The sequence below is a fragment of the Aotus nancymaae genome, unplaced genomic scaffold, assembly GCF_030222135.1.
Source record: "Aotus nancymaae isolate 86718 unplaced genomic scaffold, 86718_ANA_hifiasm-v0.15.2.pri h1tg000015l_1, whole genome shotgun sequence".
In the NCBI taxonomy this organism is placed as follows: domain Eukaryota; kingdom Metazoa; phylum Chordata; class Mammalia; order Primates; family Aotidae; genus Aotus; species Aotus nancymaae.
The window spans coordinates 5332050-5476228 of NW_026988427.1; the positions used below are offsets into that span (position 1 = coordinate 5332050).

The 144179-nt window shown below is 44.1% G+C and overlaps 1 protein-coding gene, 1 long non-coding RNA gene and 1 pseudogene across 2 annotated transcripts; 1 reads left to right on the top strand and 2 right to left on the bottom strand.

The window, feature by feature from the left end:
* Nucleotides 1-9509: 9509 nt before the first annotated feature.
* Nucleotides 9510-26071, bottom strand: LOC105723149 (mitochondrial transcription rescue factor 1-like; annotated as a pseudogene).
* A 579-nt stretch (nucleotides 26072-26650) lies between these two features.
* NSG2 (neuronal vesicle trafficking associated 2) lies at nucleotides 26651-90826 on the top strand. The gene is made up of 5 exons (XM_012461164.3): nucleotides 26651-26845; nucleotides 27734-27884; nucleotides 44217-44300; nucleotides 86063-86173; nucleotides 88956-90826. The coding sequence occupies exons 2-5, from the start codon at nucleotides 27756-27758 to the stop codon at nucleotides 89145-89147; spliced, it is 516 nt and encodes a 171-aa protein (XP_012316587.1). The 5' UTR covers nucleotides 26651-26845; nucleotides 27734-27755; the 3' UTR covers nucleotides 89148-90826.
* LOC135275159 (uncharacterized) lies at nucleotides 63653-68198 on the bottom strand. The gene is made up of 3 exons (XR_010342862.1): nucleotides 68116-68198; nucleotides 65481-65671; nucleotides 63653-64001 (listed from the first exon to the last, which is right to left on the bottom strand). It is a non-coding gene; the product is annotated as an uncharacterized LOC135275159 (long non-coding RNA).
* Nucleotides 90827-144179: the final 53353 nt, after the last annotated feature.

Consider the following 144179-nt stretch of genomic DNA (forward strand, 5'->3'; position numbering starts at 1 on the left):
AAGACAAGTCATAAAGCGCTTTGTGGGCTGAATTTAGATTTGAGACTGTGATCTTACAGACTGTGTGGGCTTTAGCATTGGTGGGAAGGAAAGCATGGTTGTTAGATAGGGAGACAGAGACGGAGCAGAGTAGGGTGGAGTTGTGGAGACAGGGGTGGACTGATTTTAGTGATATCTGGGAGGGAGAATTGCCAGGACTTGGTGATTGGATGTAGGAGAAAGATTTCTTCTCAGCTTTCTGGCTGGAGCAGTGGATGGGTGGATGATGGGACAGATTCCTGAAGGAGGCATGGCAGGAGGAGCAGAGGGTTGGAGGGTAGAGGCTTAGTCTGTTCTGGCCACTTTCACCCAGTACCATATATTGGATGGCTGATAAACAGCATAAATATATTTTTCACAGCTCTGGAGGTTAGAAGTCAGAGACCAGGGTGCCAGTGTGGCCAGGTCCTGGTGCACTCCCTCTTCTAGGTTCCAGATGGCTGATTTCTCCTTGTCACATGGGAAGAAAAGAGGTAGACAGCTCTCTGAGGTCTCTTTTATAAGGACACTAGTTCCATTCATGAGAGCCTCACCTTCTAATATCATCACTTTGGAGGTTAGATTTCAACATATGAATTTCAGGAGTACACACACATTTAGTTCATAACAGAGACCATGAATTCAGTTATAGACATGCTGAGATTCGGGCGTCTGGAACCATCAAGTGAAAATATCCTAAAAAAATCTCTGTACTGAAGTTTACATTTAGGAGCTATCTGTATAGTGATGGTATTTGCATCACTATACTGAGTGAGAGAGTGTGGTATGAGGACAGCCAGGACAGAGCCTGCAGTGGGTGCTGAGCAGCCCAGACAGATCTCTCTTTGGGACTGAGAGACTTTTGTCCCTCGACTGCTAGCTGACAACCCTTAGCTATTAACCCTCTCTGGGAATTGGCCTTAGCTGAAGACAGCCATGTTGCCCAGGGTCATGCCTTCTTGGGAAAGAGGGCCCATCTGCATCTCAACTTGGGGAAGCTATCAGAAGGGCCATCCCAGCTTCATAGCTACTTGTGGGGTCAGTTGAGGACTTCATTTAGGCCCACCATGTTCCTCTGACCAATCCTGCTTCCTTTTCTTCCCTTCTTCATCCTGGGACCACCCCCAATACATATCATGTATCCAGAGCTTCCCAGAGCTGGCTTTTTGGGGAACCTGTCCTGTAACTGAGAACTTTTCATTCAACTGTGGTTTATTTTACAACACAGACTAGGAAGGGTTTTGTTGGAAGAGACATGAATGGATCCTTTAACAGGAAAATAGTCTCTAGGAATTCTCTTTAAAGACATTAATTTCTAGGCAAAATTCAAAAACTTTCAAAAAGTGCTTATTTCTTTCTAAATGGATTCCTAGACCTCAGTTGGAATGGCTCTTTGTAAGTCATCCTGCTGGCATTAAGTTGATGTCAAAGTGTCACCCCTAGGGCTTGTCTCCTTTCGTGTTCATCTATTTCTAGCCAGCTGGAGGAGAAATTTTGACTGGCCTTTCTGCCACTTCCTTTTTGCCTCTCTATTGTCCTTTTTCTGTTGAAATCAAAAGTAGGCAATGTCTCCTTCCTTTTATAAGAAGAAAGAGAATCTCATGCTTTTCAGAGCTTTCTGACTGTGATTATTTGAAATTTAAATATAGAGCTCCTAGTAATAGTCTGAGCATAGCTTTCTTTTGTGCTTGTGTCTGCAAGATTCTTAGAACAGATTTCTAAAAACCTTAATTCTTATCAGACCATTAAATTTTGAATAACATTCTTAAACTGAAAACAGTATTTAAAATGAGACATTTAAAGTGCTCTTAACACTTCTTTCATTGGTGGTATGCTTATACAGGGAAACAGAACACTACATGTGGGATGGAATGAAAACCCATCACATAACATCACAAATCCTTGGAAATCTATGTATGTAAAATAATTATTTTCAGATAAAGCATCATTTGAGGCCTTCTGGAAAGAGAAACTCACATTGTATCAATTTTTCTCCTATTTCCAATTATGATGAAAGTGTCTCAGGAAATGGAAATAAAATAAGGAAAAGTATGTATCAGTGAAAATAAAGACTTGGGTTAATCTAGGGTTTGACTGACAAAGGTGGAAGAAAGGAGAAGCAGGAAAAGGAGAGAGAGAAGGATCTTGTGTGCTGATGATCTCACTTTACATGCAGCAAGATCAAAAGTGTGTTCTATTTCCAAGGCTAAGAGATAAGTGTTGTTTCAAATGTTTTTGATTTATTAAGAAATAACTAAAGATGTAATTTTAACAAATTAGGTCCACCTTCCAAATTACTGAGAGAAAAAAGTTTGTGTAGAAAACAATGAAGGAAATGAAGAAAATAGCAAAGAATCAGAAAAAATTAACGCAAGTACATGACAATACATGTCGTCGTAAGAACTACTTTTTTGAAATGTATTTTTAAGAGACCTGGTCTTGCTATTTTGCCCAGGCTGGATTTGCGCTCTTGGGGACCCAAACTGTCCTCCTGCCTCAGCCTCGTGAGTAGCTGGGGCTATAGACAGTGCCACCATGCCTGGCTAATAGTTAATTTTAAGGGATTAAATTCTCATATTGAAAAGATTACCTGTAATGTACAATGACCTAGTGAAGAAACAAGACCAAGTATAACAGGCTGGGAAGAGCAAATAGAAACCATAGAAAGAAGGGCTTGCAATTGTATTTTAGGTAAAGAAGAATTCAAAGCATGAAATGCTAAATAGGATTAATAGATCATTTTACACTTATAAAAATAAAATTCAAAGAAGATGTGACATCATGAAACAATGTGCCAAATATCATAGCTTTAATGCAAGGAGAAATTTCATAACAATAATGTACAATAGAAACACCCCTCTCATTTCTTGACAAATTTAGCAAGTAAAAAAATAAATGTGCCAGTAAAATAAATAAAGTGGCTCATGCCTGTAATCCCAGCACTTTAGGAGGCTGAGGTGGGTGGATTACAAGGTCAAGAGATCTAGACCATCCTGGCCAACATGGTGAAACCCTGTCTCTACTAAAATACAACAAGGTGAAAACCTGTCTCTAAAAAAATTAGCTGGACGTAGTGGCAGGCACTTGTAGTCCCAGCTACTTGGGAGGCTGAGGCAGGAGAATCATTTGAACCTGGGAGGCAGAGGTTGCAGTGAGCAGAGATCGTGCCACTGCACTCCAGCCTGGATACAGAGTAAGACTTCGTCTCAAAAATAAATAAATAAATAAATAGGGGCAGAGAAGATATAAATGGCATAACCAATAGACAAGATGTAGTAGCCATGTATACAAATCTGTGTTTATGAAGAGTGTGGCTTCTTATGTCCAGAGAATTTTAACAGAAACAGTTCATATGTTAGGCTATTGAGAAAATGTAATACATTCCCCAAAGCAGAAAACACCACTATTTTGGACTACACCTAATAAAACCAAGAAACTAGTTACAAAAGATATATATTATAGCGACAATGAAAACCAAGCATTTGGAAATTAAAACAAACCAAAACTGTCTTACCGAACAAGTTGTGAGTCAAGGGAAGTAAGTCTTCAGGTATACGTTAAAAATTATAATGAACAAACAACAATCATCAGAGATAAAGTAAAAAGTAATAGCATTAACTTGTTTCATGATTAAATAGGAAGAAGGCAATTCAATAAACTAGGTATTTGTCCCAGGAAGTTCAAAAGACAAAAATAAACTTAAGGAAATCAGACAGTATAAAATAATTTTTAAAAAGAAAATTAATAGAAAATGAAAACACCACCAATAGAAATTGAAATTTCATAATAGAGAATGAAAACACCACCAATCAACGTAAGACTGTTTCTTTAAAAAATTACATAATGATAGAATAATGAGTAAATATTTGTTTCGAACGTACACGTATTGTTTGAAGCACTTTATAGATATGAACTCATCTAATCCTTATAATGACCCAATATGGTAAGCATTAGTAGTATCTTTACTTTTCAGTGGGGAAATTGAGGCACAGAGAAGTTAAATAACTGCCGCAAGGTCATAAACCTAGCAAGTTGCAGAGCTGGAATTTGATGCCAACAGTCTGGCTTCAGAGACTGTGTCCTTAATTTCCATACTATACTCACAATTATTAAGGAAGATGCTTACAGACTCACGGAAGCAATATCAATTAAAAAATTGTAAGTGAAAACAATGCATATACTATAGTAAAAACATGGATGATTTAAAAATATTCTCTATAAGTTATTTATTGTGAAAGCCATCTGGCAATATGAGATAATGCTCAAATGAACAATTATTTCTGTGTTTCCTCCAGGTCAGTGCCAGTGCATTGCCTTATAGACGTGTTATTAAGCTAAGGGTGAAGCTGATCAAGTTTGCACTCTTCAGCATGGCGCTGTGACAGATACCTGTTGTTTGTAGTTGTCAGCACTCCTTTCTGCTTTTTGGAAATGCTTTCTTCCTTCCAATAAATGCCTTGCCCAATTCAATCATGTGGTTAGCATTGGAGTTGTTATCTTATAAGTCTCATTTCCCTTGTCAAATGTGGGCACTGGACTCTACTTGGGCCAATCAGAGCCTTTCCTCAGAAGTTTTGAACTTAGGACTGGAGAGAGCAAATCTCGCCTTCTTCTTTGTTGTGGTGGAGAAGCTTGTCTTAGCAATACTTTTGCTGAAAACAACTAAAATTTTGGTCAAAATAAAAAACAGGTGTTTGAAACAATAAGCTACCACTAAATACATATTAGAATGGGAATGGCTAAAACCTAAAACACTGATACTGATGTGGGGCAACAGAAAGTCTCGTTCATTGCTGGTGGGAACACAAAATGATATGAACACTAAAACTATTTTCTTACCATACAGTCCAGTAATTGTCCTCCCTGGGACTTACCCAAATGAGTTGAAAAATTATTTTCACATAAAAACCTGCACACAAATATTTAAAGCAGCTTTATTCATAATTCCCCAAATTTGGAGGCAACCATGATGTCTTCAAGAGATGAATGGATAAACAAAACGTGGTGCATCCAGACAATGGAATAGTATTCAGTGGTAAAAATAAAGGAGTTACCAAGTCATCAAAAGACCTGGAGAAACCTCAAATGCATACTACTAAACCAAATAACTGATCTGAAAAGGTGACATACTGTATGATTCCAATTATATGACATTCTTGAAAAAGGCAAATTTATAATCAGTAGTAGCCAAAGGTTCAGAAGGAGAGAGGGAGGAAAAGGTGGAGCACATGAGATTTTTAGGGCAGTGAAGCTATTCTGTATGATAGTGTAACTGTGAATACGTCACATATACATTTGCCAAAATTCATAGAATGCACAATCCAAAGTGAGTCCCAATGTAAACTATGGACTTTGGTTAATGAAAGTGTATAAAAATTGTGTCATCAATTATAAAACATGTACCACACTAATACCAGATGTTAATAATAGGGGAAACTGTGTGTTTGTAGGGGAAGTGGGGTGGTAATGGCAGAAGAGAGGGTATACGGAAACTGCAGTTTCCATTCAATTTTTCTGTAAACTTAAAACTTCTCCAAAAAATAAAATATGTTAATTACAAACAGAAAGAAGAAACAAAGCAGCTGTTTGAAGGAAAGGGAATGATGCAGCATTGACTTCAGCAGCTAAGATTCTGGAGAGATTGGTGGTAAGCCTTAAATTCTCCACTGTTTTCTCCCCTCACACTGCTGATTCTCAGCAGGCCTAGAAAGTGGTGACCCAGAGCTTTCAACAGTTTTCTGGGACCAGGGAGATGTACACTGGGGTTCAGTGCTACCAGGTTATCCAGGATGGGAAGGGAGAAGATCCCAGAGAAAAGGGGACTGCTGAGAATGAGCCCAACCTTCCCTAACATGTTCTCCCTCAAGATGTTTTCGGATTTCTAATCTGTACACGAGACTGATGACCCACATAGAAGGTGTATGTGAAGAGGCTAAGAAACTTAAGCAGAACTTCTGAAGTCTCATGGCACCACAGAGAGGCAACTGGAGGCCAGGGTCTGCCATGGGGGACATGTCCTGGGAAATGCCCTAGGCTTTCATTTGAGACCCTGGAGGGGCTGTTCAAACTAAATCTTAAACCGGGGGCCTCTAGTTATCTCATTCCCTCATTGGAGCTAGGTGACTATGCCCCTGTCTACCAGAATAAAAGTAGATTTTCTTTGTAGGAAGCTAACAGTATCTAGAGCCTTTATAATTTTTTTCGTACACGATGTAAAATGTTAAAAAAAATTAACAGGTATGTCAGAGTCAAATTACTAAAATATAAGGGAAAGGAAAAAAGATAGACTCAGATCCATGTGTGATCCAGATACAAGAAATATCAAACCTGAACTTTGAAATATTTGTGAATAATATCATCAAGAAAATAGATGACAAGACTGCTAAATTTCATCAAAGTCCTGAAATCTATAAAGAGAACTATAAAGAATATATAGATATTTGAAAAATAACAAAAATCAAGAACTTAATAGGTGATTTAACACTAAATTGGACCAAGTACATAGAAAAAACTTATTGTAAACATTAGACAGATAAGCAGATTAGTACAGTGGAAAATCGGTCAAACAGAAAAGATCTAGATTAAAGCATGGAGAGGGAAAAAATGGACAATACAGAAAATGCCATAAGACACACTGGGACAAGGCCTAATGTGTATGTAATTAGCATCCCAGAAAAGGAGGAGAAAGAAAATGAGGCCAATAAATTATCTGAAGAATCAGAATGATGTGAAGAATGATCTTCTTATCTGAAGAAAGAAAGATAAGTTTTCAAACCTGGCAAAAGACATCAAACCAGTGATTCAAGAAGTACGATGAACCCTAATCTAGATGAATTCAGATAAAACCACACTTTGGTACATAATAAAACTACTGAAAATGAAAGCCGAGAAAAAATAATAAAGTGACCCAGAGTAAAAACAAACACTATCTTCAAAGGAGTAACAATAAGATGGATAGTTGATTTTTTAAGAGAAAAAAAAAAACAAACTGAAATGGCACCTTTAAGGTCCTGAAGAAGAAACTAAACTATCAACGTAAGATTTTATATCCACCAAAAGTATCATTTAATAATGGAGGACAATGCCAGACAAAAAGGGAGAGTTTGTTGTGAGTGAGCACAATAAAATAAATACTAAGAGCTATTTTTTTTTTGAGACAGTCTTGTTTTGTCACCCAGGTTGGAGCACAGTGGTGTAATCTTGGCTCACTGCAACCTCCATCTCTCAAGTTCAAGTGATTCTCCTGCCTCAGCCTTCCTAGTAACTGGGATTACAGGTGCGCATCACCACACCCGGCTAATTTCTGTATTTTTTGTAGAGATGGGGTTTTGCCATGTTGGCCAGGCTGGTCTCGAACTCCTGATCTCAAGTGATCTGCCTAACTGGGCCTCCCAAAGTACTGAGATTACAGGAGTGAGCCACCGTGCCCCGCCAAGAGCTATTCTTTAGGCAGAATAACAATCCTAGATAAAAGCCCGGTAATGTAGAGAGAAATACAGAGTAATGCAAAGGATAAACATTTAGATAAATATATATTAATATTATTAACACTTTATTATAATAATAGGGTATGGTGGGTTTTATTATAGATATGTAAAATTAAAATTTATAGCAATAAGAGCACAAAGGTAGGAGAGTGTGAATGTAGCTAAATTGTTCTAAGGCCTTGTCTTATTTGAGAAGTAAATATTAATTTACATTAGAATATAGTAAATCAAATATGTGCGTTATAATCTCTAGAGTATGGCTGAAGTAATAAAAAAGAAATGAGTAAAAGCAAACATGGTAACAATGTAACAAAGATGTTTAATCCAAAAGAAGGTAAAAAGAAAGGAAAAAATACAGATGAAACAAGTAGAAAATAAAATGGTAGATTAAACCCAAATATATTAATAATGATATAATGTAAATGGACCACATAATTCAGTCAAAAGATAAAAGATTTTCAGACTGGATAAAGTCCAATTTTATTTTGTTTGCAAGGAGAAGATCTCACACATAGGGATGCAGAGAGATAAAAGATGAAGTTAAAGGATGAAAAACTATTTACCACACAAATATTAACCAAAAGAAAGCTCACACAGCTATATTAATATCAGATAAGATAGACTTTAAGACAATAACAGTTGTAGAGATAGAGGGACATTTCTTCATGTCAGAAAGGGTTCATCCACCAGAAATAATTCTAAATTTGTACCTGCTTAATTATGTAGTCTCAAGTATACAAAGCAAAAGCTAACAAATAAAAGGATAAAGTAGTTCACAGTTATAGTGGGAGATTTTAACACATTTACTGTAGTTACTAACAGAACAAACAGACAAAAAATCTGTTAGTGAGCAGAGTATTTGAGTGGTATGATAAACAAATTTGACCACATTGACCTTTATTCACCTTTGCATCCCCAAATAAAAGCATGTACATTCTTTTAAAGTCTACATGAAACATTTGGCAAAATTAGTCATATGCTGAACCATAAAGTCATTATGGTCTGTCTTTATGGTCAGAACCATAAAGTCAGTCTTAAAAAATTTCAAAGGAATTATACCTTAGGTATAAATACAATTCTCTGATCAGTTCAATAAGTTATTTATTAACAACAAGAGGCATATCTAGAAGAATCCCCAAATGTTTGGAAATTAAACATTATATTTCAGAGAAAAGAATCTCTGTGGCCACTATGAAAGGCAATCCTGAAGGTGACATTAGTGTTAATTTCTGTCTTGTGGATGAAGATGATCTGAGAAAATAAAGCCAACAGAAAAAACTAGGGGAGAGAGAAAGAGAGAGAGAGAGAGAGAGAGAGAGAGAGAGAGAGAGATCAATCTAACTTTTTAACTTTGTGGTTTCAATAGTTGGGCTACTTGAACCAGTACATTTCTGATTCTCCCTAGTGTAGTTCCACAAACTTGTTTCTTGAAGCCACAAGAATTCTGATGAATACAACACACAGGAAAACTTTTTCTGACCTGACCTCTGGTCTCGTGTCTTGATTTTTTCTCTTATTCTCCAATCAGACCAAAACTACTCAGCATTCCTGGGAACTCTCCAGGTCTTTGCACATGCCTTTATCTTCTTTGCCTTTCTGACTCCTAATGTTCTCAGGTCTCAGCTAAGACTTCCTTGAAGGAAACGTTTTTTTGTTCTTAGGCTAGGATTACGTAAAGCACTCTTCCTCTGCACTCTTACTGCAGCCCGTGGCTCCCTTTATCATAGTGGTTATGACAGTGTCAAGATTCAGAAAAATTTGATTTCCAGTGTTGTGGCTTCCTAATTATTTAACATTGGGAGGTCACTTCTCCGATGCTTGATTTTCTTGTCTGTGAGACAAGGATACTAACAGTACCTATCTTACAAGGTAATCATGATAATTAAATGGTATTAGACATGACACATGGTTAGACTAGTGCTTGGCACATAGCAAGTACTCAGTAAATGTTGAGTGTTATGATCGTCACTTCAGAGGTTTGTTATGAAGATTAAGGCACAATACTTACACAATCTTTTTATTTTTCACTAAAAAGCAATCCATCCGTTTAGACATACTCTTCTTAGGCAACTTGAAGTTTGTTTGCCATCTTGTAACACTGTTCTGTATTTTTCACTTTCAGTCCTGTCTTCAAACATCTTTTTTTTTTTTCCAGTAGAATCTGTATCACTGTCTCCGTTCCTGCTTTTTTATCCTCTCAAATGAGAAGATCCAATGTGTCTTCCGCTTTGGTCATTTTACTTTTCTTCCGCAATTTTCCCCCATTCAGCCTGAGTTCATCTTTGTAGAATCCATCTTCCACACTGTTGCTCCCAGCGTCTAGGTTTGTGCTCAGGAAAACATTGAACCGAAAAGACTGCACTACTTTTTCCAGGTCTTAATAATCTTGATCATAATAGGCTCATCCTCAAGCTCCTCTTCCTTCTCACTCATCTCCTTACAATCACCTTCTTCATCAGAGTCCTCTTCATCTTCTACTTTTTGCAGAGACCTTTTGGTGGATTTTTTTTTAGAGTTTATATTACTTTTGAGTCTTAAAGAAAATGGAAAAATATGTTCTGAAGATATTACAAGCCCTGGGAGTCTCCTTGAGAAAATATTATGGAAAAGTGTTTTACAATTTGATGCATTTAACTTAGTACTAGAAAAATATAAGTATTGATTCCAGAAGTACAGAGTTTGTGTGAAGGTGTCCCTTGGAGCACACCCCAGAGTCCAGGCCAGGCATCTGGCTTTCTTAAGAGACTGGCAAACAATCTGACACTAGACATAGCTATGGCACAACATGTGTATTAGGGCCTCTTGTCCCCTGTGGCTGTGCTGACTGCAGGCAACCCTCTACCTGTTTACAAACTATCACAATGCCTGGTGCATAGGAAGGCCTATGTGATTATCAGTCTGTTAGTGTGTCTATCTCTTCTAGTGGACCGTGAGTTCTTCAAGACCTGGAACCGTAAAGAAGGTGGATTTAAAACCCCATGTCAATGCCATCATCCATGCTTTTCCTACTCTACATTATTGTCTCCTTTAACAAAGTTGGGAAGCAGATGAGGTTTACTTTCAAAGTATTCCTTCCTTCCTTTTCCTTTTCTTTTTTTTAGTTTAAAATCTTTAAAAATTATTATTTTAATAGGTTTTTCAGGAACAGGTTGTGTTTGGTTACATGGATAAGTTCTTTAGTGGTAGTTTCTGAGATTTAGTGCACTCATCACCCAAGCAAGGAGTTAATTAGGGCAAAGTTAAATTATCTTTTTTTTTTTTAATTTTACTTTAAGTTTCAGGATATATGTGCAGAACATGCAGGTTTGTTACATAGGTAAACATGTGCCATGGTGGTTTGCTGCACCTATCAACCCGTCACCTAGGTTTTAAGCCCCACATGCATTAGCTTTTTTTTTCTAATGCTCTCTCCCACCCAACAGGTCCCAGTGTGTGATATTCCCCTTCCTGTGTCCACGTGTTCTTATTGTTCAGCTCCCACTTATGATGAGAACATGCATTGTTTGGTTTTCTGTTTCTATGTTAGTTTGCTGAGGATGATAGCCTCTTGCTTCATCCATGTCCCTGCAAAGGACATGATCTCATTCCTTTTTATAGCTGCATAGTATTCCACGCTGTATTTGTACCACATTTTCTTTATCCAGTCTATCATTGATGGGCATTTGGGTTGATTCCATGTCTTTGCTATTGTGAATAGTGCTGCAGTAAGCATACGTGTGCATGTGTCTTTATAACAGAATCATTTATATTGCTTTGGGTATATATCCAGTAATGGGATTGCTGGGTCAAATGGCATTTCTGGTTCTAGATTCTTGAGGAATCACCACACTGTCTTCCACCATGGTTGAACTTATTTACATTCTCACCAACAGTGTAAAAGCACTCCTATTTCTCCACAGCCTTGCCAGCATCTGTTGTTTCTTAACTTTTTAATAATTGCCATTCTGACTGGCGTGAGATGGTATCTCATTGTGGTTTTCATTTCCATTTCTCTAATGATCAATGACGGTGAGCTTTTTTTCATATTGTTTGTTGGTGGCGTAAGTGTCTTCTTTTGAGAAATGTCTGTTTGTGTTCTTTGCCTACTTTTCAATGGAATTTTTATTTATTTATTTTTGTAAATTTGTTTAAGTTCCTTGTAAATTCTGTTTATTAGACCTTTGTCAGATGGGTGGACTGCAAAAATTTTCTCTTATTCTGTAAGTTGCCTGTTTGCTCTGATGACAGTTTCTTTTGCTGTGCAGAAGCTCTTTAGTTTAAGTAGGTCCCATTTGTCAATATTTGCTTTTGTTGCAATTGATTTTGGTGATTTGATCACAAAACCTTTGCCCATGCCTATCTCCTGAATGGTACTGCTTAGGTTTTCTACTAGGATTTTTATGGTTTTGAGTTTTACATTTAAGTCTTAAGTCTTTAATCTATCTTGAGTTAATTTTTGTAAAAAGTGTAAAGAAGGAGTCAAATTTCAGTTTTCTGTAAATGGCTAGCCAGTTTTCCCAGCACCATTTATTAAAATAGGGAATCCTTTCTTCATTGCTTGTTTTTGTCAGCTTTGTCAAAGATCAGATGGTTATAGATGTGTGGTCTTATTTCTGAGATCTCCATTCTGTTCCATTGGTCTATATGTCTGTATTGGTACCAGTACCATGCTGTTTTGGTTACTGGGCCTTGTAGTATAGCTAGAAGTCAGGTAGCATTATGCTTCCAGCTTTGTTCTTTTTGCTTAGCATTGTCTTGGCTATGCAGGCTCTCTTTTGGTTCCATATTAATTTTAAAGTAGTTTTTTCTAATTCTGTAAAGAATGTCAATGGTAGTTTGATGGGAATAGCATTGAATCTATAAATTACTTTGGGCAGTATGGCCATTTTTACAATAATGATTCTTCTGAGTCATGTGGATGGAATGTTTTTTCATTTGTTTGCGTCCTCTCTTATTTCCTTGTAGTTCTCCTTGAAGAGGTCCTTCACATCCCTTATTAGCTGTATTCCTAGGTGTTTTATTCTCTTTGTAGCAACTGTGAATGGAAGTTCATTCATGATTTGGCTCTCTGCTTGTCTACTGTTGGTGTATAGGAATGCTTGTGATTTTCGCACATTGATTTTATACCCTGAGATTGCTGAAGTTGTTTATCAGCTTAAGGAGCTTTTGTGCTGAGATGATGGGTTCTCTAGATATAGGGTCGTGTGTTCTGCAAACAGAGAGAATTTGATTTCCTATTTGAAGATGCTTTATTTCTTTCACTTGCCTGATTGACCTGGCCAGAACTTCCAATACTATGTTGAATAGGAATGGTGAGAGAGGACATCCTTATCTTGTGCCAGATTTCAAAGGAAACGCTTTCAGCTTTTGCCCACTCAGTATGATATTGGATATGGGTTTGTCATACATGCCTCTTATTATTTTAAGATATGTTCCACCAATACCTAGCTTATTGAGAGTTTTTAACATGAAGGAATGTTGAATTTTATCTGAGGCCTTTTCAGCATCAATTGAGATAATCATTTTTTTTGTCATTAGTTCTGTTTATGTGATAAATTACACTTATTGATTTGTGTATGTTGAACCAGCCTTGCATCCCAGGGATGAAGCCAACTTGATTGTGGTGGATAAGCTGGATTCAGTTTGCCAGTATTATGTTGAGAATTTTTACATTGATATTCATCAGGGATAGTGGCCTGAAGTTTCCTTTTTTTGTTGTTGTTGTGTCTCTGACAGGTTTTGGTATCAGGATGATTCTGGCCTCATATAATGAGTTAGGGAGAAGTTCCTCCTTTTCAATTGTTTGGAATAGTTTCAGAAGGAATGGTACCAGCTCCTCTTTGTACCTCTGGTAGAATTCAGCTGTGAATCTGTCTGGTCCTGGACTTTTGTTTGGATGGTAGGCTGTTTATTACTGCCTAAATTTCAGAATTTGTTATTGGTCTATTCAAGGATTTAACTTCTTCCTGGTTTAGTATTGGGAGGATGTGTGTGTCCAGGAATTTATCCATTCCTTCTAGATGTTCTAGTTTATTTGCATAGAGGCGTGCATAGTATTCTCTGATGGTTGTTTGTGTATCTGTGGGGTCATTGGTGATATTCCCTTTATCATATTTTATTGCGTCCATTTCATTCTTCTCTCTTTTCTTCTTCTTTTTTTTTTTTTTTTGAGACGGAGTTTCACTCTTGTTACCCAGGCTGGAGTGCAATGGCGTGATCTCAGCTCACCGCAACCTCCGCCTCCTGGGTTCAGGCAATTCTCCTGCCTCAGCCTCCTGAGTAGCTGGGATTACAGGCACGCACCACCATGCCCAGCTAATTTTTTGTATTTTTAGTAGAGATGGGGTTTCACCATGTTGACCGGGATGGTCTCGATCTGTTGACCTCGTGATCCACCTACCTCGGCCTCCCAAAGTGCTGGGATTACAGGCGTGAGTCACCGTGCCCAGCCTTCTTCTCTGTTTTCTTATTAGTCTAGCTACCAGTCTATCTATTTTAATATATTTTTTTAAAAAAAACCAGCTCCTGGATTCATTGATTTTTTGAAGGAATTTTTTGTGTCTCCATCTCCTTCAGTTCCACTCAGATCATAGTTATTTATTGTCTTCTGCTAGCTTTTGAATTTGTTTGCTTTTGCTTTTCTAGTTCTTTTAGTTGTGCTGTTAGGGTGTCAATTTGAGATCTTCCTAACTTCCTGATGTGGGCATTTAGTGCTATAAATTTCCCTCTTAACACTGCTTTAACTGCATCCCAGAGAGTTTGGTACATTGTCTCTTTGTTCTCATTGGTTTCAAAGAACTTCTCGATTTCATTATTTACCCAGGAGTCATTCAGGAGCAAGTTGTTCAATATCTATGCAGTTGTGTGGTTTTGAGTAAGTTTCTCAATTTTGAGTTCTAATTTGATTGCACTGTGTGGTCTGAGAGACTGTTATTATTTCAGTTCTTTTACATTTGCTGAGGAGTGTTTTACTTCCAATTATGTGATCAATTTTAGAGTAAGTGCCATGTGGCACTGAGAAGAATGTATATTCTGTTGTTTTGGGGTGGAGAGTTCTGCAGATATCTATTAGGTCCACTTGATCAAGAACTGAGTTCAAGTCCTGAATATCCTTGTTAATTTTCTGTCTCAATGATTTGTCTAATAGTGACAGTGGGGTGTTAAAGTCTCCCACTATTATTGTGTGGTAGTCTAAGTCTCTTTATACATTTCTAAAAACTTGTTTTATACATCTGGGTGCTCCTGAATTGGGTGCATATATTTAGGATAGTTAGCTTTTCTTGTTGGATTGATCCCTTTACCATTATGTAATCTCCCTCATTGGTTTTTTTTTTTTTATCTTTGTTGGTTTAAAGTCTGTTTGTTCAGAAACTAGATTGCAACCTCTGCTTTCTTCTGCTTTCCATTTGCTTGGTACATTTTTCTCCATTCCTTTATTTTAAGCCTATGTGTGTCTTTGCACATGAGATGAGTCTCTTGATTACAGCACACTGATGGGTCTTGACTTTTTATCCAGTTTTTTTTTTTTTGCCAGTCTGTGTCTTTTAATTGGGGTATTTAAATTTAAGGTTAATATTGTTATGTGTGAATTTGATTCTGTCATCATGATGCTAGCTAGTTATTTTGCACACTAGTTGATGCAGTTTCTTCACTGTGTCATTGGTCTTTGTATTTCAGTGTGTTTTTGCAGTGGCAGGTATTGTTTTTTTTCCCCTAGCATATTTAGTGCTTCCTTCAGGAGCTCTTGCAAGACAGGCCTAGTGTTGATGAATACCCTCAGCATTTGCTTGTCTAAAAAGGATTTTATTTCTCCTTCGCTTATGAAGCTTAGTTTGGCTGGATATAAAATTATGAGTTGAAATTTTTTTTCTTTAAGAATGTTGAATATTGGCCCCGACTCTCTTCTGGCTTGTAGGGTTTCTTCTGAGAGGTCTGCTGTTGTTAGTCTGATGGGCTTCTCTTTGTAGGTGACCTGGCCTTTCTCTCTGGCTGCCCTTAACATTTTTTTCCTTCATTTCAACCTCAGAGAATCTGATGATTATGTATCTTGGGGTTGATCTTCTCATGGAGTATCTTACTGGGGTTCTCTGCATTTCCTGAATTTGAATATTGGCCTGTCTTGCTAGGTTGGGGACATTTTCCTGGGTGATATCATGAAGTGTGTCTTCCAACTTGGTTTCACTCTCCCCGTCTCTTTCAGGTACTCCAGTCAGTCACAGGTTCAGTCTTTATAAATAGTCCCATAGTTCTCAGAGGTTTTGTTCATTTCTTTCTATTCTTTTTTCTCTAATCTTGTCTGCCTGCCTTAATTCAGCAAGATGGTCTTCAATATCTGACATTCTTTCTTCCACTTGATGGATTTGGCTGTTGATATTTGTGTATGCTTCACAAAGTTCTTGTGCTATGTTTTTCAGCTCCATCAGGTCATTTATGTTCCTCTCTGAACTGGCTATTCTAGTTAGCACTCCCTGTAACATTTTATCATGGGTTTTAGCTTCTTTGCATTGGGTTAAAACATGCTCCTTTACCTCAGTGATGTTTGTTATTACCCACCTTTTGAAGCCTACTTCTGTCAATTCATCCATCTCATCCTCCATCCAGTTCTGTGCCCTTGCTGGAGAGGTGTTGCAATCATATGGAGGAGAAGAGGCACTCTGGCCTTTTGAGTTTTCAGTGTTTTTTTGTTGATTCTTTCTCATCTTCATGAGTTTGTCTAGTTTCAATCTTTGAGGCTGCTTATTTTTGGATGAGGTTTTTGTGGGGATGCTTTTCATTGATGCTGTTGTTGTTGCTTTCTGCTTTTTTGCTTTTCTTTCAATGATCAGGTCCTTCTTCTGTAGGGCTGCTGCAGTTTGCCAGGGGTTCACTTCAGACCCTATTCATCTGGGTAACTCCCACACATGGAGCTGTCACCCAAGGAGGCTAGGGAACAGCAAAGATGGGTACTTGCCCTTTCTCTGGAATCTCTGACCTCAAAGGGCACCAACCTGATACCAGTAGGAATGCTTCCATATAGGGTTTCTGGCAACCTCTGTTGTGGGGGTCTCACCCAATTGAGGGGCATGGGAACCAGGATGCACTTAACAAACTACTTTTGCTGTCCCTTGGTGGAGGGGTTGTACTGCATTAGAGGGGAAACCCACTCAGAGCTAACAGGAGGAAAGACTAAGTCTGCTAGTCCACGGAGACCATGGCTACCCCTCCTTCTAGAGACTCAGGCCCAGGGAGATCAGAGCTCTGTCCCTAAGACCCTGGCTAGAGTTGCTGGAGTTCCTGCAGGGAGGCCCCACCCAGTGAGGAGGGATGTGTCAGGGTCCAGCTTAAAGAGGCAGCCTGGCCATAATTCTGCAACAACCAGTGTGCTGTGCTGTGGGGAATATCTCTTGGGATCAAGCCGTTCAGTCTCCCTGACTCCAGCAGGGAAAAATCACTGGAGCTATATTGATGGCTGCCGCCCTTACTCCCAACCCTGGGAGTTCAGTGTCTTAGGCAGCTAGAAACTGTAGTGATGGCTGCCAACCCTCCCCCAGGGAACTTGGTAGTCTTAGGCAGATTCCAGCCAAGTGGTTGTTGAGAATCTGTGTGGCTCTGTGGTTGGAACCCAAGGCGCTGGTGGCATGGGCTCTCAAGTGGTATCTTCTGATTTGAGGGTTGCACAGATCTGTGGAATAAGCACATTTCCCAGGCTGAGAAGCATGCTCAGTCACCGCCTCCCTTGCCTGGGGATGAGGACTCCCCTTGCCCCATGTGGCTCTCAGGTGGGCCAATGCACCACCTTGCTTTTCATTGCTCTCGTGGGTCATGCCAACCACCTAGTCAGTCCCGATAATGGAACACGAATACCTCAGTTGCCAGTGTAGGATTCTCATGTTGTTTTGCTTCTTCTCAGTGGGAGCCTCCGATCACCACTAGTCAGCCATCTTGGCTCTGCCCACCCTTCCTATTTTTTTAAAATTTTTTTCTTCCTTTTAATCATGCTCCATTTCCTTCCCTGTGAAAATGGGCTCTTGGGAAAGAATCTAATAGATTCATTCACATAAAGGCTGATTAAATTAATTATGTGATCTCCAGGACCGTAATGGCTAATGATTTTCAACATCCTTTAATGTTCTTATTTGCTATCTATTCATACTCTTTGATGAGGTATCCATCCAAGATTTTTGCCCACTTTTTAATTGTCGAATTATGAGAGTTCTTTATGCATGCTGATACAAGTCTGTTCTCAGGTACATTTGCAAATATTTTCTCCAAGTTTATAGCTTGTCTTTTTATTTTTTCTTAACAGTGTCTTTAGGAAAGCAAAAATCTTAAAGTTTAATGAACACCAATGTGTTAATCTTGTCTTTTAAAGATTGTGCTTTTGGTGTCAAGTGTATGAACTATTTGCCTAATCCTAAGACATGAAATATTTTTTCCCATGATTTATTCTAAGCATTTTACAGTTTCATATTTCACTTTTAGATGTATAGTCTATATTTATATAAGACATGGGGTTTAGGTCAAAGCTCATTATTCAACATCATTTTAAAAAAACCATCTTTTCTTTATTGAATTGCATTTGCACTATTATAAAATATTCATTGGCTATACTTTTGTGGGTCTGTTTTTTTGCTCTCTCATCTCTTCCATTAATCTATATGTCTATCCCATTGCCATTACAGTGCTGTATAAAATACTGTAGCTTTATAGTAAGTCTTAAAATTGGGTAGTATGATTCTTTCAATTTTATTTATTTTTATTTTTTTTTTCACGGGATGTTGATGAAAAATTCTTTCAATTCTATTTATTTTTTGAAAACAATCGTGACCAGGCATGGTGGCTCATGCGTGTAATCCCAGCTCTTTGGGAGGCCGAGGCAGGTGGATCATGAGGTCAGGAGTTCAAGATGATGAACTCCGTTCAACATGATGAAACTCCATCTCTACTAAAAATAGAAAAAAATTAGCCAGGCGTGCTGGTGGGCGCCTGTAATCCCAGTTACTCAAGAGGCTGAGACAGGAGAATTGCTTGAACCTGGGAGACAGAGGTTGCAGTGAGCCGAGATTGAGCCTCGACACTCCAGCCTGGGTGACAGAGTGAGATTCCGTCTCAAACAAACAAACAAACAAAAATCAATTGTTTTGGTTGTTCTAGTTATTCTGCCTTTCTATAAATATTTTGGAATAATCTTGTTTATTACAAAAATTCCTGCCAGAGGTTAGAATTGAAAATTGACCCAGAGATCAATTTTTTATGGATTTGACAGCATTATTATGTTCAATGTCCAATTAGTGAACTTGGTATTCTTTAATTACTTAGGCCTTTAACATATTTCATAAACATCTTGCAATTTTCACAATACAGATTCTGTATTTTGCTAGATTTATACCAAGATTTTTTTATTTTGGGGAACTATTATAAATGGTATTGTAAAAAACATTTTGATTTCTAATTATTCATTGCTGGTAAATAGAAATATGATTGATTAATTGTGCACATCAATTTATTCATGATACTAAACCCACATTTTAAATTGGTTCAAGGTGTTTAAAAATAGATTTCTTGTTTTTTTTTTTTTTTTAATGCCAGCAATTATGTTCTCTACAAATAAGGATAGTTTTATTTCTTCCTTTCCGATCTGTATGCCTCTTACTAATTTTTCTTGCTTTATTGCACTGGTTAGTACACTTCTAAGTAAGAGTGGTGTGATTGTTGCTTTGTTTCAGATATTAGGAGGAAGGCATTTTGTTTTTTACCATTAAGTATAACATAATGCTAATTTTTAATTTTTTTGTAGAGATGTGGTCTCACTGTGTTGCTCAGACTGGTTTCAAACTCTTGGCCTCAAGTGATCCTCCCACCTCTACCTCCCAAAGTGCTGGAATTACAGATATAAGCCGTTATGCTTGGCCAAGTTTTATTTTATTTTTAAGATGACCTTTATCAAGCTAAGTTTCCTGTTGTTCCAACTTTGCTAAGAGATTTTATTTTGCATGGACATAAATTTTGTTAAATGGTTTTTCTTCATCAATTTTACTCCGAGGACAAAGCCCATGGTGTACTATTCTTTTTGTCTATTAGTGGATTTGATTTTCTAATATTTTGTTGAAAAGTTTTGTACCTATATTCATAAGGTATATTGGCCTGTATTTTTCTTGTCTTGTACTGTGTTTGGTTTTGGTGTGAGAGTCATGCTGGTCTCAGAGAATAAACTGGGAGCTGTTTATCTCTTCTTTCATTTTCTAGAAGAGGTTGTGTGTAATTTTTTAAAAATATTTGTTCCAACAGTGAAACTGTCTGGTTTGAAGATTGATTTTTGGGGGAAGATTTTTACTACAAATTCAATTCCCTTAATAGTTAGGATTATCGTTCAGATTATCATTTCATCTTCAGTAAGTTTTACTAGTTTTATGGTTTTTGAAAAATTGGCCCGTGTAATCTACTTTATCAAATTTATGTACATAGAATTGTTTGTAGTAGTCTCTTATTATTCTTTTAATATCTTCATGCTTTGTAGTGTTAGCTCCTCTTTCATTCATGATATTAATAATTTGTGTGTTCTGTCTTTTCTCTTTGTCAGTCATTCCAGAGGTGTATCATAGTTACTAATTTTTAACTTTTTTTTTTTTTTTGAGATGGAGTTTCACTCTTGTTGCCTACGCTGGAGTACAGTGGCACGATCTCAGCTCACTGCAACCTCTGCCTCTTGGACTCAAGTGATTCTGCTGCTTCAACCTCCTGAGTAGCTGGGATTACAGGCATGCGCCACCAGGCCCAGCTAATTTTTGTAGTTTTTTTTTTTTTTTTAGTAGAGAAAGGGTTTCACCATGTTGACCAGGCTGGTCTCGAACTCCTGACCTCAGATGATCCACCCGCCTTGGCCTCCCAAAGTGCTGGGATTATAGGCATGAGCCACCGCTCCAGACCCAATTTTTAAATTTAAATGTAAGTGGGCTAAACATACTAGCCCACTTTCTCTGTCACCCAGGCTGAAGTGCAGTGGCTCTGTCATAGCTCAGTGCAGCCTCAACTGGCTCGAGTGAGTCTCTCATTTCAGCCTCTTGAGTAGCTGGGACTACAGGCATGTGCCACCATACCTGAGTAATTTTTAAAGTTTTTTGTAGAGATGGGGTATCACTATGGTTCCCAGGCCGGTCTAGAACTCCTAGGCTCAAGTGATCCTCCTTGGCCTCCCAAGGTGCTGGTATTACAGGCTTGAGCCACTCTGCCCAGCCAAATTTACTAATCTTTTTAAAGAACCAGCTTTTGCCTTCATTGATTTGCTTCATTGTTTTTCTGTTTTCAATTATATTGATTTCTGCTGTTTGTTATCTCTTTCCTTCTGTTTGCTTTGGGTTTATTTTGCTCTTCTTATTTCTGGGTAAAATGTTATTTATTTGAAAACTTTCTTCTTTTATAATATACACATTTAATGCTGCAAAATTTTCTCTTATTACTACTGAAGCTGCACTCTCGAAATTTGATATCTTCTATTTTCATTTTTGTTCCGTTCAAAATATTTTCTCATTTTTCTTAAGACTTTCTTTTTGACATATGAATTATTTCAAAGAATGTTATTACTTCTGTTTAAGACTTTCCTGTTGCTATTCTGTCATTGGTTTTTGGTCTAATTCCATTATAGTCAGAGAACAGTTTTTTTGTATTATCTCAATTTTTTAATTTTTTTCAGGTTTGTTTTATAACTTAGGATGTCTATCTTGGTATGTGTTCAATGTGCACTAAAAATGAATGTTTATTCTCCTGTTATTGGGTGAATTATTCTATAAATGTCAGTTAGATTTAGTTAATTGATGATATTCTGTTCTTCTATAGCAGTGGTTCTGAACGGAGGGGATGCTGCTGGCATCTGGTAGAAGCCAGGGATGCTGCTAAGTATCCTGCAATACACAAAACAGCCTTACCACACAACCTTCGCCATAATCATTCAGTCCAAAATGTTAATACGCCTGAATTTTCTATCTGCTCTATCAGTCAATTAAAGAGAGAGAAGCATTGAAGTTTCCAACTATTATTGTGGTTTTGTCTGTTTCTCCTTTTAGTTCTGTCAGGTTTTGGTTCATGTGTTTTGAAGCTTTTTTATTAGGTTCATATGCATTTAGAATTGTTTTGTCTTCTTGGTGAATTGACCCTTTTATCATGTGTGTAATCTCCCTCTTTATCTCTCTCTTCTTTGCTCTGGATAGTTTGTTTGATATTCATATAGCTACTCCAGCTTTCTTTTGGTCAGTGTTAACTTGGTGTATCTTGTTTCATCCTTTTGCTATGTTTTTGGTTGTCAAATGAACCTTCATTTAAATATTTTCCTTTGTAGTTCTTAAGTAGCTGGACATTCCACTATGCCATTGTTGATTCATCTATGATGTCACGAGGGTGGTGGCCATCAGTAGTGCAGTCCACCAAGTGGACAGTCTCCAGGAGCTCTTTAAGGGTTCCGGAAAGTTCTCTGGCTAAATATCAGTGCTGCATTGAGAAATGCTGACAATTGCAACAAAAATGATATTTTCACCCTGTTTACTATTTTTGTTTTGCTGCTTTGTGTCTCGGAGTGATTCTTGGAGAGCTTTGATGATATTGCAGAGGCAGAATGTACTGCCTCAATCTGGGCCTGCGTGTCCTGAATGATTCATTTCACTGTAATCCGTAGGGTCTTCCAGTCACTAGCTTTCTTGGCAATGTCATCACCAACGTTTATTTGGAGACAGATCCAGGGAATTGATTTTAGGGGTCAAGGCAGGGATGACACTGACTTTCCCACCAGTGTACCTCAGGTATACATCTTTGATCTTGGTGTGCTTAAACCTGGATGGCATGGAAGGGGCAGCTGGTGTCAGGTGAAATCAGATGTGACATGACAGAAGAAGGCTGCCTCTTGTTTTCCTCTGAGCTGAAAGCCCAGAGTTCATGCTTTTACTTTTAATCTACTTATATTTTTATATTTGAAGTGAATTTCTTGTTGACAGCATATATTTGGTTCATGTTTTTTTCTCCATTTTGACAAATGTTCTAATTAGTTTGTTTAGTCCATTTACATTTAATGTAATCATTGATATGTTTGAAGTCTACTATTTCATCATTTGTTTTCTTTTGCTCCCTAAATTTTTTTTGTTCCTCTCATTTTCCTTTTCTGCCTTCTTTTGGAACTTTTTTGTACCTCATTTGATCTATTGCATTTCCACTATATCTTTTTGTATGTTTTTGGTTGCCCTAGAGATTACAGTATACAAATTTAACTTTTCATAGTTTAGTTGGAATAAATACTTTTGCCACTTCAAGTAGAATATAGAAGCATTCCCACCATATTGGTCCCTTTAGCCTCAATTCTTTGTGTTGCAGTTGTCTTATATATTACTCTACATACATTGAATACCTCAGAAGATGTTATAATTTTTGTTTTCAACTACAAGCATATTTTAAAGAACTCCAGCCCAGGAATAGGTGGCTCATACCTACAATCCCAGTGCTTTGGGAAGCCAAGGCAGGAGGATCACTTGAGGCCAGGAGTTCAAAGCTGCAGTGATCATGGCACTCCAGTGGGATGACAGAACAAGACCCTCTCTCTTAAAAAAAAAAAAAGATCAGGCTGGGCGTGGTGGCTCACGCCTGTAATACCAGCACTTTGGGAGACCCAAGCAGTCAGATCTCCTGAGGGCAGGAGTTCAAGACCAGCCTGGCCAACATAGGGAAACCCCGTCTCTACTAAAAATACAAAAAATTAGCCAGGCATGGTGATGGGTGCCTGTATTCCCAGCTACTCGGGAGGCTGAGGCAGGAGAATTGCTTGAGCCCAGGAGGCAGAGCTTGCAGTGAGCCAAGATCGTGCCATTGCACTCCAGTCTGGGTAACAAGAGTGAAACTCCATCTCAAAAAATATATATATATATCAGTACGTAGCAGAAAAAGTCTATTATAATACTATAATAGTCTATTATATTAAGAACCTCTCACAGTAGTGTAACTATAATTTATAACAATCTATCATATATTTCAAAATAGCTGGAAGAAGAAAAAATAGGACCTCGCCAACCAGGAGAAAATTTCCCATATCACTCCAGCCCCCTGGTTCTTCCTGCGGCTTCTCTCCTGGCTTCACATATCAGGAAACCTGGATTTCCCATTATCTTGAGACAGACTCTTCTCTTGGACCTTACTAAACTCAATACCTAAGGCTTGAAATTTTTTTTTAGATTTTTCTTTTAGTTAACGCATAATAATTGTACATATGTATGGAGGACAGTGTGATGTTTTGATATGCATACATTCTTTTTTTTTTTTTGAGATGGAGTCTTGCTCAGTCACCCAGACTGGAGTGCAGTGGCACGATCTCTGCTTACTGCAATCTCTGCTTCCCAGGTGCAAGTGATTCTCCTGCCTCAGCCTCCAGAGTATCTGGGATTACAGGCACTTGTCACCAAGCCTAATTTTTGTATTTTTAGTAGAGAGGGGGTTTCACCATGTTGACCAGGATGGTTTTGAATTTCTGACCTCAAGTGATCTGCCCGCCTTGGCCTCCCAAAGTGTTAGGATTACAGGCATGAGCCACTGCCTGGTTGATATATGTATACCTTCTATAGTGACCAAATCAGGGTATTTCGAATGTCCATCTCATTTATTTATCATTTCTTTGTATGAGAACATTCAAAATTCTTTTAGCTCTTTTAAAATATACAATACTAGATTGTTAACCATAGTTACCCTACTGCACAGTGTAGCACCAGAACTTACCCCTCCTGTCTAACTGTAACTTTGTACCCCTGGACCAATCTCTCCCCCTTATTTGCTGCTCCCTACTATCTCCAGCCACTGGTAAGCACCATTCTACTCTATACTTCCATGAGAATAACTTTTTTTTTTTTTTTTTTTTTTTTTTAAAGCTTTCACATTGGTGAGATCATGAAGTATTTGTCCTTCTGTGCCTGGCTTATTTCATTTTAAGAATGTCCAGCTTCATCCATGCAGCCACAAATGACAATTTTTTTTGTGGCTGAATAGTATTCCTTTGTGTGTGTGTGTGTGTGTGTGTGTGTATGTGTGTGTGTGTGTATATATATATATATATAACATTTTCTTTATCCATTTATTTGTTGGATGCACACTTGTGTTGAGTCCATATCTTGGTAATTGTGAATAGTGCTGTTATAATCATGGCAGTACAAATATCTCTTTGACATACTGATTTCCTTTCCTTTAGATAAACATCCAGTAGTGGAATTGCTGTTATCATATGGTGGTTCTATTTTTAATTTTTTGAGGAACTCCCACAATGTTCTTCATAATGACTGTACTAATTTACATTCACACTAACAGTGTATAATAGTTCCCCTTTCTCCATGTCCTTGACAGCATTTGTTATTTTGTCTTTTTGTGATAGCCATTGTAATGGGGCGAGGTGATAGCTCATTGTAGTTTTGATTTGCATTTCTCTGACAATTAGGGACATTGAGCACTTTTTCATATACGTATATGTCTTCTTTAGAGAAATGTCTATTCAGGTCTTTTGCCAGTTTTTAAATCATTTCTTTTGGGCTTTTGAATTGTTTGGGTTTCTTATGTATTCTGGATATTAGCCCCTGGTCAGATGCGTAGTTTGCAGATATTTTCTTCCATTTTGTAAGTTTTCTCTTTAGTTTGTTAATTATTTCCTTTGCTATGCAGAATCTTGTCTTGGAATTATTAAAAGTGTGATTTATATGTGTGAATCAATCACGAGACATGTCAAAAGAAATTTCTTTTTCCTCTGGAGCAATAATAGGATTAAACACAAGTGTTCACAATTGACTCCATGTGGTTGTCCACATTGTGTTGTCCTGTTGTCCTTAGACAATGATTGCACCTGAAAATCATCTAGGTCTTAGGAAAGAAGGTAGTTGAGGACTAACATTTATTGGGACACTCCCATATCATATATCTGCATAGTTCTATTAAAATAGCCCTGTGCAGCTCAGATGTGTTAGCTTTTGTTGTCTTAGAAAATCTCTGTCTACACACACACACACACACACTTCATTACTGAACAATATATATAATACATTAGTTTTCTCCTGGCCTTTTATCTAGTAGAATGTATGCTCAGCACGTGGGCACTAACTAGGGTGACCTAACTATTTATCACATAAACTAGAATACTTTTGAAAGCAAAAGGGTACCCTATTACAAATGCCAAGACAGCTGGACCTCATGAAGTGCATCATAAACAGCACTGCAGCTGGGGAATAAACAATCATCAGTGACTTGAACCACAGCTTAGTGAAAACAGTGGCAACAGCCTTGACCTCAGAGGATTTGAAGAGAGTCTATGAGCAGTCCCCAGGGATAAAATAATTCAGCCATTCAGAACCTTGTCCCTAAGTAATAAGGGGTTTCCTTGAGCACAATCTCTTCTCATATTCACAATTAGTCTGCAAGAGAGATATTATTATTCTTATACCAGAGATAAGGAAATGGAGGTTTAAAGAATGAATGCAAAATGTCCAAAATCCTTACAGCCAGAATTTGGTAGAGCAGACACTAGGACTTTGCCCTCTCTGATTCCAGACACCAACTTGGAAGCCATATAATGTTCTGGGCTGGATACAGATTTTGGCGGCCATGGATCAGGGTTGAAGTCCCAGCTCTGGTTACTTTGGCTGACCTGTAAGATCACAGTGCAATAATGAGCATAGTAGCTTATGTGAATGTGGTGCTTACCATAGTCCCTGCTCTGTACTAAATGCATTCCCTATGCTATCCCATTTCATACTTTGTACTAACTCCATCATGTAGGTACTATTAGAAACCCCATTTTGCAAATGAGGGAAATAGTCTGAAAGAGGATGGAAAAGTGCCCACTGCATGAAAGATACACAATAAATATGTTTCCCTTCTGTCCTGACCACAGGGTCAGAGCACAGTAGAGATCTTGAACCATTCTGTTTTATATTGTTCTGGAAGGTCTTAGAAGGCAATCCCTTCTCCAAATGAATGTACCTGCTTTTCTAGTTTTTCCAAAGGCTCAAGGATTCCTTGTTACATGGTGCAAATAAATTTTTTTTTGATATGGCCAGAATCCCTCCCACTTCCTTAAAATCATTTTGTCCCATGCAGTGGTTGTGGCCATGCATAGGAAACAGCAGGTGGTGCCAGATGACAGATGGTGTGGGAGCGCGTTCCCCAGTAGGAGGGGGCGTGAGCGAGCAAGCAGGCAGGCAGCTGCCAGGAGCTCTTCCTCGCTCGCTCACGCCTGCTCTCAGAAGCTCCGATCCAGACACACGCGAGGCGCTGTCCTTTCAGCACCACAAGCTCGGGCTGAGGAGGGAGGACTCCTGGCCGTCCTCCTCCTCTTCAAATTGGCTTGAATCTGCTCTGACCCCCAAGAGTGCAGCACAGTAAGTAGGCATTTGTTTTTGTTATAACCACTCCCCAATATCTTCCAACCCCTTTCACTCCCACAACAACGCTGTTTTGTCTAATAACGTTCCATCAGCAGGATTGAGAGAAGAAATTCAGTAGTGTTAAGCTTCTGGGTGTGGGAGGGGAGCACCATTTGACTTCCAAGGGATCTGGAGATGAATAAATGTGATTTGTTTATTTAGTTGGCAATCTTGCAATATGGGGGCTGCTAACTTTCCATGGAACCAAAAAAAAAAAAATGGCCCTTCGCTATTGAGGAAATGGAGGCATTCCATGGCTGAATAACAGGATCAGGTTCAAGCTAGCCTTTTTGTTTTGTCTTGTTTTAGGAAATTGCACCTCATGTACAATCCACATATGATGTAACAGGGTACACATAGAGACATTGAATGTATTTATTGTGTTTTAGGGTAGTGCTGATGGAAAACCAGCATAATAAAACAGCAACCAGAGTGGTGAGGTGAAATTTATCATACTGCAGGAGGGGGTGGGGGGATGGGATAATAGGACTTCATTTTGTACTAAAAATAATCTTTTTACTGGCATTATGTGAACACTTCAGCTTTAGTGTCTTGGGTATTTGTTTTACACATTTTTTTTGTGTGTAGGTTTAAGATTTTCCTTGAATTCCTTAAATTTCAGTGCTGTTGAATCCTGTGGGCAGGTGGCATATTTTGATGATTAAAGAAGTTTTATTGGACAATGGGAATCATGTAAGGAAATCTAGTGGAAGATCAATGACTGATCACTAGATTGCGAGCCACTTGAATGGAGCTGTTGAGGACAGTGCTATTTTCTCTGTCGTCAGCCCTCTCTTTCTGCCTCACCTCCTGCTGTAACCAGAATCCCACTGCTTGCCTTAGGTCTGGGAAGAAAGGCGTAAGGATGGTGAAGCTGAACAGTAATCCCAGCGAGAAAGGAACCAAGCCGCCTTCAGTTGAGGATGGCTTCCAGACCGTCCCTCTCATCACTCCCTTGGAGGTTAATCACTTACAGCTGCCTGCTCCAGAAAAGGTAAAGCAGGTGCTCTTGCTCTCATCAGCCCCCGGGCTCCCCCCATCTCAGGAAATAAAGCAGCAAAAAATTCCACCTCACAAACCCTTTCATTCCATTATCTGCCAAATGTGCTCCATTTCTTGTAAAATGTAGTTATTCCTTCCAGAGCCAAGACATCTCTTATGTTGTTTCAGATTGATGGTAAGTGTTTATTCATTTTTTGTTCATATTTGCATAAATGGGCAAGCAAATGAATCTTTCCTTGTTAAAGTTTTCTTACAGCTGATGAATACTAATAAGCTTCTAGAGGGTGACAGAAAATTCATCTTGATTATTTTGGGAAGGTGTTTCAAAAAATGACAGGTATAGATTTGAGGACAGAGAATTGGATTCACTCCAACAAGCATTCAGTTTGTACCTGCTAAGGCCCTGTCCCTATACTAGGAGTTGGTTATAAAAAGACAAAATTACAAAATCCTTTTCCAGTATGACAAATTAGTCTAATTCATCCTGTGACATGCTATACATGAGGATTACAAAGATTGTGAGGGTGCGCAGGTAGAAACAACTAAATCCTGTTGGGATGGAGGGGGTTTGGGAATGAGACTGAGAGGACAGGTTAGGCAAACTGCAGAGGAAAGCATTTGAATTGGGCTTTTAAAGGTGAGCAGAAAACCTTCCTGGCAGACCATGGAGCGGGGAAGGGAAGGCATTTCTAAGGCAAAGGGCACACATGTGCAAAGCATGGAGAGCTTTCGGGGAGCAGCATGACTGCAGGAGAGTGTCTTTGGGGGAGGCGTGGCTGGAAATGAGTGACTGGCTGATGGCACATCTCCTGACATGGGAGTAGTCCATGAAGAATGGAGGTGGGCATTCATACAAAGGTGGGGTGGGGGTTATGGACACATGGACACAGAAGGGAGAAATAGTATCATTTAAGGTCCACCTGGGACAACTTGGGGTTTTATTTTGTGAGATTTTGTACACAGCAAGGGAGAGACTTGGAGGCCAATGATAGAGTTCCCTGGCTGAAGAGCGAACGATGGATCATTCCATCTGTTTGATTTCCCATTGGCATCTGTAGGAGGGCATTGTGTGTCTTAACCAATTGGCTTCAACCAATCAACAGAAGAGGAGCCAAAGCTAGATAAAGGGGCTGCTGATTGGCCAGGGGTTGAATCATTTGTTTTGAAAGTGCAGAGATTGTCAATATGAGAACGTGTAGGGGTGGGGTGGCAGACAGAGAAAATTCTTAAGAGCCATCCTGAGGAACTGATAAATCCTTTAAAGATAAATTCTGAACAGTCAACTAACACTAAAGAGATGAGAAGGGGAAGTATAAATAGAGTAACTGATACATGTATATCAGAGCTTCTTGGTTTTGAAATGCATGTTAGAATCACTGGGGGAGCTTTTGAAACTCCTGCTTTCTAGGCCACACCCCAGAACAATTGTATCAGAGCCTCTGAGAGTGAGACCCAGGCATTTATATGAATGAAATCTCCCAGGTGACTCCTGTGTGCAGCCAAAGTGGAGGACCACTGTTTTAGGTGTGCATTACCCCCGGGAGTCAGGGATTATTCATTCACCCAAGCTCACAGAATGAGTAAGTAGAAATACTGGAGTTCAAACCCAGCTATAAGTAGAAGTTGGGTAGGAGAAGGGAGGGATATTTTCTTGGGGCTTTGTGAGGCCAACAGCTACAGCCTTGCAGATCTGCACGTCCCTAAGAGGTGTGCAAAGAAAAGGATTGTGTTGAGGTTATCTCTCCCCTAGCCTTCTACATGCCTGCAGGTCATCTAGAGATTATCATGGTCTCTGTCCTCCCTTACTCTCCCACCCACCTCCCAGGGCTTTATTCTTTCCTTGAGAGAAAATGCAGGTCTGATAACCACTGAGTATCCAGCCAGGTGTGCCAGAAGGTGTCCCAAAGCCTGAAGGATGATACATTTTCTCTAACGGTGGGCCTGCATGTGTGCAAGGGGAAGCCAATTATCCTGAAAGATCCTGGGGGCCCAGTGTGACACATCCTCACAGGGGCACACTGAAGACTCCCTCTGATTGTCACTACACAGTCTTTCACCTGGGTGGCCTCAGTTTCCTGTTTTGTGATATGGGGAGGATCATACCTACTTCAAAATGGTCGTATGTAAAGTGCCTGGTAAAAAAAAAACTATAAGAGAACAACATCACCATTTTTCATATGTGCTTCCTAAATTCTTGATGCTAAGCTGTATGTGCACACACACACTCTCACACGTGCATGCACACAATTTTATTTCTTCTTCTCAGGAGTTAATAGGCCCCAGTGAGGGAGTCACTACTTTGGTTCGAATTTTACAGAAACTCAGACACAGGGTGGTAAAGTAGCTCCCCACAGCAAATAGCAGGGAAAGCATCCTGGATAAAGAGCTCAGGCAGTGCTGTTCCAGAACCTTCCTCCTCAGCAGGAATGAGGAGTGAGCCAACCTGGGAGTCCCCAGGTGTGGTCTGTGGCTTGAACTCAGCCACTGACCTGCAGTGCACTCCATTCTCCTCTCTTAGGTCTCTGTCTTCTCTAACTGGGGAATTGTATTATCAGTTTTCTGTGCTAATATTTAGATTTTTTGAATCTTTACAAAAGTAAATTTTTTCCCCATGAGAACAGATGTGTTAAAAGTAATTTTTATTTAAGAAACTGAAGGTCTTCTAAATGCTTAGAATAGCATCCTGGTGACCGGCAATGACTCTGAAGCCACCTCTTTTGGTGGGTTCAAATCCCACTCCAACTCTTACCAGCCTGCTTTCACTAAGAACTTGGAGGGTAGTTTCTTAAGCTGCCTCAGCCTCAGTTTTCTAGTGTGTAGAATGGAGATGCTAATTTGGGGACTCACCTCCCAGGACTTTTGTAGAGGAGGCAGAGTGAGCACTGACACAGTTGTAAGCCCTTGGGTTAGGCTCTGGTCAGATGGTATTTGAAGCTAAGATGGTTATCAGAAAGAAGGATATTTGACCCCAATGTCAGATCATGGCTTTCCTTTTTGAAAATGTAAAATACAGAGTGTGCTTATAATACTGAAAATCAGTATGCTGAGTCTCCTTTAGTAGTATGAAATCTGAGTATCAAGAGAACACCTTCTGGAGGCTAGCTGGAGTCCTCTCATGGAACTTGTCTGAAGACTTGCTCTGGGCTAGGGGTGGGGACTATGCAGGACATTCATGTTATTTCAGTTAATCTTCCTAGCAGCCATTTGAGGTGGGTTTCAGTGCACCTATTTCACTGATGAGGAAACAGAGGCTCAGATCAGTATAATGACCTGCCCAAACTTTACAGAAGAGTGGAAGGGCTGGGGTTGGAACCTCAGTGTACTTGATGTTCCAACTTCTTTTTCTGCATTGCACTGCCTTCAATAAGAAGCCTCCTATTTTTGGAAAGTAATTCCTCAAACTCTAGGCTCCCTTATCCGTGGCTGCACCTGCCCCGTGAGCCCTCCCCCTGCAGGCTCCTGGACCTGGAAGGGATCTGGACTGGTCCCCCAAACAGCACACTAGAACCCCCAGTGCGCTCTCCCTGCCTGGTGCTGGAGAGACTGGTGTCTGCCTCTGGGAGGAGCAGCAGTCTCCTAAGTGGCCTCCTGCCTCTCCCTTTCATGCGCCTCAGTCCTCCACACTGCCCCCAAGCCTTCCCAGGGCTGTGCCCGGGTCCTTCTCCCATGGAAATCCTCTGCATCTCCTCACCCCACAATATCCCCTCCCTGAATCCTAACCTTACCACTCCAGCTCCTTCACCATCTGGCCTGCTGGCCTCCATTCCTTTCATTCCCACATTGTGCCTGGAATGTCAGCGTGCCAGACCTTCCTGGAGCAGCGGTACTTCAGGCAGTTTTCTCTCCCTCGGGGACAGTTAGCAATATCTGAAGATATTTTTCATTGTTACAACCAGAGGGAGGATTCTACTGGCATTTTATGGGAGGAGGCCAGGAATGCTGCTAAATATCCTACAGTGTACAGGACACCTCACTCCTGCTCCTGGGAAGAATTATCCTGCCCCAAATGTCAACAGCACCAAGGTTGGAAAACCTGCCCTAGAGTCTCACACACTCCCCAGGGTGTTCCATGCCTCCTCCTCTACGAACATGCCATTCCTTCTTCCCAGAATGCCCTTCTGGTTCCTTCGCTTGTATGATGTCAATATTCATCTTTCTAAACCCAGTTCAGAAAGCAGCTCTCCTGAACGCCTTCCTCGACCACCCATAAGTATAGCTGTAGTGGTATTTATCACACTGGAAGGTATTCCTTCATTCATTCATTATTCATCTCTCCACCCATCCACCCATCTATCCATCTGTTCGTCACCCATCCATCCATCCAGCAAATTTTGTAGGGTACCATCTGTGAGCCAGTCACTGCACTAGGCCATAGATACACAGCCATGAAAAGACAGCATTGGCCACTGCTTTCATGGAGCTTCCAGTCCAATGGGGAATAGAGACTTTGAACAATCCATTGTACAAATAAAAGCATATAGATGCAAATTGTGAGAAGGGCTATTAAGGAAAGAACAAGGTGTTGTAATGAGAGGAGAAATGAGACATATAGGGGACCTGATTATAATAACAGGGTTTCAGGCAGCAGGCCTGGCTGAGCCCCAAGGAGGGTAGAGGAGGGGGCCACATTGGCTGGAGATGTCAAATGATAGGGAGAGACTTAAGAGATGAGGCAGAGTGGGCACCTGTTCATGTGGGGCCTGGTGCTTTTTTTTTTTTTTTTTAAGTGATTTAAAGCATGAGAGTCATGCTTCAATTTTTGGAAGATTGGCCTCATTGCTGTGAGCCACCCTAGGGACAATGGCCAGGCTCAGTCTCATGCCTGGTCTTCTGACCTCCATTACCTCTTTCTTCCCAATAAGTCCTCCATGCAGCACAAGGTTAGTGTCCCCCAAAACAGAGGTGGCTGGGTTGCTGGAAGCACCCCAATATGGGAGTAGAAGAAAATAATGGGAGGCCTGACACCAGCTAGAAGGCCACTGCCACGTTCAGGGAGAAGAGGGTAGTGGGGCAGTGGCAGTGAGGTGGGGAGGCTGGTGGTATTTAGAGATGGTGCCAGGTTGCTTAGGAGGAGCATTTGCTTTCTTTGCTCCATTTGCCCCCTGACCTGAGGCCCTAATTAGACCTGAGGCTGTGTCATCTCAGGAGCCTTAGGCCTGGCATGCAGTGGGCAGTGGAAATTACTGGCTGATCCCTTCTCTTTTGCCTAGCTTAAAACTGGGCTCAGTTTCCCTACTTGGTAGCTGACGAAACAGACTCAAATCTAGGTGGCTTTCCCCTGGTCATGGGAGTGAGCTCCTGAGAAGCTGGAACATTAGTCTGCAGACATCAAATTTCAGGACAGGACTTTGAGGCCTTGCCGCCTTAAGTAGCCACAATACCCCAGGTGTCCCCACAACCCCTGTGAGGTGCTGCCATGATCCGCATTTTACAGGTGCAGAAACGGGCTCAGACAAGTGGAAGGCAGTCCTAGGATACACCAAAGGAAAACAGTGCAGTCAAGATCTGCATGCAGGTGTGCAGGGAATACCAGCTAATGAGTGGCAGGTCTGCAGAAAGCAAACCACAGGCAGGCACGACACACCTTGGGAGAGCCCCGGGTGTACTGCAATCACCAAGTCTGCTGCTGTGCTCTGGGCAAATGCTCCTTTTCTTTCTATTGATTATTAAGTCTTTATGCATCTTGGAGGAGGTCACTTACCTGCTTGTGGGAGGAGAGGAACACAGATATTTAGAAACCAATGACTAGTGTATGGCATGCTTCAAATTTTGCATGGTAGGCCACATGCACTTTATAGTCCTAGAGACCTGGGTTCAAATCTCAGCTAAGCTATTTACTTACTGTGTAGCTTTAGGCACATTGCTTAGCGTCTCTGGGCTTTGAGTTTGTTCATCCGTAAAACAAGCAATAATATCTACCTAAGAGGGTGCTGGTGAGGGAAACAGTGTGACAATTGTCTAATGGACCCAGCTCAGTGCAAGGCATACTGAGGGAGCACACAGATACAGTTTCCTTTCTTTCACTGGGCATCCAGAATATGTCTCTTGCAGATGACAGGTTTAGAAGGAGACTGCAGAAGTGGAGCATGCTGAGAAGGATAGGGTTTCACAGGTGGGTGTGGGGAGGTGTGGGGCCTGATGATGCTCTTCCAGGGAGGCCTGAAAGGGGGACCTAGGGCTGTCACCGAGGACTGAGTGCCTTCTGGGCTTCTCTCTGGGCTTTCTGCAGGGTTTCTTTTTCTCACTGAGACACAGGAGAGGAGAAGCATAGCCTTTCCCCAGGGAGCAGCAGAAATGCATATCCCTGCAGGCTCCAGGCTCTAGAGCCTCCTGGTTCTTCAGAGAATCGCAAGAGATGAATTATGAATCATCCCTAATTGGGACAACGTCTCTGAGTAGGCAGATCCAGCAAATAGGTAATGATCAATAAACGTAACGAAAATACCTTATAATTTGAAAACATAATTTAAACAAACTATACTTTTTAACCTATCAGATTGGCACAAAAAAATGGATATTTCCTTGTGTTGACAACACGGGTGGCAAACTTGTCCTCAATTCGCTCTTGTTGGTTATGTAATGTGATGCAGTGTTTTTCAGAGGGTATTTTGACATTGTCTGTAAAACGTAAACCGTGGATGCCATTTGACTGGTATGCTTTTCACTGGTAGGAAATTACCCTCTGGGTATATTTTTCAAGTATGCAAAGGCCACTGTATATTGAAAAGAACTGAGAGCAACTTGGACTTTTCCCTGAGAAGGGCCTGGTTAACTGAGCTGTGGCGCACGCAGGCGGAATCCTAAGCAGAGGTTCTGAGAATGAGGTTGATCTGCACACACCAGCATGGAAAGCTGCAGCAGACACACTGCTCCATCCGAACAGCTTTAAAGAGAGTGGTGTGGAGTGATCCCATGTGGGGAAACACACATAGTGTGAGCATGTTTTATTCTTGTAATTCATGACAGTTTTGGAAAGATAACACAAGGAACTGTTAAATGTTTGGGAAATGGGGATTGCGGTGGGTGGGTTCCATTTGAAGAATTTTATTCTATACTTTCCATGTTTTTTTTTGTTTTTACCATAAGAGTGCATCAAATTTTATTCATTTATTTTTAGGGACAGGGTCTTTCTCTGTCACCCTGAAGCTGGAGTGTAGTGGTGTGATCCTATAACGCTCCCTGCAGCCTCAAATTCCTGGGCTCAAGCAATCCTCCTGCCTCAGTCTCCTAAGTAGCTGAGACTACAGGCACATGCTGCCACACCCAGCTGATTTCTAAAACTTTTTATAGAGACAGGGCCTTCTTGCCCAGGCTAGTCTCAAACTCCTGCCCCCAAGCAAACCTCCTGCCTTGGCCTCCCAAAGTGCTGGGATTACAGATGTGAGCCACTGCACCTGGCCTCAGAATTTTTATAAAAAAATCACTTCCATTTCATGGCTGGTGAATGGTCTCAGGGAATGGATGTAACTTGTTCACTTTCACACACAGGGAGATCACTGTGAAGCCACTGTCTCTGTCTGTACAGGGAGGTGTCACAACAGCACAGTTTGAATTCAAATCCTAACTCCATCTACTTGCAGTGTGATCCTGGGCAAGTTTATTAACCACTCTGACCCTCTGTTTCCTCATGACACTAATATCTTCCTCTAAGGATTGTTGTAAAGACAAAATGAGGAAAATACATAGTACATATTTATCATAGTGCCCAGCACATAGTAGATGCTTAATGCAACGGTGTAATTATTATTGCTGTAGTTCTTAACATTATCCGTTTAGTCCTAGAATCAGGTTCCCTGTTTCTGGAGGTCACAGGGACCACCTCAGGCAGCAAGGAGAGGTGAGCAGTGACATGGCCTGGGCCTCTGGACCGTGGAAGACTCAGGTGGCAGGCAGAGCTGTGAGCACGCTGTAATGATTCCAGCCCAGGCAGCTTGCCTCTGTTCAGAGCAGAAGGAGCTGCAAGTCCCTCATAGAGAAACCCATGGACAGTACCTTGTCTTGCCCCATGTTGTGCGTTGCTATAGAACTGGGGAGTTATAGATTTGTTGGGCCAGGTGGTTCACTTGAGGCCAACGTTTATACTGAGAAAGCAAAGCAAGGAAAACAAAGTTTATTCCATGACAAGAGCTCTGAACTGGGAGTTGGCATTCATACTAGAGACCTGCTTCTGACTCAGTCTTACTGTGTGACCTGTGGCAAATCCCTTTCCCTCTCTGTGCCTCAGATTCCCCATTTGTGAGTTGATGGGGTTGGACAATACTGCCACTGAAGTCTTTGGAGCACTGACATTTTGCCCTGTGTTCTGGGCCCAATACCGAACTTCAAGGGCCCCAGGAAAAAACTCGGACCCAAAGAGGGAGCGTGGAGTGAGCAGCGGGAGGTGCAAATGGGGGAAGTTCCCCACTAAAGATGCAGGTCCCTTTGGGCAAGTTTGCCTTCTCTCTTTAGAAATAGGATTTATTTGTTCACTCATGCATTCCACAGTTTTTATGGCCTCCCTAATTATGTCCTGGTTCCCCAGGATCAGGGTTCAAGTGTTAGGTGGCACTTGGATCTGAGCTTAGGTTCAAGTCTGGGCTCTGCCTCCTAGTGGCCATGTGAGGTTGTGAAGTCGTTTCTGCTCTCTGGGACTCAGGCTTCTTATCTGTAAAATGGGAATAATTACCTTTACCTCATAGAGTGATTGAGAAGATTGGCTGAGATATAGGATGTAAAGTGTTTGGCACAGTGCCAGGCATGGGGTGGGTACCTTTACAAAAAAACAAAAACAATGATCAATAGGAAAAAGTATGATATTCTTGAGTTTGAATCCAGCTCAACCTGAGGCTGATCATTTGATCACAGGCAAGCGAGTGGTCTCTCGGAGGCTAAATTTCCTCATCTGAAAAATGGGAATAATAATAATGATTTCAAAGGAGAGAATTGAGGGTTGGAGAGAATGTTGTCAGGAGAATTATGAGAATTGAATGAGTCCACATCAGCAGGGCACCCAGCACCATGGCTGGCTCATAGTAGGGACTCAGTGCCAGCCATTCATTGTCCTGGCTCTAAACCTGTCTCTTTGCTCCAGGGATGAGCTGATGGATACAGCTTAGATCTATTTTTGGACTGTGCAAGTCCAGCTCATAAAAATACAATCTTGCTCCTTGTCAGCACTTCTGCACTTTTATTTATTGTTCCTGCCAATCCTGGGACCTTTTCATGTGGGAACCTCTTCATTATTGATAATCCTGGGAAGTAGTATTTTAAATTTTTATGATCTGTACTTTGCAGCGTCTAAGCCACCATGTATCATCTGGCCTTGTCAGCGAAATGGGTATTATATCCAGACAAGGGGTCTTTTAGGGATGAATAATTTATCCCATTTTCACAATGCCAAGTATGTTAAATTATGTTCTTCATATTAGCAACTGACAGGACCATGGGGATCCAATGTGTAAATATGAAAAGAAAACAAAGTTACTGCTTGGCCCAAATCCACAATCGTATTTGAAAACCTGGAGTTTTATTTTCCCAAATATCTATAAAAGCCCACTTTTAAGAATAAAGAGTGAAAGCAACTTTGCCTCTCCCCGCTCCACTTTTCTGCTCTCGTTTCTCTTGATAGACAAGGTGCTCAGGTCTCTGTTTTGCTCCATTTTCTTTTAACTGTGGGAAAAAGAAGAATGTCTAGAAGAGAGGCTTTCTTTGCAAATTTATTTTTCTCCTCTCTTGCTCTCTCTCTATGCCTATGCAAGCTGATTCCTCTAAGGTACAATTAATAACGATTGGCTAACATTTCTTATGCTTTCCCCTTCAGAATACTAAAAAAAGTAACTGTGACTATATTGTTTATAGAAGGGAAATGTTTCTGGCTTTACTCCATAGGAACAAAACACCAAGCTTTATGAAAGTCCTCTAGCTGGCTGGTTGCAGTAACTCTGTAGGGCTGTATTTTCCCTGCTCTCTTCCAGTCCCCATGCAGTGTACCTTCACTGTGGCCAGAGGCCTGTCCTGTGTCTGACTTGCATACCTGCAAGGGCATGTTCTCATTTATGATCATTCCTCAGCTCTTCACTGCCCTCACATTAATCTTCAAACTAGCATGGCTTTCAGAGCCTCCGTGTGCCTCTCCAGCTTCCTCCCTGTTACCCACTCACCTCACCTGACCTGTTCCCTGGCCACTTAAAACTGCCTCTCTGTAGTAGCCTCAGGTGTTGGCCTCCCAGGTTTCTTCTGAAGGTTTTGTGGTATTGTCTCTCGATCTAGAGGGATCTTTCTCCTGGGTTTGGAAACAAGGAAGCTGGCCAGGGTAAAAGTCCAAAGAGAGATGATCATGTCCTGGACTGGGATAGAGGCTGTGCAACTGGATGGGTGGGTTGATTCAAGGGAAATTTTTGAGGAAGCTGGAGCTGGAATGGGTGGAATAATGGAATGAATTTTGAGACTAAAGGGAAAAGAAGAATCATGAGAGATTCCTGTATTTGATTTGACAGAAACAGTGTTTTGGATAATGCTGCTATTGTCTTCTAAGTTGGGGATTACGTGGCATGATGATGTTGAGGGTGAGGTGGCTGGGGCAGGAGGGTCAAAGCTCAAGAGCTTTGGTGCAATCATGGTAACTGTCTTGTGTCGATCCAAGGGAGAATGTCCAGTAGGATCATCTGAGTGGTAAGTGACATCTGAGCGGAAGTATAAATTTGGGAGTCATGAGGATAAACAACTTGATTAGCCAGGTGTGGTGGCAGGTGCCTGTAGTCCCAGCTACTCAGGAGGCTGAGACAGGAGAATTGCTTGAACCTGGGAGGCAGAAGTTGCAATGAGCTGAGATCATGCCACTGCACTCCAGCTCAGGCAACAGAGCGAGACTCTGCCTCAAAACAAACAAACAAACAAAAATGCCAACCAACCAACCAACCAACCAACCAAACAAACAAATAAAAACCAATAAACTTGGAAGTGATGGGAGTCAGAACATGCAGAGGGGGCTTGTAGATGGAAAGAACAGTGGTCATGAGCTGGCTTTGAGAAATCCCAACACTGAGAGGTCAGGAGAAAGAGGAGGAACCTGGAGAGGAGAATGAAGAGGGCTGACAGGTGAGCCAGCAAGAGAACCAAGAGAGAACTGCCATGGTCCCAAGGAAGGAGGACTTTTCAAGGAGGAGGGAGAGAACAAGCCTGTCAAAAATGACTGAGAGGTCGAAGAAGATGAAGGCAGAGCACTGTCCATTTGTTCCAGGCAAATAGACCAAGACCTTTTGAAATGGAGATGGAATTCCAAAGAGCTAACACTTCCTCGGGGTGAAGATAAAATACTGGTAGCAGCTTGAGTTGCTTTTGGAGAAAATGTGGCTTAGCTAAAGAAAAAAGCAGATGACTGAGGACTCACGTGGTGTCAGGTACCTGCCTGTCTCTTGGCCTGTGTTTGAGCTTTGTGGTTTGAGGAGTGAGGCCCTGAAGCTAAAGGAACTGTTTTCATTAGAAAGTCACTCAGAGCCCAAGTAGCATTTCATAGGGGTTCAGAGCAAAGCAGGACATGGATTTGAAGAAAGGGTTCTGGCCCCAACTCTGCCTAACTTCAGCACCCTCTAAGCCCATGACTGCAAATGGTGAGTGGTTTATTTTTTATGATAAATACATTATGCATATAAATTATTATACTTGAAGCTGATGTAAATAACATCACACAACATATAAAAACCTCTTGGTGTCTGATTATTTTGTTCAATGTAATGTCTATGAAATTCATCAATGCATATGCAGTATAGCTGTGAGGCATTCCATTTTACAAGTAAACCACAATTTATCCATTCTCCTATTAGTGCACATTTGAGATCTTCCCAGTTTGAGGCTATCAGGAACAAAGCTGCTATGAATGTTCTGGTATCTTTCGGTGGACCCATTATGTTTTTGCATGGACTTTTTGCTGACACCTAGGAAATCTGTTGATTTTGGTTTGCTTATTTAGTATTTGGCTACCTTACTAAATTCTAATTGCTTTCCAGTTCATTTTCTTGGGTTTTCTTGGAAGACACATGTATCAGACAGAAAGCTTTTAGTTTCAAGTAACAGAAAACCCAGCCAAAATGGGATTCAGGCCCAAACAGTATGTATTTGCTCCCATAACCGTGGAGTCCAGAGTAGGTCTAACTTCAGGCAAGTTGCAGTCCCGGGGTAGTATGTCATCTGGACCCAGCTCCATTTCTTGGGGTTCCTCTTGACTCTGTCCTTCTTTGTGTGCTGCCTTTGTTCCTCTCCTGGTTCCCATCAAGGTGGCAACAATTCCAGGACTCAAGTCTTCACCACACCATCCAGAGGAAGAGTCACTCTCATGAAGACCTACAAGGCTTCTTTCATCAAGACACTAGTCAATACTACCCCATAGCTCATTGGTCCAAATTGGGTAACATGCCCATGTCTGAGCCAATCAAATTGTGTGATCAATGGGATGGTATGCCCTGATTGGCTCAACTTCAGTAGGGCCCATCACTGTCACTAAGGAAGGGGTCAATCCCACCAAACCACATGGCTGCCACAAAGTGAGGCAGGGGTGGGTTCCTGAAAGGTATATCATAGAGCTTTTGGTTGAAGAAGGAGATGGATGTTAGAGAAGCAACCTCAAAATATTTATTACTATGAGAATAAGAATGATATTGCCTGTAATGACTACTCATGGTCTTGTTCTGACAGTAGTATCTTTTAGTTCTGTCTCCTGCCTTAACATGTTGGCTAGAGTATGGGATCTTTTAAGTTTACACAGAATAGAAATGGTTTTGAGCTTTTTCAAAGGCTCTGGCAAGGATGTTTATAAAAATAGGAAGAGGGAAAGACTAAGAAGCAAGTACTTCTGAATATATTTTTAAAAATTTTACTAGTCTCTGAGTTTGCTTCTGACATTTGATGTGAAGATGGTCAAGACCAGTCTGAGGAATGTGGATCTAGAAAGGAAGGGATCAAGCCAAGAGGTGATTGAGATAGACTTGGCAATGTGGGAAGATGGACTAGTTTTCTATCACTGTGTGACAAATTACCAAAAATTAAGTGGCTTAAAAACCACAAAGTTAGTATCTCACAGTTTTTGTAGGTCAGAAGTCCAGCCATAGGCTAGCTGGGTTCTCTGCTCAGGGTCGCATAAGCCTGAAATCAAGGTGTTGGCCAGGTTGCATTTCCACTGACACTTGGGATCCTCTTTCAAGCTCATTTAGGCTATCAGCAGATTTCAGTTCCTTGTGGTTGGAGGACTGAGGTCCTGGTTTTCTTGTTGGCTGTTGGTTAAGGGTTGCCCTCAGGTACTAACTGCATGGCTCTCTTTCACCATGTTAGTTTAATTCTTCAAGGTCAGTGGAGAATCTCTTTCCACTGTGTTACCCTGGAGTTTTACATAGCACAATGTAATCATAGGAGGGAATAGCCCATCATACACACAGGTCCAGCCCACATTCTAAAGGTAGGAAATTATACAGCACATGAACACCATGGGGGAGGAATCTTTGGAGCCAAATTAGAATGCTGCCTATCACAAAAAGCAATTATTACCCCAAGGCTTGTGGCTCAGGCTGACCAGGAAATATGTGTATTATATATATTAATAGATACGTTATATGTGTATATTATACACATATGTATACACACATGTATGGGAAGGTAAAATTAAAATTGTAAATCCAAGTTTGTGAATATTTCTAAAACTGTGGATTCAGAGAAATAATCAGACATCTAAATTTTCTGCACCACTTCATAATCTGACAGTTGATCTAGTGATATCTGAAATATTTCTAATAACTGGAATTTGTAGAATATACTTTCAGTTCGCAAACTACCTGTATATATGTTCTTTCATTAGTTCTATCCTGGAATGCTATAAATTACTTAGGAGCTTTAGCATTTGCTTTTTTGTTTACATTAGCTTCTGACTCTCATGTTCCCATTGCAGTTCACATGCTAGTAAAGCAGGTCCATGTAGATCACATGCTATTTCACACTTTTGTTTCTTTGGCTCTGTGGTTCATTTTGCAGAGACTGTCTTCCCTTGTCTTGTCCATCCAGGAAACTTCTATTCATCTTCCAAAACTCTTTTTTTTTTTAGGCAGATCAGTTGGGGGCATTCTCAAATGGCCTTGTTCTTGAGCCGTCCTCGTGTTGCTCTTGATAGGCTGGGTAGGGTGACCCTGCAGGCTGACAGGTGCAGTGCTCCATACTACAGCTGCCTCAGACATCTATGGAAGATAATGTGATAGTACCCAGATGTTATTGGATTAATGTTCTGAATGTCTAGCTTGAATCAACTCATTTATGCCTCTTAACAATCCAATGAGGTGGTCATGGTGATTTCCCCATTTTATAAATAAGAAAACCAAGACATGGAAGGCTTCATCAACTCACCCAAGGTCACCAGCTAGTAAGTGGTGGAGCCAGGATTTGAACCCAGCCCACATTTGTACTCTCCCCTACAATATTGACAATATTGGTATCTGCTTCATGGTGTAGAATTAAGTGAGATAAAGCATGTCAAATGCTCAATACCTGCTATATAGTAAATGCACAAAGTATGAGAATTATTTTTCTTATCTGTGGTACAAGAACTTCTGTTTTACTATTCTTTGGCCTAAAGGGTAGGAAGAAAATAAAAATAACAGAGCATCCTTCTGTCCCGCTCCCCCATAAGCTCTCATTCATGTTTGGCTGCATCGCTTCCCTGTTTACGGAAGCCAAGGGCTCTATTTTTGTTGTTTGGAGGGACAGACTGCAAAGAGAGTGGGATACTGCAGCAGGATTTCCATCTGGATATGGGCTCTAGAGGTCAGAGAGGGTGGGGTGCTGATGGCCAGGGGCCAGGGCCTCCTTAACTGGCATAAGTCCAGCCATAGGTGAGCTGGGTTTAGGTGCTGCCTGGTAGGTGTTCAATGTATGGTAGCGCCATCCCCATCCCTTCTTTTTGAGCTGCATTGAGTCCATGGCATGCCTCACATATGTTAAAGGACATTCTTCATAGAAGAAAGAATTCTTGCTCTAGTTAATACACTTGGCTGTTGTCTCCAGGGAAAGTTGGTGGGTGTTTTCAGTGAAAATTTTCTTAATTTAAGCTGTATGGGAAGTAGGAGCGATCATGGAGAGAAGATTGCTTCATTTTGGCTGTGTGACCCTGGACAAGTGACTTAGCATCTCTGAGCTTGAGTTTCCTCGTTAGGAGAATGGAAATCATAGTGACAGGTAGTTAAGGCATATGAAGTGCCTGATCTAGTTCCAGCACATAATAAATGGTTCAAAAATATTGCTCATTATCAGCTCACCTAATTCTCAAAGCAATCTTATAAAATAGGGATATGATTAGGGTTATTGTCCCTATTTTACAGGTGAGACCCTGAGGCGTAGACAGCTTCTATGTTCCTCACGGCACTGCAGCACTTGGCAATAGTTATTGATTATCTGTCAGGTTTCTTTTCTTTCACTTTGCCTGCACAGTGGGATGGAGTTACATAAATGTCTTGTCAGGTTGACAGCATATCTTGATAGAATGTTAACCACCTCTGCAAAAATATTCAGATTTTAGAAAATAAGATGATACAACAGATTCAATAGAACTTTATATTTTTCTTCTCACCAGTCCCCAAGTCAAATTGGATCTAAGTGTGTGTGCAAAGGTTTAGAAACAGAATCTTCATCATAACTTTCTATTTTATTTTAACTTATTTAGATATTTATTTAATTGTTGTGGGTACATGGAAGGTATATATTTTTGAGGTACGTGAGATATTCTGATACAGGCATGCAATGTGAAATAAGCACATCATGGAGAATGGGGTATCCATCTCCTCCATTTATCCTTGGAGTTACAAACAATCCCATAACTTGTTTATATAACCAAACTGTGGAAGCAACTTAAATGTATAACAGTTACAGATTTATTGGATCAGTTGTAGTAAATACATGCGGCGAAATGCTATACTATACCGAAAGGCAAAATAAAATCATATATTTGTTTACATTGGAAGGTTGGAGACAAATATAGTGTTGTGTGATAAAAGCAAGTTTTAAACTATAAAGTATGAGTTTGTCTCATAAAATATGTATTTTCATAAATAGTAAATATATAACAATATATACATATATAAGTCTACAAAAATATCTAAAAAGATGTAATCAGAATTGTTACCTAGGATTGCCCCTGTTGGAATGGGCACACACTCTCCAATGAGTAATTGGAATTTTCTGTTATGTGTGTTTGAAGGGGGTTCTTTATTTTTTTTATCTTTATGTTACGTGTAATGAATTCTGGTTACTAAAAAAAGGGAAGGCAAATGTTTTAAGTCTCCATACATGCTAACACACTGGTTGAATCTTTCAGGTAATTGTGAAGACAAGAACGGAGTATCAGCCGGAACAGAAGAACAAAGGGAAGTTCCGGGTGCCGAAAATCGCTGAATTTACGGTCAGTTTCTTGATGGTGCAATAGAAAGAGTAAAGGTGGGGCTGGCTCCAACCAGCTCAACACACCTCACGCTTAGAGCAAGTACTGCTGTGGTTGGGGAAATGACGCAGGCTATTTCTGGAGGATTTCTTGAAGCCGTACGGTCTGGGTCACTGAGTTTAATCTAATAATAAGAACTCTGCCTCTGAGGTCTATCATGCTCTCGTGTACTCTGGAATGTTCTGATAAATCTCATAATTGATAAATGCCTCTTTTATTCCTTCTCCTTTCTCCTGTTCCCTTCCTCCTGCTTTTCCATCACAAGATCTAGGAAACGTGATGGAAATGCAGTAAGTAACTCAAATTTTAGTCTGTTGTTGTAACAAATATGAAAAAAGGGGGAAGGGGGAAGAAAACCTGACTTTTTGGTGGTGAAACCCTAATGGTTGACTTCCTATTTCTTGGTGGAGGGGGCTTGAGGAGCACTGAGGAATATGCAGCTGTGATGAATCGCATGCAGGAGCGACTATGCGTGCTCTGTGAGGGTGAGAGAGGAACCCCAGGGAATGCCCTGAGGAAGTCACTTAGGAGCTGAGGTGGGTGGGGAAGTGGGTATGAAGCAGGTACAAAGGTGCTGGGAGGTGAGCAGAGCGCAGCTTGTGCAAAGGCCCTGAGGCTGGAGGGAGGCTAGCCCCAATGCTGAATAGAAATAAGGATGGTGAGGCCAGGCTCTAGGAGGGCGTGGGGAGCAGACACAGATGAGGCAAAAGATGTGGATGGAGGGCAGACAGTTCCAGGCATTGAAGTCTGTATGAAGACATTTAGGGTTTAATACTAAAAGCAACAGGAAGCCTCTGAAGGACTTCAGGAAGAGAAGGGACATGATTGAATTTGGGTTTTGGAAAAAGCTTGCTGGCTGTTACATGGCTAATGGAGTGGAGTGGATGAGAGGGAATGTGGGGGCATTATTAGGCTACTGCAGTCAAGTGAGAAAACACAAAAAACGGTAGCGGATCAGACAAGAGTGACGAGTGTGTGGAGAGATGCAGGCAGACCTGAAATATTTAGAAGGCAAAAATCAGCCATGGAGGCAGTAGAACAAGTGGTCCTGTGGATGGACAATGCAGCAGCCTGGCTGGGCTTGAGCCTTGGTTTCACCTTATTCTAGCTGTGCGGCCACCAGCAAGTCACCAAATCTCACTTATCAAATCGAGACAATAGTAGGGTTGCTGTGAAGATGAAGTACAAAGTACATGCAAAGCACTTGGATCTGTATAGGGTAAGTGCACCGTTAATAGTAGCCTTTTTGTGTCAACTGTGACTGGGAGCTATGAAAGTGAATGTGACTCTTGGTTGGTTATCTGGGAATTGAAGTGTATGCAGGGAGAAACATACAGGTTTGTTTCTATCTTTGACTAGTTTTCCTCCTGCTAAATCAATATTGAAGCAGCTGAGTATGTGGCCCAGGGGAAGAGTGTGGTCCCTCTGTGTGCATCTCCTGGAATGTGGGACTTCCCTAGATGCCACCCTCCTCTTGGAGAGCAGGGGCTGGTCTTACTGTTTATTGTAATTTCAATGTCTGCCACACAGCACAGGTCCAGTGAAAGTGGACCAAGACCTAGCTGCATGTTAGTACTTGCAGGAATAAGCAGGTACCTGCATGAATGAACACAGGGCTTGCAGCAGAGGCCTGGGGTATCAAGTTGACTTGTCTTCCTGGCAAGTGATCACAAGAAATATTCCAAGATTCACAAAGAAGAATGTTTACTGCAGTACTATCTATAAAATCACAGTATTAGAAACTAGACTTTCAACAAGTTTCTTGTGATTTTATAAATGAGAACACATCCATAGGATGAACTACTTTACAGTTTCTTAAGAATCACCTTTTTTCCTCAGAGAGTAGTTGTCTCTGAATTATACATTTATGAGATAATTTCATCTAATTCTTACTTTTCTATGCTTTCTAAATGTTATGCAACATGCACTTAGTTATTTCAATAATCAGACAAAAATGAGAATTATTTTTCAGTGTGCTTAAAACAAACAAACAGAGTGTTAAGAGTTTTTGATGAAATTATCCTTTATCCAGCAGTCATTTGAAATGATGGCTATGAAGTGCAATAATTTGGGCAAATACTTAAAGAGAGAATGTTGAGTGAGTAAAGCAGAGATTAAAGTTGTGTGCTTTCTAGGATTGGAGCTATGAAAAGCTACAAACACAGAGGAACAACAACATGGAAATAAGTGTATTAATATTAAAATGCTGTCTACGGCTGTGTTCTTAGCAGTGAGGTAGGGCCATGGCTATTTTTTGTCTTCTTTGACAACTTTTGGTGATGTGGCTATTTTATCATATTGAAATGAGAGATAGACATAATCCCCTATGGCTTGGAGAGGTGACATAACGTGCTTACCCACCAGCAAGTGCCAAAGCCAGTGTGCAGAGCCAGGGTCTGGTGGCCTCTCTGCTCAGCCATGATGCCTACAGTAGGTAACTGCTAGGTAGAACAGAAATGAGTCAGCTAAGTCAGAAATGAGTCAGCTGGGTCAGGGACCAGGGTCTGTAGAGGTTCTCCACCCCCATGTAGTTTGACTCAATTAGTCCTGGGGGTCAGGAAAGAAGGGCTTTGTGGTTCAGGGGCAGCCCTGACTGTCAGGCGTAGGCAGAGGGGGACCTGCACTTGGAACAAAATGGGAGGAATGGAACAGATTCTCTTATGCTTATGTAAAGCTGCAAGCATTCATTAGCCTGGTTTTTCACTTCGTTAAAGAGAGCTCTCTCTGAGCCCCGTGAAGGATGCACCTGCAGGTGCAGGGGTGGACACAGGGAGGCTAGGGAGGAGGCGTGGAAGTTTAAGAAGAGTCCGAGGGTCTGAGCTGAGTCAGCTCGCTGGGACTCAGGATCTAGGGGGGCTGTTATGGAGGTGGAATTTACAGGACTTGCTCCCGGTTGGAGGAAGGGCATTGGGGGACTCCTTGGTGTTTGGCTTGTCTACCTGCTGCTGAGGTAGGGAGCTGGGGAGATGCTCTGATATGAGGTGCCTGGAGGCCATGGGTGAGGAGGGGGAAGATAGGTGGTCTGGCTACCCTTGGAACTAACAGGCTTGGGGATCAGGATGGAGATTTCCACTGGAGAACCAGGGCTGGCGTCAGGGAATTTACAGTTAGAGAGCTTGGTGCTGTTGCACAGTCAATGGGTTACACTGCAATTATACTGCCTGGGGCTGAGGGAACCTTAGGAACTGCAAAGGTGCACCCCTTCTCATTCCAACCCCTTCATGGGACTGGGACAGCTTGTGATTTGAATTTCAAAATTAACCTGGAGAAAGCAGTTTATAGTAATTATACTGTAAGAGAGAAAAGAAGGGAGTAGGGCGGGGAGAGATGAATAGAGAAAGATTAGCTGAAAAAATTGTCTGGAATTTTTGTCATTTCTGAAACTAAGGAGGCCCTGCAGCCATTGTAAAGGGCCACAGACTTGAAAGATTTTCATCAGAGTTATGTGAGAAAATGGGAACATGCAGAGAAAAAAAAACCCTCCTTCTTTCTTAATCTGAGAGGGAAGAGTTCTCTAAAATTGATTTTGCTATGGAAGGTGCTGGTGCTGTGGAAGGTGTTGGTGTCATGGGATTCTGGTGCTGTGGAAGGTGCTGGTGCCATGTTGGAGGTGCTGGTGTTATGGTGATCCTGGTGCTGTGGATGGTGCTGGTGCTATGGAGGATGCTGGTGCCATGGTGATCCTGGTGCTATGGGAGGTGCTGGTGCTGTGGAAGGTGCTGGTGTCATGGGGATCCTTGTGCTGTGGAAAGTGCTGGTGCTATGGAGGGTGCTGGTGTCTTGGTGATCCTGTTGCTATGAAGAGTGTTGGTGTCTTGGTGATCCTGGTGCTGTGGAGGGTGCTGGTGCTGTGGAAGGTGTTGGTGCTATGGAGAGTGCTGGTATCATGGTGATCTTGGTGCCGTGGAGGGTACTGGTGTCACAGTGATCCTGGTGCTACGGAGGATGCTGGTGTCGTGGTGACCCTGGTACTATGGAGAGTGCTGGTGTTATGGTGATCCTGGTGCTGTGGAGGGTGATTGTGTCATGGTGATCCTGGTGCCATGGAGGGAGCTGGTGCCAAGGAGAATGCTGGTGCTCTAAAGGCTACTGGTGCTCTGAAGGTTGCTGGTGCTATGGAAGGTGCTGGTGCTGTGGAGGGTACTGGGGCTATGGAAGGTGCTTATGCCATGCTGCCAGGCCTGGTTGTTTCTAGGTTAGTCTATGAGTTGGAGCTGAGGCTGGATTTAGAAGTCACTGGTGCTAAGCCGTGGAGACGCACAACTGTCCTCCAGGGAGACGCCTGGGCTTGAGGCTAGGCTCACCCGGGCATCTTAGATTTTGGCTTTGCCATATCTTAGCTACATGACCTTGGGAAAAATCTCTTCACTCCCATGCTCCCAATTTTTTCATTAATAAAACCAGACAATCATAGTGACTAGTCTAAGTCTTTGGTGCACTCTAGGGGCTTAATAAATGATCATTTTATTTCCTTCCTGTTCATATCTTTTCACTTCCTCTTGTGTTCTTAGCTTCCTGTCTAATTAGCTGGATTTTGTCTGTTGGTTAGGATCTGGGCCTCTCTTTGCAGGCTTTTCTCCCTGGGAATGTGACTGGGAGAACCTGGAGGAACATTTCAAGGGGTAACCGGCTCAATGTCAGGACTCATGAGTCGTCTCTGACTTTTCACAATGATTCCTGGAGACATGTGTTTGCTTGTTGGTAAGGGCAGGTCATTTTCTTTTTTTAGACAGGATCTCACTCTGTCACCAAGGCTGGAGTGCAGTGGTATGATCATAGCTCACTGCAGCCTTGACTTCCCAGGCTCAAGTGATACTCCCACCTTAGCCTCCTGAACAGCTGGGACTACAGGCACATGCCACCATGCTCAGCTAATTTAAAAAGTTTTTCTTTTTTGCTAGAGATAGGGTCTCACTGTGTTGCCCAGACTGGTCTTGAATTCCTGGCCTCAAACAATCCTCCTGCCTTGGCCTCCCAAAGTGCTGGGATTACAGGTGCGAGCAACTGTGCCCAGCCTGTCCATTTTTTTTTGTAGGCTATTTTTTAGTACTTCAGTTATAAGATGAATAATAATAATGTCTTAAATATGCTTTTACATCTACTTTTCAGCCTAACAACAATCTTGGGAAGTAGGTACTTTTATTATCCCCATTTTACAGATGAAGAAACTGATGCTCAGAGAAGTGAGGTGACTTTCCCAAGGTCGCTTAGCCAGGAAGTGTTAGAACAAAATGCGAACCCAGCTCGATGGCTCTATATCCCATTCTCTCTGCCACAACTTGATGTCACCCTGCCATTCTCTTGGCCAAGCTGTGGCCTTCCTGCCTTCTTTGTCTCCCTCCCTTTTCTTCTTTGTCGTTATTAATATTGATTCCGGGCTGGGCTCAATACTTGTTGCTGGGAGATACAAAGTTGTATAAAACAAAACCCCTGCCCTGAATGAGCTTGCAAGTGTGTGGATTAGACAAGAAACATTCTGTGCAGCTTTTCAGTTGCACTTTTTCTGGAGTCAGCAACTCTAGGATCCCTTCCTGACCCTCTTAACTGGATTTGGGCCCTCCTCTGGGCTCTGCAGGGTCATGTGGAGGCCTCCTTCCCCATTGTCCTCTGCCTGGCTGATATCGCACCTGCAGCCCCCTCTCGCTTCTGATCCCTGGAGGGCAGGGAGGTGACTGGTGCATCTCTGTGTTCCCAGTTCCCAGCACAGGCCTGGCATGGAGTAGGTGTTGGGTGCGTTGCATTGTGGGGCCCATCTCTTGGGATGATCTCAGGAGCATCCCTGACCCCACATCCTGATCCAGCATTCAGAGAATCTGCCTCATTAGGCTGTGACCAGGGCCAGCTCAGAGTGGAGGGCGTGCAGGTACTTGGGGGAGGATCCTGGGAATGCCTGCGGACCAGACATAGAGCACATCCAGTGGAGAGAAGCTGCAGAGGGAGGGGCGCCTTAGCTCAAAGGGACCAGAGCTTACCATTCTCTCATTAAAATGAGGTGGGGCCAGGAACTGAAAATGAGAGGGCCAGTCATTTTTAAAGAATCAGTGTCAGTGGGCTATTATTAAAACAAAGAGCAACAAGCAAAACAAAAACAAACCCCCAGTTGAAATTTCAGGCTAACATTAGAACACGTGGATTTTTTGCCATTTCATCCATTCACCAATTCATTCCACTCTTTGGGCTCCTGCCTGTGACTGGTGCTTTATGTGTGCTACCCTGCTGAATGGTCCCAGCACGCCAGGCTGGTGGGATTATTACTCCACTTGCACGTGATGAACCCAGGCTCAGAGAGGTGGAGTGAGCCATCTGAGGTCCACACCCTGGAGGCTGTGCAGCTGGGCTGCCTGCCCGGGTAGACAGGGTCAGGTAAGGCTACTCAAAGGAGGCTGCCGCTGAGTGGAAGGGCATCCCCGGCTACATAGGAATGGCATCCCCGGACACACAGGAATGGCTCCCTAGAGATGCTGTTGAGCTCACTTACCTGCCAGCGGCTCCTTCTCCTTTCCTTTCATAATATAGGGCCAAGAAATGGGGGCCTTGGCAGCCTGTCTCAAGCCTCAACACTGCTCACATTCCCTCCAACACTGACACGGGAAGAGGTAGGGAGAAACACAGAAATCAGCCTCCTCAGTGCTAGCCACCACATCTAGCAGCCACAGAGCCAGGCCACTGTCCCCATGGAAGTCTCTAGTGACTGTCCTTTCTTCTCTGTTCTTACTCCAACACTCTGGTTCAGCCCACATCACTGCCTGTCCCAGCCCTCTCCGTGGTCCCTGGCCCCTTTCCTCAGCCCCCTCCAGTCCTTTCTCCTCCCCTTTAAAAACACATGCCTCACAATGGCATTCCTGTGCCTTCATTGCTCGCCTGCCTCTCCCATAGATGCCTCCACCTCCTGGAAATACTGGCCCTTCCCTCATGATCCCGTCCGTTTGATGCCTCTCTGACTTTGTCCGTGTCTTCCCTTCTAGCTGGATTGCCTTTCCTGCCTGCCACGGGGCCATCTCCCTATTCATCCCTCACCACCCAATAGACATGGCCTGGGCCCGTGCAGTTCTGCCTGCGTGCCATGCAAAGCCTTCCTTTCCTCCTTTAGGTACCTGCACTTCCTATGGGACCCTCCGTTCTAGTACCAATTAAACAGAGCTGGCATCAGCGAGTTACCTACTGGGTCTCCTGCTGACTGGACTGTTCCTGCTCTTTGAGGCAGGAATGGTGTCTTTTTTGTCTCTGTACCCTAAGAAGCCAGCCAGCATCTGGCCAGGTGAAGCACCAAAAAATGCCTTTAATAAATGAATAAGGCCAGGCATGGTGGCTCACACCTGTAATCCTATCGCTTTAAGAGGCCGAGGTGAGAGGATTGCTTGAGCCCAGGAGTTTGAGACCAGTCTGAGCAACATGGCAAAACCCCATCTCTATAAAAATTACAAAAACAATTAGCTGGATGCGGTGGCACATGCCTGTGGTCTCAGCTGCTCAGGAGGCTGAGGCAGAAGGATCATCTGAGCCTGGGAGGTTGAGGCTGCAGTGAGCCGTGATAGTGCCACTGCACTCCAATCTGGGTGATAGAGAGAGACCCTGTCTCAAATGAATGAATGAATGAATAAGGAGGTGAATGAGCAGATAAAAAATTCCTCATGGCTGACCAAGAAACTCCATGTTGATCACACCAACAGCTCTGCCTGCCTTGTTTCCAATATCTTTATTTAAAATCAGAACTCTTTTCTGAACTCTTGCTGATAACACATCCTCATAACTCTTTTTCTGATGCCGTATTTCTAAGGAGGTGAGACCACATTTCTAGCTTCACCATTTGCTTCTACCAATTTTTCATCAAAACTCCAGGGCCTCCATTTCTTGGGATTCTAATATTTGCTGACAGCAGCAAATGGAGATAAGAGATTTTACTTTATTATCTGTTGTCTTGCTTTTTATTGCTCTCTCTCTCTCTCTTTCTTTTTAATTTTCAGGAACATTTTTAGGCAAGTTATTAAAAACACTGCCTGCTGGGTTAGGAGCAAAGTCATTATTTGGATGGAAAGAATTTGCACATGAAAACTTGGTGGAGAAAGGCTGCCAGAATGTTTCATGTTTATTGTTTCACTTCTGGCCAGGGTTTTACTGAAAATCAGACTGAAGATGCTGGTCTATGTTTTTGTCTCGGTGACTTCTCCTGGCTTTGTAAGTGTTCTGTTAGAGTGACCTTCAAAAATATATGCTGTTATTAATTGATAGTTGCAAAGCAATTGTGGCTTAATTTTTTTTTTAACAAAACATTCCTCTAGAAGAGGAAACATGCACGGAGCTGCCTTAGGAGGAGTGTGCATAGCGTTTGATGAGAGACAGGGTGATTCAGTGACCACCCCACAGCAAAAGGATGGGCTTTTATTACCGGCTTTACATTTTCATTGATCCAAACAAACATTGGTAAGTAATTGCTGCAATAAAGCAAGTCACTTGTTAATAAACTTAGTGTAGAAGAAGACTTCTAGGGTATAGCGAGCACTGTTGTTTCCCATGGGACTCCTGCAGGGGTGGGCTGGAGCAACTCACACCCACTCCTGAGAGCTGATTCTTCCAAGTTTGCAAGTCAGTTGTGAAACTGTTGGAAGCTTGAAATCAATCATGGTGGGAGTATTTACACGGAAATCAGCAAATGCTAAAGATCTCCTCCTCTACCCTCAAGAGATGGTTTCTCAGTACACCTCTATGTGAAAGGCAATGTGGAGGAAATACATGGGTTAGGGGTTTGATTCCATGGGTTTGTGAACTAGAACACGTCATTTCAGCTCTCTGAACCTGTGTTTCTCAATCTGCAAGATGGGCGGCTGATGGCTCCATCATAGGCCTACTGTGAGGCAACGTAAGTTAACACAGTTGTTCCACGATGGCTCGATAAACGTGAGCTTCCTCTTGTTGCTGCATGGTAGTTTCATTTCTGGGGAGCGGGGTCTCTTGCTAGATGGATGCTGCCACCTAGCTTGAGTCTCCAGTGGGAAGTTATGCCTGGTACCTGTGGGCCTCCATCCCAGGGGACAGTGCCCTGGCTCAGTTGCTCCTCCTGGCTTACCCTTCCCACTGTGCCAGCTTCCAGCTTTCCATCTCTGTCCCACCCCTTCACGCACTATGAGCAAAGCCAGGTTAGATCATCAGATCACTCTCCTGCTTGAGAAATCTGTGATGTCTCCCTGCTTTCTAGGGGCTGCAGTGTGATGTCCTTAGCACAGCACTGCAGGCTCTTTCAAAGGTGGGCCTTGCTGCTGGTTCCTGTCCCTCTGCCACTGCCTTCAGTATTCTGGGGCTCTCATAGCACTGCAAAACTGCCATGGCTTTTCACACCTCTGGCATTGCCCACACAGTGTCCTCTGCCTCCATCGCTGTCCATGTTTTCTGCCTGGAGACCCCTCAGAGCTAATTTCCCCTGGAGCCAATTCTGGACTCCCCAAGTCACTTTCACACCTGGAAGTCCTAGGATCCCAGCATTACAACATTTCCTTCTCTTCCTGTGCCTCACTGATGAGATGGCACATTGGCTTTCCTAGAGTTCTGCTACCCGGCTGAATTGCTGAAGGTGCCACTGAAGAGAGGGCTTCCTAAAGGTTTCTCAAATCCTTGGTTGGAGTAATAAAAGGAAGATGCTCACAGAAAGTAAAACAACATTTAAAAAATAATTATTTGCAATAATAAATAATAACACATTTATTTTATTAAACTTCTATTATGTGTCAGGTAGCCTGTGAGTCATTTCCCATCTTATCTTTATTACAACTCATGAAATAGGCATATTTTTAATATACAGATGAGAAAGCTGGGGATCAGCACAATTAATTAAGCCACTCAGGGTCACACAGCCAATAGGGGGGCAGAGTCAGTCTTTTCCGACCCAGAGGGGTATGTGCACCGACATGTGGTTATGTGTACATGTGTGCATGCAAACATGTGTATTCTTTTATCTGTACCATCTTCCAAATTGGGAAACCCTGCACATTCAGGGGATTGCCTAAATTAAGCTAAACTGAAATGTGGTTGCAAGAATACGAAAATTCTGCTGCAGATCCCTGTTATTTGCTAAGTGTTAGGTTAATTTTCCGTTGGCTCTCTTGTCTTATTCTTTCTCTTTGAATACACTGTTTGGCCAAGTCCTGAAATGCATTGATCCAAAAGGGAAAAAGAGAAGTGACAATTTCCCAAAAAAGAGATGCCGTTTTCCTCAGGGTCTGTCATGCCACCTGCTCCACAATCCCAGTCACAAGGCAGGAAGGTTCATCTCCTGACTTCCTTCTTCACTCTCTGGGCCTCTGCTCCTGCAATGCATGATTATATTAAATGTGATTTTTTAAAAGTTGATGATGTTTAAGCTCCTGGAACTGTTAGAAGAAGGCCTCAATAAAGTGACTGTATGCGCAGCTTTTCATGTTGCCGCCGGGTTCTATAATTATAAGAAAACGAGTTGTTATAGCAACTGCCATGTAGGCTTTGCGTCCTCCTGGAGATGCTGAGTGCTCAGCTCTGTGATCCGAGCAACTGGGAGGGAATTTGGTTCTTTAAGGGGTTTCAACCCTCACTTGGGTGATCATCATTAAGTCATTCTAATTCTCCACAACCTGGACCCAGTTTTACTTTGCAATCTGACAGACCTGGCTTGAATGTTAGTTCTATAATTCACTGGCAAGTCACCTCACCTCCATCAGCCTCAGTTTGTACTTTTGCAAAATGGGGATGCCAGTGCCCACCACTTCAGAGAACCATTGTGATGATGGTGCTTGTGATGTGGCTAGCACAGTGCCTGGCAGGCAGTGGCCCCTGATATAGATCGGACATACTCCCCTTAACTTCTTTCACTGGGAGCAAATGAAACATGAAAATGCTAAAAGTAGAGAGGGTAGGTGTTTTCATAGTGTTTGAAAAAGTATTGTCATTAATTTGGGTAGCATTTGTGGCTTGAAAACCAGGCTACTAAACAGAAATTCTAGGCCGAATCATGTATAAGATATGAGGCAGGGGAAAAAGAGAGATGAAGAAGAGAGAGAAAAAAGCTACGTATTAATGACTATTTAGCTAAATGAAACTGACTTGAATGGAAACTGCTCTAGTTTCTTTTTATATTGCATTTCTCTGAGGCTATGAAAAAAAAATTCTGCTTTCTAAAAGAATCTTTAAACTGAGTCAGGAAACCTGGTTTCTGGTCTCAATCTTTGGGCCTCAGTTTTCCCATCCGTAAAATGAGGAAGTTGGATGAGATCATCCCCAAGGGCCCTGGAACAATCATTCTCAATCAGAGGTAATTTTGTTTCTCAGGGGACACTTGGCAGTATCTGGAGACATTTTTGATTATCACAACTGGAGGTAGGGGTGCTATTGGCATCCAGTGGGTAGAGGCCAGGGATGCAGCTAAACATCCTGTGATGTGTAGGACAGCTCCTTACAATAAAGCATTCTCCAGCCCCAGATGCCAAGAAGTCTTGCTCTAGAATTTACCGGCATGTTGGCTGGGCCTAGAACGAGAAATCACACCACAGTCATGCCACCAAGATAAGTCACATTCGGTATTTCAGTTTCTTATCCTAGCAATCTCCCAGAGATTTGAAGCCTTAGAAAAATTAGAAAAGGTAAAGACAAAAAGACTTCTCAAGGTTGTAGGAAGCTTAGTAAAGAATGAGATGGCCGCAGGAAGTGCGGTGGTGCACAACTCTAAACAGACCCAATATGATTGTTTGGTGCACAAAGCAAAATGCACTCAATGCAATTTTAGGTCTATAAATAGCTTTATTATTTTTTGTGTAGAGGAGGATAAAAACAAATCTTGCAGACATTTCAACTGACCTTCTCATTTCCAGCTCCTGTCTTCGGCTTTGTCATGTCAAGCCATAGTCAGAGTGTGTCTCTTCTGAAACTCACAGGCGATCACTTCCTTCTCCTGTTTCAAACCATTCTGGGGCTTTTCTTGGCCATTAAGGTAAAATCTGAACTCCTTTCCCTGCTATACTTGGTCTTCGAAGACTGTCTCTCGCTCATCTCTTCAGTCTCCGCCCACCAAGCTGAATTACCTGTGGAATTCTCAACACACTGGACCCGATTTAATCTCTACTCCTCCGCTTAGCTGTTCTTTCTACTCTGAATGCTCTTCTCTCCCCACAGTCTGGTGGCCGCCTATTCATCTCATAAAACTGGCTGGAACATCACCTCCGGTTGATGCCTTTCCTGGTAACTTCACCTCTCTTCCCCATTTTCAGATAGGACTGACCATTGCCTCTGCTGGGACCTTACTCACTGGGCAGAGTTGGTCATCTTTCCCTCCTTGATGCAGTTATTTCTTAACCTGCGTCTTTCTGGTCCTATGAAAGCCTGGGCTCTTGAGGACAGAAACTGCCATGATTCAGGTGTATAGCTCCTTATGCTTACACATTCTGGGGCTTTGAATAAAGTACGTGGTCAGTAACCTTTGTTTTAAAATAAGGATAGTATACAAATGTACAACATTCCAACAGCACAGAAAAGCATTTCACTGAGAAATTCAAGTCTCCCTTTCCCTCCCTCATAGTTCTCACAAAAAATATCTGTTGTCTATGTCTGTGCTGTTCACATTGGAAGCTCCTAGCCACCTGTGGCTAGATACATTTAAATTGGTCAAAACAAAATACAATTTAAAATTTAATTTCTCAGCCACACTAGCCTCATTTCAAGTACTTAGTAGTCATGTGAGCCTAGTGACTACTGTGTTAGACAGCTCAAATTTAGAGAACATTTCCATCATTGCAGACAGTTCTGTTAGTCCAGGAGTAGCTTCTTATGTTCTTACATTCTCATCCAGGGACATTTCCTAAAGGTCTTTTTTTTTTCTGAGACGGAGTCTGGCTCTGTCACCAGGCTGGAGTGCAGTGGTGCGATCTTGTCTCACTGCAACCTCTGCCTCCCAGGTTCAAGCGATTCTCCTGCTTCAGCCTCCCAAGTAGCTGGGACCACAGGCATGTACCACCACGCCCAGCTAATTTTTGTATTTTTTTAGTAGAGATGGGGTTTCACCATGTTGGTCAGGATGGTCTTGATCTCTTGACCCCATGAGCTGCCTGCCTCGGCCTCCCAAAGTGCTGAGATTACAGGCGTGAGCCACCGCACACAGCCTATGGGTCTTATATGTATAGTACACACACACACACACACACACACACACACACACACACACACTTAAACTTGATTTCCTTGTTCATCTTCTCAAGTGTAACCATTTTATACACATTCTCTTGTACTTTGATTTTTTCTCTTAATGTCTCAGAGATCTTTCCACATCAGCACATTGAGATCCTTTTTGTTCTTGTTAATGGCTGTAGACAGAGGATGTTTCATCATCTTTCTCAATTAGTCCACGATTGTTCTAGCTTCCAGCCTTCTGAACATGATTTCCAGCTGCTGAAATCATGCTGCGGTGAACTTCCTTCCAGTGAACTACACACACTACTACAGTTTGAATGTTTATGTTCTCCCTGAAATTCCTGTGTTGAAATGCTAACCCCAACTTGACATTAGGTATTAGGAGGTGGGGCCTTTGGAAAATGATTAGGTCATCGGGGTGGAGCTCTCATGAATGGGCTTAGCGCCCTTATGACAGAGGCCCCAAGAAGCTTGATCTACCCTTCTACCATGGGAGGACACAGAGGCACCATCTATGAACCAGAAAGTGGGCCCGTCCCAGATACCAAATCTCCTGGTGCCTTCATCTGAGGTCTCTCAACTTTCAGAACTGTGAGAAATAAATGTCTGTTGTTTCTAAACTACCCAGTCTATGGCATTTTGTGATAGCAACCCAAATGGACTAAGACACATGCACATACACACATGCATACACACATCCCTTTCATATGTTCTGCAAGTGTACGTGGAGGGCATGAGAGTCTTCAATCTTAAAAAACTTGACAAAGGGTACATACAGCTTCCATTTTAATTAATAGGTTTTTCCAATTTGCCTTCCAAATACGTTCCACCGGTCTATATATACTTCCCCCACAGTGCCTAAGAGCGAGCTGCTCCTCCCCATGTGCCAGCATGAGGTTTTAACCAACTCTAAGTCCTACCCATCTGATAGGTAGAAAATGGCCCCTCCTCTTGAAGTCTGTATATCTTTCTTTCTCTTTTTTTTTTTTTTTTTTTTTTTTTGAGATGGAGTCTCTTTCTGTCATCCAGGCTGGAGTGCAGTGGTTCGATCTCAGCTCACTGCAACCTCTGCCTGCTGGGCTCAAGCAATTCCTGTCTCCGCCTCCTGAGTAGCTGGGATTACAGGTACACGCTACCATGTCTGGCCAATTTTTGTATTTTTAGTAGAGACAGGGTTTCACCATATTGGCCAGGCTGGTCTTGAACTCCTGATCTCAGGTGATTCTCCCACCTCAGCCTCCAAAAGTGCTGGTATTACAGACAGGAGCCACCATGCTCGGCCGTGCACATCTTTCATTATCAGTGAGTCTGAGCTTCTTTTCACGTTCTTATTGCCTGTTTGATCTTTGGTGCTTTTCTGGAAACATTCTTACCTGGTTGGATCATTTGTTCATTCCTCCTGATTTGCGTGGCTGCCTCCCAAAGCCACAGACTTAGTTTTTCTCCCTTGTTTAGTATTTCCTCAGTCTTCCTTTGCCTTTTGGTTTTGTTTATGGTATAACTGCTTTTTTTATTCTACAAGATTTCTAACTTGTGCTTTAACTCAAATTAATCATGGACTCTAGAAGGCATGAGGGAAAATACTGATATATTTGACTCTAAAAATTAAGCTGTTCTCCCACCCTAAATTTATGTTTTCTTCTGGTGCTTTTCTGATTGTGTTTTATAGGTTACAATTTTGATTCATCTGGAATTTGTCTCTGTGTAAAGAGTGAGCTGGGAATCCAGGTTTATCTCTTTTTGAATGGCAGTTTGTCAGGTGTTCTAAGATCATTTATTAATCTTTTCCCTCTCTGACTTGACATGCAACTTTTTTTTTTAAGAAAGAAAGAAAGAAAGAAAAAGGAAGAAAGAAAGAAAGAAAAGAAGAGGAAGAAAAAGGAAGAGAAAAAGAGAGAGAGAATGGGAGTATTGCTTTATTGCCCAGGCTAGAATGCAGTTTAGTAATGGGTATTGAAAACCTCTTTTATACCAGTAATTATACTTAATGATGTAGACCAGAAGGAATGAGGGAAGAAAATAACAAACAAGCAGCCAACCAATATTTCATTTAAACCTATGAAATGCTATGTGATTACTGAGAAGTGATTTACTTCCAATTATGTAGTCACTTTTGGAATAGGTGTGAGGTGGTAATGTATGATTTGTGTATTTGAAGTGGAGAGTTCTATAAATGTTTATTAAGTTTACTTGTTCCGGGTCTAAGTTCAAGTCCTGGATGTCCTTGTTAATTTTCTGTCTCGTTGGATCTATAGAATTGTTAGCTCTTCTTGTTACATTGATCCTTTTGCCATTATGTAATGTCCTTCTTTTCCTCTTTTGATCTTTGTTGCTTTAAAGTCTATTTTATCAGAGGTGAGAATTACATCTCCTGCTTTTTATTTATTTGTTTATTTTTACTCTCTGTTTGGTTGGCAAATCTTCCTCCTTCTCTTTGTTTTGAGTCTTTGTGTATCGTTGCATGTGAGATGGGTCTGGATGCAGCATACCAATGGGTTTTGGCTTTTTATCCAATTTGAATATATATGAGTTTAATACTGCCATTTGATGCTAGCTGGCTGTTTTGCCCATTAGTTGGTGTAAATTTTTCATTGTGTTGATGTGCTTTGCTTTTTGATATATTTTTGGAAAGGCTGATATTGGTTGTTCCTTTATATGTATAGTGCTTCTTTCAGAAGCTCTTGTAAAGCAGGCCTGGTGGTGGTGAACTCTCTAAGTACTTGTTTGTTCGCAAAAGATTTAATTTTTCCTTCACTTGTAAAGCTTAGTTTGGCTGGATATGAAATTCTGGGTTGAAAGTTCTTTTCTTTAAGGATGTTAAATATTAGTCCCCACTCTTTTCTGGCTTGTAGGTTTCTGCTGAGATATCTGCTATAAGTCTGATAGGTTTCCCTTTGTGGGTAACCTGACCTTTCTCCCTGGCTGCCCTTAGTATTTTCTCCTTCATTTCAACCCTAATAAATCTGGCGATTATGGGCCTTGGGGTTGGTCTTCTTGAAGAATATCTTTGTGGTGTTCTCTGTATTACCTGGAGTTGAATATTACCCTGCCTTGCTAGGTTGGGAAAGTTTTCCTGAATGATATCCTGAAGAGTATTTTCCAACTTGGATTCATTCTCTTCGTCACATTCAGGTACACCTATCAAATGTAAATTAGGTCTTTTCACATAGTTCCATATTTCCTGGAGACTTTGCTCATTCCTTTTTATCCTTTTTTCTTCAATCTTGTCTTCTCATTTTATTTCACTAAGCTGGTCCTCGACATCTGATATCCTTTCTTCTGCTTGATCAATTCGACTGTTTAAACTTGTGCATACTTCACGAAGTTCTAGTGTTGTGTTTTTCAGCTCCATCAATTCACTTATATTCCTCTCTAAATTGTCCATTCTCGTTAGCATTTTGTCAAACCTTTGCATTGGGTTAGAACAAGTTCTTTTAATTCACAGAAGTTTCTTATCACCCACCTTTTGAAATCTGCTTCTGTTAATGGAACACACTCATTCTCCATTAAGCCTTGTTCCGTTGCTGATAAGGAACTGCGATCCCCTGTAGAGGGAGAGACATTCTCATTTTGAGTATTCTCTGCTTTTTTAGGCTGGTTTCTTCCCTTCATTATATATTTATCCCTCTGTCGTCTTTGTAATTACCGACTTTCTAAGTAGGTCTCTGAGCAGACGTCCAACTTGTTGATTCCCAGCACCGAAATCTGAGCAATCCACTGCGCCAGCCAAAACAGAGGTGTTAAGATTGATGGTGCTTTTCTGCCCGGGAATCTCTGGACTCTGCACCAAGAACTGCCGCGCTGAGGCACCAGCAAAACCACCGCACCGGCCACAAGAGTCGCCCTGGCGACCCATGGGGCTCCTCCGCTGGGAATCTCTTAGTTCGTGAGCAACAAAAATTTGTCTGAAAGTGTGACGTCCTCTCATTCTCTGCGCTTTCACTGGGAGTTACGAGCCCGAACTGCTAGTGATCAGCCATCTTGGATCTCTCCCGACATGCAACCTTTTAAAAAAGATACTGCATTTCCATATGGGTTTCAGTCTACTTCTGTTCTCTCTTTCCTTCTATTGATCTGAGAGTTTTGTGTTATTGTGTACCAAATTCTTTCAATTACAGCTTTGTTATATACCTTTATATCTGTGTAAATTACTCTTCTCTCATTCCTTTCACTCTTTAGAAACTCCTTACTCATTCTTGCATTTTGCTTTTGCAGGTAAATATACATATAAAAAATAAATATATGTATATGAAATAAATATATGTACATATAAATATATGTTATATATAATATTATATGTAACTCTATGTATAAATAACCTTATTATATATAACCATACATATGTTTATATTTTGCTACCGTTTACTTTTTACTTGGGTTACATAAATTTATGAATTTCAATTTGAGGAGATACTGCATTTTTGAAATATTGAGATTTTCTTTCTTTTTTTTATTTTTGAGAGTGAGTCTTCTCTGTCGCCCAGGCTGGAGTGCAGTGGTGTGATCTCAGCTCACTGCAACCTCCACCTCCTGGGTTCAAGTGATTATTGTGCCTCGGCCTCCCAAGTAGCTGGGATTACAGCTGCACACACCACCACCCCTGGCTAATTTTTGTATTTTGTCGTACAAATGAGGTTTTGCCATGTTTGCCAGGCTGGTCTTAAACTCCCGACCTCAGGTGATCTGCCTGCCTTGGCCTCTCAAAGTGCTAGGATTACAGGCGTGAGCCACTATGCCTGGCCTAAAATATTGAGATTTTCTATCCAGAAACAAGATTGCATTTGTTGAAGACTTTCATCACTTTCAGTTGAGCTTTAAGATCATTTTTGCAATTCTTGTTAAACTTATTCTAAAGTATTTTATCTTTATTGTTGTTGTTGCTACTGTAAAAGGAATCTTTATTATTTTTTCTAACTAGGTATTATTTTTACTCAATAAAAATGCTTTTGAATTTCGCGTATTTATTCACCACTAGGCAGCTACCAACTTCTCTTATTGTTTCTAATAATTTGTTTACAATTTTGATTCTTTGTATTTACAAAGAATATACAATTGTTTCATCTGCCCTAATTCTAATATTGCTTCTCTTTTTCTGTTATTTAGTTTTCTTATGTTATTTCCTCTTGGCAATTTTTAGATTTCTGATGTCATTTTCTATCTAATTGCAGTGGTCAGTGCTTTCGGATTTGCTATTTCTAGTGTCTTAGCAGTTACATTTTGATGTTTCTTTTCCCTCAAATGCCCTTTCTGCATTTATGGACATGGTGATATGGTTTGACTTCTTTGACTCAGCATTATGGTAAATTATACTAATATATTTTCAGATATAAGCCATTCTTACATGTTCTCATTTGATCATGGTGTACCATGGAATTCTGTTTGCTAATACAATACTGTATTTAATTTTTTTTTTTTTTTGAGACTGAGTTTTGCTCTTGTTGTCCAGGCTAGAGTGCAATGGCACGATCTCGGCTCACTGCAACCTCTACCTCCTGGGTTCAAGCGATTCTCCTGCCTCAGCCTCCTGAGTAGCTGGGATTACAAGCATGCGCCACCATGCCCGGCTAATTTTGTATTTTTAGTAGAGATGGGGTTTCTCCACGTTGGTCAGGCTGGTCTTGAACTCCTGACCTCAGGTGATCCACCGGCCTTGGCCTCCCAAAGTGCTGGGATTACAGGTGTGAGTCACCACACCTGGCCTGTATTTAAAATTTTTGCCTTATTAATATTGTGAGGTTGTGTTGAGTTTTACTTTTTCTGCTGTCTTCAATTAGGTCTGGTATTAATGTCATTCTGCCTCTGTGAAAAGAATGTACATGCATTTTTCTTTCTCCATGTCCTGGAAAATTTGAGAGTAGAGAAATAATCTGTTTATTTATGTATTTTTTAAAAACGGAATTAACACACAAAATTGTCTTAGCATTTGGAAGAATGTGGGTAGTTTTCAGTAAGTATGTGAAGAATTAATATACAAATAAATTTCATGTGTGCCCGGCCACCTCTCTAAAGCTTTGAAAGATTATGTTTAGAAATTCACCCATTGTCGTTCTCTTAATTGTAACTCCCTTCAGCGATTTATCTCAGAGTGACCCCATTCAATCAATAAGTGTTTACAGAATAGCTTCCATGTTCTGAGCGTTGGGGTAGACGGTGTGGGTGATTCATGGAAGTAGAAGATGTGGCCTACAATTTAATGTTCCCAGGGTGCTGACATAAAGCTGAAGCTTCCATTTATGTGAATTTGGTTCTAGAGCAGTATCATTTATCATTGAATATTAATGGAGCAGTATTTGAAGATTACCCTATAGGCTTACATTAGTCATCCTTGGATCTAGAGTATAGTAGCTCACTCCAGGCTGCACACACTGTGCCAACACATCATCTTTCCTTCTTATGTCTGAGTCTGGCTTCCGTCTCTGCTTCCGGTCTGCAGAATAGAGCACATTGCTCTGTGGGGCATGGCTCTGCCACTGGCTGCCTGTGTGACTCACTTCTCTTCCATGAGTTTGGGTCTTTTACCTGTAAGAAGAGACACTGATCTTGTTTTGTCATACTCAGATACTATATGTAAAGCATCAAAACACAGTTGGCACTTAGAAAATCTACATTTACCTCCTTGTTTTGGTATCTCCCAAAATACCTAGCTGAGTACTGGGCTATGAAGTACTATGGGGTATGGGATACTTGTTCAGGCCTAGATTATTTTTAGAGCCCTTGACTGGTCTTCCTACTCCCCAAATCCACTCCTTCCAATTCAGTTTCCGTCCAAGCTGCCAAAGAAATTTTAAAAACACCAATGGAACCATGTCCACGAATGCTGGATGTTAAAGACCCACGAGGTCTCTAGTGCCCCCAGTAAACTGTTCAGTCTAAACCTTATGCTCCTTCCTCAGGCTTCCTCTGCTTACCATTCAAGACTTGTCTTTCACTGTCATGTGCCACCCCAATGTCCACACCTTGGTGCAGCCTCTTCTTTCCACCTGGATCCCCCTTTTACTCTCTCCTTCCAGGCTGGCCCAGGAGCCCCACTCCCCAGTGCCATCTCCATCACGTCACTTCTCACCTTGCATTCTACGAGTCTCTCCTGAGAGCAGACACCACGTATGTGTCATCCATGCATCCCACATGCCTGGCCCAGGGCCAGCGAAGGGCTAGGCATTCAGCTTGTATCTATTGTCCAGTGAACAATTAGACTTTGGCTTACATGGTAAAATATGAATAAGATTTTCTCCGTTTTAGTTCTCTGGGGATCCCTGGGGGAAATTGTTCTTTATAACAGAAATGAGGCCAGGAAAATCAATTGTGCTTCTCGGCTGCAGGAGAAGATGGAACAGCGTGACTTTCCCGAATGTCTCAGGGCACAGCACTATAACAGGGTGGCAAGAGGTGGACTGTGCTGGAGGCCCCTTTCAGTCTTACGTGCATTTCAAGCTGAGCTCCAGCGAGAACTCACCATTCAGCTGCCCACTGCTCACGAAATTCAGGAGCTGGCGTGCTTGCAAAGCTTCCTTGCACAGCTCCTTTCTTCTTTTTAGAAGTAATGAGCTGGTCGGGCAGCTACTTGGTTGCCGATGATTTTAGAGTTTTAAACACCTACGCTCCAAGATGCTGGCTTCAATAATTGGAGGGAGAACAAAAGGCCACAAAAAAGACAGGAGAACGAACATTGATGCAGCGTCTTCTGGGTTCTAGGCACAGTGCCTGCTGCATTTGTCTACTTCCTTGACTTGCATAACTGCCCTGTGATGGGGACATTATTGTAATCACTCCCTTTGTACGGAAGATAGAACCGAGAATGAAAGAGAGATGACCTGTACAAGGCCACATGGGTTAGATAGGGGCTATTTGTGTGTCTTCTGAGCAATCACTTTCTTTTTATCTTCTGGAATCTGTGAACGTTACGACGGACACAGCGTTTCCTATCATTGGTCAGGTTTCTGGAAAGCCTTGAGCTAATGTCTTGCCCACCTGCTGTAAGCAGGGACACTGTTACTGCACCTGCCTCCAGCTTCTGGCCATCCTTTTTCCTTCCGTTTCTTCCATTACTGTTTTCCTCATCTATAAAATGCGGATAACAATAATTATACCTATCACAAAGTACTGTGGAGAAACCAAGTAAAGTGCTCAGGGGAGAACCGGGCACAGTGTGATCACTCAACGTGGAGCCTGTGAGTTGCCTGAAGTCATTTCTGGAAAAAGACGGAAGTATAATAAAGGTAAGATGAGTGAAACAAGTAACGTGGCATTTATTTACTTAGCGTAGCTTCATTGAGCACCTACTGCAGCCAAGCCCTGGCCAGATGTAGGGGCTACCAAGATGAGTCCCCGAGGGCCTTGGGCCTCAAGGGACAAGTAGTTCAGTCAAATCCAAGATCTGCCACAAGCGAATGTCAAACAGGCTTTCTCAGCTGGGTTGATGCGAGTTTCCTCCACGGAGCCTGTAGTGAAGAGCATTCCACACTCTCTGCATCTCCTGTCCTGCTTTATTTTCTGTGTCCAGGAAGTAGCCCAGATCTGAACCTTACCTCCAGCCATGTGGTTTGTCTGTAGTCCCTCAAAGAAGAGCTTTGCATAAAGAAAGACACCTTGCTGATGCCCCACCCTGGGTCATGAGACCCCGCTCATCCTGCCAGGGCTGCGGGGGTTATGGTTGACTGAGCACACAAACAGGGGACCCAAATTGCAGCTCCGACAGGCAGCTCCGCTGAGGGAAGATAATTTCATTAGGTTCCAGGCTCTTGCTCTAATGCTCTGTGGCGACGTCTCTGTGGCCTTGCAGGCTGGCTGTGCACGCACTCCTGTGTCTACTGGATAATTTTCTTGTCTTTGTACAGTCAGAATGGTGCATAAGGATGTGCAAGTCCATTTTTTTGGAGCCAGGAAGAGTGGGTGAAATGCAAGAGTCTGATTTCTGCCCCGATCAAACCATGGGAAAGTTAATTAAGGGTGTGATTCACCAGACCATCTTGATGAAATTAAGCAGTCCAGCCAGGCATCTGGCTATTTTAGTGGCAGGAAGTCAAATAGTTGGCTCTATTGGTGACTCCGTAGGTGTGCATTTAAATAATAATGACAGTAATTCCGACATTTATAGGAGCTTTACATCCAGCATTTTTGGAAGTTCACCCAGTGTACCTAGTAGGTGGGTGTTATGATTTAGATAAAGAGATGCAGACAAGGAGATGGAGGCTCAGAGAGGTTGCATCGTATACTGAAGGTAACACAGCCAGGAAATTGTGGAGCAGAGAATAAATCCTAGTCTGATGGTAGAGCCTGTTCTCCTTCTCCCACCTCACACTGCTTCAGTTTTAGACTCTTGCATCCCAGGCTCTGAACAGCCAAAATGAAACTGCTATATCATTTGTATCCTGAACGCTTGCTAGCCCTTCATTTTCTTAATAACAAATTAAAATGATCATCGTGGCAGCTGTAAGTAAACTTCACGACCTCACTGTTCCAAGCCCATTTGCCTGCATTTTGGGACAAATTTGGAGCTACAATCATTGCCTGTGGAAATAGCAAGGCTGTGTAACATCTTAATTTCCTGAGTTTCACTCTGTACAAAATGACCCTGGTGAGACTTGTGAGGGTTTTCTTGTTTGGATCATTTTTCCCAGATGCTGGGGATTGACACATTCGCAGATGAAAGCTCCACATCCCAGGCCAGAGGAAGGCCTAGATGTATCGAGCAAATGTCAGAAAGAAGAGGCTCGGCCTGGCCTGGCTATGCGAGCCTAGGAAGTCCCCTCATCTTGCCACAGTCAGATGGGGATTAATGACATCTTCATCAAACCGTTGTTGTTATTTTGGGCTTACACTAAAGCAATGCACACAAAGCCCAGCTCCCAGCTTAGAGGAATGCTCAATGAATATTAGCTTCTTCTCCTCTATCCTCCCAAATTCCTCCATTGTGGTAGATAGTGGCCTGTATGTATTTGGAGATGTTTTGTGGACACGTGTTTCAGGCCCATTTAACCACCTGCCCTAGCCTGTAAAGTAACTGGCCACAGGAGCCCACGGGGCCAGCTGGGAACCAGCTCCCAGCTCAACCCTAGACAAGTCACACTCCTGGCCTCACCCTGGGCCTTGTTGAAGAGATTGGAGTGATTTCTGGCTAATTGACCCTGGGCCAATCACTTTCTGGAAACTTATTTCCTCTTAACATAGGGATAAAAAGCCCAACCAGGGCTGGGTGCGGTGGCTCACATCTGTAATCCCAGAACTTTGGGAGGCCAAGGTGGGTGGATCATGAGGTCAAGAAATCAAGACCATCCTGGCCAACATAGTGAAATCCCATCTATTTTAGTAATTTTTTAGAAATTTTAGTAATTTTTGTACTAAAATACAAAAATTAGCTGGGTGTGGTGGCATGTGCCTATAGTCCCAGCTACTTGGGAGGCTGAGGCAGGAGAATTGCTTGAACCTGGGAGGTGGAGGTTGCAGTGAGCCAAAATCGCGCCACTGCACTCCAGCCTGGTGCCTGGCGACACAGTGAGACTCTGTCTCAAGACAAGTAAAAAGCCTAACCAGACAGGGTTGTTGAAAGGCTTAATGCAAGTACCCAAAGAAAGTAATGAAAGCACCATCCCCAATTTAAAAACTGGGAAATTTCATGTAATTTCATGATCTCTACCTTTCTTGAAAAATGAGATCAGCCATTTTAGAATCTCTTTCCCACCCTTGACAATGATTGTCTGGAGCTGGGCAGCTGCTGTCCCCTGTCAATGGGGCAGGTTCCCTCTAGGTCCCGATCGTGCCACGCCAGCCCTCTCACTCGTTGGTGGTATGTGCCTGTTTCCTGCTTGCACAGAGAAGGTCACCAGGCCAGGTTGGCTCCTTCCCTCTCGACAGGGTGAGATCCAGGTAAACAGGTTTCCATCTAGGACGCACTTGCTTTTTCGCTTTGTTGCCTTATAAAGGCACAACCTTGTGAATTAAGGCCTCGACTTCTCCATCCCATAAGAGGTTCAGTGTCAAATGTCTTAATATTCTCTGGCCCATGTTGAATGATGGCTTCAACTTTTAAAATGAAAAACATTTTGGGAGCCCAGAAATTTATCTCGTACATCAGCAGGGCCCTCGGACCCTCACTCTTCTTCCTAACGATTATGCCACAGCACATTAATTTGGGACATGAGTTATTGCTTCGGAATGTTTCAGTTCAAACTGTGCTTTTTCTCTTTCAAGGATTCCACAACTATTAATGAGTTTCTGGCTCTAAACCCAGGAATCACACTTCTACACTCCTTCCCATGAGGAGCTTTCCTCTCTGGGTTCTGAAAGAGACTCCTGAATTATTGCTCATATAAAGTTTGAGGCCACAGATGTTTCATTTTCCTTTTACTTTCAAAAGGCAATTTACTTAGTGAGATTCACTGGGGCCCTAGAGAATGCTCTTCTTTAATGGGTTTTTGGGGGCTTCCATGGGGAGCTGATGAAACATTACGATAATGCAATCTTTTTGGTGTGAGGATGGAGAGAACTTGTATGTTTCACGCTGCAACAATCACACAGCCACTCTAGAGGCTGTGGAGTGAGTAGCAGGTACACATGGCCTTTGGGGGTCACACCTGAATTCAAATCCTGGCTACTCCTTTCAGTAATTGGGTTTCCTTAGGCAGGTGACTTAACTACTCTGGGTTTGATTTTCTTCATGTATAAAACAAAAAAAATGACTCTTATAGAGTTGGCTTAAAAAAATATTAGGAAGAAATGAGGCTGAGCATGGTGGCTATGCTTGTAATCCCAGCACTTTGGGAGGCTGAGGTAGGAGGGTTACTTGAAGCCAGGAGTTTGAGACCAGCCTGGGAAACATAGCGAGGCTTCATCTCTACAAAATAATAATAATAATAATAATAATAATAAAAAAATAGCTGGGCATAGTGGTGCACGCCTGTAGTGCAACCTACTTGGGAAGCTGAGGTGGGAGGATCGCTGGAGCCTGTGAGGTTGAGGCTGCAGTGAGCCGAGATTGCCCTGCTGCACTCCAGCCTGGGTAAGAGAGGGAGACCCTGTCTCAAAAAAAAATTGTTGATAAGAAATGAAGTTAAAATAACTATATCATGTTTAATAAATTCTAATACACATCTTAAGTCTTTCCCATGAAATCATTTTGGATATGAGAGCACAGCCCACCGACAAAGCCAACTCCTTCTTTAGGGATTGACCCCAATTGAGGGATTAGACAGAACAATGGGCAGTAAGCAGCCCCTCCACACATGTCACCTCCCAAACCTGTCTTGCCGTTTTAGGGTTGTCGTTTCTATCCAAGAGCGTATCTTTATAGAAATTGCTCTGATATATTGACTTAGGTGCCATTTACCGAACACGCACTGTTTCAGACCAAAGCCAGATAGGCGAGCTCCATGATCTCATTCCACCTTCCAGCGTTTTGGGGTGTGAGAGGGCATTATAATTTCCGTTTTATGAATGAAGAAGGCTTAGAGATGTCACAAAACTTGTTCAAAGTCTCATAGGTGGTAGTAGGGGAGAAACTGCAGGGGGAGAGTGTGTTTGCCCCCAGAGGCTACGCTGGCTCTGGACCAGCTCTGGCCAGTAGCAAAGGCTGTCTTCAGCCTCATCCCAGTGTTTCACAACACGCCGTGGAAACGATTCCTTTTCTTCTGATTAGGAGAAATAGACCGACAGAAGCAACGTGGTCACTCTGGTTCTCTCCTTTTCTCAGGTATGTGCGTGAGTCTGATAAATCCAAAATAGGAGGATGAGTTCATTCATATTGAATAAATGCAGTTTGTTTGGCATGAAAATAACTCATTTGAAACATGGGAACTATGGGACAGGGAGAGGGAACAAGACTTTAGATCCTAAGACATGTTCCTTCTCCCAGATCCTTGGTCTCTGGGCACCTGCTGTACGCCAGGTGCTGGGCTTGGTATTTCCACACAATGACTTCATTTCCTCCTTACATCAGTGCTTCAAGGTGGCTGTTAGGAGTCTCATTTCCAGATGAGACAGCTGAGCCCAGAAAATGTAATAAGAGACCCAGAAAGTGATGGGTGGGAATCTAAGCATGGGTGTTTCTGGCTTCAGGCCAAAGCTGCGGTCAAGACCTGGTTTTTCTCTTTATCAGGACAGAGCAGATTGATCTAAAAGTGAAGTCACAGTGAAACATACTTCCTGACCTGGGAACATGTGGGCTTTGAGGGCAGACTTGGCTTCTAGGTATTATTTAAAGGTGAAATTGGCGAGCCCCTTGAAGGAGCTGAGTGGATATGGAGTCAGCCGTTAACTCGCTTCTGCAGACTGATACTGACAGGGATCAGAAAGCGGCTTTGGGTGCTGGAATCCCACCGCTCTTGCCTTCTAAAGGTCACTGACAAGGAGGTCTGTCCATAAGGACAAGCCCCAAATGGCAGACAGAGAGCTGCTGTATTCACGTGTGAAGCGTCCCTAACCCTGAGGGGCAGCACCTCTGGTAAGCACAGCTGAGGCTGAGACTCAGGACAGGACCCTCAATGCATCTGCAGCTTCCTGTCCTGTTGTGCCCACCCTCGCCCCAGGGAGGGGTCTCATCCTGCAGTGCAAGGGGGCAGTCCAAAGTGCACACCAACCATCGCCAGAGGGAAACCCACAAGGAGAAACGTAGGAGAGGGTGTGTTTGTTCTGATGTCTAGTGTCAGGCTCACTGAAAGATAGCTGAGGTCAGGATGCCACAGGGGAGGAGAGGAAGAGGGTCTTACTCTTCCTGCGCAGAGGAGCCTGGCCCAAAATAGATCCTCCAGACTCCTCTGTGCAGGAAGAATAAGACTCTTACCCTCGTCCTGACTCATGAGGAAAGAAGGGAAAGAAGAGATTGTGGGGATTCTTTTGTTTGTGTGTCTGAGATGGTTCTTGCTTGATTTGTTCCCCAAGCTGGAGTGCATGATTCACTGGAGCCTCATACTCCCTGGGCTCAAGTGATACTCTCAGCCCAGCCTCCTGAGTAGCTGGGACTACAGGTGTGCTCCATCACCCACAGCTACTTTTTATTTTATTTTATTTTATTTGTAGAAATGGGATTTCGCTATGTTGCCCAAGCTGGTCTTGAACTCTTGGCCTCAAGTGATACTCCTACCTCGGCTTCCCAAAGTGCTGGGATTACAGGCATGAGCCACCACAGCCAGCCAGGAAGAGATGTTAGTGGGGCCTGGGCTGTGGGAGGCAGGAAGAGAAAGGCAAATGGCTGGAACCTGGTGCCTGCCTGCCTTTAAGGCACAGGGTCCCTGGCAAAGCATAGCTTGTTGCATGTCAGACTCTGAAAAATAAGATACAGAATGTCTTCTCCTGCCTGCACATTGAGCACAGGGGCAGCTGTGTTGATGGTCTCCAAGACCATCCCCAGGTTCGACGACTTACCAGGAGGACTCACAGCACTCAGCATATGGCTGTATGCATGGCTGTGATCTCTTATAGCAAAAGGATACACAGCAAAATCAGCAAAAGCAAATAAAAAAAGCATGAAGCAATGTCGAGGGGAATCCAGGCATAACCTTCCAAGAATCCTGTCCCGGTGAAGTCACGCAGGACGTGCTTCATTCCCGCAGCTATTTCAGAGGCGCGTGGGAATGTTCACCAGGGAAGCTTGTTAGAGACTGTGTCCAGGGTTTTCACTGGGGCTGGTCACATAGGCACCCTTTGCTTAGCACCCAACCATGTTTCAGACTCCAGGTGTTCAACACAAGCCACATTGTAAGTACGGATTAGGCAGGGTGCCGCTCTTTTCAGTTCTGGGAATGGTGGGAGCACTCTTAAAATCCAACTTCCCTGACACTAGCCTAGGGGCCAGTCTTGCATGTGGACCTTTCCAAGGGTACCAGTCTCAGGCTGGCTACGTGAACTGTTTTCTGTGAAAACGCCCCCGAGACTCCTCCCAGGTAGAGAGTGTCTGTGTGTCTGCGTGTATTTGTTTAGGGCAGCAGGGTGGGGAGGTGAAGACAGGGTAGAGACTCCGTCCTCCTCATGGACAAGGTAGCAAATTGAGCACAGGGACAGAAATGCCATCTTCCCCAATGTGGCTGACTTATGCCCAGAGGAGATACTGCTGGGCATGCTGGACTGTAGTATTGACAGGCATTATTCTTATCCTTGCAGGAACTACAGGGAGACATGGAGTGGTTTACCTGGCAGGGGAGCCCCCACTGGCATGTCTAGCAGTGCCACACATTGAAATTTGCAGATAATTTGTAATTTTCCAAACCAACTTTGCTGATCTGATTGTTTCTTTTCTTCTTCCTTTTTCTTCTTTTTTTTTTTCATCAACTTTTCTGCCAAGAAAGGGATTGAGGAATGAAAGTAACTTAATGGAACAAGCTATTTGGGCTGCCGGGCTCATGTCTCCATGGAGATGGTAATGCAGGCTGTGTCTAGACGGAGGGTTGGCGGAGATGCAGCAAGACAGTCGTGCGCCTCTGACTGGAGCCCGGATCTGCACCAATGGCCCTCTAGGCTGAGGGGGATGGTCTGGCCCTGCTCTGGGGCCTATCTCTTGAGGTTGGCTGGAGCAAATAGATGTGAGTTCTTCCGAGTTCACCTGTGTGCCCTTTGGCCAAGAGCTGGGCAGGTGACCACCGAGGTACAGGCCCTACTCTTGAAGAGCTCATGGACTGCTGGGACAGGCTGATGTGTCACGAGGCCGTGATAGCACATGTGATGTGTGGCTGCAGTTGGAAATGATGGCCTTGGGAGTCCTGGGGGGGCCTTGCTCATGGGGGAAGTCTGGGAAGACTTCCTGGTGTGTGTGTGGGGGGCACCCTTCAAGTGGGAAGCTGTGGAAGGCATGCCAGTAGCAGACAGCCTAGAACTTTCAGGAACTAGGACTGTCTCGTGTGTATGTGTGTGTGTGTGTGTGTTTGCACGTGTTTCTGGGGCAGGAACAATTGGTGAAGTGGGACAGGTAATGAGGGGCCAGATGATGGAGATAGCACAGTGTCAAGGAAAGAACACATGTTTTGGATCCAGACAAACCTGGCATCTAGGTCTTGAGTCCCTACTAATGGGCTGGATAATCCATTATTTTATCCACAATTTACCCGACTTCTCCAAGCCCCAGTTTTGCCATCTGAAAACCAGGAATATCAATAGTCCTCACATTATGGAATCCTGGGTAGGACTTAGTGAGATGATACTTGTCAAGTGCTGAGTAGCTGATGATTTAAGGATGTGAGTTTCTTGCCCTCCTTTATTCAGAAACCAGACAAAGGATTTTGAACGTTGTCTTGCTCCAATGACAGTCTCCAGGCTACTTGCATTCAAACCAGCTGGATTTGTGTGGAAAATGCTGATTTCTAGGTGTTATGGCAGGACGAGGGGATCAGAATCTGTGCGTACTCAGGGCTCTACATCTTACCAGTCGCCTTAGATGGCTGTGATGCTTAGTCAAGTCATAGACCTGCTGTACCAGGAGATGGGAAGTCAGGGGAGGGCTTTCAGCCCCACCATGCAATGTTCAGAAGAGTAATTTAAGAAGATACTTTTGGTGGCCAAAAGGGAGAATGGATAGGGTGGGACAGGCAGGAAGGCTCAGAGAGGAAATGACCCACGTCAAAGGTGCTTTTCTGCCCCATTCATGTGAATCGTCAGCAAAACCCTTAAAGGGTGGGGCCCTCGGGCCCTGGGTAAGCTCAGACACAGAGGGTATGGCCCTGCCCTTGAGGGGCTGTCAGTTGGTTGGGGAGTTTGGATCACAGATGTAATACAGTGTAATAACCAGGCAACACAGAGTAATACCCAATGGCTTCATGCTGAGGAGATAGCCAAACCAAATTCATAAGTGATGCATAATTATAAAAATAACAACGATGACAGCAAGAAGCATTTATTTGTCACTTTAGCGTTTACACGGCACTCTTTCCTTTTGCGTTAATCATCTTGGCTGTACCTCATGACAGTTTTTTGCACATTAGCGAAATGATTTAGAACCACTGTATAGATAGTGAGGTCAAGGCCTGTCTTGATTCTGAGGTGGCCCAGACTTGGTGCGTGAGGATGCTCCACGTGACTATACAAAGTTGGAGGGGCCACAGTGTGTAAAATGGGATGGAACAGAAGGAATAAGATTTATGCTGGAATGCATGTGGATGGGAACAAGAAGCAAGCCTGTAAAAACCTATGGGGAATTGATGGCAGTATTATAATAGATGTTTTTCCTTTTGGATTTTCAATATTGTTCTTTTAATAATGGTGCAATATATTTTTAATAAAAATGAACTCTAGTATCATTGTAGGTGTATAGGCAGCATAACATATGGTTAGCCAGCTGGGCTTCTGAGTTAGACAGGTCTGAGTTATAATCGTCACCCTGACCCTCACGTATGTGTGGTCTTTCCATTTATGTCTGATACAACATTGTACAATGGGCGCATTGATAGCACCTACTCCATGGAGTTGCAAGGGCATAAAGTATTGTAATGCATGTATGCATTGCACGTATGCTAATTAACTAAAAGCATTCCCAGGAGAGGCGAGGCATCTATTAGGATAGGCCAGGCCCATCCGGAGGGCCTTTATGTATTACCGCGCCCCACCATCCAGCAGCCAGTGTGAGGCAGCCATCAGTGTCACCTATCTTTCAGAGAAGTTAGCTGAGGATTCCAAAGACTAAGCCAACTTTCCCAGGTTCATATAGTGAGCAGGTGGTGATCTGAGCTTTCAGTCTAGACCTTCTGGCTTCGAAGGCTCTGCTTCATTCATTACTTGGTACTAGGGGAAGGGCTAGGAAAACCCGGGTGTCATCTGGGCAGAATTTACAGAGGTTGCAATCCCTTTGAACTTTCTGCTCAAGCCCTAATGTCAGGATCTTTGGGGCTCAGCCAGGAACAAGGTGGCAGGAGGGCTAATTCTGTCTCTGGAGGTTCCAGCTGCCACATACAGAAGACAAATGTCTGTTTGGCAGCCCTATTTTTATTTCCCCACAAAGTTTAATTTCCCTGATGTGAGTGGTTCTATTGCTTTGAGGTTTCCAGGGTTTGCATTCTTCATAAAAGAGTGGTTTATTGGGCACTGCGGTGCCAAGCTGTGGCAGTACCTGAGTGTTAATTAAGTTCATGCTTCCTGACACAGTGAGGGTCCTAGATCGGTATCCTGGCTTGACAGTGGAAGGGTTTTTGGTTTTCTCCACTGTCTTCCTAATTCCTGAGGTTTCTACCTGGGTGGTGACATATCTTCCTAGAATAAGTTTACAATACACATTGTACATGATAATTTGCTTCATTGCACCATTACAAGCAAATGTAGCTGCAAGACAGGAAAATATGTATCACAAGGCCAGTTAAGGTATGGTTAGGGTTGAGGGTTTAGAATCAGATTCTCCAGAGTTCTAAGCAGGCTGTACTTGTTCAGTTACCATGTGGCCTCAGACAAGTTACTAAACCTCTCTGTGCTTCAGTTTCTACAGCCGTAGAGTGGGGGTAATAATTCAGCTTCCAGGGCTATCATGAGGTTTAAAGAATATCGTATATAACAATTGCTTGTCAAAATGCTTAGCTCAATTATTGAATAGTCAGTAAGTGATTGTTATTATCAGGCAAGCCCATAGGCTGGACCAATACCAGGCAATTTATAGGCACCATCTCATTTAATCTTCACAACAATTCTATGGGGTGGGATTGATTTTTTTGGTCCCCATTTAACAGATGAAGAAAGAGGGGCTCAGAGAGATGAAGCATCTTACCCAAGGTCACACAGCTTATCAGGAGCAGAAGCCAGATTGACCCCTGTCACGATGTGACCATAGTTACTGCAGAGAACTGCCTAAATATTTTCCAGAATGCGGGGTCCAGCTCTCCCAGTTGTCAGAAAGAAGCTTCTCATCTTTGAGGAGCACAGCAGGTAGACAAAGAGGTCACTTCAGGGTCAACTAAGAATTCTTTCAGCATCAGACAAACTATACTTCAGATGACTGCAGTCAGTGATTTCATCCAACTGGGTTCTTCCCTTCCCTTCAATCACCCTGTCAAGCTATAGAACAGTTAAGTCGGGTCCTGAAAACTCACTGCAGCCAGTGCTTTGTACCAAAAATGAGGATAAGGTGTGGGCTAGGGAATGAATTAGCCTCTCCCCTATCCCATGCCAGGTCATGAGTTGCAAGTTGGGAATAAGATTTGGTCCCTGTCCATGTAATACACACAATGCACAACTGAGATCCAGTGGGCTGGGTGCTAAGTGGTAGATGGACGCACAAAGTGTAGGTGAAAGCACAAACAGGCAAAGGAAGGCTTCTCAGAGGAAGTGACGTGGTGAGTTGGGTTTTCAAGCATGACTAGGAGTTCACCAAGGGGAGACTGGCTGAAAAGATATGCAAAAGCAGTTCATATGGCAGTTTTTCTGAGTGGTTGGAGCTTTTGAAGTCCATGCTGAGGAGCATGGCAGACTATACGGGGAAACAGAGGAGCCCACATTTGTAGCACGTACACCAGGCACTGTGGGAGGACGCTATATTCATTTCCTGGAGTTGCCAGAACAAATGGCTATAAACTGTGTGGCTTAATGCAACAGAAACTTGTTCTCTCACAGTTCAGGATGTCAGATGTTCACAACTGAGGTGTTGGCAGGGCCATATTTCCTCTGAAGTCTCCAGGGAAGAATCTCTCCTTGCCTCTTCTGGCTGGTGGTGAGTGCAGGCGTTCCCAGGCTTGTGGATGCATCACTCAAATCCCGCCTCCCGTTTCATGTGGCTTCTTTTCTCTCTGCGGGTCTGTCTCCCTCTGCATGTCTCTCATAAGGCCGCTGCTTGAATTAAGGGCCTACCTGCATAATCCAGGATGATTTCATCTCAAGATTCTTAACTTCATTACATCTGCAAGGATCACTTTCCAAATAAGATCACATTGACAGGTTCTGGAGATTTAGTGTGGGCATATATTTCGGGGGCCACCACTCAAGCCACTATCAGGCCCCACGTGCATTGTCCCATGTAACCCTCAGAACTCCAAGAGGCAGATGTTGTTACAATTCCCCTTTGACAGAAAAGGAAACTCACTCAAAAGATTAAAGGCAGGCTTCACCTGAGCAGGGACGCCCTCTGTGCTCTTCGTGTGCCCAATGGGTGCAATTATCTCTGACACACTGTAAGCGCTCAGTTAATATCTAGTGAATAAATAAGTATCTCAGCCCAAGCTTTGTGAGGAGCATAGCATAGGCTAAGAGCCCAGGCCATCCTACATATAACCAGATGCCTGACTGGATTACTTAATGAGCTGTGTGACCTTGAGAAAATTATGCAACCTCTCTGTGCCTTAGTCTTCTCATCTTAAAATTGAAGATACAATAGCATGTACCTCATAGAGCTGTTGTAGGGTTAGCAAGAGCAAATCCACGTGCAGTGCCAAGAACCGTACCTGGCACGATCAGTGCCCAGTACATGGAAGTGGGAAGTATTACCCCGCACTGCGTCCCAACAGGGGCAGCAGACAGGTGAGGTTAATTACAGTGGCCTAGGAGAAGTGTCTGGAAGAGCTGTGATCAGACAGGGTAGCGGCTCAAAATTGCCCAAGGATTTTTGGGGAAGACTTTGGGGAGGAGGAGATAGTTGAGCTGAGTCTAGGGTGAGTAGGGACTTGACAGGGTGGGGAGTGGGAACTGGCATTCTAGGCAGAGACCAGCAGCTGCAAGATCCCGGGGTTGGGGAAAACTAGGACGTCTGGAGCTTGGAGGGCCAGGGTTGGGGCTGAAAGGGGAATGGAGGTTAAATCCAGAAGGACCTTGTCTGCTCTGCCAAGGAGATGAACCCTGATCCTGCAGGTGTGGTGGTGGCTCGTTCATCAGGGAGGCGGTGTGACCAAGATGGCTTGTTGGAGAGTCTAGGGTGGACCGGAAGCCTAGAGGCCGGAAGCCCAGGGGCAGCCGGGAGCCTGCTGCACTCAGGGGAGAGGTGATGGCAGTCTGGCCGGGGGGCTTATGATGAAGATGGGGACAGGGGGAGATAAATAAGCCATGTCAGAGGCAGAAGCTGCCAGAGCTGCTATCTGACTGGGCACAGCTCTGGGGGAGAAGTGGAGGCAGGGATCGCTGCTGAGTCAGGCCCCAGATGCGGTGGGCAGTGCTGCCTCCTGCCACCGATGAGGGTCAGACACTAAGGCTGGTCATGGGTGTGGGGAGGCCAAGGTGCCCATGAGACACCTTGGTGCCTTTTCTGGACTTACCTTTTACCAACTGGGGAAGCTTGGGCAAGTCATTTCACCTCTCAGAGCCTCACTTTCTCTATCAGCAAAGTGGAGATAATAATTCTACCTCATATGACTGTGATGATAGTGTACACTGCATTCCCAATCACTCTTAGCATCTGTTAGGATTGTTATGACTCCTGCCACTGTGATTAGATGGAGTGAGGGTCGTGGGGCAGCGGTCGCTGTGACTGTAGTCCCAGCATATCTTTGCCAGAGTCGCCAACTCCGTGCTCTATTTTGAGTTCTTCCTCTCTCCTCTCTCGAATCTCACAATCTTGGGTGCTAACCCAAACCCCGATTCTTCTCAAGGTTGAGGTGCTTTTGTTGGGCACATGTGTGGGGTTGGTGGTGGGCAGGGTTGAGGAGAGGGAAAAGAACAGGAGGAGACACGCGGGTGCTTAATGCGCCACTCCAGCTGCACATGGCACCGTTTGGGCCAGGTTGCATGTCTGTCTGCTTGTGGATGTCTGGGAGAGGCCGTGTGTGTGTGTATGTCTGTGTGTGTGTGTGTCTTTCTCCGTGTGTATGTAACTGTGTGTGTCTCTGTGCTTGTGTCTGTGTGTGTCTGTGTCTCTGTGTGTGTCTGTGTCTCTGTGTGTGTGTGTGCCTTTCTCTCTCAGTGTGTGTGTCTGTGTGTCTCTGTGTGTGTGTCTCTGTGTGTGTGTGTGTCTGTGTGTGTGTGTCTCTGTGTGTGTGTGTCTCTGTGTGTGTGTGTGTCTCTGTGTGTGTCTGTGTCTCTGTGCGTGTGTGTCTCTGTGCGTGTGTATCTTTGTGTCTGTGTGTGTCTCTGTGTGTGTCTGTGTCTCTGTGTGTGTGTGTGCCTTTCTCTCTCAGTGTGTGTGTCTGTGTGTGTCTCTCTGTGTGTGTGTGTCTGTGTGTGTGTGTGTCTCTGTGTCTGTGTGTGTCTCTGTGTGTGTGTGTCTCTGTGCGTGTGTGTCTCTGTGTGTATGACTGTATGTGTGTGTCTGTCTGTCTTTCTCTCTCTGGTCCTAATTCAACACTGCAGTTCAGGAAATGTTTCTGGTCCCCACTTCGTATGAGCCACTGTGCCGGGCACAGAGAAAAGGGTGCCACTCATTTGCTGCCCAAGGCCTTCCCAGCAGAAGGTGGCTGGGAGGCATGAGGGGTGATGGGGACACAGTGTGCTCCGGTAAAGGAGGAGCTGAAGCAGGCTCCATCTACAGAGTGGGGACAGATTGGGGGTTCAGGGCTGGAGATGAATGCCAAGGAGATGTTGAGAAAAGGGTACATGGGGCTCCAGGTCTGAAGAAGCAACTGCAGGAGCTTTCAGGGGCTGGAGGGGACAGTGTGAGCCAGTGGGGAGAGGCACATGAGGCTGGAGGGTGGCTGAGGGGGGCCAGGGCTGCCTCTGTGGGGAGCTCCTCTCTTGGGCAGGACAAGGGTGATATTGGCCTCCAAAGCCCTACAGAGCTGGCCCCTGCCTTCCTTCCAGCCTCATCTCAGCGCTCTCTCCTCTTTGTCCCCTCTGTCACAGCCAGACTGCTCCTTCCAGGCCCTCTGGAACCTCGAGCTCCTCTTCCTTGTAGGATCTCTGGGAAGCTTGGAATGCTGCAGTGCTCTGGCCCGGGGTTGCCTGGAGCCCAGTTCCCTCTCTCTTTCAGGACCATCCCATCAAAGGGCTCCTTCGTGTGCTGTCTTCAGACCACACACAGTGCTTGGTTTGTGATTGTTTGGTGATTTACTCATTGAATGTCTGACTCTCTCCCTTCTGTGAGCTCCTTGAGGCAATGACTGTGCACAGCGTCCGGCTCACAGTAGGTCCTTTAATAGGCTTGCACTGAGTGGATGATGAGTGGCTGAATGAGTGGATGAGGGGAGACAGGTACAGAGAGAGTGTGGTTCTGTGGTGAGGAAACCCTCCAGGCTAGCGCTGGAGAGCTAGCAAGCTGTTTATTGCGAGGCTCAGGTTGTTAAATTCAAGAGGTGAAACCAAGGGTTTTAGAACGTCCCTGAGGATGGAGGTTATATAAACGGAGTCAATAAATATTGATGTGGAGTCCGGCTTTCATGTTCAGAGGTGCTTTGCGGGGAAGTGGGAGTTTCTCTCCCCGGCCCTCTTAGGCTGGCCCTGCACGGTGGAGCTTTATTGCAGGGATCAGGCACATGGGGCCTCTGAATTTCACAAATCCACCAGAAATGGGGAGACCAGGTTCAGCAGGCTGCCTCGCAGAACTGCAACCTGCCTGTAGGAAATCTCATCCTGGAACTAAACCAGGACTCTCCAGCTCCTGCCCCACCCCAGCAACCACTGCCAACTCTGATCCAGAACCCAGAAAGCTTGCATGTGGAACTCGCCCGCCTGACCTGGCCCTTCCTCCTCTTGTCTCACGGTGCTGTGCTCACCTCTGATGCCATCTTAGGCCATTGACTCCACCCCACTGCCCCGTGTGACCTCAGCACCTGGGACATGCTGTACTCTATCAGCCTTCCCACTGGCCTCCTTGCCTTCAGCCTTCCCCCCGCAAACCTGCCTCCTGTTGCCTGAGAGACATCCCTCTGAAACATAATTCTGACCCTGTTGCTTCCCTGCTTAGAACCGTCACTGGCTCCCTGTTGTCCTTGAGATCAAGTCCAAGTGTAATGTGTTCTCTGCCCCCTGCCCAGGCCCCCAGGCTTCCCCATCACTTACACCCCTTGGGCCAGCCATGCCAAGGCCTATGATGACTCCAGAACAGCCTGTGTGCTCTCCATGTTCTGTCCATGGCTGATGCCATTTCCTCTGCTCAGAGCCTTCTTCCCCCCAATCCTAATGTACTTCCGTGATGTCACATCCTCCAGGAGGACGTCCCTGATGCCCCCACCCCCAGGTTGGTTAGGTCCAGAAGCCCCCTGTGCTGATGGCCTCAGTCACGGTGTTGCCTCTGCTTTTCAAGTGTCTGCATCCATCAGCCCATCTCTCTCTCCCCCTGTAGACTGTGAGGCCTCAAGAGAGAGCCTGTGCCTGACTGGCCACAATGTACTGTCTGAACTCTGCAGACTCAGGGAATGATTGGCCTTCAGTTGCAGAACTTACCAAAATTCAGGACAGGGAGGCAAACTCTCCTTCAGCTAGAACAGCCTCCATTCAGCCTAATTCTGGGGTCAGGGAACAGGTGATGCAGCATGGCGGAAGTTGGCCCTGCTTGGGCCGAATCCCACGGGCTGGGTTGCACCTGTGGCAACCAGTCAGCATTAGACCCTTGACTCTGACAGTCACAGAGGACACTTGGCAAGTGTCAGCACACAGTACTGCTTGCATGTGGGGACCACCTGCCTGGACTGCACCCCCAGAGATTCTGGTGTAATTGGTTTGAGGTGGGGCTAGAGCGCCAGGATCATTTGAAACGTCTGAATCCCAGGGGATTCTAACATGCGCAGCTTCTTGAGAACCACTCACGGGTAGTCCTACTGGAGCAGTGGTTCTCTTCCTGGTTGCACATTGTAATTACCTGGGGAACCTTGTCTTGGACCCATGGAATTAGAATCCATGAGGGCGGTGGAAACCTAGGCATCAGCATTTCCTAGCTCCTCAGCTGCTTTTAATGTGAAGCAGGGTTTGAAACCACTACCTAAAAGGGACCTCCCTCCCTCCCTTTTCTTTTTCCAACCACGCTTGCTGGAGGCCTGCTCTGCGCTCATGCTCTCTAGCCTTGGTGGCGCTTTGGTGAATCAGCCCCTGCAGTTCCTATTTGGGATTTCTTTTCTTTTCTTTTTTTGGGGGGAACAGATTCTCGCTCTGTTGCCCAGGCTTCAGTGCAGTGGTGCGATCTCAGCTCACTGCAATCTCCACCTCCTGGGTTCTCCTGTCTCAGTCTCCAGAGTAGCTGGGACTACAGGTGCGCCACCATGCCTGGCTAATTTTTGTATTTTTAGTAGAGACGGGGTTTCACCATGTTGGCCAAGATGTTCTCGATCTCCTGACCTTATGATCCGCCTGCCTTGGCCTCCCAATGTGCTGGGATTACAGGTGTGAGCCACTGCGCTCAGCTGGGATTTCTTAACTCAGGGGATGTTAGCAGTAGAAGAGCCCGCCCTGTAAAGGGAACCTGTCCCACAGGCAGGCTTGCTGGGTCCCGCACCAGCTCCTAGCAGCCCTTTACTAACCTGCTGCTGACCAGCGGCCACATCCAGCCCTGTCTGGGCATGTCCATACCCTTGTTGGGACGTCTTGCCCGGCTCCTGAGTCTTCCAAGAGACCTGGGACTCTGCCTAGGCAAGAGTTGGGGTTTGCACATGGTCATTCTGATGGGAGGCTTTCTAGGGGCTCCCTCAGACCCTGCATCAGGCTAGAGGCAATGGCAGGCTGGGGCTGAGGCTCTGAACTCCCTCCTGCCCATGCACGAGCTCTGCAGCTGCACTGTAGTTGTGGGTGAGCCTGCGACTAGGTGTCCCCATCTCTCATAGGCAGCTCTCTTAGCTGGGCCCAGGTGTGCTAAGGGAAGGGAAGGCAGCAGGATTTTAATGTCCCTTTAACAGAAAGAGTCACCACTTAGGAAATTGACTCCCTGCCCCCAGTGCAGAGCTGCAGGTGCCAGGCCGCTCCCTGAACTCTGGGAATTTGTTTTAAGAAACTAAGATAAACCTCACGTAACACAAACTTAATGACTTTAAAGTGTATAGTTCAGTGGCATTTAGTGCATTCATAATGTTGTGCAACCATCACCTCTGCCCAGTTTCAAAACATGTTCATCACCCCAAAAGGAAACCCAACGCCCCTTATCAGTCATTGCCCATTGCCCCAGACTCCCCAGTCCTAGTGGCCTCCAGTTTCTGCACCTTTCCCTGTTCTGGGTATCTTATCAGATGGAATCACATGACATGTGGCCATTGGCATCTGGGTTCTTTGGCTCAGCATCATATTTGGAAGGGCTGTTTGCATCTGCAGCTGGTCCTTCACTGCCTTTCATGGCTGAATAATCCACTGCATGGATAGACAACAGTTTGTTTATTTATTCATTAGTGGATGGAAATTTGGGCTGTTTCTACCTTTTGGCTATTGGGAAATCTGGGAATTTTAAATTACTTTATCTCTCTACTCCAAACACATGTTGATCACATGTTCCTAGGTCCTCAGCATTGGTGAGTAGTGGTCTTGGGTGGCCCCCTTTCCTGTACTATTCAGATAGACGGTTCCTAGGGTGCCTGTGTGTCTTCAGGGTATCTCTTACTTTAAGTCCAGCTTCTGTTGATTTCTCCACTTTGGCTCCACCTCTTGCCTGGGTGATATTGGGCTGATCTCCACATCATCTCACCCCATACTGTTATCACTCCAATCCAGGGCAGGAGGCTGATGAGCGTGCAACAGGCTTCAACTGCTGGCTCCGGGTAATGGAGAGAATGGACAGCACACTGTGTCAACAGTAGCTTAAAACTGAATGTTACATGGTATTGTCCTAAAAATTCATACACACGCTCATGAGGAATTGCTCAAGGACAGTGTCTGCCCATGGGGTTTGGACAGAATCCTCCCCATGTCCATCTTCCTCTTTTCCTTTTCAAATTCTTCCCATCCAGTATTTAAAACTGCCAACAAGCAACTCCAGAGTTTTGAAGCAATATAGACTCCTGTCCTTATAAACATGCCCTGGGGTGGGAAAGAGATGGCGTGGGCACTCCCAAAGTTAATTTTAGTCTTTTTCTGAATCAAAAAGAACCTTTCCTCCATGAGAAGAATCCTACCATATTTATAGGCCAACTGACTGAAAGGATCATCAGCTTTAAAAAATAACACACACAGAAATTCTGCTTGTAGTATTAGATGCCTCAGTATCCCGGGAGTCTCCCTGCCCCCTTGTACATAGGTGGTGGGACGGGGTCAGTGCAAGCCTAGAGGTGCCTCTGAAGTTAGCCAGCTACTGCTTTCAGATGAATCCTGGTGGTGACCCCACTTTGTTTGGGTGGTATTCTTTTTTTAAGTTTGCTTTCAGATAGTGGATAGGAACTGGGTCTACGCTCTGAATGAGCTGGAGACCACTGCATGCTTTCAAGCAGAAAAGGGCCATGCTTTGTTTTATTTATTTATTTATTGAGATGGAGTCTCACTCTGTCATCCAGGCTGGAGTGCAGTGGCATGATCTCAGCTCACTGCAGCCTCCAGCTCCCGGGTTCAAGCAATTGTCCTGCCTTAGCCTTCTGAGTAGCTGGGATTATAGGTGCCCGCCACCATCTTCGGCTATTTTTGTTTTTTGTTTTCTTTTTGGTATTTTTAGTAGAGATGGGGTTTAACTATGTTGGCCAGGCTGGTCATTTACTCCTGACCTCAAGTGATCTGCCCTCCTCAGCCTCCCAAATTGCTGGGATTACAGGCATGAGCCACTGCACCTGGCCCCTGCTTTGTTTTCGATTTTTACAAAGCTCTCTTTGGTTACTGTGTGCTGAATATATCCTAGAGGACAAGAAAGTCGTCACCAGTTAGAAGCCTGTTAGATGGTGCCGGTGAGAGATGATGATGGCTTGCACCCAAGTTGGAAATTATTGAGGTGGTAAGAAGTGGTTAGATTATGGGTGTATTTGAAGGCAGAAATGGTTTCTTCTGGTAGATTTGATGTGGTGTGTAAGAAAAAGGGAGTCAAGGATGCCTGAGCTATTTGGCCTGAGTGACTGTAAACGTGAAGTTGACATTTTCTGAGATGAAGAAGAATGCAGGCGGAGCAGGTTTGGGTTGGGAGGAGAGTGGGAATTTGGTTTGGGAATGTGTTGAAGGTGTGTATTAGATGTGCAAGCAGAGGGGAAAGAAGCAGTTGATGTCCGAGTTTGGAATGCACCACTGGTGGGGGAAGGGAGGATGGAAAGCAGGAAGCACTGGAAGTGACCATTTAATGATCAGCCCCCCACACCCCACATAGTTAGCAGGAAAAGTAAAATGAGGGGAAAATCACATTTGAAATCAGAAAGGAGTGGCCAAGCGCAGTGGCTCATGCCTGTAATCCCAGCACTTTGGGAGGCCAAGATGGGCAGATAACCTGAGGTCAGTAGTTCAAGACCAGCCTGACCAACATGGTGAAACCCTGTCTCTACTAAAAAATGCAGAAATTAGCCGGGTGTGGTGGCAGGCACCTGTAATTTCAGCTACTCGGAAGGCTGAAGTAGGGAGACGCGCTTGAACCTGGGAGGCAGAGGTTGCAGTGAGCTGAGATCAGGCCACTGCATTCCAGTCTGGGTGACAAAGCAATACTCCATCTCAAAAAAAAAAAAAAGAAAAAAGAAGCTTCAGAGATTATCCTGAAGAAAGGGGAAACTGAGGCCCAAACAGCACAGGTGATTTGCCTAAGACTGCAAGTTAGCAACAAAGCCAAAACAGAGGCAGTTCCTTGGGGCTGTCCCCCTTTCTAGCACACCACGCTGCCTGCCCGTTCCAGGTTCTGAAGGCTGCATGCTGGGACTAAAGGTGGGCAGAGTCTCAATTTTGTGTTCCTGCAGGTCACCATCCTTGTCAGCCTGGCCCTAGCTTTCCTTGCCTGCATCGTGTTCCTGGTGGTTTACAAAGCCTTCACCTACGACCACAGCTGCCCAGAGGGATTTGTCTATAAGGTAAGAGGTGGTTGGGTAGCCCCAGGTCACTGTCAAGTTCAGTTAGAGGGTTGATCAATGTCTTTTTTTCACTGATGTTCAAATTCTGGTTATGACAACCTCCCTACTGACTATTTAAAATGTAATATGTGTTTGGCAAGGAGTTTCCAAGTTTTCGTGAGGGACTGTCTCCAGTATGCAGTAGAATTCCTCCCCCAGGATGGTGCTTTCCAGGGTCAGGAGGTGGTCCAGCTTTGATGGCACATCAGCAGTGAGGGAAGCTCACTACCTCTTGACATGGACTGTTCCATCTTGGGAAACCTCGGCTTGACACGGGTCTTCCTCGCTCGACGGCTGTTTGCTTACCCTTGCAGTGAAGGCCCTCCAGAGCTGTGAAGGCAGGGCTGGTGCTTCTGAGGTTCTTTGAAGCTCTGTCTCCAAGTCTTACAGCTGGGTCCCTCCCCTTGACTCATGATCTGATTAAACTCCTTCTCTGAAAGAACGAAACCTACTGCATGACCTCTGGGAGTGTCCTTGCCCCTCTGAACCTCATTTTCTCCCCTGCAAAATGGGGATAATGCCTGCTCCCAGGAATTTTGGGAGGCCTTAAAGAGAGAATTTAAGTAAAATCAGTTAACAAAGGGCCTATTAGAAAATGAGCTCCCAACAAATGTTAGTTCCAATAAAGACAGAGTCTGTTTCAGAGCAAACAGAGCTGATAACTCTTAATATTTATAATTACCCTTTGTAGCTCTAATATATCAGACCATTTCCTAGACGTTGACTTAAACATTATCTCAGTTGGGCTGCACAACCACTCTGAGAAATAAAGTTTCTTTGGCTCCCATTTCACATATGAGGAATTACACATAGAGAGTGTTTAGTTAAAAGGGTTTTCCAAGACATGGCAATGATGATGTTTCTATGTGGGGAGATCAAATGGGAAGTGTGCCAGCCTGAAAATATGTGTCCCTCAGTTCTGCACTACCTAGACTGCACTCCAATCGGACCGCCTCTAGCTGGCCGACTCACCTATCCCCTGGTTGCCTCTCTGGGTCATTGCTCACAGCCAATGATGTCTATTTCCTCCATTTTATACTTGCATCTCTTTTCTCTTATATCAAAAGTCTTGGCTCCTAACAACGTTCTTGTAATGATGCATTTGCATTATCCTACAATATATATAGAACAGTCATAAAATAGCACCAATATTACTACTACTAAGAGGTAATGAACCTGGGGACTACCAAACCAACTTGGAGGTTTCTCTGTAGCTCTGTGTGTCCTTAGAATACACTCCACCGAGAGTGTAATCTGACTTCCTAGACTTTCACGGAGGGGGTCTGGATCTGACTTCCTAGATTACACTCCAAGTGGTCAGCAGCTGAGGCTCTGGAAGACTTGAATCAATGGGAATAGTTGAATAAACTGTGACAAATCCACACAGTGGACTTCACTACAACTGGGAAAATAAGTAAGGAAGGCCTGTATCCACGGACAGAGGACACTGTCTAAGATAGTAAGGGTGAATGACCAAAGGAAGGGCCTGCCTGTGTGTGGGAAAAGGGGAGGTGAAAGCTATTTGCTTATTGAAAGAAATTCAGGAAGTATAAATTAAAAAAATTAATGAAAATGATTCCTCAGGAGGAGGGAGGGAACAGAGTGGAGGGCCAGGGATGGACGCAAGGCTTCTCTGGATCTATCTTCCTAAATATTTGTCCTTGAAATATGTAAATGTTTGACACATTCACAAATAAATCAGTGAGAAAAAAGAAGAGGTTCTTCGTTTAAAGAACGTAGCTCTATATCAAGTTAAGGACATAAACGTGCAAAGAAAATAAATCTTTCGACTGACTGTAGATGACAGCATGTGGACCTCACACCTTCAGTGGAGTGTATTCTAAGGACACACAGAGCTGCAGAGAAACCTCCAAGTTCGTACGGTAGTCCCCAGGTTCATTACCTCTTAGTAGTAGTATTGGTGCTATTTTGTGGCTGTTCTATATATATTGTAGGATAATGCAAATATACCATTACATTAATGTTGTTAGGAACCATGACTTTTGATCTAAGAGAAAAGAGATGTGAGTATAAAATGGAGGAAATAGGCCGGGCGTGGTGGCTCACGCCTGTAATCCCAGCACTTTGGGAGGCTGAGGCAGGTGGCTCACCTGAGGTCTGGAGTTCAAGACCAGCTGACCAACATGGTGAAACCCCATCTCTATTAAAAAAAAAACAAAAAATATAGCAGGGTATGGTAGCACATGCCTGTAATCCCAGCTACTTGGGAAGCTGAGGTAGGAGAATCGCTTGAACCCAGAAGGCAGAGGTTGCAGTGAGCCAAGATTGTGCCATTGAACTCCGGTCTGGGCAAAAAGAGCAAAACTCTGTTTCAAAGCATACATAAATAAATAAATAAATAAAGAGGAAATAAACAGTTATTGGCTGTGAGCAATGGTCCAAAGAGGCAAAGAGGGGACACGTGAGTCAGCCAGCTAGAGGGGGGTCTGTGGGGGTCCCTACAGCGTCCACCACAGTCTGACAGTCAGTATGCAGAGAAGGCTGGCTTGAATCAGTGTCAATATCTGGTTCAGGTCATTGGCTTCTTCTAAGTGGAGCTTTGGTGTTTGTGCTCGTGCTGGTTTTGGGAAGGCTGCTACATGCCAGGCCCAGGTCAGGAGCTGTCACCTGCCCTGTGGCTGAGAGCCGGATGCAGCTGTACCCCAGTCAGGGTGACTGTGTTGCTGGGCAGGTTGGGAGCAGTTTGTTGAACGACCCCTGACTCTGTCTCTTTCTTCCCCAGCACAAACGCTGTATCCCAGCCTCCCTGGATGCTTACTACTCCTCCCAGGACCCCAACTCCAGAAGCCGCTTCTACACAGTCATCAGCCACTACAGCGTGGCCAAGCAGAGCACTGCCCGGGCCATCGGGCCGTGGCTGTCGGCAGCTGCTGTCATCCATGAGCCCAAGCCGCCCAAGACCCAGGGCCACTAGAGGCCTGCTCCAGCCAGAATGGGGGGCGGGGTGGAGAGGAGGACCCCCATTGGCTAAGCCAAGCTCCAGTTACAAGACAACACTGTACTCCTGGGATATGGGGGCGGGGGCGGGGCAGGGCAGGGCAGGGTGGGGGGAGGAACGCACCAAAAACATGGTGTGTACTGGAGTTGTCTGAACCGATATTTCTTTTCGTTCCTTGGTATTGTTGATTCGTCCCCAAGTCAGGCTTATGTACAAAGGCATGTTTCGTGTTGATTGTTCCCATGTAAGATATTTTTAAAGCCACTGCTTATTCTTTGTTAGGCAAATGTAACAGCAGAAAAGGAAAGAAACAAAGAACATGAACAAAAAGCATTAAACTGGCTCCATCGGAAGACATTGAAGGGCAGTGAAGAGCACAGACTCCATGGGCTTCTTAGATAAGAAAATGTAGTTTCAGTGGGGGCTCCAAGGGTGCAGAATATGTGAGTGACACAGACGAAGACTATTCGGTTAGCCTCTGGTCTGCAGGGTAGGAACACGGGAAATTAGGAATGGCCGAGCTGGAGAGAAGAACCGATTTTGGCATTTCTAAGCCCAGCATGCACACAATCCATAGTGAAATGCACCAGCCTCTGGTACGTTTTGCAAGATGAGCACAAACTTTCTGGGCCTCTATACTAGGACCTGGGCAGACCCACAGGGCTGGGCTCTGAATGCTCGCCCTGAGACGGTGGGCTCTGCATCAGCAAACGCTGAGGAGTGGGCAGATTTTCTTTGTCTTTTTCTTGCATTTTCTAGGTCCACACCGGATACTGCCCATGATGATGAGACAGCAGTGGGTGGAGAGGGCAGGAGGGAAGGTGCAGCAGCAAGAAGGAAGGCACGGGACGGGCATGTGACCCTAGGCCGAAAGCAACAAGCACAGGCACCCGACTTTTAAGTTTTTGTTTGTTTGTTATTTCCCGAAGTGCTGATAACAATAGCAACTACAACAGGATTCCAACCAGGAGCCTCGGGTGACAGCCAGGAAGAGATCTGAAGACTGGGGCCGCCACAATGCCAAATTATTTCTAAAGGAAGCTGAAAAATGGGACTGTCTTTTGCCTACTTCATTGTGTTAAAAGGGGACATTTGTCCAAACTCTCCAACCGAGTTCTAGAAGCTCCTGACGAGGAGGCAGCATCCAGCCTTGACCAGGCCTCCCAGTGTCCTGGAACCGTATCAGGCATTCCGCTGTCTCTCACAAATGTTTCAGGAAGGCCAGTTCTGCAGGGTGTCAGCTCCAGGACCCACAGGTCCAGAACCAGCTGGGAGAATCGGTTATTTGAGATGTGGTACTGCTTTCTCACGAGTCTCTGACAGGCCAGGTAAAGGGTATTTTTTTGTGGCTTGCTATGTTGCTGAAATCATCGTATGCAACAGCTGGGTAATAAGACTAGCATAGCTCAAACTATCCTGCCAAACGCTCTCATCTGATTTTTCCTCCCTTCTCCCCCAACCTCCCATCACCCTGAGTCACCTGTAAATTCATTTGTCATCCAAAGCAGAATAACAAATTGTCCCTAGCCAAACTGCTGAGCGCTTTATAATTTCGTGGTGTATTTTTGTCAGTAGGTAGCAGAGGCTGAAGTATTTTTTGGTGTAATTCTTGAAATTTTCTGACAGGAAACAAATAAAGATAGATGTGTCTGAGAGTCTTGACCTTCCTTTGCAACGTTCTTTATCTCCTGCTCAGTGACACTGATGGGGAAGATGCTGGTGGCAGGGGTCCCAGGGAGCAGGGTGAGCCCTACACTGTCCTGTTGGGCTGGGGCTAGAATCGGGCTGTAGGGGAACTTCCATCCTCAGGCAACTGGGGCCTGAGATGGTGCTGAGGTCCTAAGGAAGGACCGAGAGGTGCACCTGGCTGCTTGTCTGGCAGCTCAACATCCTTCATGAGGTAGATGCCTGCTGGGCACTTTCTCGGGCCAGGCTCTGCTGGGCATGGGGAAGAAAGCAGTGGATGACACAGAATCATAGTCCTGAAGTCTGACGATGGAGTTGGATGTGAAAATAAAGGTGTGATGATGCCATTGACTTAATGCAACTGGTGGTTACCCACAACTGAGGAGGAAGATGTTGAAAACCCCTTTTTAAATTAGCTCATTTAGGGCTCAACATGACCTTGGCAGGTAGCGGTCATTGACCCCATTTGACAGATGAAGAGATGGAGGCTCAGAGGGTAAAAAGAGGCTGTACGAGGGCTGTAGCAGAGTAGTGGGGGGGGCGGTCCAAACCCAGGCTGGTGGGACTCCTTTGCACTCCCAGAGTACTTCTGTTCCATGTCAGGCCCCAAGCAACACTGTCATGGTTCTAGTTAATTTTCCAGAAAGTCGAGTTGCAGCTATCATAAGAGTGAATGAGCTGATTCTCAGCCAGAACTCAGTATCAATGGTGACTGTGAAGAAGAGCCACCACTTAAACGCCCTGTGCTCCACGCCAAGTATTAAATGCCTGTGTGTCTTAGTTCATACAGCCCTCCTCCCAGTTCTTTGAAGTAGGTGCTCCCACCTTCAGCACCACTGCCATCTGCTTCGTCATCATCATCCCCATTTGGAGACGAAGAACTGGAGGAACAGAGAGGTGAAGCGGCTTGCTTGAGGTCGTGCAGTCTGTAAGCAGCGGAGCTGTGATTGAAGCCCACACCTTTTGGTACCAGGGTCTTCAGCACCGTGCCGTGCCGCGGTGACCACACATCTCCGTATCTCGCTTTGTAGGTTGTACTTTGTGCCCACACATCTTCTCTAACGCGGGTGGCAGGCCGTCTGAGGAAGAGACCAGGATTGACTTTGGGCAGAGTTGGAAGCTGAGGCTCCCCGTGGGGTGCTGCGCTAGGAATTGGGGCTGAACATGCACGGTGGACGGGAGAAAGAAGGGACACGACACAGAACCTCCCAGCTGGGGCTGCACAGGCTGCTGAGCACAGAGCCTCAGACACACCTACCCCCTCCCATAGAGCCTCGGGTTTCCAGCCTGGCTTTAGAGATGGTGAGTGGGAAAGCACAGGGATCGGAGCTGGCAACTCACCCATAAAACCTGGCTGATCCGCATAGCTAGCACAGAAACACCCAACGTTTCTTTCAATTACACAGAATCAGCTAAAGGCTTAATGAACACATGTACAAACACTCTGTCATAAGTGGATTTGCCACTCCAGTGCCTCACTCTCTGGAATGAACAGGCTATGAATATATGAGTAGAAACGAGGAAGAATGGGAGGGCCAGGAGAAAGGGGCAGATATTTCTGTTTTCGGAGTGATTCTGGGGCCAAGTGCTATCCTTATTGCAATAAAGGAGGACACCTAACTCTTCCCTTGAATGTATCCAAGGAGTACGGCATCAGTTAGAAGAGTTTAACCAAATGTGGTTTGGTCAGGGAAATCTCCTCTGAATTTTGCAGGGTGGAGTTTTACAGAGTCCTGCTGGTTAATGGAGGGTCCGGGAAGCCAGGCAATGATCCTAAAAACAGCACCTTCGTTTGTAGATCAAGCTCTATTTGTGTTTTTTTGCATGCTTTTTAATCTATTCACCAACATTGGGAACCTCCCTAGAGAGCCCCCGAGATCAGACAAGACAAAGGCTATGTAGAGAGGGTGACTGGGCTGGGCCCGCCTGTGGCAAGAAGTTCTGAGGCAGGCCGGAGGGCATGTCTGCGTGGGTGTCAGCCTGGGTTCTGGAAGGACCTGGCCCTGGAACTGGGCCTTGAAATACGGGTTGCACTATGACAGGAAGAATTCGGGAGGGTGGAGGAAAGACACCACAGGTTAAAAAAAGAAGACCTCCCAGGTAATGGGAACAGCATTGTAAAGGTTTGGAGGAGGGAAAGCCCAGGGTTTCTGCTCACAAGGCTGCTGGGGTGTCTCCCCCAAGCCAGTGCCAGAGGCAAAGATTCAACTCTCTGCCCTTGGGCTCAGAATCCAGGCCCCGGGAGAGGAGGAGCGAGATGAAAGAGCAGTCCACAGCTGCACGTTGGGGAGAAGCAGTGATGGCGCCCGGAGTAATCCCAGCGTTCGAACGGATCAGAAGGTATTTAGGGAGATACACACTTTTTCTGGAAAATTGAAAGACCACCTGTCAGAACTGCTGTTGGTCAATTTATCTTCCCTCAACTCCTGCAATGTGTTCTAATCCAAATGGGGAGTCATGTGGAGGAAGAAGAAATCGATCCCCAGTAATTTTTCCAGGAAGCACACAATACCATCTCTTTAAAAAATAGCGCTCCTGAACAGTGGAGAGGAAAGGACTGGTTTCCATGGCAACGTCAATGCTGTTTCCCGTAGATCAGACTCAGGCTGGCACAGCAGGCTGTTTATCTGAGTCTGCTCTTTTGTCAGAAATGACCTGTTTCTAGAAACACAGATCTAGAGTTCCATTAGTCAAAGTTGCCCTCAAAGATGGTCGCGCCCCTCTCTGGACACTCCCCACTCCTCTGTCTCCTCTCTTTTTCTGTCTCTGCCTCACTGTCTCCTTCTAAGGGAATGGTGTTTAGAGGCTGTGGACTGAGCTTATGTAATTTATTTTTCAATTCCAGGCCCTTGGTGAGCTCCTTGCTGGGTTTGGGCCAGGTGTGGGGGGTGTGGCCGGTGGCACGGGGACAGAGAGGTCCCAGGAGGAGAGCAGGCAGCCCTGGGACCCGGCGTGACTCCTCCTGCACTTGCCTCTGCCAGTTCCCTTCCTCTCTTCACACCGCAGCTTCCTTATTTTAAAATGGGAATAAGAATTGTCTCTACCTCATTTTGTGAGAATTCTATGACATAATGTTTAAAGATTTACCTAGGGCAGGAATTCAACAACTTGTAGCTACTGTGGATCAATCTCTCTGCCTCGGTTTCCTTATTTGTAAATTGAAATTACTTTTAAATATAGCCCCCACCAACAGGGTTGCTGTGGGTTAAAATAAGGTTATGGGCTTGAAGTAGCTATAACAGAGAAATTGATTACCTCCTGTCCACGCTCAGGAAGCTTCCAACCCCCTGTCCCTGTCCTCCCAGGGCGGCCTGATGTCATCTACTGCATGTTCCCCAACACAAAGCCACAGGCTGCCCCATTTTCTTCCTGTCTACTCACAGTTTTTAATTGCTACATTTAGTTACACAAACACATCATCTTTAAAATTTTTTCCTTTTATTTCATGTTCCGGGATACATGTGCAGGATGTGCAGGTTTGTTTCATAGGCAGATGTGTGTCATGGTGATTTGCTGCACCTATCAACCCATCACTTAGGTATTAATCCCAGCGTGCATTAGCTATCTGTCTTGATGCTCTCCCTCCCCTGCCCCACCCCCAGCAGGGCCTGGTGTGTGTTGCTCCCCTCCCTGTGTCCTCTGGTTCTCGTTGTGCAGCTCCCACTTATAAGTAAGAACCTGCAGTGTTTGGTTTTCTGTAGCTGTGTTAGTTTGCTGAGAATAATGGCTTCCAGCTCCAACCATGTCACTGTAAAGGACAGGATCTTGTTCCTTTTTATGGCTGCATAGTATTCCCTGGTACTTATGTACCACATTTTCTTTACCCAGTCTATCACTGATGGGCACAAATATGTCATTTTTAGAGATTAAAAATAAAGTGTTGCTATGAGGTCTCTGTCACATTTTCCAAAACCATTTTGATTAAATTCTTTACATGCACTCAAAAACAAGCAACCCCCTTCCCAACAAGATTACAGACATTATTCAAATCTCAGCAGTCTTTCCACTAAATCCTTTCTCTGTTTCAGGGTCTGATCCAAGCCCCTGAATGACATTTGGTTGTCTCCTCAGTCCTTTCAGGTTTGCGACAATTCCTGCCTTATCTAGTCTTTCACCACCTTGACACTTTGGATGTGCTGATCAGGTACCTCGCAGCTTCTCTCTCAAATTCGCCTGATATTCTTCCATGGTCACACTGAAGATAGGGGTTTCCGAGGAAGAATCGCACACAGGCAATGGCCCTTCTTAGAGCATCATATCAGGGGTATGTGTTATTGATATGTCTTATTGCCAGCAAAGTTAACCTTGGCCCCTTGGTTTAGGTAGTATTTGCCAGGTTTCTCTATTACAAGTTATATATTTTTTTCTCTGTAATTAGTAAAAATTTGAAGGAAGTTCCTTAAGGACAGTGCAAATATTGTTTCTTCTTTCAAACATTAATTTTAGTGTTCGTCAGTGGATCTTGCCTGCAGCAATTACTATTAGAGTGTTCTAATAGTAATTTTATATTTCCCCCATTTCCCGTACGTCTATTAACTGGAATTCCCTTATAAGGAAGAGTTGTCGCATCTCCATATTTATTCAACCGTTTATTTGTATTAGTGTAGACTCATAAATTATTCATTCTTTGGATTATAATCCAATACAATATTTATTTTGTTGCTCAAATTGTTTCTGGTTTTGTCACTGAGTGCTCTTTCAGGTTAGCTCATGTGTCTTTTTGACACATCTTTCTCTTTTTTTTTTTTTTTAAGTTACTAATTTTCTGACACCACAGGATACTCCAGGCTCGTCTCGTGTTTTCCCCCTTTCAGTCCTGGAGTCAATTGTGTCCCCAAGGAGCCCTGGTTCCTTTGATGGAGGAATGACATTTAGAAACCCAGTTCTGGATGTTAGCTGTGCTCACTGCTGCGGGGGTCTCATTGCTTCCATGCTTTCTTAGTATACTGAGCTAGGAAGTTATGGATGTATACTAGCCTGTGTATACAATCTGTCTATTTGTCTATCTGTCTGTCTGTCTGTCTGTCTATCCAAATCACACAAACATGAGTGTTTTAATCCCTCTTACTCCAATGCAAAACCTCAGGGGTTTTTTTTTTCTAGGATTCCCTCTTTACTTGCTTATGATTTCTTTCTCTGACAGTGGGAAATAATGTCGCTATTATTTACATTATATTTACTTATTCATTCATCTCTAGTGTACATGTGAAGTCACTTCAGATACATGTTTTGTTTTTTTTTTTTTTGCATTTAGAATTTCTAACATTGCTAGAGACACTTTCTGAGTCACTAACATTGTGTTTGAGAATATAGCATCTTCATTTGTGTTTAATTGTAAGGACTCATATAAAGCCACTTCATGTTTTCTGAAGGCTAACATTTTTGGAGAGGGCAGTGTGTTGTATTATTTATTTCTTTATTTATTTTGAGATGGAGTTTCACTCTTGTTGCCCAGGCTGGAGTGCAATGGCGTGATCTCAGCTCAATGCAATCTCCACCTCCTAGGTTCAAGGGATTCTCCTGTCTGTGCTTCCCAAGTAGCTGGGATTAGCATGCGCCACCACCCCCTGCTAATTTTGTATTTTTAGTAGAGACAGGGTTTCTCCATGTTGGTCAGGCTGGTCTGGAACTTCCAGCCTCAGGTGATCTGCCCGCCTTGCCCTCCCAAAGTGCTGGGATTACAAGCATGAGCCACCACGCCCGGCCGCGTTGTATTATATTTCAGCTGAGTTTCCCAAGGCCTCACCACTTAGAGTAACAATGAGGTCATATGAACAGCAATACCTTAAACCTTATAGATAACTACTCCCATCAGCTCGTGCAGGATCCTGACCCCCTTGTAAAGACCTCACTCATCATCCCACTCTCCCAGGGACTGTCACATGTGCTCCAGCAGGTGTATACCTGCTGGACTTGGCTGCTCCTCTGAGCTCCGTGGATGCCCCAGATGTTCTCAGATTCTGATGGACAGCTCCACAGATGCCCTGGAGTTCTTGCAATTTCCAGCTGCCTAGGGATCCAGTGGAGCAGGTGAGGAAGACATTCTTATTTTATGTAGTTTATTTTATTTTAGAGACAGGGTCCTGTTCTGTCACCCAGGCTGGGATGCAGTGGCATGACTGTAGTTCATTCATTGCAGCTTTGAAGTCCTAGGCTCAGGAGATCCTTCCACCTTGGCCCTTGGAGGTATTTTTCTTTTGAACTTCATTCCATTATCAGGGGCCCACTGCAGGACTGCTTTTGCCTCCAGCGTCCAACAGAGTTTTAACCAAAACGATTCTTTGTTCTTTCCGTTTTATCCACAGCACCCCTACCTTTGCCCTACTCCACGCGGGACCCATGCATGACTCCGCGGGGCCTGCACTGAAGACAAATCTGAGTAACAACCGTCATGCTTGACACACACTATACCTGTTCCTGTCTTCACCGTGGCAGGCTCTGCAAATCAGCCGCATCACTCTTTCCCACTGAGCCCTGTTGCAGCCAAGTAATTGCTCCCTGTACAGCTCTCTGTGCTCCCTCTTGTACTCATTTTGATGCTGATAGTGACAGAAATTTCACTGTGAACGGGGTCATGACTTGTTATCAGGAAGGCCATAACTAGTGGGGATTTTCTTTCTTGGCCCCTCTTGCTTCAAGCTTGATGACATACTAGGAATCACCACTTGAATGTGAGTGGAAGTGATGTCTGTCACTTCTGGGATGTCATTTTTAAGCAAGTGGTAGGTGCTTCTCTATTCTCTCTTCTACACCAAGCCTTCCTACCCTGTAATATCTGGAAGCTGAGGCCTCTCAGGCCTTAGGGGATAATGGAGCTTCAGGCTGGAAGGAGCCTGGATCCCTGAATGTCTGTGTGGAGGAGAGCCACATGGAACTGCCCACATTGGACTGTTGCCTGAGTAAAAAGTAAGTTTTACAGTGTTATTAGTGAAATTTTGGGGTTTGTTTGTTACGTGGAATTATCCTGACCAATACACAAATGAACCCATTTTCTCTCTGGACACCATACCTGGGGTTATAACTATGGCTGGGCTCATGATGCTCAACCTGGCTCTCCCGTAGGTGAGCTCTCTCCAGAAAACATCTTGGCCTCCAAGCCTTCTCATCCATCAAACACGTTCCAGTTCATACTTCAGGACTCAGGCCAGGCATCACTTTTTCCATGAAGTCATCCCTGATCTCAAACTAGGTCGGATCCTCCACTGTAGTTTCCCGAATCCTGTATATCCCTCTGTTGCAGAATTACCACAATCTATTTTTATCATCCAATTATTTACCTGTGAATTCCTAAATGGATATTTGAATCAATAGATGAAAAAATAATCTCTATGCCAATAACTCCAAAACATCTATCTCCAGCTCTGATCTTCCTGTTGAGATTCATACCCATACACACCTCTTCCTGCTGGCTATTTCTAATTGAATATCCTCAGGCACTTCAGACTCAACATGTACCCCAAAACCTTTGTTATATTTCCCCCAAATTTGCTTAATTTCCTGTGTTCCTTAAATTGTATGATGACTTCACCAACCACTTGGCTTTCCAGAGAGGAAACCTGAGTGTCATTATTATTTCATTGAATAGATGAAGAAATCAAGGCTCAGAGAGGTTACATGCTGGGAGTAGCGAACCTCCAGTGCCAGATACATGCCCCTGTACCCTGGCGTAGAGCCCCTTTGTGTCCCTCCTGCCCTCCTCCAGCCTCCTTGCAGCCCTCTCCCAGCCTCAGTCTCCTGCAGGACTACAGCATCACTGACATCTCCAACCGGCTGGCTTTCCCCCCCTGCCGCTTAAATAAACACATCTGATTAGGAGGATGTGCCTTCCTATGTTGGTAATTTATTCCCTTCTATGCAAATTGTCCAACTAATTAAAAAGGAAAAAAACAACACAATTTAGACCAGTGAGCTCTTGAAAGAGATAATGAAGATGCTGTAGAAAATCCCGGTCCTTGAGTCACACAATCCCAGCTCCACTGCTGTCTGGCTCTGAGACCGTGGTCAGGTCATATCACCCTTCCAGCTTCACTTTCTTCATCTGCAAAATGAGGATAAGAATCACAAGATGCTTCCTCACGACCCTCAGGAAGAAACAACCCTGTGGATACCTTGAGAAAGGGTCCAGATGTTTTTGAAATTCTAAGACGCAGTAGAAGTAGTGGAAGAATATTCCTTTCCATTTGATTGCACAAAAGCAAACAAGTGGCCCTCATGTCCTCCTGAGGACACGGGAGTAAACATGGTCACCTTGCTAGAAACTCATGGAGTTGCAACATGACTCAGGGCTGTCTAAGTCTGTTATGGGTTGATTATGTCCCCCATAAAAATATGCTCCAGCCTTCATCCCTCAGTTCCTCAAAATGTTACTTTATTTGGAGGTAGGGTCTTGACAGAGATACTCAAGTTCCAACAAGGCCACTGGGGAGGGCTCTGATCCATTCTGACTGGTGTTCTTATGAAATTGGGAAATTAGACACAGAGAGAGAGACACAGGAAGACAGAGGATTGGGGTGATGCATCTACAAGCCAGGGCCCCAGAGATTGCCAGGAAACCACCAGAAGCTGGGCGGGGCGGGGCGGGGGTGGCGAGGCATGGAAGAGATTCTTCCTTGGAGCCCTCAGGAAGAACCAACTCTGCTGATACCTTCATTTCATACTTCTAGCCTCCAGAACTGTCAGACGATTAATTTCTGACTATTTAGGAATGAGAGAACCATTCTGGTCTCTAGGAATGGAGAAACCAGCAATGACCAGAATGCAGACCCTCCACATTTAAGGCAATAGTGACGGATGCCAAACACAGCCCCAAATCCTGTCCTTTCATTCTTATAAATGTCCCACAGCCATTCAGGCAGTACCCATATTGCCTGGATCGGCTGGTAGGGACTTAAAAGATGGAAGGGCCTGACCCTGCCCTTATGACGTTCCCATGTGGACACTGGTGGGGCTGGACATGGGGTTACAAAAAGCTTGAAGAGAACCGTATTAAGGAAGTATACCACAGCCTCTAATGCTGGGGGTTTCACAGTGTGGTGATAGAGGGGACAGTCCACAGACAATAATGACATCGTGCTGACAGTCACACCCACAACAGCTACCCAACAATTAGTCAGCCAGGAGAAAACAAGAGGAGAGAAACTGTGTTTGGACTTGATGAGCTGGAAAACAACCTCTCTTTCTTACATATTTGCTGGTAGTTCTCAAACTCCATTTTTTGTAATCATGAGAGTGAGATAAAATAGCATGAGCAATTTGAGCGGAAATCAGCAAAGGTAGTTGGCATTTAATTGCCTTTGGAACAAAAAACAGAGGAATGTCTTTTAAAGTGATTATTGTATTTTTTCCAGCGTGAGAACTGGTGCTTTTGATTAGTGGTTCTTTGACCCTTCTCTCAGCAACCCAGATGAAAGCTGGTCGGACTGGGCTCAAGGCAACCTAAATTCACTTCCATCCTCTGCCATGTTCCTTTAGCAAACAGGGAGGACGGTTGCCGGTGTAGACAGACACCTTCTCATTGGAGAGAACACTGCCCTCCAAGTGAGGAGGGCAAAGGGGCTTCAGATTCTGCATTGTTGAAAAGCAACAAGCAATACTTTCTGCTTGGGCTTTGGCCTGTAGTGTCTTCCTGCAGCTGTGGGAAGAAAGCTCCTTTCAGCTGAGGCCTGGACAATACGTACAGCTGAGAAGCACACCATGTGATTCTGTGTGCCCTGAAATGCCTATCTTTCATCCAGGCCCATCAGACAGCTTTATTGTGGCTGATCGAACTCTTTGCAAATGAATTTCCTTTCCTGAAAGCACAGGGACAGCTTTATTACACACCCCTCCTCCCACTCAATGAGATGGGGAGAATTCATTTCACCAGATTTCCTCCTGAGAAGAGCACTGTATTTATTTGGAAGAAATGCTTTGAGAAGCCAATCGGATGAAGGGGGATAAGCTCAGACAGTGGTCTTAAAAAATTTTACTTAAAGTCCCCCTAACACAACAATAATTTTAAAAAAACTGTGTTTTCCCTTAACACGTTTTTAGGATGATATGTAAAGTTTTAAAATCACATGTTTAAAGAGTTGTAAAAGATACGATGTGTGATTTATTGCATTTAAATATGTGCTTTAAATATACTTTCTTTGAAACCTTGAATCTGCACATTTAGCTCTTTCAATTTTAAAAAATGTCTGCCATGTAGTGCAAATGGCAAGGCTGTCTATTTAATTCATCAGCCAGATCAAACCGTCTGCTGGAAAACACCTGACCTCATCCCCCAGTTCAAATACATTCGACCTTGAGACAAGCATCCCATTTCCACATTCTAAGTTAGACAGACAGAGAGAGAGAGAGACGGTTGTATATAGCCAGACGGGAGCCCTGCAAGCACTTACTTCAGTATTCCTCACTCACTGTTTCTGCTTTGCTGCGGAACTGTCCATTCTCAAATCTTTCCTTCTTTGGGGGCCTGGAGACCTTGCCCTCTGTGCCAAAGCACTGTCGTAATACTGAGAAGCAGTTTTTACTTTTGCTAAGTGGGAAAAGGGTGACTGGGAAGCAGGGGTGGCATAAGAAAAAAGGACAGGCAGACCTTGGAAATTGCCAGAGGTCCTGTGTTAGAAGCCAGGCTTTTGGAAGCTGATTCCCTAAAACAAACCTAAGTCTTTGTTTGCCATCCAGGAGTCTGCTCCACCCATTTGATGATTCTCAGATACATAAGTGGAAAGGGGAATGAAGAAAGCTTGCTAAAGGTTCACAGATTCATTGAGATGGCTGGAACCCACCCCTAGGCTCAGCTTCCTGAGCCCAAATCCATGCTGCAGAGGGGCCTCCTAAGGAGGCCAATGTTCCCTGCAACAGGGCAGGGTGAAAGAACGGAGAAACAGCACTAAAATAGCCTCATCTCTCTCAGCCCAGATGATTCCCCTCTGGTATTAAATAGGTCAAGTCTTTCTAGAGTTAATAAAACAATACAGTGGTGTGGATATTAAAATATTCTACATTTATAGGTCTTTTTGTCCCAATAAGTTGCCATCTAAATTATGAATGCTCTTCTCTCTCTAAACTCTGTCTGGTGTCTTGGTAGTCGTTTGGGATTTTGGGGAGTGCACAGAGGGAAAATAATCACGCTGTGTTATAAACCTTTTAAAAAGATGAGCCATGTCTTTGTGACTTCGGAGGTACCTGTGAAGCTTCTGTTATCCTCCAGAATATTGCAAAAGCTTCCCAGCCAGTCACCCGCCTGGCCGGGCTCTTCTTTTTCAAGTCTGTCTTCCTCAGAGTGCACCAGAGTGATCTTCCTTTCTAAAAATCTTAGAAAGTTGTTGGTGGGAGTGTAGAATGACACGGCTACACTGACAAACGTTTTGGAAAGTTTGTACACATATATATGAACCAAACATATACCTAGCCTATAATCAAGCATTTGCACTCCCAAGAAATAGGAAAGCACATGTCTGCACAAAGACTTGTATAAGAATATCCATAACAGTGTTTCCACACTAGCCAAAACAGTGGAAGAAGCCCAGGCCTCCCTCCATCAGTGGGAGGTTGGGTAAAAGAACTGTGATACATCCATATAATGGAATACTATTCAGCAACAGAAGGAACGAGTCCCTGATCTACGTAATACCATGGATGATTCACAAAAACATTCTGCTCAGTGAAAGAATCCGTACTCCAAAGAATACATACTGTCTCATTCCATTTACATGAAGTTTTCTAACAGCCAAACTAGTCTTGAATGATAGGCATCAGGACAATGCCTGCCTCTGAGGGTGGATGGGTGGGAGGAATTAACTGGGAAGGTTCTAGGGTGATGGAAATGTTCTGTATCTTGAGAGGTGTTTGTGTTTTACAGGGATATCATTTGTCAAAGACTTGTGCATTTCACTGTATACAATTTTACCCCAAAATATAAAAGGCACTGTAAACAAATAATGAACACTGGCTAATGGTGTGCATGCTGAAATGTACAAGAGGAAGTGGGCCAGTGCCTGCAACTTACTTTGAAATGCATAAAAATGACATGGGAGAAATGGATGGATAGAAGGGATGGATAGATGGAAAGATATGTGATAAAGGAAAGGCAGCCAAATGGTAACAGTACGTAGGTGGCGGGTGCACGGCTGTTCACAGCACTATCCTTTTAAAGTAGGACTGTCTTATTTTTTTAAAAACTATTTTGAAAAATTTCAGTAGCTTTTAAAATACAAGTGGTTTCTGATTACCTGAATGAGTTGTATAGTGGTTAAGCCTGAGATTTTAGTGCACCCATCGCCCAGGTAGTTTACATTGTACCCAATATGTAGTTTTTATCCCTCACCTTCCTTTCATCCTCCCTCCTTCTGAGTCTCCGAAGTCCATTACACCACTCTGTGTGCCTCTGCGTATCCATAGCTTGGCTTCCATTTATAAGTGAGAACATATCGTATTTGGTTTTCCGTTCCTGAATTACTTCACTTAGAATAATGGCCTCCAGCTTTGTCCAAGTTACTGCAAAAGACATTATTTTGTTTTTACGGCTGAGTAGTATTCCATGATGTATATATCTCACATTTTCTTTATCCACTCATTGGTTGATGGGCACTGAGGTTGGTTCCATATCTTTGCAATAGTGAATTGTGCTGCAGTAAACATATGTGTGCAGGTGTATTTTTTGGTATAGTGACTTATTTTTCTTTGGGTAGATAGCCGGTGGTGGGATAGCTGCAGGGAATTGTACATCTACTTTTAGTTCTTTAAGAAATCTCTGTACTGCTTCTAGAACTTTTACCAATTTACGTTGCCACCAGCAGTGTATGTGTGAGTGCTCCCTTTTCACTACATCCATACCAACGTCTATAGTTTTTTGACTTTTTAATAATGGCTATTCTTGCTGGGTAAGGTGGTATCTCATTGTGGTTTTAATTTGCATTTCCTTAATCATTAGCGATGTTGAGCATTTTCTCATACGTTTGTTGGTCATTTGTATATATCCTTTTGATAATGTCTAGTCATGTCATTTGCCCACTTTTTGATGGGATCGTTTTTTTTTTTTTTTTTTTTTTTTGCTGATTTGAGTTCCTTGTAGACTCTGGATATTAGTCCTTTGCCAGATGCACAGTTGGCAAATATTTTCTTCCATTGTGTAGACTGTTTACTCTGCAGATATTTCTTTTCCTGTATAGAAGCCTTTTAATTTAATTAGGTCCCATTTATTTATTTTTGTTTTTATTGCATTTGTTTTTGGGGTCTTAGTCATAAATTCTTTGCTTAGGCTAATGTCCAGAAGAGTTTTTCCTAGGTTATCCTCTAGAATTTTTATGGTTTCAGCTCTTAGATTTAAGCCTTTGATCCATCTTGAACTGATTTTTGTATAAGGTGAGAGTTGGGGATCCAGCTTTATTCTTCTACATGTGGCTATCTAGTTTTCCCAGCACCATTTATTAAATGGAGTGTTTTTTCCCCAATTTATGTTTTTGTTTGCTTTGATAGAGATCAGTTGGGTGTAAGTATATGGCTTTATTTCTGGGTTGTCTATTCTGTTCCATTGGTCTATGTGCCAACTTTTATACCAGTACCATGCTGTTTTGCTAACTATAGCCTTGTGGTATAATTTGAAGTTGGGTAATGTGATGCCTCCAGATTTGTTCTTTTTTCTTAGGATTGCTCTGGCTATTTGGGCCTTTTTTGGGTCCATGTGAATTTTAGGATTGTTTTTCCTTATTATGTAAAAAAAAATGATGCTGGCATTTTGAAAGGAATTGCATTGAATCTGTAGATTGCTTTGGGTAGTGTGGTCATTTTCATGATATTGATTCGTCAATCCAGGAGCCTGGGATGCATTTTCCTTTGTTTGTGTCATCTGTGGTTTCTTTCAGCAGTGTTTTGTAGTTCTTCTTACAGAGATCTTTCACCTCCTTGGCTAAGTATATTCCAAAGTATTTTATTTTATTTTATTTTTTACAGCTGTGGAAAGGGGATTAAACTCTTTATTTGATTCTCAGCTTGGTTGTTTTTGTTGTATAGAAGTGCTGCTAATTTATGTACATTGATTTTGTAACTTGAGACTTTACTGAATTCGTTTATCAAATCTGAAAGTCTTTAGGAGGGCTCTTCGGGGTTTTCTAGGTGTACGACCATATCATCGGTGAACAGCAGTAGTTTGACTCTTTTCCAATTTGGATGCCTTTATTTCCTTCTCTTGCCTGATTGTGCTGGCTAGGGCTTCCAGTGCCATGTTGAATGGAAGTGGTGAAAGTGGGTATCTTCGTTTTGTTCTAGTTCCCAGAGAGAATGCTTTCAGCTTTTCCCCATTCAGCATGATGTTGGTTGTGGGTTTGCCACATACAGCTTTTATTATTTTGAGGTATGCCCCTCCTATGCCTAGTCTGTTTGGTCTGTCTTAAACAACACTCGACAGCACTATGAGTTTAGCATTATGCCTGCTGTGAGCTACTTATCAGGCATTTTGCTCACAGGATTTTCATACTAATCTTATGAGGTATGTGTCATCCTGGGTTACAGATGAGAAAACACTGGTTCAGAGGGGCTAAAATAACATGTGCAAGTTCACATCATTGTTTAGACTTAAGTCTGGATTAGAACCCAGGAAGCCCACCTCTGACACCCAATTTTGATAATCTCGCCAAGATCAAAGCCTTCCCTTTTAGAGGTCACTAGTTATTTAAAATCTTGGAAGGTAAAGTTGAAGAAACCGCCAGTGTCTACTATTCTCCAGCGACAGATGTGACAGAGGCTGCTTGACTTTGACACTGCACACATGACTCTCTTACGTGGCCCCAACTGTTTGTCCTTGGAGCATTTTGATTTTGAGACAATGACTGTTATGGGTTGAATCCTCCCCAAATTCATATTGTGAAGGCCTTACTCCTAGTACCTTTGAATGTGACCTTATTTGGAGATAGGAACTATAAAAATGATACAGTTAAGGGTGGGCCCTAATCCAATATGACTGACATTCTTCTGAAAGGAGGAGATGTGAACACAGAGCTAGACATGCACATAAGGAGAATACCACATAGACAGGAGGGCAGAGAGGGGATGACGTAGCTGTAAGCCAGCAAACTGGCAGAAGCTAGAGGAGACGCATGGAACAGATTCTTTCTCAGCCAAGAGAAGAAGCTAATCCCATTAACATCTTGATCATGAACTTCTACGCTCCAAAACTGTCAGACTATCCATTTCTGTTGTATAAGCCATCCAGTGTGTGACACTTTGTTACGGCAGCCTTAGGAAATCATGCAACAGTGACGTAATTTTTAGTCCTAGGGCATTTTATGCTGTGACTTGTTTTGACACCTATCTCCCATCCACACACACATACTTAAGAATGTTTAGCTGATTTCTTCAATATGACATGTTGGAAATATGTCCCCAGAGAAATGTGACTTTGATAGTCAGAAGACAGGACTTAATTTATACAAATCTATATTCCAGGTGACCTTTCAGGAATTACCTATATGTCATGTACTGTCATAGAGATGCTGGGATTGAAAGTGAGACTGTTCATTAAACCATTATGTTTTTACTGAGTTATGCTAACATCACGACGTCTATGGAAAAAGTAGCTCACGCTCATTTAAAACAGTGAAGACTCAAGGTGAATAGCATATTTTTTCCCACTTAAGGGAAAGGATTGGACACCTTCTCTTCCTCTGTCTCTCTTCCTTCCTTTTGTCCCTTACCTGAGCTCCTATAACATGTCCTATAGGATGTGTGCTAACTGCTAGTGACAATGTGTAGCTAACATGGTTCAAGAAAGATTCATGAATGTCTTTTACGGGGTAGCATTGTTGCAGAAAGAAGTGGTTGAGCTTTGGACTGTATTTCCCACACCTTCCTAGAGGGGCTCATATGACTGAATTCTGGTCAATGGGGTGTGCGAGGAAGTGTAGGCTATTTTCCCATCAGCCTGATTCTTCATGATAGATCAGAAAACTTGGTCCATTTAACTGCAGACACCTCACTTTGTTGTGACATGTTTTTGATTGTGGTGATCAGAAACCTTTTAGTAGGTCAAAGAGAAGGAAAATAAAAAGGCTGTCATGGGGAGAGACCAGGGACTTGTTAGAACACTCGCTTTTTTTTTTTTTTGAGATGGAGTCTTGCTCTGTCTCCAGGCTGGAGTACAGTGGCGAGATCTCTGCTCACTGCAACCTCCACCTCCCAGGTTCAAGAGATTCTCCTGCCTCAGCTCCCCCAGTAGCTGGGACTGTAGGACTATAGCCTTCCCAGTAGCTGAGACTATAGCTGCCACCATGCCCAGCTAATTTTTATATTTTTAGTAGAGAGGAGGTTTCACTATGTTGGCCAGGATGGTCTCGATCTCTTGACCTTGTGATCTCCCTGCCTAGGCCTCCCAAAGTGCTGGGATTACAGGCATGAGCCACCGCACCCAGCCAGAACACTAGCTTTTAAAGGTACCCCTGAGGCAGGGAGATTCTCTTAGGAGGCTGGGGAAAAAGCATTAGGTAATACTGAGTCACACAAAGAAAAGGTTATTCTTCTCTCAAATCTTTATACATCTTGATACATTAAAGAGACAGTCTCAATTTAAATCGACTTTATTTTAGTACATTTCTCTGTGTCACCACCTTCAATGTATAATGGTACCTAGCTAATATTTACATTGTTTTAGTTATATTTACTTTTGTCATTACCTGTATGTATAGCAAATGACACTAATTTTCTGTTTACAGTCTTGACATGCAATTTCCTTTGTAAATAAAAAGTTTTAAGCAAACATATCTGTTCAATTTAAAGAAGAGTGTTAAGTAACTGGTTGATGTGGTGTGAGGATATGGCTAAGATAGGGATAGTATTCAAATGCCCGAATATTACCTTTTAGAAAGGTGGTTGAGAAACACAGGCCAGGAAGATGCTGTGCTGTTTCAAGGAGCAGGGCCTTAGGGACCAGAGAATGGAAAGAGAGTTCATGAAACCCTCCAATTCTGTTCTATTTCTGTCTCTATTCACACGTCTACTGTATTTTGGTGTTTCTCAGCAGACCAGCTTTATCACAGTAGAAAATGGTCATCAATAGCTCCCAAATTTTATAGCCACTTGGGGCATGATTGATTGACTTGCTCTCATTCTAAATGTCACATTCCATAGAAATGGAGTCCTTGTCCTAGTGGATTCAGAGGTCCATCTGTGCACAATCACTTATATCCATGAAGGTAGGATGACACTGGAGGCACGTGACTGTCTGCACTACAGTCATGTGCTTAGAACCAGGAGTAAGTTGGGAGAGAAACAGAGATCCTGAGAAGCCAGAGAGAAAAAAGTGGATGATTTTGACATTAAAACACAAGATTCTCTCCCAATAAAAAACTCATCAGGAACGTTAATTGATAATATCTCATATCAACAAATTACTGATACCTCTGAGATATATAGATATATGTCAGTAATTATATATATATAAAACCCCTACAAATCAATTAAAAAAGAAAAGAACCCAATGAGAAATTAGGCAAAGAAGATGGACCCGTTCCTTCACAGACAGGCAAATCCAATTGGCTAAACAATACATGAAGAGAGGCCCAAATTCATGAGTAATGAGGGAAACAAAAATTCAAACAGCAGAGATAATCCATTTATATCTATGAGTTTGACAAACATTAGTAGGTGAATAATGCCAAGTGCTGGTGGGGATGTGGGGAGACCAGAGCTCTCCTGCTCTGAAGCTGGAACATAAGTTGGCAGAGTCCTTCTAGAAAGTGACCTGTAACACTTAGCAAAGTGAGCACACCTGTGCCCTGTGTCCCAGTTGGCACATTCCTAGGCATGCGATCCAGATACATTCTTTCTGATGTCTGTGAAGGAAGATATATATACTAGGGTAGTTGTTGCTAGGCTCCATGTGGAAGTGGAGGAGAGCATTGAAGGCAGCCTGGGTGTCCATCATTAGGGGCAAGAACAAGTACAATGTGATGGATACACACTGTGTGGGATACTATGCAAGAGCCAGAAACCACAAATCAGGTGTACGCACAGCTGCATGGAAAGGTCTCTATGTAACAAAACTGGGAGGCAAGTAGGAAACCCAGTGAAATTAACCCCATGACACAATGTATCTAAATTAAAAGCATCCCACACAAAGCAGTATTACCTATTTCATTAGAATCAATGCCTATTTAAAGCTGTGTATGAAACATAGTAGGCTGGGTACTAAGGGAGGTCAGTCTAATAAAGAATCAGGGAGGGCCAGGCATGGTGGTTCACGCCTGTAATCCCAGCACTTTGGGGGGCTGAGGCGGTTGGATCACCTGAGTTCAGGAGTTCAAGACCAGCCTGGTCAACATGGTGAAACCCAGTCTCTCCTAAAAATGCAAAAATTAGCTGGGCGTGGTGGCAGGTGCCTGTAGTCCTAGCTACTTAGGAGGCTGAGGCAGGAGAATTGCTTGAATTCAGGAGGTGGAGGTTGTAGTGAGCCAGGAGTGTGCCACTGCACTCCAGCATGGGCACCAGAGCGAGACTCCATCTCAAAAAAAAAAAAAGAGAGAGAGAGAGAAAGGAGAGAAATTTAGAACAAAGAAACAGGGTGTCTAGGCAGACACTTGGAGCCTATCTGACCAAAGTCTAGGTAGTGTATACATCAGAGACAGCAGAGACAGGGGTGGACTGGGACAGAGAACCCAGTTAGGGGCTACTAGAATAGTCTGAGTGAAGGAAGATGAGTGGCTAACCTCTGTAATCCCAGCACTTTTGGAGGTTGAGGTGGGCAGATCACTTGAGTTCAGGAGTTTGAGACTAGCCTGGGCAACATGGTGAGACCCTGTACCTATAAAAAACACACACACAAATACTCCCAGCTATTCAGGAGGCCGAGGTAGGAGGATTGCACGAGCCTAGGAGGTGGAGGTTGCAGTGAGTGCACTACTGCACCCAGCCTGGGTGGAGTGAGACCTGTTTCAAAACAAAACAAAACAAAAGAAAAAAGATAAGACTTGAACTAAGTTTGGAAATAAAGTGATTCCAACAGATTTAAGAGACACATGAGAGGAGGCAGAAATGATGGGACGGGTGATGGATTGAATGTGGAGGGTGAAGGAGAGGGATGCATCTAGAATACTTCTTGTGTTTCTGCACACTTACGTGGACTGTGCTGGCATTACCAGAACACGGAACCCACGGGGAGCACCAGATTTGGTCCGAAAATAATGAGCTCACTTTTGATTGTCCATATGGGATAAAATTATTGGTGTGTCCATGATGAAGTGTGTGAATGTTTTACTTCAAATAAACATTTAGGTAACACAGTTCACCAGATTCCCTAATATTCCACATGCTGCCATGCTGAATTAGCCCTTACAAAATGGCTACGATGACTTCATGAAATGAATTTCTGGACCCACGAAGAAAGCAAATAATATTTATAGCTCAGCAAAGGTCAGATTCAGGCAGACCAAGATTGAATAAAAGGTTTTCATTTGTTGAACTGAAATACAGCAGTTTATTTTTAAATCTCTAAGTTATAAACTGGGATTTGTGCAAAGCATTTGATACCCCGTGGACTCCAAATTGTGATGAATATCAATACTTCAGGGCTTTCATAAGACAATGCCAGAGTTTATTGAAGAAAATAAATACTTATGACAGCAACAAAGATTTCATTACCCAAACTCTCAATTCACATAGCAGTTGGCCACTGCAAGGGGAGGGCTGGCCTCAGCCTCTGACCTACACAAAGTCTCAGAGAGGAGTAAGACTCATCTTTAGACGCTATACTGAAGTCCACAAGGTCTCACTACAGGTTTAAGCAGAAGAGAGTGAAAATTAGATGAAAGGTGGGGCAGGTCACTGAACTCACTGTTAAAAAGCCTGGGTTCCTAAAGACACATGCACACGAATGTTCACTGCAGCACTGTTTACAATAGCAAAGACCTGGAACCAACCCAAATGCCCATCGACGATAGACTGGACGGGGAAAATGTGGCACATATACACCACGGAATACTATGCAGCCATAAAAAACGATGAGTTCATGTCCTTTGTAGGGACATTGACGAATCTGGAAACCATCATTCTCAGCAAACTGATACATGAACAGAAAATTAAACACTGCATGTTCTCACTCATAAGTGGATGTTGAACAATGAGAACACATGAACACAGGGAGGGGAGCATCACACACTGGGATCTGTTGGGAGGGGCTAGGGGAGGAATAGCAGGGGGAAGGGAGGTTGCAGAGGGATAACATGGGGAGAAATGCCACATATGGGTGAAGGGGGGATGGAGGCAGCACACCACATTGCCATGTAGGTACCTATGCAACAATCCTGCATGTTCTGCACATGTATCCCAGAACCTAAAGTGCAATAAAATACATATATATATATATATATATATTTTTAAAAAGCCTGGATTCCAGTTCTGCCACAGACTTCTTGGGGGGCCTTGGGTGAGTCACCTCTGTGTATCTCCTTTGGGTTCTTCTGTTGTTTCATTGATGAAATAAGCCTGTGCGATGATAGGGTCTCTGAGTTCTTTCCCTATTGATTCCAGTACTCTGCTCCATCCCACCCCTCTGTTTTCTACAACCGTGATCTAAAACAGACAGGCTCACTCATGTGGCTTTCTTTACCAAAGATGTTCCCACTCCTGATTGCCGTGGACCTCATCATTATGATCCCTCACTTTTTCCCCTTTAAATAAGAAATTTTAAGTAAACCTGTCTGGTCCATTTTTAAAAAGTGTGAAGTAAATGCAGTAGATGTGCTACCCTAATATGGCTCAGAGAAAAGTAGCGTTTGAATGCCCCAATCTTACTTTTTGGTTGGGTAGTTGGGAAACAGATCAGGAAGATGCGGGGCTGTCTCAAGGAGCCTGACTTGCAATCTGCAGGCAGCACGTACAGGGCTGGGCCTCACTTTCTAAGTGAAGGAAGTAGTGCTCAGAAAGAAAGCAATTCCCAAGACTGCACAGGTAAAAGTTAGTGTGACCAGTTGTCTCAGCTTGCCTGGGCCTGTCCCAGTTTTGACATTTGAAGTACCACATCCCATGAAACCCCTCCCTCAGTTTGGGACCACGGGGCAACCTAGGAAAGTGCAGTCTCAGGGATTTTACAGTCTTTGAGAAAAGATCATTGATTCATGAGAATCGGCAGGAAGGTGGCAGCTGTTTGGATTCAGGCAACAAATCCCACCAGGTACTGTTTTGAGAAGGCCTTAACGTGAATGCTGGTTTTTAGAGTATGTCAAAAGCAGCTCTCATAGGGCTTCACCATTTCCTCCCTGCCAGCAACAAGGCTATATCTTCTGGCCTACAGATTCCTGCTAAATTGGGCCAAAAACAACTGTGACATTAGACACACATGTCATAGGTTGAATTGTATCCCCCCAACCCCAGCAGAAAAGATTTACTGAGGTCCTAGTCCCTGGCGCCTCTGAATATCATCTTATTTGGAAAGAGGGTCTTTACACCCCATCAAGTTAAAATGAAGTCATTAGGCCCTAATCCAATAGGGCTGGTGTCCTTATAAAAAGGGGAAAATGCTAGGGGAAGCCACAGACGCAGATGTAGGAGAGAAGTCCATGTGAGAACGGTGGGACGAGGATTGAAGGGGGCAGCTGCAAGCCACGGAACAACAAAGATTGCCAGCAAGTAGCCAGGAGCTGGAGGAGCCCAGGAAGGATTTATTTGCAGGTTTCAGAAGGATTTCCCTGCAGCCCTACAGGCATCTTGATTTCCGACTTCTGGCCTCTAGTGCTGTGTGGCGGTATGTTCTTGTTGTTTCAGGTCCCCCAGTTTGTGGTGCTCTGTCACAGCAGCCTTAGAAACCAAGGCAGTACTCAGTTGAACAGCTCCATGGGAGAGTGGTCTTTCTAACACATCATGTCTGACCACGTGAACTCTCCAAAGCAGAACCTCTCACGGCTCCTACTGCATATGGGATAAAGCTCAAACACCTTTTATCTTCAACATCATCTCCTGCTTTGTTTTCTATGTGAACTTTGCTCCAGCCACCCTTACCCTCTTTCTCCTCTTTGAATTTGCCAAGTGGGTTCCCAGCTTGGAGAGGGTCTTGGAAGACTCCCTTGCAGGAAGCCTTGAGCTGAGTTTTCATGTTCTGCCCAGGGTCACTGTGCCTGCCATTAACAACCTTCAGAACTCTCTGTCCCCAGCTGGCTTCTCCTCACCCTCGAGGAATTAGTTCAGATGTCACCTCTAAAGGGCCACTCTTCCTGAGCCACTCAGCATTCTGCCACCCTGGCACTTATTGCAGAACATATCATCTATGATGTTCATTTATTCGTCTACGTGCCCATTGCCTGTCTTCCCTCACTAGGATATAAGGTGCATGAAGGCAAGAATCTTGTGTGTTTGGGTCATTATGATGCCTCCAGTGATCAGAACTGGGTCTGGCACCCAGGAGAGCTTAACGCAGATATGCCAAATAGATGGCTAATCACGTATAACAGATAGAGCATTGTGCTAGGCCTGGTTTAAGTCCTTTAAGTGTGCTAAAGTTTTTAAAATACTTTTCGCAATTGCATGAGAAATGCAGAGAGGTTTAGTGACTTGGCCATGGTCACACAGCTGCTAAGCGGCAGAGTGGAGATTTGAATTGAGAACCAGCGCTGTTAGCTGCCATGCCGCCATCCGTGCTACCTCTTGGTGGAGACAGAAAACTGTTGCAGTCGTTGTGTCCTCTCAGAATTCTTGCCAAACTCTTCTCACATGCTTACCCAGGGCTCCCTCCAGCTGCTGGGTGTACCTCAGCCACGGCCTCCTCCCATTGACCCCAGGTATTATTATGGCTTATCTAGGTTTCCATCTGTTACTATACTGTACGCTCCTTGATAACTGCTGCTGTCTGCTTTTCCTGTACTCCATAGGGTGTGCCTGCAAAGTCCTATCAATGATCACCTCCCAACTTGCCTGCGTCTTTCTCATCCTCCCAGGTCCTGGCTGTGCCAAGTTCTCTCTTGCCTCTGGGCTGTTGCACATATATTGCCTTTCCCCTGAACGCTTTTCCCCTCTCCTCTTCCTGGCTCAGCCCTCTTGCCATTTGAGGTACATCACTACCTCCAGGAAGGGCTCTCTGGGCTGCCTGGTTGGGTGCCCTTGCCGTGGATGCTCACAGCCTGTTAATTGTTCTCCCGCTATGGCACCCATGTGAGTGGGGTCACTGTCTGTTTACCAGCTGCCTCCCTCACTATGCTACAGCGACATGGGGGCCACAATCACGCCTTGGTTGTCTTTCTATCTCCCACATTCAGGACCTAGAAGAGAGTGGATGCTAAGTAAGGGCTAGGTATATAATGTCACATCTTATTGTTATTATTATTATTATTTGAGATGAAGTCTCACTCTGTCGTCAGGCTGGAGTGCAGAGGCGCGATTTCAGCTCATTGCAACCTCTGCCTCCAGGGTTTAAGTGATGCTCCTGCTTCAGCCTGCCGAGTAGCTGGGACTACAGGCATGCGTCACCATGCCCAGCTAATGTTTGTATTTTTTAGTAGAGATGGGGTTTCACCATGTTGGCCAGGATGGTCTCTATCTCTTGATCTTGTGATCCACCCACTTTGGCCTCCAAAACTGCTGGGATTACAGGCGTGAGCCACTGCACCTAGCCAATTCTACATCTTTTTATTTTTACTCTTGGCCAACATCTTTTGGGTATTTACAATGTGCCAGGTATCATTCTCATGCTTTCTATGTGTGAACTCACTAAACTGTAAAACATCCTAATAAGGCAGGTGCTATTATTATTTTCAGTTTACAGATTCAGAAACCAAGACATGGTGAGGGGTTATGCCACTTGCTCAAGGACACTCAATAAGAAGCAGAGTTGACTTTCAAACCCAGACAATTGGGCTCCAGAGCCCACTCTCTCAGCTGCTAAACTATATCTGGAAAGGTATAACAAACCCTCTGAGGGTCAGCCTCAAGCCGCCTGCCCCTATGGGGCAGAGGCAGCCCTCTGGCTGTGTTGGCTATTTCCTCTTTGGGGTGAGGACAGGACTGGGGATGGAGATCATCACCCCACATCCCTGCCCTGTGCCCTCCAAACCCCTGCTCTAGTTCTGCCAAGAGGTCAGGTGTGAGGGTAAGGCTCCCTCTCAGTTCACATCTATGGTTTTAAAAAGCACTGCCTCTCAGGATGCTTGGGGAGGAGGATGTGCACCCTACCTTGCATCTAGCTGTCCTAAATTTGCTAAATCCCAAGATTTCATAAAAAATAACTATTCATTTATTATTTACCCATCCATCCATCTTCTGTCCATCAATTCATTCATCATATATTCATCCATCCACCTATTATCCATCCATTCACCCATCATCCATCCATCCATCCATCCACTATCCATCCAATCATCATTCATTCATCCAATATCCATCATCCATTAATCATCTATCAATCCATAATCCATCCATCCATTCATCATTCCATTCATTCATTTATACATCCATTCATCATCCATCAAACCATCTATCCATCCATCCATTCATCATCCATTTACTCATCTTTTCATCTCTTTTCCATCCATCATCCATTTTCCATCCATCCATCCATCCATCCATCCATCCATCCATCCATCCATCTTTTATTTATTAAGCCCTCATTCGGTACCAGTCGTTATTCGGAAGACTTCACAAACCTCATCTCACCTAATCCTCACAGCAACCATTCAGGTATTGTTAACTCCATTTGCAGGTACAGAAACGAGGGCTAAGGGGCTGAGCACGTTGCCTGTGGTAGCAGGGCTGGGGTTCCAAACCAGGTCTTCCTGACATTAGAATCTCCAGTGAACAGGCTACTGAAAAAAATGAATGAACTAACCAGTTACTGAGACTGTTTGTTGAGATGGTAATGCCTGGAGTCAGCACCACCCTATGCAGCTACTCATTTGCTCAGCTGGGATGATTCCCATTCATTCATTCATTCATTCATCACACATCAAGGAGAATATAGAGTGCTTTAAAAACTCTGCCATGATGTGTTTGCTGGGAGGGTTATGAGATACTGACCATGAGGTTCCCTGAATGGAGTGATGCAGAGGATACCTCTGAAGGGCCTTACTCCCACTCTGCAGAATTCTGGCAAACTGTCTCCAGCTTTGCCTAAGCATTCTCTTCTATCTGGAATGTTCTTCTCTTCCCTCTCTGCCTTCTCCCAGCCCACTGAGCCTCTTATAATTTCATTTACTTAATTTGCTCACACACTCATGCAGGCCTTTGTTCAATACATCTTTATTGAGCACCTATGTTGTGTCAATCACTCATTTGGGTTTTGGAGATACAGTGATGAACAAGGTAGGCAGGGTCTCTGCCCCCAGGGAGCTCACATTCTAGTGGAGGAGTTGGGAACCACACAAACAAGATTAGGAAATGGACCAACTACTGTCCCAGGAAATAATGGAGATGGGGAGAAGGGGCCTTACATTTGGTGGAGGTGTGAGAGGGTGTTTGGAGATGAAAGGGGAGGAGCTGGCCATTTGAAAAACTAAAGGCAGAGTGTCTCCAAGAGAGGGAACGGCGGGCTTGGAGGCCCCCAAAAGCAAGGAGCTGGGAGGGCTGGGGTCACTGCAGGATGTACATTTGTTGACCCCCACCCTAATTAATCAGCTTTCCATCCGTGTTCCTGCAGCATGGTGCTTCCTTTCTGCTTGCGCTCCTACCATGCGGTTATTATGGATTCATGTCTTTGTCTCCCCCATGGAACTTGGAGTGCTTCTAGGTCAGAGACCATCTGTAATGTGTGGTCAACAACAGTGCAGGCCTTACAAACCTTACGAGGTAGTTGGGAAGATTAAAGGTGATAATCTAAGAAAGGTCTTTAGCGCAATTTCTGAAAGTGTAAATGCTCAATAAAGTCTAATCATTATTATTGATAGTAACCTAGTGCCCACCCAGCCTGGGTGCCAACACATAGGAAGGATTGAGCCCTGTGTCCAGTGTGCAGGAAGGAGGGAAACAGGTGAGCTGGTCCAAGAGCAAGGCCATCAGGACTGTCGATGGGTTACTGCCAACTGGCTGGGGGCACTGCTTCCAGGAAAGAGCACTTGCTATGGATCCCAGCCCACGGACAGTGCAAGAAACATACTCATTTTCTACCGACTTCTATTTCCAGCCTCCATGTTAGGATGGTGGACACAATCAAATGTTCCCCTACTTTTTCCCAGGGTGATATCTATGATCTAGACGTCTCAAATACCATACAGACCTTGAGGATCTGGCTCGTCTGGTTTTTGGTAACATCTATTCAAGACTCAGGATTCCAGTCCACTGGCCCTTGGTTATCTGTCAACGTGGGCCATTTGTTCATTCAATAAAAACTCATTGATCACATCTGAAGTATCAAGTGCTGTCCTAGGTTCTGGAGATACAGACATGAAAGGAACGGACAAGATCATGCTCCTGGAGCTACATTCTAATAGGGGCGAAGGTGGAGGATAGAAAATAATCCAATACACATCTGTCAGGTGATAAGAGCTAGGGTGGTCAGAGTGTGGAGAGTGAATGAGTGGGGATGATGATGGACAGGGTGTGAAGGTGGTGTTTAAGCCAAGACCTGAAAGAATTGAAGGAGTGAGTCCTGGCTCGGCCTAGGAGCACTCCAGGGCATGTGCAAGGGCCCCAGTGTAAGCTCCATGTGTTGGATGGACAGCCCAGAGGGCGGGGTGGCTGGAACTGAGTGAGCAAGGGGGACATCACTGGGAGACAAGGCCTGAGGGGTGGGTAGGTAGGGCCTTGTAGGTCACAGATGGAATTGGCCTTTTGGGCTCAGTGAGACTCGGGGTTGCTGGGGGTTTCTGAGCAGAGGAGAAGTGTCATGACCTAACCTATGTTTTGAAGGGATCACTCTGACTGCTGTGGGAAGAAACAACTGTAACAGGGTGAGGGTGGGGGTAAGTGAGGAGGCTGTCGTGGCAATTCAGGGGAGAGGTGGTGGCTGGGTCCAGGGTATGAGTAGAAAGAGCAACACTAGTGGGGCATCTCCCTTACACTTAGCTTTTGAAGGACCGGCCCAGTATCTGCTGATTCTTCAGAGAGAATGGGTCAAGGCTGCCCTCTCAGGTGTGCAGGCTCTGCTGGGTGCTGGCTGGGTGCTCGGATGTTGCTCCATTGCTTCTGCAACCCCGGGCCATCAGCACATCTGTGTGAGCCTGTCCGGGGCCATGTTTCCAAGACACACCACACACTGGCTTTTGTGGTTTTGTTCACCCTCCTTGTACTCTTATGAAGTCTCTGCCCAGAGATCCCACACACTTCTTGAGGATTTTTGTCCCTTCCTGGGGCTTTCTGGAGCAGAGATCAAAGCATTTTCTCTACGACTCCCCTGAAGTGTCTTGATCCTCCTCTGACATCTTTTTGCTCCAAGTCTGTAGAAATCTGCCGGGACTTGGGGGGTGGCAAGCTATGAAGGAGGGGGAGTCGTGTTTGTACAGCCTCATGTTTTCTTCTAAATGTTTTATGTGTGCACCCCTCCGCTAAGAATTTAGGTTTTTTCCCTTTTCTCTGCTTTAAGCTCCAGAACAGTCCCAAGGGGGGCGGGGTTAGGGAGTACAGAGAGCAGGGAAATTAACATGGGTGCAGAATACCAGTTATAATTTGCAAAGATGATCCCACCCCAAAAGCAAAAGGAGCAGTTTGCTTTGGATCCAAAACACAAAAATATGCCTTTCAAAAATAGCTTTATTGGGGTGTTTTTGATAAAGGATTGCACATATTTAATGTGTATGATTTCATGAGTTTGGACATCTTCAAACACCTGATACCATCACCACCATCAAGGTGACTGACATGGCACCTTCCAAAGTTTCCATGTGTAGCTTTGTTTTTGTTTGCTTTTCTTGTTTTGTGGTAAGAACAATTAACATGAGGTCCACCCTCTGAACAAATTTGGGAGGGTCCAATACCATATTGTTAGTAGAGGCACGACGTTCCACAGCAGGTCTCTAGAACTTGTTCATCTTGCGTCACTGAATCCTTTAACCCATCGAACAACTCTCCATTTCCACTCCCCTCACCTCCTGGCAACCACTGTGGTATTCTCTACTTCTATGAGTTTGTCTATTTTCGATACAGACATAAGTGCAATTATAAAGTATTTGTCCTTCTGTGTCTGGCTTATTTCATTTAACATGAGTGAAATAAGTTTCACTCATGAGATGTTTCACTTAATGTAAGTGAAATAAGATGAGCTCCAGATTCATCCATATCGTTGCAAATGGCAGGATTTCCTTCCTTTTTATAGCTGCATAATATTTCCCTGTGTTCATATGCCACATCCTTCTTATCACTCCTCAGATTACACTCATCCATCTACTGACACATGCATTTTGCAAACATTTATTGAGTCCCCGTGTTGTGCTCAATGGTCATAGGCCCTGCCGCATGAAAAGCCCATGTGAGCCGTATTTCATGATGAATGTGAGAGGCTTGGTCTTCACTTACTAGTGTGTCCATATGTGAATAATTTTGCCTCTGACTCTCAGTTTTCTCATCTGTAAAATGGGAATGGTGATATGTCATGATTCAACAATGTTGCACAGAAAGTGCCTGGAGGAATAGCCACTTCTTGGGTTTTAATATCTGAGCTCTTTCTTCCCTCACCACTCCACCATCCCCCACTTTTTTTTTTTCAGAGACAGGTCTCACTCTGTGGCTCAGACTGAAGTGTGGTTGCACAATCATAGGTCACTGTAATTTTGAACTTCTGGGCTCAAGTGAACTTCCCACCTTAGTCTCCCAAGTAGCTGGAACTAAACCCATGTGTCAATGCACCTGGCTAATTTTAAAATTATTTCAGAAGTGAGGTCTCACTATGTTGCCCAGAGTGGTCTCAAACTCTTGGCCTCAAGCAATCCTCCCACCTCAGTCTTCTGAGCTGCTGGGTATTGCAGGCTTGAACCACTGTGCATAGCTTTCTCTTCCCTTTTAAGAGCTCAGACTATCTGTTCAGAAATTCGCACTTTTGAAGCCAAGGTTTGCCATCAATTGGTGCCAAAAAAGAGAGAGAAAAGCAGGTCAGAGTTTAGGCCTCCACAATCTCACTTTACATAAACAAAAAGGAAAATAGAGCCTGAATCCAGGAATGGGGAAGGATTAAAAAAATGTTAATGTGAACATAATTAGCATGGAAGAAAAAAGGGCAACTTGTTCTCTTTACTGTTGACATTTAGACAAGACTGAGCTTGGCAAAGAGAAAGAAGAATTCCATGGAGGCCGAGCTCCAAGGCAGCATGGTTTTGTCCCCTACCACGTTCCTCTCTTCCCCTTCCTCCGATACTTATCCCCTTGAGTTTTCTGGGAGGTAGGTGGTGTAATGTAAGGAATTTGGGCGTTGATGTCTGAAGGAACCGGATTTGATTCCTGGCTCTCCCCTTTCCTACATGTGAAAACGTGAATAGAGTTTTCAGCCTCTCTGAGCCTCAGTTTCTTCATCTGTAAAATGGAGGTAGGAATACCCCAGTCATGCACTGAGTGAGGCAGTGGATGTGAACCATCTGGCACATAGCAGGTATCCACACGTGATTGTTTCCTCCCCTCCTGTTTTCCCTTGGGAATCTAGGCCTGCGCTAATATCATAAACAGTCAAGTTCTTCATTTAAATTTTTCTTAGGTCTTCTTTTTCCTAATTTCATTCTCACCTTGACTCCAGAAGCTCATTCCTGCCTCCTCATTTCTAGATCTCCTTAGCTTCCTCCCAGACCCTGGTTTAGGACACTCCACCCCTCTTCTTCCCCACCCCTCCCTGTTCTCCTGCCTGCATTCTCTTTCCCTCTCTCTTCCCCACTGCTCCAGAGTGATCTTCCCAACCTTAAATTTGACCTCAGCACACTCCTGCTCAGAAGTTCTCAGAACTTCCCGCTGCTCTTTAGATGAGGCCCACACATCCTGACCTTGCATTTCAGGGCCAGCCCTCACTCAGCAGATTCCCGGGAAACCCTTTGCTCCAGCCATAAGGAATGGTATGTCCAAATGCAAACGCATCTCCTTGTTTGACCTCCTGGCTCTTTGCAGGCACAACGTCCTCCTCCACCTGGCTAACTCCTACTCATCCCTCAAAGCCCAGCTTAAGTCTCTCCTGAGACTGAGTTTTGTCTCTATTTTTCCTTGTTCAGCTGTTCTCGTGGCATTAATCTTACTGAATCCATATTGTCTGTGTGCTTGTCAGTTGCTCTACACCATACAGAGGTTCTCTTGGTGCAGAGGCTATGCCCTGTTATAATTTATTTATAAATTCATTCTACAGGCATGTATTCAGGATCTCTTTTGCCCGGCTCCCGGCAGGCATCGGCAACTCAGTGGAGAACAAGACAGTCAAGGTCTCTGCTTGGAAGGGACTCACACTCTACCAGGACAGTAAAGACAGGAAACAAATAGATGAATAAGAAACTCTCTACTGGGGATGAGTGCTATGAAAAGAAGGAAATCAGCGGGGACAGACTGCTCGGGGTGTGTGCTGGGTGCACGTTGGGTGGTCTGAGGAAGTCTCTCTGTATCTGACATAGAAGACACTAGAATGCCTGTCCACAGAAAGGAGGAGGGGGAGGACCGATGGGTGTACTTCCTTCTCTTTGATGCATGTGGCCTTGTGACTGGTGGCAAGGTCATAAATGAGTGCCCCTGGGTTTATGTTTTCCAGAATGGCCATTCTCAGATTGGATTCATCTTAACAAAGCCGACAGATGCTTATCTTTCTCACCACAACCACTGCAATAACCCTACGGGTGGAGAGACCTGGTGAGTAGGTGCCAGAGGGGAGCAAATGTGGGTTCAGTATCAGGGGAAGCTCTGGAACAATGAGTGCCATGTGACATCCTCATAATAACAGTAATTATGACAAAAATAACCTTCACCTTCCCTTTCTCTGCTTTACCTTTTGCCGTGTCTAAAGTATATTCGTAGCCAATGCCATATTTGAGTCGCTGCAGCACTGTGAGATCATGGGCACTGTCTGTAGGAAGGGCCACTGGAACCCACGGAGCTCAGTGGCTTTCTGGGGTCACACAGCTGAACCCAATATCTAACCCGGGGCGCTCATTCCCAAATCTAGGTTCCAGAAAGGGTTGTCTTGGGAAGCAGTAAGCTCTATCAGCAGGTAGGTGAGGAGAGGCTGAGAACCCCCTGTCCCCCTGCAAGGAGACAGAGAAGACTGAGGGACGGGAGGGAGGATGTGGGGCTCTGCTGTCCCTTCTCAGGTTCTGGACTTCTCACTGTAAGATCGTGGGAACAAGACATTTTTAGGTACACGGGAGACCTTTCATTTTTTCACTTCCTTCACGTTAGCAAGAAAGCAAGCCTGCCCTCTGCCTTTTTCTCATTGAGAGCTCTTCAAGCCTGCTCGCCAGGTTCAAAGCTGTGTGAAAGCTGGCTCATGGTTTGCTGTGTGAACTTTAAACTCTCACGTGCTGAGCCTTACACGGGTGCCCGAGCCTTTCCCCCATGTTCCATCATCCCTGCACCAATAAGACCTAGGACCAGCCGCTGTAAAAGATGATGGAGTTTTCAATAACCATTTCAAGGGTCACTATTTGGTTCCTAGGCACAGACAGCCACCTCTAGGGGGTTTCCTGGGTGGGGAAGTGAAGCTGGAATTGGCCAAACAGGCAGGCGTGTTTTGGAGGGTGTTTATGGCATTGCTCTGCGTCAGAAGCACTTTCTTATGCCATGGGCCTTTGTGATGCCTCAGGAAGGGGAGCACTGGAAGACCTGGAGGTGACTTCACTCCCTCCAGGGCTTTGGGCTTGCTCAGCTCTGGAGGCTTCAGCAGGAAAATGGGGCCTTGGATGAAGAGCAGGCTGAGGAGGGTGCTCCCTGCAGCAAAACATGGCCACAGGCTTCAGAAAGACCCTGGAGACTCCGAGTCCCCGGAGTGCAGGCAGGAGGGTGTTCAAAAGGTGTGGCCTCTCCAAAAACCAGTGCCTTTGAATTCAGAGCTGGCATTCAGTTCCTGCCACAGCCAACACTTTCCTTTCTGGAAGTTCCTGAGGCTGGAGGTAAGAACAGGGTCTGCTGTCAAAGTTCCTCTTCGCAGTGGCTTTGAGGTCAGACAGAGCAGGTTTGGGTCCTGGGTCTGAGGCTTACTCACTGTGGGACCTTCGACATAGCCCTCTGTCCTCTGTACTTCAATTCCCTCATCTGTCACTGGACCCAATATTTCTACATGGGAGAATTTATATATGTAAGACGCTTAGAGGAAGAGCTTGGTATGTGATAGCATCTACCTATTTTGTTATGAGTATTGTTACTGTTACTGAGGCAAACATCGCTCTCTTGGCAAATGCTAGGAAGCATTAGGCTAAAATTCTTTCTCAAAGAAGTAATGGGCTGGGCATGGTGTCTCACACCTGTAATCCCAGCACTTTGGGAGGCTGAGGCGGGTAGATCACCTGAGGTCAGGAGTTCAAGACCAGCCTGGCCAACATGGTGAAAACTCGTGTCTACTAAAAATACAAAAATTAGCTGGGCTTAGTGGTGGGTGCTGGTAATCCTAGCTACTCAGAAGGCTGAGGCAGGAGAATTGCTGGAACCCAGGAGGTGGACGTTGCAGTGAGCCGAGATCGTGCCATTGCACTCCAGCCTGGGCAACAGAGCGAGACTCCATCTCAAAAAAAAAAAAATGAAAGAAAGAATGGCAATGGCTTGCAGTGATCACAGTATCAGTATCTAGGCTTCTGGCGGCAGATGCAATAAGCTGGGGACACCTTTCTGGGTAGAGGACCAGCCTCTTGAGTTTGGGGTTACTGGGAGTCTTTGGAAACAAACAATAAATCCTTTATAATAAACAATAGTAAACAAAATGAAGGCTGATAGTTTTTGAAAGTTTAATACGCGCTGGGCACTGTGCTAAGTGCTTCTTAATGACTAATTCTTTTAATCTGTTCAATACCAGTATGCACATGTTCTTATGAACTCTGTTTTACAGGTGAGGAAATGGAGGCCTAGTGAGGCCGAGTGATGTGCTAGGATACTGTTTAGTCCTCTGTTGCTGTGTATTAAAATTAACCCAACTTAGCAACTTACAACAACAAGCACTTATTATCTTATAGTTTCTGTGGGTCAGAAATTGGAGAGTGGAGTTGCTGGGTGGCTCTGGGCCAGGGGCTCTCATGAGGCTGTCATCAGAAGGTTGGCTGGTGCTGCAGGCATCTGGAAGCTTTGTGGAGCTGAAGACCTGCGCCCAGGATGGCTCACTCACATGACTGCTGGCAAGAGGCCTCAGGGCTTTGCTATCTGTTGACAGGATCCTCTCCTTGGGGTTGCTTGAGCATCCTCATGACATGGCAGGTCTCCTTCCCCAGTGTGAGTGATCCAAGCCAGAAAGCAAAGACCAAGCTCTGACCTAGTCTTGGGAGTCACATGCCATCATTTCAAATTTATTCTGTTTGCTAGAAGTGGATCACTAAGTCCAGCAGACACCCCCCAAAAAGGAGAATACGTTTTAACTTTTGAAGAAAGTGTTAAAGAATGCATTTTAAAACCACTGTAGTCGTGAACTTAGTAAGACTCCTTGCTCATATTCAAATCTAAGTCATCTTGGTCCAGAAGCCTAGGGTCCTCCCGCTGCCTTGACAGGCCAGCTTACACCCTCAGGGGTGATGTGCCATTGTTGGTCCACCTCAGGTGTAAACAGGCATCATCTGAGGGTGCCTGGAGCATCCAGTATCAGGGATGAGCTGCACTTGACCTAGAACTTACGATGTGTTTTTATTAGAAAACTGATGAATCAGAGAGGAGCCCCAGGGGCTAAGGTTATCGGCTGTCCTCTGCTCACCTGTTGTCAGAGAGCACTGAGGAGCAGTCACTCAGAGTTTCAGAAGTGAAGGGTGAGGGGTCCCGTTGTGTGTGTGTGGAGCAAGGTTGGGAAGGCATTGGTACCCCTGTGGTCTAGGGAACTGAGCATGGTCTATGAAGAAAGAGAGACTTGAACTTTAAATCTCCTCTGAGCCTCATGTTTCTCAACTGTAAGTTGGGGATAAACATTGTTCTGAGAACCATGAATGGATAGTGTATGCAGAGGGCTGGAGCATACAGTTGGCACTCAGATCCACCCTACGTCTCCTCCTCATACCAGAAAACCCAGGGAATTGGGAGGGATGCGGGTCCCCCTAGGGAAGCAAAGGAAGTTAGAATTGGGGGGCTTCCCTCCAGAGCTAGATTCTGGGTGTATCTGATTCTTGCCAAAAACAAGGCCTTGCTCCTACCAGTTCCCAGAGCCTAGCTGTGACTCATTTCTTCTGCCTTTGTTTTGACTGGTGCCTGATGCAGCCTGGCTCTGCAATGATGCAGATGCTGATGCTGTTGCTAGGCAACCGAGCTACAGCATGAATCCCGAGAGGCCTCTGTTCCGCTCACCCCCAACCCAGGGCTGCCGACAGTGGTTGACTTCGAAGGAGCTGGAACAATTGGAGGGGTTCTTATGAAAATCCACAGGTATATTAGGGCAAGGAGCGTATATGTGTGCGATGGGGAGAGAAAGGCAGCAACATAACAGCTTCCACGTCCCGAGGGCTTGTTCTCTGCCCGTCACTGCGAGGAGTAACTCATTTCCTTTTGTGTAACAGCCTCAGGATGCATGTTGTAAACTCTTCCCATTTTACAGACAAGAAACCCAGGCCTTAGAGAGGAAAGGGGGCTTATCCAAGTCCACTTAAACATGAAGTGGTCGGGCTGAGAGGTAAACCTAGGCCTGTTCGACTCCAGGGCTCCTGAAAGATGAGGAATTCGACTTTGATTTCTTCCCTGCTCTATCCATTGTCTATTGCAACACATTCTCTGCAACACAACCAGGGGTTTGTTTGGAAAACAGGAAGCAGATCATGTTGTATTCCAGCCGTGGCCCGCCCTTGGTCATCACGCTCCTTCCCTTTCCATGCCCTCACCCCTTCTTTGCTGTTTCTCCTTCCTTTTCTCTGAGTGTCTTGATCTTCTTGCCTCAGAGCAGGCGACTTCCTTGCCTTGACCTTGCTAGTTCCTCTCCCTCCTTCAGGGTTCAGCTCAGGTGCCCCTCATCCCTGCAGCTTACCCTCCTACCCTGAAGCTGTGGGGTCTTTCTGCTCCTAGGACTGCATCCACCACGCTCTGCCATTCACAGGGCTCTCCTCTATCAGGCGCTGGTGTTCCAGTCTTGCTCACCCCTTTATCTACCCCAATACCTGGCCCAGGACCTGGCACAGAGGAGAGGGGAGAGGCCGTTTAGTACTTTTTGAATGAATAAGCACCTAAAAAGTGAATGTTAGAATTTGTGAAGTGAGCTTCCTGGGGTCTTTGGTCTAACATTGATTTGGGAGGAAGCAGCTCATTAATATTTCTGTCTCTATTCCGGGCCAGACATTTAGCTGAGGGTCTAGTGCATGGTACCAAATAAGCACTTACACCATGCAAACAGCCCGTTCTGCAGGTGAGATACCTGAGGCTCAGAGACAGGAAGTGACTTGCCCAAGGCGGCACAGCTTGTGATCACCGTGCCACGATCCAAGCCCGAGTCCTTCTGGTGCCATGACTCTGCTGGGAAGCCCCAGTTCTCTCTGAAGGGCAGTTAAAATGAAGCTGCACAGAAATAAGAGCACTGACATTTTCACGTTTCCAAAGTGTTTGCAGGCACCTTCAGTTTGAAGATAACACCTGCCAGAGAATGAAAGTCCATCCAAATGAGACGGTGGGTGCAGGGGTGTGTGGGGAACCACAGGGTAGAGGGGTTATGGGAAAAGTGAGGAGAGTGAGTTGTTGCCCTACCCAGCATGGGTCTGGCCTCTGCCCAGGACACCAGGAGCCTCCTCCTCCCCCGACCGTGCTCAGCAGGACCCAAACCAAGCCCCAGCTGAAATGCATTGCTCCTTCATTGGTCAAGGAACTGGCACCACTGCCTTCATCTTTGCACCCTCAGGCAGCCTGGCCACTCTGACCCTCTGCACCAAGGAGCTGGGCAGGGTCTCCCTGGACTGACAGGGGCTATGGCCACCCCTGGACTGCAGTAGGTCTTCTCAGGGAGAGAGGCAGGAGACACTTGGAGAAGGAAGTCAGATTGCTCTGGACACATGCAGTGAAGGGTGGGTGGGGCAGGCTTTGGGGCAGGGCAGGACAGCTCAGGGGCAGGCAGAGGGGACCACTTCTCCCTCTCCAGGGCAGCCACAGAGCAACTTCCTCCGTCCATGATGTCTGCAATCTCATTTTCTTTTCACAAAAGTGAGGCTTATTACCTCCACATGACAGAGGACCTGGAGTCTCATTCATTTATTCATTCATCTAACAGGTTTTACTGAGCACCAGTTAAGCACTAGGCATCTCCACTTAGATGCGTAACCTCTTTCTCTCCCGGTCTTCCCATCTCCCTCGGTAACTCCCTGTCCACACATGAGACAGCCCTTCTCTATTCTCTTCCACATCTCACACTTCCGTGCCTTCCTACTTCCCCCACTTCTGATATATGGTCAGACTAGATTCATTTCTTCCCAACTCCAATACACCCTCCCTGGTCTCAATGGGCCCTTCTGTGCCAGGGTGTGGGCATTAGCCTCCTGATGGTTTCCTTGCTCCCTTCTCCCCTTTACAAATCACACATTGGATCACGTCCAGCTCCTGACGGAAATCTTCCATGGCTTCCCGAAGGACTTTGAAGGACGTGCTTTTCCTACTCAATACTGCTTGCCTGAGATGAAGTGCCCTCTGCCCACCTCTCTCCACCCTCGTACCTGCCCCAGGCCCTGTGCTTTTGTGCCCTTTACGTTCCCCATCTTTGCATGGCTGACATTCAAGCCTCAGCTCATGTCACTCTCTCTGTGGGGACCATCCCTCTCCTAGTCACTCTCTGTCACATCACACGATTTTATTAATTGGTGACATTTATTTTCCTGTGTATTATTTTTCCCTGTCTATGATACTATAATCTCTATGAAAGCAGGAATTAGTCCTGTTTATAGCACCTGGAACAATGCCAGGCACTGTGCTGGCAAGGCTGATACACTGCAAACTCCCGGGGGCGCAATTCATACCAAAGTCTGTATGAAGGACGCTCTGTAGTAGTGCAGTGCACAACTTGCGTAGCTGTACATGGCAGACCCGAGGATACAGTTGTGAGCAAGATTGAAACAGTTCCTGATCTCACAGAGGTTTCAAGGGCTTAGCTCAACAATTTGAGCCTTTTATAATAGTAAGTGCCAGATACTGTCATACAATTCACATTTTTCCTAACAAAATCCACCATTTTACCGATTATAACATTTTACAGAATATGACACTGAGGCTCAAAGAAGTCAAATGATCTGCCTTAAGCTTACCCACATGGTGAGGGGCAGAGCCAGGACACAGACACACTTCAATCCGGTGGCAAAGTCCAGATCCTCAGAGATGCATGATCCCTGTCCCACGGAGTGCTCTGTCTTCTTGGGGCAAGGCTCTAGTATTTATTGTGCACTTAGCATGTGCCTGTCATGATGACAAAGTTACGTGCATTTTTTCTTGTCATATTTAAGATCTCACAACAATTGAGGATAGAGACTCAAAGAGGAAAAGCGGCTTCCCCAGAGTCACACATATGGAGAGTCAGAGCCTGGGATAGGGACCCGAAATCATCTGAGTCTCAGGTTCTTTCTCCTTCATGGCACTGACCAGGAATGATGGCAGTTAAATGTGGCAGCTGTTGTAATTGAGGACTGAACTGGATGCTGAGGAGGGGAGAGGAGGATATTTTGCTCTATGCTCAGAGAGGGACAAAGGTCACAGAGAATGACCTGGAAACAGAAGCAGGACGAGTTCCCAGGCAAGCTGGGGCATCTCGGAGGGTGGGCCTGGAGAATTGATCTCCACGCTCGAGGCCATCATCAGAAGTGTCCTTGGGGCCATAGCCCAGGCCTCCTGACCCTTTTCCTAGCCCAGAATCCTGGATGATTTTGACTTTCTTCTCTCCCACCCCGACAACCAAAGGAGACATTCATTAGACATTGGATGGAATTGACAGGGAGGGTGATTTTCCAGCAACCTGAGCCCTGTTGAACTCAGTCATGCTGAAACTTTCTGGTGAACTAAAAGAAATACAAAAATGGACCCAGTTTTTCTAGATCCTTCCATCATTTAAATAAAGATCGCTGAAATGTCAGTGGCTTGAGAGAAAGGGGGCACTTGGAAGACCCAGCCTCCAAAGGTTTTAACTGTATGTCAAGATTGCTGTCCTGTGGGATTCCTCCCCTAGTGAGATTTTTAATCATCCCCTTCACAGATGCCCTGGCTGCCTTCCTCCATCCGTGTCAGCAAATGGCACCATTTTCCCCTTTTGCTTATAACTGAGAGCTGGGAGTATCCATACCTCTTTCATCCAGTGTATTCCCCACATCCACCTGATCAACAAGTTCTATTAATTCTGTTTCCCTGTAAATCCCAGCCCTGTGCACAGTCCTCCACTTTCCAGGTCTATCTACCCACAAGGTTCTTTCCAGCATGTGATGCAGCTGACACACAGCTAGTTGTGATTCCACGGTGGCGGGGGGTGGGGGTGCCACTGTAAGGGAGCTATGGTCTTTCTGGTCTGGGACAAAAGGGTGACATTGGAGCTGAGCCTAGAAGGCTGGCTGAGGAAGTGATCACAAAGCCTACAAAAGAACTGTTGACCAAGGGCCTCAGGAAGTCCCAGAACCTGCTCTGAGGCTCTGGAAGGGCAGTTTTCCAATAGACCTTTTAGTGTTCAGTTCTACAAACAGAACAGACCCCATCCCAAGTGCCGTCTACCCCAGCTCAATGTCCTTGCTTGCCCTGGGCAGGCAGAGACGGCACAGTCTGAATAAGGCTTAACAAAGGTGAAGAGGGGATGAGGGACGCTCCCATTTTTGCATCCGTACAGTGGATGTAATCATCCTCCCCATCGGATCTGTGAGAAGGTTAATTAGGGTCATGGCTGACTGCAGCCTGCCATGGGAGAGGACAGCACTAGAGCTCAGGCCCAGGGTGGGTGTACAGCAGGTTTTGCCTACCATGGAGGGTGGGCTTGGGAGCCTGACTGCCAGGACTTGAATCCCCTCCACTATTGACTAGTGGGGGCTCTTGAGTGAACTGAGTATCCTGATGTGTCCCACCATTTGTCAAGGCACATACAGCAAATGACCAACTTTGTTTGTCACCCTAGAGAAATCAGATGAGTTTGCTCATAGTCGGGGACTATGTCCAGTGCTGAGGGCATCAAGACTATCTCAGCACACACCTCATCCAATAGGAGCACCTCGTGGGGAAGTGTAACATAACCTCTGTGAGCGTCAATTTTCTTATCTGTGTAATGGAAAAGATGATAAAAATAGCACTATTCTCCTACAGTTGTGGTGGTGATAAATTGAGAAAAATTGATGCCAAATGCTTCCTCCATAAGAAGAATTCACCGTTCTTCTTGTCTGTCCTCTCCCCTTGCTCTGCTGCTGAAATCACTCCATTTTCTGCCCTGCTCTGCCTTCGGTCAGCTGCTGATGACTCCCAAGAGTGCCCTCACCAACTGACCCAGCCTCTCTCTGTTTCAGGGAAGGACAGAATGTGACTTCTGGTTAATGCATCCATCTCTGGCAAGTCTGACAGATTCTGAGCCCAGTCAACTCCAGGGGCCCTCAACAAATTGCATTTCTGGTCTGGCCAAGCTGAGGCATAGCTCTTGACCATGGTGGTTACACCAAGCATGGAGGGAGATACACACATGCACCCACATACACATGTGTACACACACACACAGGAATGGGGGAGAGAAATACACACATACATACATACAGCGGGGAGAGAGAAAAGTGAGATTATTTACTAAGTGGTAGACTCTATACATGATCTTACTAGATTCTTACAATAATCATGTGGTGTTGCTACTATTATTAACACTGTTTTTATTAATAGATGTGGAAGCTGAAACTGTGCTAGGGAAAGCTACTTGTCTGAAATCACTCAGCTGCTAAGAGACAAAGAGGGTTCACACCCATATCTGTGTGGCTTCTGAACTGCATGATCATCCATCCATCTAGCCATGTGTCCATCCACCCACATGTCCATCTATCCATCCATCTATCTGCCCATCCATCCATCCATCCATCCATCCATCCATCCATCCATCCATACATCCATTCTCCATCCATCCAACATTAACCAAAGCCATGCCAGTGCCTATAAACCGTTGGTTAAGGGGCATCTGTTTCTCTCATCTCCCCCACTCGCCCCTTTCCTCTGGGATAAAGCTGTCCAGCTTCTTTCCAGTTCCTCCAAGGGGCCCCTCAATTCTCTGTCTCAGAGACTTCATCTGGGCTGTGCCACCTGCTGGAAGTAGACTTCATCTGACTGACGCCTAAGCCTATTTCAGGTTCCAGCTTCTGTGTCCACTCTGAGAGGCCACCCCGGTTACCCTTTCCTAAGTAGGTTCTCTCTCATTATTTCTGTCATTGAATCAGGTTAACTTTTTCCCCAGATTTTGTCACAGCAGCAATTAAGTTTAATAATTGAACATTCGGTAATAACAATATGAGTTAATACTTATTGAGTGCTTGCTGTGTGTCAGACACTGTTCTGCTGCTCCATATAGACCTCATAACAACCTGATGGTTATTATCATCTCCATTTTATAGAGGAAGAAATGAGGTTCTGAGAACTTACCTTTATTCATTTGTTTATGAGATTATTCTTCTTTTTTCCAGCTTTACTGTAATCTTCATGAAGGCACAGCCATTGACTAGCCCATAATAGGTGCAGATAACATATTTGTTGAAAGAATGGATTCCAAGCTCTATGGGAGAGTTGGAGAAAAATGAGACATGACAGGCTTAGGAAGAGAGACAAATGGTTTCAGAACCACACAGCCAGTCCTATAAAAGGAACCCGTTATAATATACCAATGGAGTTCAGAGAAGGAAAGATTCATGATGTCAGGGGGGACCTTGGAGGGCTTTCCAGAAGACACAAAATTTGAGCTGCATTACAAAAAAAACTTTAGTGAGTTATAATTTATGTCTGATACATTGCATCCATTTAAAAAATGTAAAATTCAATCAATTTTGACAGAAGTATACAGCCATGAAACCAATGTCACAATCAATATACAGGATTATTTCCATAATTACAAAAGGATTCTTCACACTCCTTTACACGCCCTACCTTCACCTATACAAAAGTCCTAGGCTGCTGTTGATCTGATTTTTATTACTATATAATAATTTGCTTTCCTTGACTTTTATATAAATGAAATTATGCAGATTGTGTATGGCTATCTTCCACTAGCATACTGATTTTTTAGAAAAGTTTAAGGTATAATACACATACAGTAACATTCACCTGTTGTAGTACATGGTCCTGCAAATTTTAACAAATGTATATAATTAAAGAATGCTGCTAAGATTATCAAGATAGACAATCAAGATATAGAATAGCTCCGTTAACCACTCCTCAAATTCCTCCATGCTTCTTGTTGTCAATCTGTGTCCCACCCTCAGCCCCTGAAAACCATGAATGTGTTTTCTGTCCTTACAGGTTTTATGTTTAGGTGGAATTATGCACTGTATAGCCTTACGAGTCTAGCTTCTTTCAGTTAGCATTATGAATTTAAGATTCATTCATGCTGTGGAATCTCAACCATCTATCAATAGTTAGCTCTTTTCCTTTTCTTTTTCCTTTTTTTTTTTTTTTTTTTTTTGAGACGGAGTCTTGCTCTGTCGCCAGGCTGGAGTGCAGTGGCACAATCTTGGCTCATCGCAACCTCCACCTCCTGGGTTCAAGCGATTCTTCTGCCTCAGCCTCCCGAGTAGCTGGGACCACAGGCATGTGCTACCACGCCCGGCTAATTTTCGTATTTTTAGTAGAGACGGGGTTTCACCATGGCCAGGATGGTCTCGATCTCTTGACCTCATTTTCTGCCCACCTTGGCCTCCCAAAGTGCTGGGATTACAGGTGTGAGCCACTGCACCTGGCCTTTTCTTAAATTTTTGAGTAGTATTTCATTGTGTGGATGTTCCAGAGTTTGTTCATTCACTTACCAGTTGAGGAATATTTAGGGTTGTGTCTAGATTTTGTTGATTGCAAATAAAACCACCATTTACACACACATTTCATCTCACTTAGGTAAATGCCTAGATATAAACTTGCTGGTTCCTGTGATGAGCGTATGTTTGACTTTGTAGGAAGCTACCAACCTATTTTCAATGACCATGCCATTTCACATTCTTATCAGTAATATATAAGAGTTCCAGTTGTTCCTCATCCACAGCAATATTTAGTATTATTGTAAGTTTACAACATTTTTAATGTTATTCATTTTAATAGGTATGTAGTGCTATCTCATTTTGGCTTTAATTTGCATTTCCCTTATATAAATTCTTATATGCTTTTTCTTGGATTATTTATTTTCTTATTATTGAATTTTGAGAATTGTTTAGATATTCTGAATACAAGTTTCTTATCAGATATGTGATCTGCAAATAATTTCTTCCAGTTTGTGGCTTGTCTTTTAATTCTTTTTTTTTTTTTTTTTTTTGAGATGGAGTTTCGCTCTTGTTACCCAGGCTGGAGTGCGATGGCGCAATCTCAGCTCACTGCAACCTCCGCCTCCTGGGTTCAGGCAATTCTCCTGCCTCAACCTCCTGAGTAGCTGGGATTACAGGCACGTGCCACCATGCCCAGCTAATTATTTTTGTATTTATAGTAGAGATGGGGTTTCACCTTTTAATTCTTTTAATAGTATTTAAGGAGTAGAAGTATCTAATATATTAAATTGTTTGTAGTAGCAGGACCTGACAACAGTATACTGCCAATTCTTCTCTCTCATCCTTTGTGCTACTGTTGCCATAAATTTTACTCCTATACATATTGTAAACACACAATACATTGCTACTCTTCTTGCTCTAGTTAGTCATCATTTGATGTGGGTAAAAATAAGAAAAACTGATTTTTGTATTTATCTTTGTTTCTACCTTCAGTGTTTGCTTTGTTTTGTTGTAGCTCCAAGTTTCCGTCTGGTATCATATTTCTTCTGCCTGATAAAGTTCTTCTAACTACTTTTGGTAATGCAAGTCACCCAGCTGTGAGTTCTCTCTCCTTTTGTTTATCTGAAAAACCTTGTTTCTCTTTCATTTTTGAAAAACATATTTGCTGGATATAAAATTCTGTGTTGACAGCATTTTTATTTTAGCTCTTATTAACATCACTCCATTATCTTCTGGACTGCAGAGTTTCTGTTGAGAAGTCTGCAGTGAGTTATTCTTATCTCTTTCCTCTCTGGCTACCTTAAATATATTGTCTTTTTCTTGTTCATTTGTTTTGTTTTGTTTACCTGTTTAATTTGGTTATTCAGGTTTTTCTCAGAATATATATTGTCTTTTTCCTAAGTTTTCAGCAGTTTGAAAATAATATGGCCAGTGTCTGGATGTGATAAACTCAAGAAAAAGTTTTTATTTTTTTCAGGTTGCCTAAAATTTTTGTTTTTATAAAGGTGAGAGAAATGTTCTTTCCAGCTTTATGAATTCTAAGCTAAAGCTGTAAGTTCATCATTATCTAGCAAGTGTATTTTAGATTTCAGACATGCTATTTTTCAGAACTTGATTTTCTATTTGGTAAACACACACATACACACAAATTCTATTTCTCTGATGGCATTCTCTATTTTTTTTTATTAATTGGTATTTTTTTACCTCATTGAGCAAAATTAGAATTTTAAAAAATAATTCAAACATCAGAGTCACTTTGCAGTTTACCATTGTTGATTTTTCCTTCCTATTGCAAATGAGTCAAATTTTCCTAGTTCTTCATATGTTGAGTTATGTTGATTTAATCCTGAACATTTTGATTATTATGGAATAATAAACTCTGGAATACAACAGAAACCCTGGCTTTCTGTTATATTCCCCCCAAGAATGTTAATATTTTTGTTTTATCTGACAATTAGCTAGATTCCAACTGTGATCTCTTGTTTGCCTGGAATGGATGGTAGCTCAATTCCCAGGTCTAGATTTAATCCTTATTTGGGCTATTTGAGTGTGTCCCATGCATGCATGGTTCAGGGGCCTGGCCAGATAACTGGACAAAGTTTATACACCAAACCTGGGTCTCCTCATCTCTAGATCTTTCCTTTCCTGGATCCTTAGTCCCCTCGTCAGTTTCTGGTGGCTGTGGCCACGCTAACCTCTGTCCTCTTTTACCACAGAAAGATGGTGGGTTTTCTTTCAGAGCTTCAGCTGCCTTATACCACTCTGAGGGTACAGCCCTCCCTCAGACAAAGCTGCAAAACTGGGAACTCACCCGATGCCAGTCCTTTCAACATTCTGACTTCCCTCCAAAATTCGCCTGTTTTTAATCACTCTCTAGAGTCTTTAATGTAGTTGCTGTTTATATTCTGTCCATAGTTTATAGTTGTTATTTCTGGGAGGATTGATGTCTGCTGGGACTTAACTCATCATGCTGTAAGCAGAATTCCAAGCTCATTCTTAAAGAAAAAGTACTTCTTTTTGCAGAAATTGTGGGCAAGGGCATCCAAGGCAAAAGGATCAGCATGACAAAGGCATGACGATAGGACACAATGTGATCAGCTCAGGCTTCTCTTAGGATAGCTTTCCTTCAGATAAATATGCAAGAGAAAAGGCTTGCAAACAGATACAGATACAGCTACAGTTTCTGGCGTCTCTAAGGCCTGCCTTTTCCCCTTGAGAGAAAGAACTGAGATAATGAGTGCTTTAAATTCAACTTTCTGAATATAGACCAAATCTTACAGCCCATGTTGTCTTCCACACAGCCCCTCAGCTAGAAGCCCTGAAGGGCAATGACAGACTTTGAACCCATTGTTTGAGACGAGGTCAGGAAACTTATTTCTGGTATCTGGATACTGTCAAAAGAAATAAATCTTTTCCTGTCTCTTTAAAATGCCTTGCAGATTTTTGTGACACATCCGTAAATTTATCTAGAAACAGATTGGCAGCAAGCTCAGTATCACCGATTTAGAATGTGTGCCACTTTGGACCCCTCTTCTGCTCATCTCTTCACCCACCCCAGCATGGCACCTGTGTCAGGAAAGCAGTCTGCACATGCATCAATGCTGTGGGCTGGAACTCTGTACAATGTGATCAAAGGCTACTATGTTTGATTCCTAGGAAGCTCATAAATGTGCCATTGCAGAGTGAAAAGAAGAAATACAAGATAATGTATTCCATCTGACCCATGCATTATTTTTTCTGATGTTAGTTAAAATAATTTCTGAAAACTACATTTTTAATAGGCAAAAACGCAACTACTATTTATGCTCACTTAAAAAAATGAAAGAATAAGTAAACCTAGATGGTTTTCTCCTCTCTACACACATCTACCCAAAGTATTGGCAAAGAATGAAATCAGAATGGATTCACAAAAGGTGAATATGATGTTTTATTTATGGACGCATTGCCTGATAGTGCTTTTACCAATTAGGATTTACCAGGAAATAAATGTTCCTTTGTGAGTTGTTTCTTTTAAAGGAAGCTCTTTTCCCTCTTTAACCTCTTTTAGTGACAGCTAACACTGAGGCTGTAGTGGCCTGTGTGGGTGAGAAGCTCTGTATTTGCCTCTGCTCCTTCAGTGGGAAGGAGGATGTGGTCTCTAGTCCTGAGGGCAGGGCACCGAGACCTGCCTTTCTTCTGCTTTGGGCTGCTGTGGAGGTTGCTCCACTCAGGAAAGCCCACCCTGTGGGCTGTGGAGGGATGAGCATGGAAATGCTGGGGCCACTCTGATTCTCAGCTGTGCCCATCTGAGCCAGCGGGTCCTTGGACAGGACACTTGGGCCCCTTCATGATCTGGATCCCAGCGACCTTCTGGAGCTCTTCTTCTGTCACTACTGTTGCTTCTACATCACCCAAACACACCTCCACCTCAGGACCTTTGCATGTGCTGTTTTCACTGCCTGGACCACAGGTCTCACTCCCTTATTTCCTTCCATCTACTGCTGGTGCCTTAGAGAAGTCCTCTCTGGCCACAGTCCCTGTCCTTCCCAGGTTTATTTGCCTCTGGGCACCTCCTGGCATTTTATAGTTTTGTTTGTTCCTGGTGTGTCCCTCTCCACAGGAATGCCAGCTCCCTGAGAACGGGCACTTTGTTTTGTTCACTGCTGTATCCCTTGCCTTTTGAACAGTGCCTGGTACATGGCAAGCATTCAAAAAATTTGTTGAATGAATGAATAAAGTTTGGTTTGCCATGTGTCTTGATTGCACTCAGTCTTAGTTTCCTCATCTTTAAAATGGGAACAGTGTAAATTAGTTACACCATTGTGGAAAGCAGTATGGCAATTTCTCAAAGAGCTAACAGAAGAACTACCATTCAACCCAGGAATCCCATTACTGGGTAAACACCCACAAGAATACAAATTATTCTATGATAAAGACACTTACACACAAATGTACATTGCAGCACTATTCACAATAGAAAGACATGAAAGCAACCTAAATGCCCATCAGTGGCAGGCTGGATAAAGAAAATGTGGTGCATATACACCATGAAATACCATGCAGCCATGAAAAAGAATGAGATGATGTCTTTTGCAGGAACATGGATGAAGCTGGAGGGTATTATCCTTTGCAAACTAACACAGGAAGAGAAAACAAATGTTCTCACTTATAAGTGGTAGCTAAATGACGACAAGACATAGACACAAAGAAGGGAACAACAGAGATTGAAGTCTACTTGAAGGTTGAGGGTGGAGGGTAGGAGAAGAGAGAGGAGCAGAAAAGAAAACTATTGGGTACTGGGCTTAATACCTGGGTGATGAAATATCTATACAACAAACCCTTGTGACATGAGTTTACCTATGTAACAAACCTTCACATGTACCCCCAAACCTAAAATAAAAGTTTAAAAGAATAAAACGGGATTAGTGACACCTACCTCACAAGTTGTTATGGAAATGTAAGTTATGTTGCTATATAGAATGGGAGAGTTCCATACAACAAATAATATGCGTGAAAACAGGTTTACTCTTTGAAAAATATATGTGCCAGGCATCATCATGTTACAGACGCATTTTACTGTGTACTTACCATGCAATGGAAAGGGTGCTAGCACCTTATGTGGATGGTCTTAGCTGTGAGCAATGCTGGCACTCGGCTGGTCTACCCAGGGCCAGGTCCGATCAGCCCAATAGCTGTCCAGATTAGTTGAAGGCCTTAGGGAAAATGAACTGGGAAGTTTTTATCTCCAGTGCTGTGAGGGAGCTAAATGCTATTACCCCCCAAGTTTAATAATTGAGGAGACTCAGAGGTGAACTGCTTCACTCTCTATCACGTAGTAAATCTGGTGTGGAGTCAGGGTTTAAAGCAGCTCCATCATACTCCATCCATCCATCCATCCATCCATCCATCCATCCATCCTTCATTCAACAAATATTTTTTGAATATCTACCATGTACCAGGCACTATTTAAAGAATATAGCAGAGAATAAAATGAAATTTCTTCCCTTGTGGAGCTCATGTTCTTCTTGAGGAACATACGATGAACAAATAAAAATATAGTATGTCATGTGGTGACAAGTGCTCTGTCTTAGGGGCCAGAGCAGGGCAGGGGGGTGGGTCCCAGAGTGGAGCTGGTGGCAGCAGCCAGATGGGTGCGAAGCTTCAACACGGGGACTGTGTTCCCCATGCAATGTTGTCCAGGGCCAGCTCCAGGCCTGGGCTAATCAACAGGACAGCCGTTTATTCAGTGAGGTTGTACTGGCCCCAGGGACTGTTACCTCCCTCAAAACTTGTCTCCTGGAGTGGGAGTCCCCTGGAGAGGAATTGTCCTTGGTCACATGACCCCAGGAATGCTAATGTCCTCTGCCCATGAACTGTGCGGAATGAGGCTTTCTGGTTTGTGGAGGGCTCCCTGTCCTGGGTCCTCAGTGACCAAGAGACTGGGTGGCAGCTGGGGGCGGAGAGTGGGCTGAAAAGTACTGAAAAGTGGAGGATCACAGTGAGGGTGAGTGTCCAGGCTGAGATGCTCTTAGGAAGGTGGGAGGGGCAGGGCGGGGACGAGAATTTGAAGAGTCCTGCCCCATGTAGTCACACATCCCCGGTGTCCTTTGGTGGGGCAACTGGCCAGCAACTCAGCAGGCTTTCTAGAACCTTTTCCAGGGTGCCAGGGAGATGAAGTAGATAAAACCCAAGCCCTGCCCTCAGGCTCTCCCAGTATAGCAGGGCCTCCTCCTGTCAACACCAGCTTTGTCCAGGGGCTAGAAGGGAGGTTGAGGGCTTGTGGCTCCCCTGCCCGCTATCCCTCCCCAGCCTCTGAAAGCTGTCTCACCTCTCCTTTTCTGCCTGGGAAAGTTCAAGAACTTGAACTTCCAGCTTAAGAATCACCACCTTGGTTAGTGACCTGCTCCAGCCAAGGGACCTGGTTTGAGACCTCCCTCCTTTGAGCCTCCATAGAGAGGCAGCATTTCAAAGCGTGAGATTTGGAGTCAGACATGCCTGTTCAAATCTCAGTGAACACTGATCACTGCCATTTGATTCAGGGAGGTCATGTCACTCTGATTTTTCTCATCTGTAAAGGATGATAAAGAATATCATCTTCGAAGTGTTATTGGAAAGATACATGAAGTGACTTAGGTACAGGGTTTGGTGTAGAGTAGGCGCTTGATATGTCACGAACTAGTAATTATGGTTATCATCGTGCCTTTTTCTTCTTCTGATGCCAGTGCATGCTCCTTGTCTGCCTTAGTTTGCAGACTCTGGCCTCCATGAGGAAGGGCCTGGGTCCTGTTTTCTTTTGTGTCCTGGAGTTTAGAGAGGGGTGAGCAAGCTGCAGCCCACCTTCTGTTTCTGTAAATAACGAAACACAGCTGGTACACAGCCACCCCACTTGTTTCCATGTTGTTTATGTCACAAGAGCAGTCTTGAGTAGTTGCGATAGAATATGTATAGCTCTCAAGCCTCACATATTCACTCTCTTGTCAATTACGAGAAAGAACAATCTAACACCTAACAGATGTTCATAAATACGTCTTCCAAGAACCAGCAGATGAATAGGTGCTGTATAACTGTGTCATGGATTGTGGTAATGCATTAGCTCAATTGGAATATTCCTCTTGTTAGTTTTTTTTTTTTTTTGGGAGGAGGGGGGAGTAGGTTGGCTCTCTCCCCCTGGAGCTAACTTATATTTAAAGCTGACACCCTGATTATTAACTTCATGTGAATGTGGCTGGCTGTGTGGGTGGATGGTGAAGCCCTGGAGGAAAAAAACTGAGAGGGAGAATAAGCAGTGAAGAGGGGAGAGGAGGCACAGAAAGAAGAGACAGAGGCTGCCTCCTTGGCTTTTTCTGGTGCCACTGGCCTTGGTCAGGCCCTCATGAAGTCAAGCCTGGACCACTGCAGTGGTCCAGCCCACAGCTCGGCATGTGGGAAGCACTCAGTAGATGTTTCGCTGAGTGAATGAATGAGATGCCTGCGCAGCATTAGAAAGAGCACAGGAGTGGAGCCCGAGACTGAGTTTACATTCCAGCTTTATCCAGCAGAGTGACCTCATAGAGGTCAGCTCGCCTCTGCTCCAACAGTGACAGGATTCTTGCTATGCTCCCTCCTAGGAGGGTGGTGAGCAGTGCATGATACAGCAGGCACCAAAAGGAAGAAAACTGTCATTTATGGAGCCACAACTGTGTGCTGGGCACAGAAGAGGATATTTTACATCCCTAAACTGATAATCACAGCAAGCCAGTGAGGTAGAGATCAGCCAGTTATATAGCTGAGAAACTGAGGCTCGGGAAGTCAGGCTGATGGCCTTTTCATGTCTCTGAGATTTACAATCTGGGCTTCTCCCAGGAGGAAGGAGGAAGGGAAGGTGGCTTCCTCAAGTCTAAGAAGTGAAATTCTCAGCTGGACAATGAGTTATAACCTAAGGAGAGGAGCTTACAATTTACTAACAGCATTCTCAATCCATCATCCTCATTTAATAAAATAATCTAAATACATTAAATACGAATATCGCTACCATTTAGTGACTGCTTATTTTGTGTCAGATACCATGGGACTTGCCTTGACATGTGTTACTTTGCTAACTTCACATGGCCATGCGAGGGAAATCATTTTAACCCCATTTTACAGATGAGAAAACTGAGACTCTGAAATGTTAAGTGACTTGCCCGAGGTCACACAGCTAGTCAGGGCAGAACTGGGAACTCTCATCTGTATGACTCAGACTGCTAAATTGACTGGCTTTCATTCTGGGACTTAATGGTCACTGACAAGGGGTTCACCAATGAGAACACGTGGACACAGGGAGAGGGACAGCACACACGGGGGCCTGTTGGGTGGGAGGGAGCATAGGAAAAAGAGCTAATGCATGCGGGGCTTAATCCCCAGGTGATGGGTTGATAGGCACAGCAAACTGTCATGGCACACGTTTACCTGCACATCCTGCACATGTATCCCAGAACTTAAAAAATAAAATAAAATAAAAAAGAAAAGGGGTTCACTTTGTTTTCCTTCCAGAAAAAAGGTCACCATTTAGTACCGCGAGGGTAGCGTGATTGATGACAATAATTATAATATTGTGCAATGGAGTTTTCACTGCTGTTGGGTCCAATGCCACAAACATAGCCCAAGCATCCCGACTCTTTTGAAAGAGTTGATAATTAGGTTCTTATAATTACACACCCCATTTTCTCAGAGATAGAAAGAAAAAATTGGTTTCCTGAGTTGAGAGGGAGTTCTTTACCAATGGTCAGATATGGCTATTTTAACAGCACTGGGGAAAATGTGAAATGTAAAAACATGCCTTTGGGAGCTGAGGCATATGGAGCGTAGGGCCAATGACTTTGCATCTAGAAAGGCTTTTGCATTTAAAGACTCTATAACCAAAATGAGAAAAGATTTAGGCGAGGCTTAATTTTAGATTGGATTTCATTGAATGCAGCTGATGCTAAAGGCAAGTGTTTGATTACAGCGTGTACCTAGAGGTACCCTGGGGGTGTGGATTGGGTGTTGCTCTCCCCAGTATTTTCTTTGGCCAAAAGACTGATCTTCAGGTGGGACACACCCCTCCTGGACATAAAGAGGGGAACCTGGGACGTAACCAGCTACTGAGCTCTTCCGTTGCTCCTGGTTGTCTGGGCAAGTGAGCTGACCTCTGTAAACCTCAGGCTCCTAATACGTACAATAGGCATAGACATTGTACCCCTACCGTAAGATTGCTGTGAGCCTTAAATAAGATAAAAGCTGTCAGTGTTTTACAGGAGTAAAGTGCTTGGAAATGTTAGCTATCGTTGTAACTGTAACTGCTTTTCTGGGTTTCGGAAGTTACAGTCTCTGAAAGTGGAAAAACTCAAACTTTAGCTGGGTACCGTGGCTCATCTGTAATCCCAGCATTTTGGGAGGCTGAGGTGGGCAGATTACCTGAGGTCAGGAGTTTGAGACGAGCCTGGCCAACATGGTGAAACCCTGTCTCTACCAAAAATACAAAAATTAGCCAGGCTTGGTGGCACATACCTGTAGTCCCAGCTACTTGGGAGGCTGAGGCAAGAGAATTGCTTGATCCTGGGAGGTGGAGGATGCAGTGAGCCAAGATAGCACCATTGCACTCCAGGCTGGGCAATGGAGGAAGACTCTGTCTCAAATAATAACAATAGTAATCATAGCTCAAACTTTCTCCTCTGCTCGCACACCAAAATGGTTATCAACACAGAAGACCTCTGTGACCAAATGTGTGTGTGTGTGTGTGTGTGTGTGTGTGTGTAGTTCTCCCCACCACCAAGCAAGCAATCAGTTCTGCCGCAGACACCAGCTGGGTGTCCGCTAATTCAATTCCGCCACTACCAACCTGGAGACGGCATCAGACCCCATAAGTTGAGGGCTCAGCCTCCAAGATTATCCCCCCACAGATATCAGTTGCAAGTCTGGGCCTCTGGAACTTCCAACAGACTGGCTTCAAGTTGGGGTCCCACAACCCCCTCTTTGGGTTCCATTCACTTGCTAGAACTGCTCACAGAACTTAGGGGAAATCTCACATTTACCAGTTCATCACAAAGGGTATTTTAGAGAATACGAATAAACAGTGAAATGAAATGATACATAGGGCAAAATCTGGAAGGGTCCCAAGTACAGGAGCTTCTGTCCCCGTGGAGCTGGGGTGCACCACCCTCCCAGCACACAGATGAGTTTTTGTTCACTGTCCTGTCAGGCTCCATGTGTCCATCTATCCAGAAGTTCTCAAGACCCAGTCCTTTTGGATTTTTGTGGAGACTTCACTATGTGGGCAAGATTGATTAAACCACTGGTCATTGCGGAGGCTGGAGGGTGGGGCTGTAAGTCCCAACCCTCTAAACTTGCCTCGGATTTTCTGATGACCAGCTCCATCCTGAAGTTACCTAGGGGAGCCCAGCCAAGAGGCAACTCATTAGCAAACAAAACATATCACTTTGGAGTTTCTAAGGATTCTAGGAGTCGTATACCAGGAAACTGGGTTGAAGACCAAATATATATTTCATGATATCACAGTCACATTTTTTTTTGAGATAGAGTCTCGCTCTGTTGCCCAGGCTGGAGTTCAGTGGTGTGATCTTGGCTCACTGCAACCTCTGCCTCCCGGGTTCAAGTGATTCTTCTGCTTCAGCCTCCTGAGTAGCTGGAACTAGCTGCGCATGCCACCACGCCCAGCTGAATTTTGTATTTTTAGTAGAGACGGGGTTTCACCATATTGGCCAGGCTGGTCTGAACTCCTGACCTTGTGATCTGTCTTCCTTGGCCTTCCAAAGTGCTGGGATTACAGCTGTGAGCCACTGTGCTCAGCCCACAGTCAAATTCTTTAAACTGTGAAGTTAAGCACATAAGCCTTATTACAAATCCTTCTGAGGATTTCAACCATCAGTCCCTCCTTGCCTGGCGGTTGGGCACATGCCTCCGTTTTTCTTGCCCCGTCCTCTAGTCTTCATGCCTATCCTCTAGACTTTCTGCCCTGCTTTCTTCTGAGCTTCTCAGTTTTCTTCCAGGCTCTCATGAGTCTGGCTGAATCCAAGTACCTCTTCCAGCCTCTCTTCTCTCGGTGACAGTGCTGTGCCTATTTCGCTGATTTGGAATACGTCTGTGCAACACCATGAGTAAGGCATGATGCTGAGGTTGTGCAGGGCTAGGGAGGTGGTTGACCAGCTGTCCCTACAAGCAAATGCCCACGCCCTGAGCTTCTCTGTGAGTAATGGCTCAGGATCTGTGAAACGCTTTTCTTGGGACTTTGCTCTCTTCTCCAGGACCCTCTGATGCCCCCCTTGCTTCTCCTGCATTGTTCTCTTGGCAGTGCCCAGCTTCTCCGTGTGCCATTGCTGCTACTGCAATTGTGCCTTTGGAGTGACTATCTTCTCCAGCTTGCCGGGGACTGAGGGATTTCTGGGATGCTCCCGGACCTTGTTTCTCTTCTTCCTCTTCTTAGTGTGATGCTGATTCCCATGCCAAGACC

What these genes read in the sequence shown, in the direction of transcription:
- NSG2 (XM_012461164.3), top strand. Translation starts at nt 27,756, where the DNA reads ATGGTGAAGCTGAACAGTAATCCCAGCGAGAAAGGAACCAAGCCGCCT. An exon ending in AGCTGCCTGCTCCAGAAAAG is followed by an intron (nt 27,885 to 44,216) that starts GTAAAGCAGGTG and finishes TGAATCTTTCAG; the next exon opens with GTAATTGTGAAGACAAGAAC. An exon ending in CGAAAATCGCTGAATTTACG is followed by an intron (nt 44,301 to 86,062) that starts GTCAGTTTCTTG and finishes GTGTTCCTGCAG; the next exon opens with GTCACCATCCTTGTCAGCCT.